The sequence below is a fragment of the Garra rufa genome, chromosome 14 (assembly GCF_049309525.1).
Source record: "Garra rufa chromosome 14, GarRuf1.0, whole genome shotgun sequence".
Taxonomy (NCBI): Eukaryota; Metazoa; Chordata; class Actinopteri; order Cypriniformes; family Cyprinidae; genus Garra; species Garra rufa.
In genome coordinates, this window is record NC_133374.1 from 38,835,542 (window position 1) to 38,979,720 (window position 144,179).

Sequence of the window (144,179 nt, forward strand, 5' to 3'; positions counted from 1 at the left end):
AGATTTAAACAAATTATAACTAATACCCACCATCTGTCTAAATTCACTCTTCTTGTCAAATTAAAAGTTAACGGGAAATTTTCACGAAGGTCAAGAAGAGAATCCATACACTGCAAAAAATGCATTTCTTACTTAGATTTTTTGTCTTGTTTATAGCCAAAATGTCTAAAAAATTCTTAAATCAAGAAGAATTTTCTAGAGGAGTAAAAATGGTCTTTTTTCGGAAAAAACAAGTAAATATTAAGTGCATTTTTGCTTGAAACAAGCAAAATAATCTGCCAATGGGGTAAAAAAAATAATCTTGTTTTCTGTTTGAAATAAGATTATTTTTCTTACCCCAATGGCAGATTATTTTGCTTGTTCTAAGCAAAACCTCACTTAATTTTGACTTGTTTTTACTGAAAACAAGAAAATAATTTTGTACATGTCTAGAAAAATTTGTAGATATTTTGGCTGGAAACAAGACAAAAAAAATCTAAGTAAGAAAAGCATTTTTTGCAGTTTATATCTATACCACAGCGAATCTCATTAAAATATTCCCACGCCATGTTTCACCCCCAAAATCATTATTTTTGAGACTAATGAGATTTTTTTGGCATTGTAACATTTTCAAAACAATATAAAACATTCTCTTTTTCTTTGTGGTTCTCATTCTCAGTAGTGATTCTCATTAATGCAATACAATTTTTTAACATTTATATTTACACAAATGAAATGCAGTACAGCCAATACCACCATGACGTATAAATACTTTATAATATAGTATTATTGTTTTAGTTGTTTTTTATTCACAACACCCTGAAAAATTCATAATGGTCCTAAAACTAGACTATATCTTTTCTAATTGTTTGTTTTTATTTTGGAGTCAAATAGAAACGGGACATGACTGCTGATCACCCTATAAAGAGCTGAAGTGTGTACTGAGTCCAATTACAGGTACAGAGACCATCACTAACCTGCAGAGAGAAGGACTGTGGGAACGAATCGCCAGTTGTTGTCAGTCTGTGGCCAGTTAAGATGGGAGCTATCCTGCAAACTTCTGCGGCTGTAACGGAGGAGGAAGGCTGTCGCCGCCTACATTATCTGAGTCAATAGTGAATGTGGTAGAGGTTTGTGTCCGTACAGGCGGCCCTTCCAAAATACCTAGTACTGAGAGTTCCTGGCCGTCCCTCCATTCGATGAGGTCTGCCTCCTTGGCTTTCCGCTCCTGACGAACACCCGGTCCCGACAGCAGATCTGTCCTCTGGTCCTCTCTGAAGCCGTTCTGTGAGCTGTGGCCAGATGAAGTGGCTTTGGGGCCCGACGGAGAAGCTGAACCAGACATGTAGAGCTCAAAGTCTTCATGACTCAGGTTCAGTGACTGTGCATCAAGCTTCTCGATGAACGCCACGGCGCAGCACTGCAACAGAAGCAAGTTCAGAGTTGAGTGTCCCATTACAAACCCAATCAAGATTCTACAAATCAAGAAAGCTTTTGCTGAAAATATCTGACATTTATTTACACTGCATTTCTTACTTAGATTTTTTGTCTTGTTTCCAGCCAAAATATCTAAAAATTCTTAAATCAAGAAGAATTTTCTAGACGATTTAAAAAAAAAATTCAGAAAAAAGAAGTCAAAATTAAGTGCATTTTTGATTGAAACAAGCTAAATAATCTGCCTATGGGGTAAGAAATATAATCCTGTTTTCTGTTTGAAATTAGATTTTTTTTGCTTACCCCCTTGGCAGATAATTTAGCTTGTTCTAAGAAAAAACTTGTTTTTCCTGGAAACAAGACAATATTTTTTACTTGTCTAGAAAATCCTTCTTGATTCAAGAGTTTGTAGATATTTTGGCTGGAAACAAGACAAAAAATCTAAGTAAGAAAAGCATTTTTTGCAGTGTAGACACAAGAAGATGTCTAATACCAATCCTGTGAAGCACGGGACTTTCCCATTGTTCAAACTCATTTCTAAGGATCAGGCTGGGACTGCCATTAAAATTCTTTATGCTAAGGTGAGCAGACCTTCACTTTAAGGTACTTTAGCTAAGGGTGAAATTATTCTGGTGCCCCGAAATAAAATGATTAAGGATTTAAGCTCACCATAAGTGACCTGTGACCAAAACTCATGAAATAATCTGGTGGAACCTATTAAAGATTTCACATATTAAAGGGTTAGTCCAGCCAAAAATGAAAGTTAGCGTATTATTTACTCACTCTTCTAGGGATGCACCGAAATGAAAATTCTTGGCCGAAGCTGAACGAAATTAAACACTGGGCTGAAGGCCGATTACCGAACACTATTTTTCGTGTTTTTCCCCGCCATGCCAATTTTTTTTCATCATTGCATAAATTAAATAGCCAATATTTGTTTTTTAGAGTTTTGTCTTGCTTTTCAAAGAAAAAAATAAATTACAAAACAACAATTTAAAAATATTTATTTAACATTCTAGTAGACATTATAGCCTACCGACAAAGCACAATTTAACTTACAATTTAGTTTAGTTAGTAAAATAATATTCTTTGACCATTTTGAAGACCCTCTTCTTGAATCAGACATGTGTTTTTAATGTACAAATAAATGCAGCCTTGCTGAGCAAAGAAGAATGTTAGAATAAATGTATTAATAGAGCTGTTGGAATGATTGTCATTATTTTTGTCTTTTTTTATTTTAATTTACAGAACAACAGTAAAATTACAATACTAACATTGACTTTTACTTTGGCGGAAACCTGCAAGAGCTCAGTCCTAGTTTTTGCTGACGGCAGCAGATTTATGAATGATTTTCATCTTTGGACTTTGAACCCTGGCTAAGGAGCTGCTGTCAGAATAAATACAATTGGTGTCTGGTGTATTAGACAACAGAACGTTCTGGAGTTGATTGACTAATGGTTTAAGGCCATTAGAATCATTTATGACTAGAGCACAAACGCTGCAGGACAATGTGCAAACTGAAGTTTAATACTTTGTTTTAAAGGTCTCAACACATAATTAGGAGTATAGACTAAGACAAAAGCCTTCTGAATCACTCTAAAATGAAGTGTTACAGATGCAAGTAAACCAAACACCTGTAAATCATCTAATTCCCATAATTTAAAAGCACTTTAGAGCTTTTCACACTGTGTTTAATCTCAGGTTATTGTTGTTAACTCAGTATTCCCTTTACACAGAGTTAAAGGATTACATCACTTCCAAAATAAAAATTTTGAAAATGAGAAGAGAAAATGAGATAGGAGTGTTTCGACATACACTCTTAAAAATAAAGATGCTTCGCAATCCCATAGAAGAACATTTTTTGTCTAAATGGTTCCATAAAGAACCTTTAACATCTGAAGAACCTTTCTGTTTCTCAAAAGGTTCTTTGTGATGAAAAAGCTTCTTCAGATTATAAAAAAGGTAAGAAAGAGATGGTTCTTTAAAGAACCTTTGATTAAATGGTTCTTTGTGGAACCAACAATGGTTCTTTTATGGCGTCGCTGTGAAGATTTTAAAAGGACCTTTATTTTTAAGAGTGTACACAGTCTTGAGCCGGAGTGCACAGAGTACGCATGCACATCGCAAAGCTAGACAAGACGAGGATTTGTGGTTAAAAAGTGTATAAACAATTTTTTTAATAAGAAAATAAGAGATTTTTAGTTTTGCTAGATAAGACCCTTATTCCTCGTCTGGGATCGTTTAGAGCCCTATGAAGCTGCACTCAATCTGCATTTTTAACCTTCAATCCACTGAGCACCATTGAAGTCCATTATATGGAGAAAAATCTTGAAATGTTTTCTCAAAAAATTGAATTTCTTTGTGACTGAGGAAAGACAGACATGAACATTTTGGATGACATGGGGGTGAGTAAATTATCAAGAAAATATCCTTTAAATATTTCAAGTGTGAAAAGTCCTTTTGTGTGGTGAAAGTGAATCCTTACCAGGTTAGTGAAGTAATAGCCGTCCTCTCCACTCATGAGGCGGCTGGGGTTGCAGTAGCGGGTGATGTACTGGATGTTGGAGTGCAATCGGGGCGGATTGGCCTTCAGCACGATATAGACCAGAGTGGGCAGAAAGTCATCTGCTGAGGCGGCGGCTTTCTTGCTGCCCTGGATGGCAGTCATGATGTGTTTACTACACCTGGTGACACACGCCAACTTCGCCTTAGGAACCTTTTTAGAGTCCAAGTCGATCAGGTCTATTAAAGAAAAAAAACATTCACATTTACATGAGGCATAATTCATCAGCGCATGATCTTTTAACAACAAAATGCTTGATTTCATAAACTATCAAAGCGTAATGGATTTTCTTTGGTTGGTTTTATTCATAAATAATGAATTATGCAAATGTTAATATTTCCTGCACAGCACAGGTGAACTATTGCTTTAATGGAGAAGTTCACTTCCTGAACAAAATTTTATAGATAATGTACTCATCCCCTTGTCATCCAAGATGTTAATTTCTTTCTTTCTTTTGTAAAGAAATTATGTTTCTTGAGGAAAACATTTCAGATTTTTTTTCCATATAGTTTACTTCTATGGTGCCCTGAGTTTAAACTTCCAAAGTGCAGTTTAAATCACTGCAAAAAATGTTTTTCTTACTTTTTTTTTTGTCTTGTTTCCAGCTAAAATATATTAAAAAAAAAAATCTTAAATCAATAAGGATTTTCTAGACAAGTAAAAATGATTTTCTTGTGTTCAGAAAAAACAAGTCAAAAGTGAGTTTTTGCTTAGAACAAGCAAAAATCCACTCAACTTTAAAAACATGACAATAATTTTTACTTATTAGAATTTCTTGATTTAAGAAAATTTAGATATTTTGGCTAGAAACAAGATGAAGAATCTAAGTAAGAAAAGCATTTTTTGCAGTGATGCAGCTTCAAAGGGATCTAAATGATACCAGGTGAGGAAGAAGGGTCTTATCTAGTGAAACGATTGCTAATTTTTTTTTATAAAATTACAATTCATATACTTTCTAACCTCAAAAACTCATCTTCTCTTGCTCTGCCTGAACTTCAGTTCAAGACAGTTAGGGTACGTCGAAAAACTCCCATCTCATTTTCTCCCTCAACTACAAAATCATCCTACATCGCTGTTTTATCTTTTTTTGTTAAGGGTGTTTGATCTTCTTCGCATGTTCACTTTCCAAACACTGGGTTGGTACTTCCGCAGCGATGTTGGATGATTTTGTAATGATTTTTGAAGTTGAGAGAGAAGATAAGACGGGAGTTTTCCACATACCCCAACTGTCTTGAACTGGAACTTGAGTGTTTGAGGTTAAAAAGTATATAAACTGTAATTAAAAAAGACTAGATAAGACCCTTCTTCCTCGGCTGGGATCATTTACAACCACATTTGGGATCATTTAAACTGCATTGAAGTCCACAATATAGAGAGAAATCCTGATTTGTTTACTCAAAAAACAATTTCTTTACGACTGAAGAAAGAAAGACGTCTTGGATAACAAGGGGGTGAGTACATTATCTGTACATTTTAGTTCTGGAAGTGAACTTCTTTCACATGTGCATGTGTATTAATTATTGTATAGTGTTTTATAAAGCAAGTTTTATCCTAAGCTCGTTGTAAATCTGCTCATCTCAGCAGTAGGTGTATAATATCACACACACGTGTCTGTACCTGTTATGGCTCTCTCCACACTGTCCGATACTTTAGGGATCTGCTCATCTACTGGAACACACAGAATCTCAATGGACACCCAATGCAAAGACCTAAACACACACAAAGCATTAGACTGTTTTTATTCTTCACATTTCAACTCACTTGACTGGACAAAGGCTTTCAGCACACCTGATTCTCTTCTGGATGGCCAAGTCTTTCTTCTCATCGTCTGTGTTGTCAGGGCAGAAGAGCTGCTCATATAGACGGCCCATCACATACCGCTCCACCTCATCCATCACCGTCTCGATCACATCTGGAGACCCTGACACACATTTACACACAACCGTCAGAAATGTGGCAAATTATGGGCAATTGGTGGCAAATTGTTTCTAGTCAAAATAACAAACAATTCTTAAGTTAGGATCATTGTTGCCAATTCCGTGATTTTTCAGAAGAATTCACTGCAAAAAATGCTTTACTTACTTTTTTGTCTTGTTTCCAGCCAAAATATCTAGACGAGTAAAAAATATTATCTTGTTTTCAAAAAAGTCAAAATTAGTGTGTTTTTGCTTGAAACCAGCAAAATAATCTGCTAGTGGGGTAAGAACAATTATCTTGTTTTCTGTTTGAAATAAGACAAAAAATCTAAGTAAGAAAAGCATTTTTTGCAGTGTTGGGCTGCTTTAACACTGTTGCCCCTTATATAGTTAATTCACTAAATGGTATAAAATAAATGAATAAATCTCTCAGATTTGTTATTTACAAGAAAACAACAAATAATGTAGGTTTGCATGTTTACCTTTTAAGTTGGTCTGTAGGTATTCTGACATGTTTTGATAGAAATCCTGCACAGAGTCCGACAAATCTTCACCACCTACAGCCACCTACAGCGCAATCGGAAAAAAAAAAAAACACTTAGTAGCTCATTTTTAATAACAATTGTTGTGCAAATCGGGTCTAATACAAAAATCTGCTTTTATTGCTTCCAAAGCATGGATTCTGGAATTCTGTTTTTTTCACCTTTTTGTGTGCAATATTTTCAACGAAGGCATGGCACTGTTTAAAAATGTCATATCCAGGTCTCTGGAAGGTCTTCAGGAAGTCGATGAAGTGTTGTGTCACATGGTCACGTTCTGCGCTGGGCTGTCGGCTGAGCGATGTGCTCTGGCTCACCGCCGTCTTTGGAGCTCCTGCATCTGTGTGAGAACAAGAGTGAGATGGTCATGTGCTCAGTGCCACATGACTTAAAGTCCTGGAATTACTGAAATTCTTCTATTTCTGAGGCTAAGCTTAAACAAGACACGAGTCATAGCATTACACCCAGAAAAGACTAAAACTTGCATTTCACTGAATACTTTTTTCTGTTTCTTTCTAAATAAACTATTCACACCCAGGTCCCATAATTTGCCATTTTTAATTGTTTAAACAATAAACAAACATGTAAATGTTGCAAGTTCAATGCCAGTGACCACAGAAAATAATCATGGTTTGATCACTACCAAATTGGAACATTGTGAGGTGATAAATGTTAAAATAAACACTGTTTTGAAAGCATAGCATAGTCACAAGACTTGTCTGTGTAATGTACAATTTTTCTCTTGTTATGAGCATATAAAACTAGTAAACGCAATAACTTTCATATCAAGTACTTTGAAGTACTTGAAAGAAAGAAAGTAAGTAAATAAGAAAGAAAACGGCTCACTATATTTGCACTGCAAGTGCATTACTGTAAACATGACCTTCACAGACTGAGGGTTTTTTCAAGTCGACAAGCATAAATTATTGTCTTTTTGAACGATTGTTCTAATTGTTTGTCATTACTGTGACATAAGGATATTTGTGACCCTGGAACACAAAACCAGTCTTAAGTCGCTGGGGTATATTTGTAGCAATAGCCAAAAATACATTGCATGGGTCAAAATTATTGATTTTTCTTTTATGCCAAAAATCATTAGGAAATTAAGTAAAGATCATGTTCCATGAAGATTTTTTGTAAAATTCCTACTGTAAATATATCAAAATGTAATTTTTGATTAGTAATATGCATTGTTAAGAACTTAATTTGGACAACTTTAAAGGAGATTTTCTCAGTATTTTGATATTTTTGCATCCTCAGATTCCAGATTTTCAAATAGTTGTATCTCAGCCAAATATGGTCCTATCCTAACAAACCATACATCAATAGAAAGCTTATTTATCGAGCTTTGATGTATACATCTCCGTTTTGAAAATTTAAAATTTAACCTTGTTATGACTGGTTTTGTGGTCAAGGGTCACATTTAGGCAGGGTTTCTGCAGGATTTGAAGGTGATTTTAATATTTTTTAAAGGCCAAATAAAGAAAATGTAAGGTGGAAATTGAATAGAACACAATACATTAATATGATCTCTAAATGTAAATGTTAACAGGTTTAATAACTATTTTCTTATAACAAAAATAACTGAACATTTAAATACAATAAAACAATACATACAAAATTTGAGCAATAGCTACATTTGCTACAGAAGTTATTAATCTTTGTTAAAAAAAACACAATTTTTAGTTCATGTTAGCTCATTAAAAAACACAGTTGCAACTTTTGATTTTACGATTTGTTATTAAATATTGAAATTACTTAAGATTAATGAATGTTTAGAAGAATTTTTCATTGGCAGTTTACGTTATGTGTATAGCCTATTAAGTCTAAATATCTAGTATTTGGCACTGTGATGAACACCATAGCAAATACACAACAATATTTATCCTGTTATGAGCATACAAAACTAGTAAACTCAATAACTTTCATATGAAGTACTTTGAAATACTGAAGAAAGAAAGAAAGAAAGAAAGAAAGAGGCTCACTATATTTGCATTGCAAGTGCATTACTGTAAACATGACCTTCACAAACTGAGGGATTTATATTTAAAGTGTATATTATTGTCTTTTTGAACAATTATTCTAATTGTTTGTGATTACTGTACAAGGATATTTAGGCAGGCTTTCTGCAGGTTTTGAAGGTAATTTTAATACTTTTTAAAATCAAATAAAGAAATAAATTGAATAGAACACAATACATTAATATGCTCTCTAAATGTAAATGTTACTTTTTAAATCCAATTTTAATTCATTAATTTCAATTGTTTCAAACCACTAGAATATGGAAACAGCTTTTATTGCACCTTATGATCAAACTGAGAAGAAGTGATGTTTCTTTTTCAGTTTTGAGGGTTGTTTTTAGTACAAAATGTCTTAGGATTCTTAAATCAAGATACATTTACTTGAGAAGCAAAATAAGTTGTCTTGTTTTCTGAGAAATTGATCAAAATGAAGTGAGTTTATGATTAAAATAAGAACAAATACTTACCAGTAGGTTTAGAAAAAAATCAACTAAATTTCAAATGGGAAACAAGTTTTCATTCACCACTGATTTGTTTGTTCTTGTTTTAACCATAAACTCCATTTAGTTCAATTTCTCAGAAAACAACACTTCACATTTGCATTTCAAGTAGTGTATTTTGAACTAAAGATGTTTAGATTTTTATACTGGAAAACAAGACAATAACACTGAAGAAGATCCATTTTTCGCAGCGCATGCAACATTTAGTGCCATGGCCTGTTTTGGAAAAGTTACTTTTTAAAGGTAATGTATTACAATATTGAGTTACTTTCTAAAAAAGTAACCAATTACGTTACTGGATAAAAACTGGAAAGTAATACATTACGTTACTTTTGCGTTACTTTTTAAATCTGGGCAGGGCTTGCATTTGTTTTTAATATAAAAAGTTATATTTTGGCAAATGTACAGTAAAAGCCCTTTCACACCAAAAGCCACAAGCTGGAGGAAAAATAAATTCACGTCTGTACAGTAGAACACAGAAGAACAAAGTTCAACACTCAACACAAATATTAGTTTTATCTTGAGTAATTTTTGCTTATTAGTATGGTTGCATTGGATCATCAAAGGTCAAAAGCAAAGGCACTGGTTAAAGAAATAGGATTGAATACATAAAAGATATTTGTGTTATTTGACATATTTAATTATTGTCGGTTTGCCTCATATTGTGAGTTGCATTTAACAGTTTTTATTCATTTTGATGAATACTGGGGTTTTTTGTAAGTGAGATGAATTAACGCATGTTTACATTTATTTTAGAACTAAAGTAACATCTTACTTCCGATTTCTCTCAACATGGGGACAGGAGAGCTTTTAATCAATAAATGGGGGAAAGTAACTGCCACTACCTACAGTGCCCTGCAAAAGTATTCATACATTTTTTTCACATTTTGTTTTGTTGCAGCATTATGTTAAACTGCTTTAAATTAGTTTTTCCCCACATCAATTTACACTCCATACATCATAATAATGACAAAGCAAAAACCAGATTTGCTAATTTTACAAATTTATTAAAAATAAAACACTGAAATAAGTACATTGCATAAGTATTCATACCCTTAACTCCTAGTTGTTCCAGTCGTCTTCCATTATGGAGAATGCTTCTGTCAACCTTCAATGCAGCAGATTTGTTTCTGAACTCTTCTCTAGATCATCGCCTTAATGCAAGTCTGTCACTGAGCTCTACAGGCAGTTATCTTGGTTTTTGCTCTGATCTGCATTTTCAGCTGTTAGACCTTTTCTGAGAGGTGTGTGTCTTTCTAAATCAGACTCATTCAAATGAATTTGCCGCAGTTTAACTCCGCTCCAAGTGTAGGAACATCTAGAAGCAATATGATGCTCCTGAGATAAATTTCCAGTGTCCCAGAAAAGGGTATGAATACTTGTGCAAAGGGATCTTTTCAGATTTTTATTTGTAATAAATTTGCAAAGTTGTTACAAACCTGTTTTGTGCTTTGTCATTATGGTGTATGAGATGTAGATTGATGTGGAAAAAAAGTAATTTAAAGCAGTTTAACATAAGGCAGCAACAAAACGAAACATACCAAAAAAAGGAGTATGAATACTTTCGCAAGGCACTGTGTTTGGAAAAGTAACTCTGATATTTTCTCACCTGGCCATGACTAGATGAATTTAAGACCTTTGTAAAAGCTGCAGAAAGTGTTAGGGATTGCACTCATGACTACTTTAGAGCTAAACTTTCCCAGAAAAAAACATCACAATTAAAAAGTAATTGAATTTTAAAAGATTCAATGTCCAGGTTTCTAAAGCCATAAGAAACTCATGGTCGTACCTCTACTTGCAAGTGTTTTGGGAGCAGAAGTAAAAAGCCTCTTCACCATGGGCACGCTCTGTGTTTTGGAGGATGCTGTTTGTGAACGCGCCTCCTCACGGCTGCTGGCGTACGCCGCTTCCTCCTCTCTCTGTAACCTGACAGACACACAGCACTACAGCAGCTGACCACAGGACAGTCAAATAATGCAGAGGACGAAGCATCATTCATCTTTCAGTCTCTCACCTCTCGGCCAGTGCCCTGTCGTCCTCTATCTGCTTGGTTCTGGTGCACTGGTTCTCTTCTCGCCAGCATTTGGAGCAGAGGCCCTGCCAGACGGCGTTACCGTAGAAACCGCATCCTCTCTTGCACATCAGGTCAGACTGCTGGACGCTGATGCCCCTGCGCGCCACCTGAGAGTTCATCCTTCACTGAAACACACCGGCTTATATCAATTACCTGACAAAAAACAGATTCCAGCTGATTAATCATGACAAGCTGCATTATAGATATTCAGCAGATACACAGACCCACATTTAAACAGACAGATCTGTCAATGATCCAGAGGATGCTGCCATTTAAACAATTCAGTGACACTTTAATTTTTATGATTGTTGTTATTACTATGCTTTGAAACAGACTGTTCCTGTAAGTCAAGTCCTATTAGTTACATAAACACAAGTCTCACGTTCAGAGTATCACGGTATATTATTACTATAATATCATCTCCATAGCATGAAAAAAAAGACCGCGTCTCCAGAAAACTGTCGTGTACTTAGAGTGAAATAAATAAAGCTGAATTAACAGAAATGTCAAGCGTAATTGTCCATGTTAAACTAATAAGTTCCTAAACAAGACCTTCAAAGTGCTAATAATGATAACAGTGTTCTGTCTTACGTGTCAAACTCGTCGTACAGATGTCAATACTGAAAACAGCTTTGGATAGATATATTTTACACTCCGCAAAGAGCTTAAAAGATCACGAATAACCAGTTTCCGCTCGTCATTGATGTTTTGATCAAATTTATTTGTGTTGTTGACGGAAATCCTCTTAACACCGGAAGAGATGTCAGCGTATGCGGCGATTTCCTGCGTGTCAGTCGTCAAAATAAAAGTCATCTATGGGTAAATAACACATTTTTCAAAACTACAAGCAAACACTGCATTACCATGGTCAAAAAATAAATAAAATAATAATAATAATAATAATAATAATAATAATAATATTAATAATAATAATAATAATAAAGAAAAAAACAATGTGACTTTCACATCTAGCTTCAGTGACACCTGAACCATTTTAATTCTCTGTTCTTTCATTTTAATTCTCTTTTCTTTTCTTTTTTATTCTCTTTTTATCAAAAGTCTATCGAAAGTAGCCATTCTTTCCATTGAGACTACACAAAGCCTTAAATTAAACACTGAGAACATTGTGGATGAATTTGCCAAAACACTTAAATTAAATGAATTACAACTAAAATGTGAGTAGTGAGTATTTTTTTTACTTTCTTCCTGCCTTTTTTGTGTGTGTTTTGGGCTGCTGTGCCAAGAGTGTGTTTGCATTAAGTAATTTAATAAATATGGTAGCATTTTTGTACCATAATATGTTTAGAATAAAGTCAAAATTATGAGATTAAAATTAATAAAATTAATTGAGAAAATTCCACCTAAAAACAAACAAACAAACCAAAAAAAAAAAAAAAGGTCTGTGGTGGTTAACTAACTGATTTATGAAAATAATTGTAAAAATGCTGGCAAATATATTGTTGCCGTTTATGAGGTTATGTTACGGCTTATGCTATTTACAAGCTGTTTTATTGACCATTTTCAAACACTGATTGATTAATTACATGAGACCTTTGTTTTATTAAATTTTTCCTGTTTATTTAATGCTGTAATTTGTAGAAAAGAGAAAATGATTGATTCACATGCTGCTTGAACTGAAGCAAATACAGTGATCTCAGGCCACACTTAAGAGGAGAAAACACCTTTATTGTTTGCATTTCATGATAAAATTGACAGAATTTAAAAGCTACTCTTTGTGTTATATTTGAAGTAAGCCTGTGAACAGTCATGTAATGTGATTTATCTCAGAAAAAAACAATAAGAAGCATTGGAGCCCACATTAAGCTATAGGCTAATGTTTTGGGGGCCGTACAAATGTTTTTGCATATGGGCCCAGGGCCAACTTGCTACACTACTGATTTCCATATCATTAAACAGGCCTTTCATTGGCCTACAGTCCACAGCAGTCCAGTTCATGGAAGATTTATTTGTTTTTATATTCGCTCTAATATATTTTCAGTTTCTGTAAACATGCACTGAAGTGTTTGGATGCTGCATCACATCTTGCTGGATTTTTTTAGGAGTTTAAATCAAAACAACACAATCATTCAGTTTCAGCTCTGAGTTTATTGCATTTCACTGAATATCTTGATTTAATGTATTTTAAACTCTTTGCTCATTTATTTTCCTCATTACTTTGAATATGCATTGGATTTGTACCTACTAATAAATATGGTCTATAGCAGGTGTTAACAGTGATGAACAAGCTTTTTTTGCCATTTATGCATACTGTAGTTTTTTTTAACACTCTTTACTCTCCAAACTTTCAACTAAGGGATGTTTAAAATTAAGATCTAAACAAAGGATAAAATAAACAGTTTATGTATTTATTATTTGAATGTTTTCAAAAATGTCAATGTTGTTTGTTTTCAAAAATGTTTTCAATGTTCAATTATCGAAAATGTCCGTAAGATGGTGTATTACTGCAACACAGCTATTTATATATCGCCAAGTTATTGGGTGACTGGCGTGCTACAAATAATAAACAGACATATACGAAACTAAACAAAACATTAAATATTTTTTTCAAGCCATCAGTAAAACAGCTTGTGACTAGTCATGCCAAGTGATTTACCTCAGAAAAGACAACAATAATGAGCGTTGGAGCCCACCTTAACCTATAACGATTGGGGGGAAATGTTTTTGCATATGGGCCCGGGGCATGGAGGCAGTATGTACTCTGACTGTTATTATTAGAGCCGCATATACATATACATAACATGTTTTTGTCATAAATCATTTTAAGGGGTCATCGGATGCAAAACTCACTTTTACATGTTGTTTGAACATTAATGTGTGTTGGCAGTTTGTGTACACAACCACCCTACAATGATAAAAATCCACTCAGTGATATTTTTTAATCTTTAAAAGTAATATCCCCTTTTTCAAATCAGGTCATTCTCAGCTTCTTGTGGGTGTGACGACACACAGACAGAGGCCCCTCCCACCATAGTTGATTGACATGAGCGCCTTACCTTAGCCCCGCCCTCACCGAGCTGAAACAGTCCGACTCTGATCGCCATTGTGTGACTCAGGTGCAGAGGAAGACTCTAATTGAGCGATTGAAGTGTTCGGTTGATGGATGTAAAGAACATAGCAGTAGTCATTTACTCCTGACATCTGAGCCGCTGAAGATGCAGAGCATTAACGTTACTTTCATTTTTAAAAGGAAAGAGCTGATCCCGATCTACATATGCCTCTATGTTCGTGCGAATTGTTCCTGATGCAGCTTCACCCACAGCAGAAGTGAGTAGAAGGGTTTTTTTATGCATCTTTGTAAACAGCTTTTCTTAATAATGTGCTTGTTGGCAAGTTTCGCCGCTAAATGCAGCTAAATAAACATATCATAATCCCACATCAGAGAGGGGCGGGGCGAGCAGAGCTCATTAGCATTTAAAGGGACCATGCAATAAAATGAGTTAATTTTTTTGCAGAGCTGATTTTGACAAGGTAAAAGGGTGTGTTGAGAATTTTTAACCAAAGTATATTATTGACTTTTCATTAAGACCCTAAAGAATCATATGAACTTGTGGAAAATGGGCATCCGATGACCCCTTTAAGATGCAGTCAGGTTTGTATATGTTCATATACAAACTTTAAATGGCTCACAGGGCAGATGGAGATGACGTCCTATGAAACTATGAAAAGCAAATATATATACAAAACTGTAATAATAGTGAATTAGTGGTCTTTAAAATCTAGCAATGTGTGTTTTCTTAAGAAATTCATGCTTGTATAAAAAGCACACAAACATCTGTAAACAACGTGAATAAAGTTGAACTTTAATTGCAACAATCACAGGTTATTTTCAACAGAATAAAACAAACACAAATTTTTATTTGCAACTTAGTGGTTCATTCATGATAACGGGACACTTGGCTTTCAGTTTTATTTATTACAGATTGAGAAAATCTGTTTGCTTCAAACAGCCTAAAAGTATCACAATGACAGACAATACATTTTGTTTTGTTCAGAGGCAACTTGTGTTTTAAGTCTTATAGAAAAAAAATATGGAATAGCCAGAATAAGGCTAGAACACCCTACACAACTTTTCTTCAGGTTTGATCATTTAACAGTACTTTTACATTTCACAAAAAATCACATTTTGAGCAATATTTAGAACATGCATTGTTTTCGTTTGCCATGCATTGCATGTAAGCAATAAGGTGCACATCTTTGAATTTATGAATTTATTATGTTCAAATTGACTTAAAAGGTAATGTGTATTAGTCATTTTATGTGTATTGCTCAGTTTTTCTGTAAACACTGATAAGTGTATGATGCAAAGTATAAGTCATGTAGTATATTCCAGCCTTAACACACCACAAAACCTCACGAGGAACAGAACATTACCTGAAACAACCATTTATTATTAGGTGTATCATTCAGGACAACACACCACCAATGATGGAGGCAACAACGATTCCAAGCAGCACACAACAGATAATAACTATAATTTTCTTCTGTATTTGGTCAAGTTTAAGAAAAAATCAAATTAGATTAAAGATAAAAATGAAGAAAAAATTCCAGGCAGCATGAAAAGTAGAAAAGAAGAGATGCTGTAATGAGTCTTACCCAGGCAGAAATGGTTAAATATTCATGGAGAGCAGTTTGAGATTGCCATAACATATTATGAATGAATTTACAAAACGCATATACTGCTGTAATCTGTTTGGTTAATGTATGTGTTGTCTGTTGATAGAGGTTAAGTTCTAAGAGTAAACAACAATTAGCTCAGCACTGCTCTCCACAAAGGCATCATGTTGAACGTCAGGAGTGTAGCGAATGCATAACACTGTTTACAAACATGCCACAATGCCTATAGAAAGTATTCACCCTCAATAGTATGGAGCCTTAAAATATAACTGGTGCAAGAAATGGATTCCATATCAGTGACATAATTATCTCATTTGTGTGTAATCAAGGCCTAGCCACTGATCGCAGTGTAGATTCACCTGAACCTGGACGGTTCAGCATTGAAGCAGAACTTACACCATGAGGAAAATTAATACTGCAAAAGACTGCTGATCTTCCCCTGATATACATATGTGAATTTTAAGATGCTGAGAAGTGAAAAATCAGACAACAATAGTTTTAAAACCATGTCAGTCTTTTTTATCAAAAAGCATTTGTGTCTGGAATGAAGGTAGGATATAGACCGTAACAGAATTTCATTCCCCTTCAGTCGTTTACTATGACGTTACATATGGGAACTCGCTAGAGAGACCTATCACCTCTGAGCTAAAGAGAAAAGGCCAATGGGAATTGGCGAGTGAGATTTGCATGCACAGCCACTCCCCCGTACATACGGGTATATAAGACGGCGGCGTGCACTCACTCATTCAGACTTTTGCTTCGGAGCCTCGCTTGACGAGCTTTCATTGAGAAAATCTAAAAGCACTACTACTACCTCTCTGCTCTTCGAGCTGTTGCTGCCACTGTTGCCGTGCCGCTGTGGGGGATTTCCGCCGCCGCCACCACTTACAGCCTTCCTGAGAGCTTTTTTCATGGCTGCTTGCACTCCAGCGAGCCTACTGAGTGCACAGTTGTGCCACGGTCCCTCCCTGGGCAAACCGGGAAATCTAAAAGAGCAAATTTCTACACGGCCATCGAGAGTATTCCTTCGGGATGTCTTTCCGGCCGTGTGCTTCTGGATGTGGAAGCTTTCTCACCTCCCTCGATGGCCATGATTACTGCCTTACATGTCTGGGCCGAAAACACGCTGAGGCAGCGCTCGTGGATGGCTTATGTGCCCACTGTGAGCCCATGACCATGGCTACGTTGAGGTCCTGCCTTTCGTTCGAGAAACGGCTGCCCTTGCCGTCTACCCGGGCCAGTTCGGCGACCTTACGGTGACGGTCCGGAATGCTCCGCCAGGAAAACCCCCACAGACTTCCGAGTCACCACGTAGTCCTGTGGTGTTGCCGAAGCAGACCGCTCCCCCACCCAGCGGGCCTAGCATCTCCTTCGGTGCACCCGAGGATGACAGAATGTCTATCGCTGCATCAGAGGGGGAGCTATTGGCAGCAGAGGCGGACTACTCGGCTGGACAGCACCCGTCTGCGATTGTTGCCCCGGCGGACGCCGAACTGTCGGCTATGCTTCTCTTGGCCGCCAAGGGGATCGGGCTGGAGGTGCCTAAAGCGCCCTCACCCGATCCTTCAAGGCTGGACGATTGGTTTCTGGGGGGCGTGTGCCGCAGCAACGCCGCGTCCCCCTCTAGTACCTTTCTTCCCGGAGGAAGGACCTCCTTTCTCAAGGGATGGGCACTATTTGACACCCTCGTCCCGATCTGTGGAACCTGCACGTCTGGCTTCTGGACGGGACGCGGTAGACCTCACTGGCCTTCCCCAGGCCGTGATTATCACTCAGGCTAGAGCCCCCTCTACGAGGCAGGCCTACGCTCTGAGATGGGGTCTGTTCATTGACTGGTGTTCCTCTCGGAGAGAGGACCCTCAGAGATGTCCGATTGGAGTGGTGCTTTCCTTCCTGCAAGAGAAGTTGGAGCGCAGGCTGTCCCCTTCGACTCTTAAAGTGTACGCTGCTGCGATAGCATTCGATCTGTAATATTTATTTATTTCAATAGGCCAAATGGCTGTCCAAACCACAACCTATAAACACACTTTTCAAAGCCACAGGTTTGACTATATTCTAGATCTGAGGGTTTGCTTAAAGGTTATCAGGATAGTGTAAAACCAAGTTTGTTAAATTCATTCACAATATGTGAATGTCTATCGCAGTGGTTCTCAATCCTGGTCCTGGGGGACCCCTGCTCTGCACATTTTGCATGCCTCCCTTATTTATCACACCTGTTGAGATCATCAGCTTGTTAGGAGAGAGATACATAAACTGAACTAACGAGCTGATGATTTCAATCAGGTTTGTTAAATAAGGGAGACATGCAAAATGTGCAGAGCAGGGGTCCCCCAGGACAAGGATTGAGAACCACTGGTCTATCGTATCTGTCGTTACTCAGAGTTGCCATATATGATATGTTTAGCTACTAACATCTTAAATCTCACTTTTTGATCATTAAAATGGAAGAATTGTGCTGAAATTCACGCTCTGTGTCCTCCTTCTTTAAATCCGATTGGCCTCTAAGTTATTTAGACATTGATGAGTGGAGTTAGACCACTGATCAGCTCAGATAAGAAAAGTCCTTTATCTTGGCATTGTACAGTATCTTTGAAGCACCAAAACAGTTACTACTTCAAGTTTATTTTATTAAGTATACTTCAGTAAAGTTCAAGTATATTTTTAAGTATACCTCATTTAGTAGGTATACAAATATCAGTGGTATACTTGTAAGTGTACTATTTCAATACAGTAAACAGCATTCAATTCAGTATATACAAGTATACTTTATAACAGTAGTAAACTTTGAGTACACAAGTTTACCTCTATGTTTTTAGTTTGTACTGCAACTATACTAAAAGTGAAATTATAGGTATACTGACAGTTTACTAATTAAAAACTTGTAGCATTTTTAGTACACTTTGCTGTATAGTCTTAGTAAACTACTAGTTTAGTAGTTTAGTAGTTTTATACTGCAAGTATACTCATTAAATTAAAAGAAAAACAAACAAATAGCTGAAAAAAGACTATGAATTGGATTCAGAATGATAATCAAATGGTAGATGGAGTCGATCAACACCCCAAAGCTTGACAATCATTTTTACCTCTTCATGGGTCAACATTTTATTCCATAACTTTACACAGTTTTGATGCTGTTTTATGTCTGATGATCATGTTAGATGAAGCATCTGTTGTTTTTCGGTTTCTTCTTTGCTTGTGTTTTGGAAATTCTATACAGAATATATGTAATCGCACCACTACCATATAATAATGAAAGCATTCTTGGAGCACAATTATAGCTCAAATAAATGTCTTAAATAGACTTTTTAGTATAAGTCAACAAGTACATTAATAGACTGAAAGTGTACTTTCCAAATTATTAGATTAAAATAAGTATACTTATAGCACACTAGTATAACCTTCTTTTTCATAAGGGTAGGCAATTATTTTGACTTTTATTACGCAGATCGGAAAAATCAGTGGTGGGTATGGACATGATGGTATTACAGCTTTGATCACACAGATTGGCCATGTTAATATAAAACTGGTGCCCGTCTTGGCTTTATGAGAGATTGTGATCACTGCTATAAAAAAGGTCATAGGGTATCTGGGCTCTGGTTTTCAAGAAGGTATGTGGGCAACTCTGGAGCAGCTGGAGGGAGAGTCTATGACCCAATGAGACCTACAAAAATGGCCATGTTTAATGTAAGCATCATGATGTGTTGATGCTGGATGAAAAGCTGATGGGGTCATTGTCATGATCTATGCTTTGGGGTTTTCCCTCAGCCACCTTCCCTTGCACTGCACTTCCCTGATTGTTCACACCTGTCTTTGTCATTAGCACTCATCATCCCACACCTATTCTCAATCACTCAGTCTATAAGAACTCTCATTTCCCACTCATCATCCTGTCTGCATTGTCTTCGTAAGTCTGTCTCTGTGTTCCGGATCTCTGGCTCTTGATCGTGTTCCCTGTTTTGTGTATCTTGCCTTGTTCTAGTCGTGTTGTGCCGTGTTGGCCTTTTGGTTTGGTTTTTGTTTGTTTGTTTATTTGTGTCTATTTAATAAATTATATTCCCCGCACTTGGACCCAGACCTCCTCCTTCCCACGTGACAGAATGCAGACAGCACAGATGGGTCCAGCGCGGAGGATTTTTTTCAAGGAGGCGGCGTCCCTCCGCTTGGGGGCGGCGACCACCCACTCTGTTCCCGAGACAGGGGAGATGTCCTTTGAGGCGGCGTCGGCTGCTCGTTTCAGGACCATCTATGCTTGCCTGGCGGCGATGGACGCCCATAGCGCCGAGGCTGCGCGGAAGCGCCCCTACTTTCCGGCGAGGGTGGAGACGCTCTTCTGCAGGAAGGCGGCGGCGTCCGCTATCTCGGTCCCCAAAGGGGCGGCGACCGCTATCTCTGTTCCCGATGCGGCGGCGTCCGCTGGCAATGTTCCCGAGGCGGCGGTGACCGCTATCTCCGTTCCTGATGCGGTGGCGACCGCTATCTCTGTTCCTGACGCGGCGGCGACCGCTATCTCCGTGCCCGAGGCGGCGGCGTCCGCTAGCGTTGTCCCCGAGGCGGCGGCGTCCGCTAGCGTTGTCCCCGAGGCGGCGGCGACCGCTATCTCCGTTCCTGACGCGGCGGCGATCGCTATCTCCGTTCCTGATGCGGCGGCGACCGCCCTCTCTGTTCCTGACGCGGCCGTGACCGCCCTCTCTGTTCCTGACGCGGCCGTGACCGCCCTCTCTGTTCCTGACGCGGCCGTGACCGCCCTCTCTGTTCCTGACGCGGCGGTGACCGCCCTCTCTGTTCCTGACGCGGCCGTGACCGCCCTCTCTGTTCCTGACGCGGCGGTGACCGCGCTCTCTGTTCCGGACGCGGCCGTGACCGCCCTCTCTGTTCCTGACGCGGCCGTGACCGCCCTCTCTGTTCCTGACGCGGCGGTGACCGCCCTCTCTGTTCCTGACGCGGCGGTGACCGCCCTCTCTGTTCCTGACGCGGCGGTGACCGCCCTCTCTGTTCCTGACGCGGCGGTGACCGCCCTCTCTGTTCCTGACGCGGCGGTGACCGCTCTCTCTGTTCCTGACGCGGCCGTGACCGCCCTCTCTGTTCCGGGCGCGGCGGTGACCTCTCTCTCTGTTCCGGACGCGGCCGTGACCGCCCTCTCTGTTCCTGACGCGGCCGTGACCGCCCTCTCTGTTCCTGACGCGGCCGTGACCGCCCTCTCTGTTCCTGACGCGGCCGTGACCGCCCTCTCTGTTCCTGACGCGGCCGTGACCGCCCTCTCTGTTCCTGACGCGGCCGTGACCGCCCTCTCTGTTCCTGACGCGGAGGTGACCGCGCTCTCTGTTCCTGACGCGGCCGTGACCGCGCTCTCTGTTCCTGACGCGGCCGTGACCGCCCTCTCTGTTCCTGACGCGGCGGTGACCGCGCTCTCTGTTCCTGACACGGCCGTGACCGCCCTCTCTGTTCCTGACGCGGCGGTGACCGCCCTCTCTGTTCCTGACGCGGCCGTGACCGCCCTCTCTGTTCCTGACGCGGCGGTGACCGCGCTCTCTGTTCCTGACGCGGCCGTGACCGCCCTCTCTGTTCCTGACGCGGCGGTGACCGCCCTCTCTGTTCCTGACGCGGCCGTGACCGCCCTCTCTGTTCCTGACGCGGAGGTGACCGCGCTCTCTGTTCCTGACGCGGCCGTGACCGCCCTCTCTGTTCCTGACGCGGCGGTGACCGCGCTCTCTGTTCCTGATGCGGCCGTGACCGCCCTCTCTGTTCCTGACGCGGCGGTGACCGCGCTCTCTGTTCCTGACGCGGCGGTGACCGCGCTCTCTGTTCCGGACGCGGCGGTACCCTCTGACGTTCCTCTGGCGGCGAGGCCGGCTCACGTTCCTCTGGCGGCGATGCCCGCTCACGTTCCTCTGGCTGTGGTGTCCGCGGATGTTCCTCTGGCGGCGAGGCCAGCTCACGTTCCTCTGGCGGCGAGGCCAGCTCACGTTCCTCTGGCGGCGAGGCCAGCTCACGTTCCTCTGGCGGCGATGTCCGCTCACGTTACTCCGCTGCACGGGCCTGGCCCGCCATCCCTCCCCCTGATTCACCTTCCCCCATTCCTCCTCCCTCCAGACTTATGGAACGTCTGGGAGCCGTTCCGTAGGGAAGGAGTACTGTCATGATCTGGGCTGTGGGGTTTTCCCTCAGCCACCTGAGAGTGCTGTTTCCCTTCCCTTGCACTGCACTTCCCTGATTGTTCACACCTGTCTTTGTCATTAGCACTCATCATCCCACACCTGTTCTCAATCACTCAGTCTACAAGAACTCTCATTTCTCACTCATCATCCTGTCTGCATTGTCTTCATAAGTCTATCTCTGTGTTCCGGATCTCTGGCTCTTGATCGTGTTCCCTGTTTTGTGTATCTTGCCTTGTTCTAGTCGTGTTGTGCCGTGTTGGCCTTTTGGTTTGGTTTTTGTTTGTTTGTTTATTTGTGTCTATTTAATAAATTATATTCCCCGCACTTGGACCCAGACCTCCTCCTTCCCACGTGACAGTCATTGCTGTCTTGCTAGAAAACAAATGAGCTAAGGCAGGAGGCCAAAGCTAAATAGAAATAATTTAAAAAGTGGCCAAGTCAGAATCCAGATCTCAATTCATTTGAGAATTTATAGGTGAACTTAAAAACTGAACTCTCATGTACTTGAGCTCTACAAACAATGAAGTAAAATAGTATTGACCAGCTGTGCAAAGGTAAAGACGGTAGAGTCTACACTGGACCTAAGGTACATTTACATTTACATAAACTTATAAAAAACATCAGTTGGCATGTTGTAAAACAATAACTTTCCAGAAAGTGAATACTTTTTCTAGGCACTGCAATTTCACATACCATCTCATTTTATATTTCAGTACATTTATAACACATAAACAATACAGTATGCAAACAGATGGTCCAGAGTTCCTGTCTGCCACAAGCAGCGCACAGATAGTAGAGTGTCTTGGTTAGCTCAGTCCAATGGCCAGAGCGAGGATTAGGATGAGAAGACAGACGGACACACAACCGCCTATCAGGATCAACTTCTGTGGGGGACATGGATGGAAAATGAAAGAGCTGCATGCAGGGATCTTCACTTCAGCCAATCAGTTCATCATATCTCAGGGCTAAAAGTATTACAGACCTTAACAACTAGTTTTAGTTCACCCAAAAATGGAAATCTTGTCATCAATTATTCCTGTTCCAAACGCTTTCCTTCTACAGTGAAACAAAATGAGACTGAGGCCGCACTGCTCTTTTCCATAAATGCAATATTATGAATAAAATACTGGTATTTTAGCTACAAGTAATGGTTTGAAGTTAAAAACATTTTAATGCTGAATTCGTTTCAGCTTTTGGCTTTACATGACATTAACTGATGGACTGGAGTGGTGTGGATTACTTGTGGATTATTGTGATGTTTTTATCAGCTGCTTGGACTCTCATTCTGATGGCACCCATTCACTGCAGAGGATCCACTGGTGAGCAAGTGATGGAATGATACATTTGTATAAACTCATCTACATCTTGAATGGCGTGAGGGTGACTACACTGCCATCCAAAGGCAAAGCGCAGTAACTACACATTTGGTCAAAATTGAGTTAAGGCTTAAAATGGGCTTTGTGACAACTGTTTTGTCTTGTGGCAAAGTCTCCTGGTTCAATTTTGTTCAAAATTGCAGTAACTACAAAATCCAATCTAATATCAAGGCAAACCACAGTAAGTGATGTTACTGCATTCTAGCTTTGTTTTCCCGGCTTTCACACCGCAGATACTGCAATCTGCCGTTACAAATCTGCGATTTGCAAACCATGTTAGATCACATTTTTAAAACAAAATTTAGATAGAATGAGTAAGTCTTAAAATGGCAACCTAATTAAAAGACTGATACAACTGCTTTTTTTGATGATGGATTTTATAACATAATGAGTAAATTTACCAGAACTGGGTAGCTTAATTGGTGTCCTGTCATATTCAAGAATAACGATCTGCAATTCAGTTGTCATAGTCCATCTTTCCAATCATTTCACAAATTCCTCTATTTTAATTACTAGCCAAAACATAGCTTTAAGGGTGTAAATAGCATGAATATGTAATGTACATGTTTGAGATGGCCTACACACACTAGGATACTTGTTTGTTGTTCTTCTTTTGTTTAAATTGTGTGAATGTTTAACTTGTTTTAAAGCAACCTTGGTCTGTAATGAATTATTTTTTAAATAAAATGAGCAAAACACTCTGTTGTGAAAGGAGCAGATGACTCTTAATATTAAGGCTGAGCAATTGTAACATTCACAGCATGCAAACATCAATGCAACTATCACATTTAAAAAAAAAACAATCAACATGTAGTAAGAAGCACAACAAAAAGTTGAATGAACACATTTAGTTTGTAGATACTGTACTTTGCTTTTGCAATAGTGTTTTAGTTTTTTCAGGTCATCCAAAGACAGAGTGCAGTATCTGCATTTGGTGGTCAAAGGTCACATCATCCATTGTCATGGTTTTTATCTATAAAAAATGTCTTCCTAAGAAGGCATGACATGAATGCATTACCACTAATCTACCCACAATATGTTTGACTGGCTGGTGTAAAAACTTTAAAGGCATTTTTCCCAGTTCCCCAGTGTTGGCGTAGTTACTGCACTTAGCCTTTGTAAGGCAGTACATTTTCAGCACATTTTCATTTTTGGGTGAACTATTGCTGGCTATTTTCTATGGCACCTCAATGATTGAGAAAACAAATCAACCCATCAGCATTTGATGAACCTTGACAACACATAATGCTGTCTTTAACACTGTAAGAAGTGTGAATGGGAAAAGTTGAGAAGTGAGATGATGTACAAATGCTCATGCAAAGACGGACAGCAGGCACTGACATATCTTTCACTCACCCTTTGCGATTTACTCTGGTACTTTACAGCCTTCTTGGTGTTTAACAATGCATCCTTAATGTAATCCACTGTATGATCCACATTATACTCTATACGGTCTATCATATCGCCCTGACCAGAACAGGAGATGGACGGCACCAGAGAAAGAAGAAAGAAAAAGAGAAAGGTGATTTCAGAGGAGTATAATGGAATTGTTGCAATATCTCACCGTCCTGCTAGTCTTCTGGACTTTGATAGCTGCTTTGGTTTCCTCTTTGGCCTTTTCCACATATTCCTGAGCACTGCATACATTCTTCTCTATATTGTTTATTAACTCTCCCTGAAAGATAACAGGAAAATACAGCTCACCAAACACCATTTACTGAATGTATGTGACAATTTCTTGTTTCCATTGACAATATGTTAGCTAATAATGGCACACTGTAGTAAGTACATTTAGAACTTTCATGAAAATGTTACAAAATAGGCTTCAATGTGTACAGGGGGTCACAGTTTTAGCCCATGCTGATAGTTACTGTAATTATATCTAGCTGCAAACTGTAATGGCAAATTGAAAACATGAAAAAAATTCAAATGGCTCATTGAAAGGGCATAGAAAAATCCAAACATCCTTTCCTCTATTTTTGGCAGTCGTGTCTTTATTGCAAAAGGACAGTATAGACAGACTAGAAGCAAAATAGAAGAGAGAGGGATGGGATCAGGAAAGGTCTTTGAGTCAGGACTCAAGCTTAGATTGCCCAAAGCTGTTGGAACAGAGACCATGAGGCTATTGACTTTAAATGCCAACCAATAAAAGCAAGGGGCTCTCATACAATAACAAACACACACCAGCTGAGAAATTCATCTGATCATCAATCACAAATCCAAATTTCCTGGTTGTCTTTGAAAGAGTTATGGTAGATGTGCTTAGCCGGATGGTGAAAGTGTGATGAAGTGAGGGGTTTGTTAAAACCACAAGCAGTTCTGTCTTAGCAAGGTTGAGCTGAAGATGATGGTCCTGTATTCAGCAAGAAATGTCTGTTAGACAAGCTGACATGCAAGCAGCTATCGTTGGATCGTCAGGATGGAATGAGAGGTAGAGTTGAGTGTCATCAGTATAGCAGTGATATAAAAAGCCATGTTTCTGAATGACAGAACCTGGTGATGCCATGTAAACAGAGAAGAGAAGTGGTCCAAGAACTGAGCCCTGAAGCACCCCAGTAGCAAGATGTTGCGACTTGGACACCTCACCTCTCTAAGATACCTTGAAGGACCTATCTGAGAGGTAAGATTTAAACCACTGGAGTGCAGTTCCTGAGATGCACTTTGTCAATAGGGTTGACAGGAGGATCTGGTGGTTAACCATGTCAAAAGCAGTGGACAGATCCAGCAAGATAAGTATTGAAGATTTGGAATCTGCTCTTGCCAGTCTTAAGCCTTCAACAACTGCGAGCAAGGCAGTAACGGTTGAATCTCCACTTTTGAAGCCAGACTGATTGCTGTCCAGGAGGTTGTTCTATGTGAGAAAGGCAGAGACTTGGTTGAACAAAACAGGTCAGTAGTTTTCTAAAAGTGTTGGGTTAAGAGTGGGTTTCTTATCTGAGCCTGTTTAAATGTTGAGGAAAAGACACCAGTGTAAAGGGATGTGTTAAAAGGGGTCATTGGATGCCCATTTTCCACAAGTTGATATGATTCTTTAGGGTCTTAATGAGAAGTCTATAACATACTTTGGTTAAAAATTTCTCAATGGTAGTGTAAAAAACACTAATTTTACCTTGTCAAAATCAGCCCTTTCTAGAGTGAGCTATTCTGTTGCATGTTCCTTTAAATGCTAATGAGCTCTGCTCGCCCCGCCCCTCTCTGCAGTGGGATGACGAGCCATAATGTTTAATTAAGACACATTTAACTGTGTTTAGCTGTGAAACTTGCCAACAAGCACATTATTAAGAAAGGCCATTGCAAGGATGCTTAAAAAACCCTTCTACTCACTTCTGCTGTGGGTGAAGCTGCATCACAAATAATTCACACAAACATAGACGCATATGTAGATCGGGATCAGCGCTTTCCTTTCAAAAACTAAAGTAACATTAATCCTCTGTGTCTTCAGCAGCTCAGATGTCAGGAGTAAATGATGACGGCTATGTTCATTATTACATCCAAAAATAGAACACCTCAATCACTCAATTAGAGTCTTCCTCTGCACCTGAGTCACACAATGGCGATCAGAGTCTTACTGTTTCAACTCGGTGAGGGTGGGGCTAAGGTAAGACGCTTATGTCAATCAACTATCATGGGGGTGGCCTGTTTGTTTCGTCACACCCACAAGAAGCTGAGAATGACCTGATTTTAGAAAGGGAATATTACTTTTAAAGATTGAAACAATACCACTGGGTGAATGTTTATCATTGTAGGGTGGTTGTGTACACAAACTGCCAACACACATTCATGTTCAAACAACATGTAAAAGTTAAATTTGCATCCGAATGACCCCTTTAATGATGTGAGTGAGTGCAGGTACAACTAAAGGAGAATTGGACCGAAAGAAACGAGATGGAATAGGATCATCAATCGAACAAGTAGTAGCATTTAGAAAAAATTTTTTAGGACTTTCTTGTGATCCTGATTCCTTAAGACCTTGCTTAGCTTGTTCAGGTGTGTTTGATTAGGGTTGGAGCTAAGCTCTGCAGAAAAGTTGACCTTAAGGGCCAAAGTTGAAAACCTCATACCTGTGATCAAATGGAGTGGTCATGGATTTAATGCTGCTAAAATATAGATGTTTTGAAGTTTATTTCATTTCATTGTTCCCATGTTATTTTTTTTTCCTTGGTTCCTGGATATGCCCTGGTTTGTTTCCTTGGTTTCCCATTATGTTCACTTGTGTCTAATTTAGTTAATTTCCTTTTAATAAATAGTATAAAATTTTTATTTTGTTTAAAAATCTTTCCCAAAAAATAGGAACAATTTACCATGATATTCAAGTTTATACTCCTTGGCTACTAATGCATCGTTTCCGTCTTAAGCATCAGTGAATGTTTCACCTTGTGCAACAGTTGTGTTCACTCAGTTGTCCTCAGTTGTGTGAAAAGATGGATCTCAACATCATATAGTAACTGTTGCAAAGACAGTTTGATGACCGAAGATGCAGCCACACATTAACAAGGATGACATTATGTTTCTGTGATGTGGGTGAGTTGAGAGAGGAGTTGACTGAGCACCCACGTCAGCGACCTGACTAAATTGAGGACTGTCTACACTGATTTACAGCTGTTTTAGTTCCTGTCTGTCCCCTACAGTGTGAATGTGAGTCATCAGATCAAGTGTCTCAAATGCTGCAGGATCACGGCTCACATCTACATGTCACACTAAACCTTTTAATCTTAACTGGGTTTGATTATGCCCTGTAAAAACAGATATCCACTGGTCAGTTTCTGGAGTTTGTTATTGATAGTACACAAAAGGCTTTTGGATGTGATGCACAAATAACCTTAAAGGGGTCATCGGATGCCTCAAGTTCGTATGATTATTTAGGGTCTTAATGAAAAGTCTATAATATACTTTGATTAAAAATCAAAAATAGTAGTATAAAAAAAAAACTTTTACCTTGTCAAAATCAGCTCTGCAAACAAACAACTAATTTTATTGCATGGTCCCTTTAAATGCAAATGAGCTCTGCTCGCCCCGCCCCTCTCTGCATTGAATTATGAGCCATAATGTTTACTTTAGCCTCATTGAAGTGCGTTTATTGGCAAAAGTTGCCAACAAGCACATTATTAAGAAAGGCCATTTGCAAAGATGCATAAAACCCCTTATACTTCTGCTGTGGGTGAAGCTGCATCACAAATGATTTGCACGAACATAGACGCATATGTAGATCAGGATCGGTGCTTTCCTTTCGAAAACAAAAGTAACATTAATCCTCTGCATCTTCAGCAGCTCAGATGTCGGTAGTAAATGACGACTGCTATGTTCATTGTTACATCCAACAACAGAACACCCCAATCGCTCAATTAGAGTCTTCCTCTGCACCTGAGTCACACAATGGCGATCAGAGTCGGGCTGTTTCAACTCGGTGAGGGCGGGGCTAAAGTAAGTCGCTCATGTCAATCAACTATCATGGGAGGGGCCTCTGTCTGTGTGTCGTCACACCCACAAGAAGCTGAGAATGACCTGATTTTAAAACATTACTTTTAAAGATTAAAACAATACCACTGGGTGGATTCTTATCATTGTAGGGTGGTTGTGTTCACAAACTGCCAACACACATTAATGTTCAAACAACATGTAAAAGTGAGTTTTGCATCCGATGACCCCTTTAATACACATATTATTCTGATTGCTGTCATGTTTAATCAGTATCTCTCTAACAGTGAAGTCATCTGTCAGTGATGCTCACCTGGTTCTCCACCATCATGGCCATATCCATGAACATATCATGCAGCTCACGGATGCTGTTCTCCAGTTTGATGATTTCAGTGTGTCGTGTCTCAATCTCATTCATGGCCTGTTCACTGATGTTGTCCATGATGATCTGGAGCAAAAATTAGAAAGTGAGAATGAGGAAGTGTTCCAACATAATTCTGCTTTAATCACTGGCTGGCTTACTAAGAACATAAAAAGTGTAGGATGTTCTGAGAAGGCTGTAAATTCCCATCTTACAAAATACGAATCTTTACAGCTCCAAAAAACATGTGTTGGTGCCCTATCCCACTACAGTCATTATTTCCCAAAGCTTCTTTCCATTAAACCCACCTGCAGATTGCTCTAGAAACAGGGTTATCTTATTGTGAAAATATCCCTGAACTCCCAAACATTACTTACTCACGGGTAACCAGCATGGAAACAGGCACTAAGAAGCAAAAGTGCCTTAATTTTGTGGCACAAAACTGTGCTTCAATAACCAAGTAAACAAAGCAAAAAAGAGTCAAAATGATGAGTTAAGCAAGCATGGCAGAGCATGATCATGATTTGACACACATCACATTTCAGTAGCATTGCCAAGAAACACTACATAGATCTTTTTTTTTTTTTTTTTTTGATGAATGATGAATTTTATTATTATTAAATATTTAAAAAGTTTGAGTTATCAGAAAGTTTTTATTATTTTTTTACCAGCATGCCCTGAAGATGGTCTGTGTGAAATTTTGTGAGGATCAGACAAACAGTCTGGAAGGAGTTTTAAAAAGTATGATTTGGACTGAAAATGGTGGACAGAAAAAATACAGACTGTTGCAAACTGTGTTTTTGATTTTGTATGATGCAAGAAATAAAAATAAGTGGAAGATTCATGGGATCAGATGAAATTCACAAAGTCTATAAGCATGCTTGTAAATTTTATTATATTCTTGTGCAGGCCCTAATCTTCTCAGGCTCCTTAAGTCATGATGCTGATGATGCATATTAAATGTCATAACAATACTCAATTGTGTTCATAAAATACAACATACATACATAATTCGAAAGGGCTGATGCCCAGAATGGTTGACATGGGAAAATTTGGTATCATTCAACTGAAAGGACAAAAATCAGATAAACCATCTAGGACAAGCTCAAAAAAGTAGGTCTTTCAAAAAATGTTCATGGAAAATGGAAAATTACATTATAGGGTGCGTTCGATTCAACATGCAGTAACTTTGCATAACTTTTGAGTTTTATCTCTTTAAAGAATACAAATTTTCACCAGGCTAAAATATTTGATGCTGTATACATTCACTCACCCCTGAAGTGAAGATGGAGGGGTTGTTACTTTCTAACATGGTCTCCAGCTCTTCATTTGTTGTGTTTCTTCCCGCTACAAAGAGATAGAGAGAGAAAACAACAACAGCAGCAGCATTTGAATAGCTTGGTAAATGTTATAATATTGATAGGTAATGTTATAGCACAAGGTAGCATGAGTTAAAATGTTTGTCTTTGATGTAAAATGGCACACATAAACATTGCATATGCGTACATTTTAATGTGACTTTGAATCTGAGAGTTTAGTAACTCCTGTTAATAGATATTAAAGACGCAACATGAATATGCATGATGGAGCTTTGTTGTTCACGGGGTTGATGGGAAAGATTATAGGGAACACTATTCAGTATACATAATACTATCATCTTGGCTCTTTATTAGTACTTATAAAGCACATATTCTTATTCTGCAAATAAAATAAAATATTATAATTTAGTGTTTGATATACTGGACAGAAAGGCTGATTTTGCATTCATATGGTCGAAAAAAATAAAAAAATAAAATAAAAATTAAATCAAATTAAATTAAATAGTTTTAGTATTTGCTATACTGAACAGAGAGGCTGCTTTTGCATTCACCTTATTAAATAAAGTAATAAATAAATAAAATAAAACTAAAAATAATTTTAGTATTTGATATACTTGACAGAGAGGCTGATTTTGCATTCATATTGTTGAAAAATAAATTAATAAATAAAACAAAATAATTTCAGTATTTAAAATACTTGACAGAGAGGCTGATTTTGCATTCATATGGTTGAAAAAAAAGAAAAAAAAAGGATAAAATAAAAAATAAAACAAAAAAATAAAATAAATTTAAATTAAACAGTTTGAGTATTTGCTATACTGAACAGAGAGGCTGATTTTGCATTCACCTTATAGAAAATAAAATAAAATTAAATTAAATGAAGTAAAATAAAATAAAAAAGTATTTGCTATACTGAACAGAGAGGCTGTTTTGCATTCATCTTGTTGACAATAATAAAATAAAATAAAATTAATACAAAAATAAGCCATTTTAGTATTTGCTATACTGGACAGAGCAGAGAGGCTGTGTTTGCATTCATCTTGTTGAAAATAAAATTAATTTAATTTAAAAAAAGTTCAATTTCTCCCCTCAGTTTTTTGCTATAAATTCTGAATTTGTAAATATAAAATTAAATAAATGTATTTATTATTGATTCATATTATTTATTATTGTTAATCTAATGTGTTACCATGTTTTTCACCAAACAACAGAATTACACAACAACAATAAAAATTGGCTCAGTTAAAATTGTTAAAAAAAGTTAAGAATACTACTAGTAATAGTATACCTTCTAGGTTCGCAGAGAATGTAAAGGGTCAAGTTACAAGGAAATCTATTGTGGAGAAAATGCTTCTCTAAACACTAATTACACAAAAACAATTCTACTGCACTTTCTGCGATGAGAATAGAGAATCACTAGCCTGAAACAGTGAGGTGACATGCACCATTGTTCCCCCATGACAGTCTGTAATTAGTAGCTCATTGAGTTAATAATGAACTGTGGAGTGATCACACATCTGTGATCTGTATGTATCGTGACTCAGACTTGATTACACACTGAATGCAGAGCTATACTGCGGACATTGTCGTGGCGTATGTGTTTGGAGTGTGGCGTGACCCAGCAGGACAGCTTTACTACATTTTCCTGGTATTCAGTAACAGATTGCAAACAGCAGCAGTCTTGCACCCAAGCTGGCAGGATGATTATTATGATTCCAGCTTGGAGCCGATGACACACACAGTCCAGGCAGACAGATGGGGTTATCTGTTCTCCCCAGCACCATATGATCCTATAGAGGACGTAGGAACAGTAAACAGTACCACAAAACGGTTTAATAGGCCTTGGCATCAGAGTGTTGGAAAAACATGAAAGCATAAAAAGTGATAAAGTAATAATACTTTGTTACAGTACTTAAGTATTTTTTGGGAGTATCTGCACTTTACTTGAGTTTTTATTTTTCAGCCTACTTTTACTTTTTCACTCCACTACATTTCCTAATTAAAATGTATACTTTTACTCCGATGCGTTTCCCCGAAGCATATTCGTTACTTACTACAAAATAGTCAGAAGTCAGGATCACAGTCAGAAGTGCAAGATGTAAACTCGTAACTGTGAGAAAAAAAATTCTTCTTAATTTTGCAAAACTTTATGAAAAAAGTTATCTCACAAAAGTATTGCATTCTATCTGAAAGTGTTTGCTCACAAAAATATTGCCTTTCCCTCAAAAAAAAAAGTCCGTCTTTATTTACGTCACAAAAGTTTTTGTGGGCAAACACAAAGTTTACAAACCCATATTTCTGACTTTATCTCAGAAAAAAAGTCAGAATTGCGAGATAAAACTCACAATTCTGACTTTTTCTCACAAATGCAAGTTTGTATATTGCAATTCTGACTTCTTTTCTGGAAATTCTAGCTTTTTTTCCCAAAATTGCGCAATTCTGACTTTTTTCTCTGATTTGGGTGATATAAACTCGCAATTGCGAGAAATAAAGTCAGAATTTCGAGATATAAACTCAGAATTCAGACTTTTTTTTCTTAGAAATTGATGATATAAACTCCTCATTTTCCTCACGAATGCGAGTTTGTATCTCGCAATTCTGTTTTCTTTCAATTCTGACTTTTTTTTTCTCAGAAATGAATATAAACTCACAACTTGAATGTAAACTCGCAAATGTACTTTTACTTTCAATAAGTACATTTAAGATTATAAAAAAAAATTTTTTGTACTTAAGTACAATAAATATCACATACTTTAAGACTTTTACTCAAGTAATATTCTAAACGGTGACTTTTTCTGGTAAGATATCTGTACTTTTACTTAAGTATGGCTTTCAGGTACTTTATACACCACTGGAAATAAATAAAATGCACATGTACATAACAGTTTGTGAGGGTTGCCATTAAAAAGACTTTGCTGTCATCAAAGAGCACCTACCAAAACTGGGACCGAGTTCAATGTTCAGATGAAATTAAAGTGACAGGTGAAGGTGACAAAAAGATGTCGTGCAGATAAATACCTCACCCCACTGTGAAGTATTGTATGGGATGCTGGATGTTATGGGGCTGTTTTTCTTTCAAAGAAAAACTCCAAGCATGGGCGACATTTGATTCCAGTCAGGGGGGGCAAGAAAAAAAAAATTATTTTTTTTTGGATGTAAACATTAAAACAATGCCCTACTATATTGCAGCACATCAAAGCAGTCCAATAAAGCGCTACTTTTCATACCGGGCCGATGGGCGCCGACTTTTTTTACACCCCTAGGGCTGGGCTTCAGGCTCCTTATTTTTATATTTTAGACATCCATCAATTATGGTGAAGAAAAAAAATGCCGCACTGGTGGAAACAACAGGAGACTTGCGCTTTCACTTTCAAAACCGGCTCGGATGCCGTTTATTGTCCTTCAGCGCAGCTGGAAGAGATCCGTTCAATCACACGCAATAGGCTAAAACTTGCCACAAAGCACCGGCAAAAAATAAAAAATGAATGTCGGGGAAAGAGTAAGGACATATCTGAATTATTTATTAAAAAAAAGTGTATTCTGAGTCAATGCCACAAAGATCCTGACTCGCAATCTCCATTTTGCATGCCCCTTGAGCGAGAAATTCATCTTAAAGTGCCCCTATTATGCCATTTTAAAGGTAGTTAATATTGTTGTATTAGTCTCTTAAAACAGGTTTACATGTATGCAAGTTCAAAAAACACTTTAGTTTTCTCCAAAATTAGATTTAATTTTACCCCGTTTCTAAATGATTCGTAAACGACTCGTGTGAAGCAGTTCGAAGAATCAGTCTCTCTAAACCCCTCCTTTCAGTGAGCCCTCACCGCTGTGATTGGTCAGATGGTGCAGTCCTTTTGGATTGGTCTACCGCTACAGTGCAAAAACGAAACGCCCATTGGCATAACTGAATGACAGCTGCGGAGACCTGTTAATGCATAGAAAAGATAGCCTCGATTTTACCCTATCAATTCGAGCCAGAGTCTGACGATGAAACGGTTGAAGTGGCACATAGATAAGAAACTGTTTCGCAAGCACGACTGGAGCAGGACGTTTCTCAGTGGGTGTCATATGTTAACTGTGGAAAGTGCTTGCAATTTGCTTTTGTAAGGGCACACCTCTACGTTGTGAACTTCAACACTGTAACGTACAACCCATAACACTGCGTTAAGCCATCGTTTATCATTATCATTACTTAAACTAATAAGGCAGACAGACAGTCAAGCTGCATCAATCACAATTTTTAGACTACATTGCACTCACAGCTGAACAACAGAACTACAGAAACGCAAGTTAGCCGGTTACCAAGACATGAGCGGGATTGTTACACACCATAACGTACACAAAGACGTATTTTGAACGATCGCTAGAAAATACAATCATCAATTATTAATCATACTTACAGGTAGAAGTTCAGAGGAGCAAGCCGGTCCAAATAAACTGGGCACTGATCCATTTTTTAAAACCAAGCGTTTGGTGAATCTCGCGTTGTAATGTTACTCCCCAAGATTGGAAAAGCAGTCATCAGTAAAATGACGCGAACACAACACAAGATTGGAATTTTACTGCTGAGTTTTTGTTGAAAGAATTAATGTTAACCACTCATCCTTTGTAGATTCATCTTTCGGAAGCGCATATAAAACAAATTTACTCTCACAGCGCAGGACGCCTTGTTGACATGATGTTATCCACGTGAAAATTGTACTGTTTGTGGGCGGGCAAGTTGTTCGCGACATAGAACGTGGGCGGACATTACACAAATGTGTAGTTCGTGACGTGTGGCCGTAACAGAAAAAGATTCGAATTGCTGATGACTCGTTTAGGCGAATGTGAGCCGACTCTTTTTTTTTGATAGACAAAAACTTCATTTATAGTGCACTGTCGGCGTCACAACTTTGCAGATAGTTTATGTTCACATACAGCTACATGACACACTACATGAAATATCATATTTGAAAAGGCATAATAGGGGCACTTTAATGGATTACATAATATACAAGTTTTTGTTTTCGATTTGTTTTATTTCGTTAAGTAATAATTTAAAGCTTTCTATAGATATGTTTATCATGTCTGTGAGGCATGCATTTCACTTTATTTTTGTTAAGCACTCATGTTCAAGAACGAGACGACAGAAAGCGCATAATTTTAGTTTTCTTTATTTTATAAAAACACTGTAACATTTTTTGTTGTACTACTCTTTCCTTTGTGAGCAAAAATGACGGATAATTATAAATTGCTTCACTGAAAAAAATGCAAGTGTTTGCGCTGGTGCCTCGATGACCTGCAAGCTTTAGCTTCCACTTTCTGCACAAACGATGCGCCTAATAGCGCACATTTATCTTTAACATTTAAACTAACAATGTTTTATACTTGAACTGTTTTATATCTATAGATTTTATTTTAGGCAAGTCGTGTTGATTTGAGAAGGCAAACTGACCAAACAGATCAGTCTTCTGCTGGGCGCTGTTCGTTAAAAAAACAAAAACTTATATTTAACGAACAAAAAATGCTCCAAACGTTTTTCTAAATTAACTAAATAAAAAATGAACTAAACTAAATATAATCACTTTGCCATTACATACTGTCACGTGGGGTTTTGTTTTTGTTTTGGGGTTTTGTTTCATGTTCATGCTTTCATGTATTTTAATTTGTATTTGGTTCATGCTGTTGTGTCTTGCTTCCCTTGCCCTCATGTATTCCTGCCATTGGTCCCTTTGTTCCATGTGTCTTGTTCTGATTGGTTGTCTTTGTTGCTATGGTCTTGTTCCTTGTTTTTCATTGGTTCATTCTTGTCATGTGTCTCTCATTGTCTGTATAAATAGCCCTTGTGTTTTAATGGTCGTTGTCGCGTATTAATGTCGTTAACCTGCTGTTCGGTGAGCGTCTGTTTCAAGTCAAGTCTGTTTCTGCCAAGTCTGTTTATATCAAGTCTGTATCAAGTCAAGTCTGTTCATGCCAAGCTAAGTCTGTCAAGCCAAGTTAAGTCTGTTTGCATCAAGTCAAGTCTCATCATTGTTTGGATTATCGTTTGTTTGTTTGGATTTCTGGATTACTTCACTGTTTCAATAAAACTGCACTTGGGTTCATCACATCTCGCCGTTTCAGTGGATATTTGTTACACATACAAATATTTTTTTCCCGTCAATTGCTTCGATTTCACTGTCAGTCACCGCTCTTTCGAGAATGAACCCAGCATAAATATGCAGATGTAATTCCCAAAATATAGCAGCGTGTATGTGTCCGAAAAACGAAAGTTTCATACAAATTCTGAATGGATTATAGCCTAGAAAGTGCAAAGCGCGTTCCCTTTATCACTAAATGCGTCACTTATTGTAACACTGGGGGACTCGGGAGACAGATGTTCGGATCCAAGTGCAGGCTTTATAGAAGGCGTGGTACACAGACAGGGTCAATCACCGGCAAACAACAACAATGAGGATAATCCAAAGAGTAGTCAAACACAGGCAGAAGGTCGGGGCTGGCAGCGAGAATCAAAACACGGGGAGGAGTCCAGGAATCAAACACAGAGAAAACAAACACGGAAAGAAACGCTCGGAAATAATGACCAGATGGAACAATAGACCTTTCTCACAACTTCCGTATTTTGCACCGGAAATACGTAATTGCTGTGTAAACCTATTTCCGCCCCGGTATGCCGGTAACCAGTTAAACAACGTGAAAAACGCTTAACGTGGCTTAATGTATGTATAAAACGACCAGGAAACCCCAAGTTTCTGTCAAACCTTACGTGGAACAAACATTAACTACTATCAAAAGAACGAGTCCTTATTCCACAGATAAAGTGAATTATATCACGTTAAGCGTTTTCTCCCCATAGAAGCCCATTATAAGGAAACAGCTTAACGTGGTTTAACGTACCTCGACAGCGACCAGGGAAGACCAAACTTCTGTTACATTTTACTTATAATAAATACTTGCTGCTCTCAAAAGAACGAGCTCTCATTCAGCATATAAAGTGATCGCCCCCCATAGAAGTCCATTATAACAAACCATGTTAAGCTTTTTCCTTAATGGAGTTCTATAGGGAGAAAACGCTTAACACGATATAATTCACTTTATATGATGAATGAGATCTCATTCGTTTGACAGCAGCAAGTACTTTTATATAAGTATTTTTTGACAGAAATGTGTTTTTTCCCCAGTCGTTGTTAAGATACGTTAAACCACGTTAAGCTGTTTCCTTTGTTTCCTGTTTCTATGGGGACGCTTAACGTGATATTATTAACTTTATATGCTGAATAAGAGCTCATTCTTTTGACAGCAGAAAGTGTTTATTATAAGTAAAATTTTAAGCCACGTTAAGCTTTTTTTTTTGTATAATGGACTTCTATGGGGGGCGATCACTTTATATGCTGAATAAGAGCTCGTTCTTTTGAGAGCAGCAAGTGTTTATTATAAGTGAAATTTAACAGAAATTTGGTCTTCTCTGGTCGCTGTTGAGGTACGTTAAACCACGTTAAGCAGTTTCCTTATAATGGGCTTCTATGGGGGAGAAAACGCTTAACGTGATATAATTCACTATCTGTGGAATAAGGGTTTGTTCTTTTGATAGTAGTTAGTGTTTGTTCCAAGTAAGGTTTGACAGAAATTTGGGGTGTCCTGGTCGTTTTTTCGTACGTTAAGCCACGTTAAGCGTGTTTCACGTTAAGCGTTTTAGAACGTCCCGGATAAACTCTTCGTGGAAAAATGTATATCCTTTATCCAATTTGTTCCTCTTTGTGATGGAGTTTTCCTCCATGACTCTTATCACGTCGGCAAAAGTTATCTTTGGCAACAGTGAGGGAAGTTGTGTAGACTCTCTCCATTTTAATTTTAAATTACCCGGCTTTCACACAGGAAGTCTGCATACCCTGCAATTGCGTATTTCCGGTTTCTGTGAGAAAGGTCTATAAGACTTAGCCCGGAAGTGTGTGTGTCTGTGGCTTAAATGCATGTGGGTAAATGTGAAACAGGTGTGTGCAGCAATCAGTGCAGTGGAAAACGAGGAGCAGGTGTGTGCAGTGATTGGTGCAGTGGCTTGTGGGGAATGCAGTCCAGAATGTGTTGTGCAAGAGTTCATGAAGACAGGATTGACCACATACGTGACACTTATCTTAGTTCATAGAGGTCTCACAAAGTTCCGTTATAATCGATAAAGCTTTCTAAACTACACAATGAATCTTTTATTTACATCGCATCTACACTTAGTCATGAGATGATTCACGAGTGCGCAAAACGACACTTAAAATCGATCCGGCGCTTTCAGCTGTGAGTGAATTCTGACAAACTGTTTCTAATTGTTCGAAATCAACACTGCTCAACGCTGCAAAAACACGTTGGATTGCCAGATTTTCAACTGCTTTGCTTTTGTTTGATGGTATATAGCAAAATCCATCTAGTACCCCAATAGAACCGGGCCTGCACTTGGATCTTCTCAAAATCAATACAAACATACAGTAGTTCACTGACCACAGAATGAAGGTCTTGCTATGGAAACCCCAGACATCCCATTCTCATTATTAACTCACCATTAACTACAATCTTTGCCTCAATAAACTATTTTGCTGCTTATTAATAGTTAGTAAGGTAGTTGTTAGTTAAGGTATGGGGTGGATTAAGAGATCTAGAATATGCTCATGAAGAACATTAATATGTGCTTTGTAAGTACTAACTAACAGACAATATGCTAGTAATATGGATCTTAATAAGCAAGTGAAAATTAGTCCCTAAACTAAAGCATTACCAGTGCGTGTTTACTCACTGATCTCCAGCTGTCTCTGTATCCGTCCTTTACAGCGCTCCCTGTAATCTGATTGCGTTGCATTATATTCGGTCATCACCTCCACAAATTTACGTGACAGAGTGGAGTGCTGAAAAACAGAAACCTCTTGCATGAATGTACACAAAACAACATCTCCTCTAGTCATCAAAGAATAGCAGACTGAAATGTTGTAATGGAGACGTGTCCAACCCCTCTTACCTGTGTTTTCCGTATCCTCAGATCAGCTGATGGGTTTTTTGAATGGTTTAGTGTCTCCTCCTGCTCTATGCTCTGCTGGATATCTAAAAAAAAAAGAGTCATCCATGTGGTTAATTATTTACTAGCGCTAAAGACAAATTAATGAAACCAAAGTTTCTGATTGTGTATATCAATATCAATGTCAAGACGCATCATTAATCACTTTATCATTTTATGAAACATTTGTGAATGATAGTAAATGCAAATGATATGGACTGCTTTCTATGTCCAAGCCAAAACAACATATTCATGCATTCATGACCTCAAGGCTAGATTATTTTAATGCACTGCTATGAGGACGTCCAGTACAGTTATTAAATTAGCTGTTGCATTTTGAACCAGTTAAAGCTTGAGTGCTCATATCAGACAACATTACTAAATTGACTCCCTTTTACACTTCATAGAAATTCTGCTAACTACTAATAAAGCTTTAACTAAGCTCCTATCTCACTACAGTCCATCATATTCTTTGCAAGATCACAATTCTGGCCAGATAATACCATAAAAGCCATACTGTAGATTAATTTGGCTCTTAAATTCTGGAATAGCCCTCCCTAGCATTGTATGGGATCGACATATAAGTGGTGGTTGCAACATGTGTGTTGTTGAGGATGAAGGACTCACTCTTTAACATGGTGCGTACTTTATTAGCCAACTTCTTGATATCTGTCATCAACTCCTCCAAATCTGCTTTTGTTTCTGTTGTGAAATTAAATAGGAAGACACAGAACATGTTAACATGAACATTATTTCTGATTTCCAGCTACTGGAACATTCTTATATGTAGTGTATTTAGCATATTCAGAAAATACTAAGACATACATATTATTTACCAACGATTCTTTAAATAAACTAATTTGTCATGACAGATAGTTACAGTGCTTTGTCAGTATATTGATTTATGTTCAGTTCCTATAAAAGTGCTAGGCTACCCAAAAATTAAAATGAAGTCACCAGTTATTCACCCTGGTGTTCCAATGCTGTATGTCCTTCTTTCTTTTTGGACCACAAAAGGAGAATTAAACAATGTTACATGGGCACTTTCCCATTGATAATGGGTAACATATTTTTATATAGATACTTTAGATCGGTCTTGGGCCCTGTGTCTCACCTGGTTGCCCATTGACGGCAACATTGCTCAACAACTTGCTCACAAAGTTGCCCCATGTATCATCACTTTAATATCTCACTTTTAGAGCGGGCTTGATGATGAACAGCTTCAAATAATCCTGGTGGGGAATAACAACTGTTCATTGTTTAAATGCATTAGATACGCTTTATGTCTGGTGGTGTTACATTCATGTCTGTTCTTTTGGTCTCCCCCTGTCATTTTGTCATTTGGTTTACCCTCGTTATCGTGATTCCCTACACCTGTCCCTGATTATCCCCGTCACCTGTGTTTGATAATTAGTTTGCATTTAAAAGTCTGTCTTTGTGTTCACTCCCTGTCGGTCCTCGTTGTTAAATGGATGTCGTGTGTGTCAATGTTCTGAGAGTTCCTGCCTGTTCCTGCCTTGTATTTCTGAGAGATTTATATTAAATCTATATTCGTTTGTATTTCGTCGTTTGTCTCATCTTGTCTACACGAGTCATAACAGGTGGGGGGTACTTCTCTAATTAAGGAACTGAACCAGATATACTCATCCCAACCCTGCCTGCCCAAAATCCTCCAGTGGACCACACAGAGCCAGACCCAGAGACCACACCCATGGCAGATCATCAGTGAAGACCTCATCACCTAGATGGCCATCGACGCAAGACCGCGGGAACCAGATGAGTCCTCTCCAATCTGACGTTGTGGCAACATGGAACTCTTGCATCTACATTAATATTAGTCTGTTTCTTTCTTAATCTGAGGTCACCGTAGCCACCAGATCCAGTCTGTATCCAGATCAGATGGTCAGTGCAGTACCAAGAGCAGATGGTGGATCAGCACCTACAGCCGAATGTCAACGGAAACCATGTCAACTAGATGAGCCCCAGAGACAGATCATCAGTAAAGAAGCCCTAACCTCGACGGCCGCTGGTGCAAGACCACGGGAACCAGATGAGTCCTCTGCAATCTGACTTTGATGCGACATGGAACTTTTGCATTATTGACACACTATTGTCCTACATCAATTTTAATACTGTAAGGTTGCTTTGACACAACTTGTACCCCTTTCAGCACTGTTTTTATAGTTTCTGGTGCTGTCCAACTCAGAGTCTTTGTCCTTGCTGATCTCACTCAGCTCAGAATTTTCAACAGTCACATCCAGCACTGAGGGTTCCTACATCGCCACCAGTCCTGTCTATTACAGATTGTTCTTCATCATCACCAGCCCTGTTCAACACTGACCCTACCTCCGCCATCAGCCCTGCGATTCCTGGAGTGTTGACCTGTTAGCTATGCCTCAATCCTCTGAGTCCATCACTCCACCTTAGCCCATCGACCATTCAGCTTAGCCTTGGCTCCTCACCAGGGGCGTAGCAACTGGTGGGAAAGCGGAACAGAGTGCATAATGCCCAGTGGCTGAGAGGGGCCCAACTGAGGGCCCTCCCCACTGTACATGATTTTGAGGGGGCCTCATGGGAAAAATCTGTGCAATGGGCAGAAAAATCCCAACTCCACTGCTCCTCTCTTCCTTTGCTTCATGGGCTGTTGTCCCTCCAGCTCTGCCTTGCTCAATCATCACTTTGCACCACAGACTTCCGGGTACTTGTCTGTGACTTGTTGTTACACCTTCTCTGCTCAGGCAGGCTTCTCCTTCTCTCCGACTTCATTCCGAGTCACTGTGACTTCACCTCGGTCTCCAGAACCTTCTTTCCGCCTGGGTTCCTACCTCCACCTGCTCCACCTCAGTGAGCAGTCATGGTTTCATCTTGCTATCCCACAAAAACTCCACCATGGCTCCTCCCTCCCAAGTTTTGCCCATGGGTTGCCTTTCTGCTGGCTCTCTCCTGGGTCACTCAGACTTCTCATCATCCACTTCTTCAACACAGAGATCCTCTTTCAAATGACTCCACCATGGGCAATCATCCTGGTTTCTTCTCCTGCTCATTGTCCTACAACCATCGTCTTACACCATCTCTTCTCTTACAGCGCGAGGTCATGTCTTCCAGGAGGGGGAGTACAGTCACCGTTCTGTTCTGTTAGTTTCATTTTCATTGACTTAAATGAACACTCCACTTTTTTTGGAAATAGGCTCATTCTCCAACTCCCAAGTTAATAAGTTGAGTTTTATCGTTTTGAAATCCATTCAGCCATTCTCCTGTTCTGGTGATTTCACTTTTAACATAGCTTAGCATAGATCATTGAATCCTATGAGACCAATAGCATCGCGTTCAGAAATGACCAACGAGTTTCCATATTTGTCCTATTTAAAACTTGACTCTTCTGTAGTTATATCGTGTACTAAGACCGGCGGAAAATTTAAAGCTGCGATTTTCTAGGCCGATAAGATTAGGAACTACACTCCCATTCCGGCGTAATAGTCAAGGAAGTTTGCTGCCATAATATGACCGAAGCAGGCGCAGTAATATCACGCAGCGCCTGAAATTAGTTCCCAGCTAGGTTAGCATTTGCACATGAACTGCGTGATATTACTGCGCCTGCTTCGGCCATATTACGGCAGCAAAAAAGTGTAGTTCCTAATCTTATCAGCCTAGAAAAAGCTTTACATTTTACGCCGGTCTTAGTACACGATATAACTACAGAAGTGTGAAGTTTTAAATAGGACAAATATCGAAACTCATTGGTCATTTTTGAACGCAATGCTATTGGTCTAATAGGATTCAATGATCTATGCTAAGCTATGCTAAAAGTGATATCGCCAGAACAGGAGAACGGCTGAATGGATTTCAAAACGGTAAAACTCAACTTATTAACTCGGAGGGAGTTGAAGAATGAGCCTATTTCCAAAAAAAGTGGAGTGTTCATTTAATGTGATACTTTTGCATCTTTTTTTTTTTAAAGCTCGATACTGACACGTTTTAAAAATCTAAGGAAAAAAAAAAGGGTATATGGCATGGGAATCAATACCAGGGTGAGTAAAGGAGTCATTTTTTTCATTTTTGGGTGAACTATCCCTTTAAATGTCTGCTGGGTTGTGAACTTGTGATCATCACTAGCTTTGTGTTGAGAAATATGACTCCCAGCTCTCATCCTCCTCTCTCGCAGTCTCTGCCTTAGACTGAAGTCCTGTGCTGCACTTCTTGTCCTCAGGAACTGTTTTAGCCACCTCATGCACCACAACACACAAGATCTATCAATCTGTTAATACTTCCTGTGTCTGTACAGAGTACAGTCATTTACTGTCAGCAAATTAAAGAACAGAGACCTGCTGTAATTGTGGAAGAACACTGGCTTTTAGTGTGTCAGTCATGAGCGTCATCAGGCTTTAACACATCTGCTTCTCTTTTGTGGCTGGCAATGTTTGGTGCAGTTGTGGCTATATAAATACTGTACCAAATCCATACATTCACTTTCTAATCAAATATCTAATCATGACGTCATACACCGCAAGAAGATTGACAGTGCAGTGATCAGAAGGAGCAGAGTGTGTTTGTCTTTTATACAGAGACATGAGGGACAGAGATCACAGGCTGAATTGAATATATTGTACTTTGCTTGCATTTGATGGTTTACATATTATTAGGTATACATTTTATTAACTTATTCCTGTTCATTCTTTCAGAATCAATTCCAAAAGCTACAAGAACAATAATGACATAAGACAAAAACACACATAACAGTATTATTAGGCTTTATGTGTAGCAGGGTCTTACTCTCATCTGGGTTTGGAGAGGCCAAGATGGCACTGTGGTTTATTTTCACTTCTTCAACTTTCTCTGCCAGAGAGTCAATAAAACCTCTGATCTCTTCTACCTGAGAGAAGAGGAAAATCAGAACGGATCAAATAGAAGTTGTTCATTAACAGTAACGCTTGTTTCCGACATCTCAGAAGGGTTAGACTTGACTCACGTTTTCAACTAAATTCACACAGATGGTGAATTCACATTTAAATGGAATTAGAGAGTTTATAAATAATAATAAAATAAATAATACTGTCAATATTTAATTTCTGTGCATGTGTCAGTTGCTAATTTATATTGTGCTTGCATATGTACAGTATCTTATATAACAGTTAAAATAAGCAATCAGAGTTAATTAATAAATACAAAGCAAAAGCATAGTTTAGTGCTGAATCTGTTCAAATGCATTTATGTTCTTCTGTGAATCTGTTTTTATGCCACTCTTGAACATGACGTGTTTATCTTGTGTCATTATAGAGCATTATGTAGTAGCATCTTCCTGCGTGTGGCTGATCAGGAAACAGACATCCCAGAGAAGGAGATTTCATTAGTGAAAAAGCAATGTAAACATCAGACCTGCTCAAAGAACTCATCCATGAAACCCTTTTCAACACTGACAGCCACCTCATCCACCTCTTCTGGCTCTTTTCCCTGATGAACAGAAATACAGCAGTGAGTAGGTGATTCATTATCATTAAAAACAATAAAATAATCATTGTAATAATTGCAGGGACAGTTGTCACACTGTCCCTGCAAATTCACATTCATTCATTTGGCAGATGCTTTTATCCAAAGTGACTGACAGTGCATTCAAGCAATTTGTTAGACCTGTGGCTAGTGATATTTAAGTTTGCAAATAGTCATTAAATCTGGTGATGAAACATTTTGACCACGAGTGCCAAACCCATGTATGGAGCCGGATGAGAGAACAGCACAGAAAGTCAGGATATGATACAGTAAAGTGGGCATATGTTTTACTAATTTATAAACTCAATATTATGTATAAAACATGCAATTTTAAACTGTCATGCATTGGATCACAATAGTAGAGGACCTAATACTGAGCCCTGTGGTACTCCATACTTAAATTGTGTTTGGTCGGACACATAGTCAATAATACAAAGAAACTGACTTATCTTTGTTCATTTCTGTGAGCATCTTCCTAAAACAGCTATATGATTCAGCACATAACTGCATTTATTTCGTAACTAAACATGAGCGTAAATTTATAGTGTCACTGTTGCCGTGTATATTGGGCACTATTCTTTGTAGAATTGCCCAAAATAACTTGAATTATAAAAACAAAAATTCAATAAACTGAGTGTGAAAATACTGAAAATGTGCAAACTTTTAGGTGACATAACTGTAGTTAAAAAATTTATCTAAATATGACACTCTGGCTTTAGCATCCACAAGATTGTAGCTTATCAGACTGTATTTAATTGTATTTAATGTACTGCAAAAACAGCTCTAATCCCACTGTGAAACTAATGAATGCCTAATGCAGTGCACACAGTCTCTACCCTACCCACTCTTTCCTGTAATCTCACTCTAAATGTCACTTTCAAAGAAGTTTGATGGTAGTCTAGATAAGTGCAACTAGGGTTCAACAATGAGGACTGCCCAATGGCCCAGCTTCAATATAATATAATAGACTAGAATCGACCAATAAATCTCACTAAAAGACACATTTTATTAAAACATTTCTTGTTGAACATTTGTGGATGACCCAGGTAAACAAATGATAATTTTATGTCTGAAAATCTAAAAAACTGATCATGATTAATTGCTTATGATACTTGTTAACTGAGAAGGATCATTGCAATACAGGGTAACTGACAAGGCCCATTTTCAGCATGTGTTTGAGATTGACCAGAGCACAGTGAATGAATGGGAATGAGTGTGCTCACAGACAGTTGAGTCTTTATTTAGAACACAACCTTCATATGCCCTGAAAACACATTTGAACTACCCTCAGGAAACTTCCTGTGTGTCTTATTATGAGAGTACAGCGATATGTATCATCACAGAAATATAAATCTTAAAGAAATATAATCTTAAAGGGGTCATTTGATGAGCATCATTTTGAGTATTTGTTGTAATGCAATGTGTTCATGCAGTTTGAGGTTCAAAAAACATTATTTTCCACACACTGGACATTATTATTGCTCCTCTTTGCCCTGCCTTTCTGAAACACTTCGATTTTCACAAAATTCAACGCTGATGGTGGAGGTGTTCTCTGATTGGCCAGCTATACGGTGCGTTGTGATTGGCCGAAAACCTCAAGCGAGTGACGGAAATGCCCCTTACATGCGCTTTCTAGGCAAGGCGAGACGAGACAGAAACAATAAAACATTTGTTGCATCCAGTGGGGACATAACAACTGATTACAATGACTCATACTGTATTTTTATACGTTGTGTTGCGCCACGTCACGTAAACATAACACCATATTTGCATTTGCGATCGTAGAACGAGAAACAACAAGCACTACTCTACACTGCTTAAAACTCGCCTTTGAAGTCAGTCAGAAGCGCAGACTGTCCCTAACCCTTTGTGTACAGCTGGCATTGTAAGCTGCTCTTCCAGGTTCAGGAAACAGTCCTTCGTGAAATGCCCACTCGAATATTCACCTACTCCAATATCTGCGTTGTACTGTTCCGGAACAGTGTTGTAAATATAACTTAAACACTGATTTCTAGTTGTGTCCTCATTTGGAAGGCCAAATAAAGAGCTTTTGCTTTTGCAATGTCTCCACAACATGCGGCTGCAATAATGCTACAGCTGTTAAAACTTATGCCTTCTCTCTTTTTCCATATACATATTACGCTAATCTACTCGCCCTGTGACGTGTTCAAGTGGGGACGTGTTTGAACGAGACGTTTTAGGAAGCTGTGGCTAAACTTTTATAATAAATATCTCTTTGGTTTAGAGACTTTAAGATTTGCAACTTTACAGATCTTATCTGCACAAACAGCTTGTAAAACTCCAAAGACAAAGAAAAACCAGAAGCCACGTTATATGACCCCTTTAACCGTTGTTTCAAATATGCGGAAGCTGACATTATCAAGTACAGTGAGGAAAAAATATTTGATCATCCGCTGATTTGTACGATTGTACGTTTGCCCACTGACAAAGAGAGGATCAGTCTATAATTTTAATGGTAGATTAATTGTAACAGTGTGACACAGAATAACAACAATAACAACAAAATCCAGAAATTTCAGAAAAGTTATAAATTTATTTGAATTTTAATAAGTGAAATAATTAATCAGCAAGATTTCTGGCTTCCAGGTGTCTCTTATACATGTAACAAGCTGAGATTAGGAGCACTCTCTTAAAGGGATTTCAAACTCTCTCCACCATGGTCAAGACCAAAGAGCTGTCCAAGGATGTCAGGCCCGGGACAATATTGTAGACCTACACAAGGCTGGAATGGGCTGCAAGATGCTCTCCCTCAGTCTGGGGCTCCATGCAAGATCTCACCTCATGGAGTTTCAATGATCACGAGAACGGTGAGGAATCAGCCCAGAACTAAACAGGAGGATCTTGCCAACGAACTCAAGGCAGCTGGGACCATAGTCACCAAGAAAACAAATTTTTAACACACTACACCATGAAGAACTGAAACTGAGGATCAAATCAGCATCATCTTAACCAATAAAACATCAACATTTGATCCTCTGTAATTCTTGATAACAGCAGGTGTTTATCACTAATGCACAATCATCATTTAATTAGTCACTTAATTATCTCATTACCTTTAACTCTTTGAGGACTTGGGCTTTGACTTGTGACTTGAATATAAAGACTTGGTCCCACCTCTGAGCTGGTCCACCAGCTACAACCAGCTTTGACCAGCTAATAACCATCTTAAACCAGCTGGAACCAGCTACCATCTCAAACTGGTATTAGCTGGATTTTCCAGTAGGGAAGGTTTGAGTTGCCAAACCTCAGCCTTGAAACCTTAATGACATGGAGAGGATCTGCAAAGAGGAGTAGGACAAAATCCCTCCTGAGATGTGTGCAAACCTGGTGGTCAACTACAAGAAATGTCTGACCTCTGCCAACAAGAGTTTTAATAAGTCAAGTTTTGATGAGGTCAAATACTTATTTCACTCATTAAAATGCAAATCAAACTTTTTCTAAATGTGTTTTTCTGGATTTTTGTTGTTATTCTGTCTCTCACTGTTTAAATAAACCTACCATTCAAATTATAGATCTGATTATTTCTTTGTCAGTGGGCAAATGTACAAAATCAGCAGGGGATCAAATATTTTTTTCCTCACTGTATGTCACTCACTTTGCAAAAATCTAACAAAAAAGCTCCTAACTTTCAGTAATGTAGCCTAGTACACTACATTTAGAATGACCCCAAAATTCAAGATATATTATCTATTTTTGCTCTGTTTCACCAACGGAAATAGCTCCAAACTGTTTCCAAATAGAACTGTTTCACACCTCTGAGCAACACAGGGGTGTTTTGTTCCTGAATAAATCCGCTATTTAAACAAATCACTTGAATAAATTATTCACTGACTCAAACATTAAGACAGTGGCAATTTTAGTTTAATATTTCAGTGCTAAAAATATTATTTTTAGAACATTCATCTCATAGCATTATTTATGAAATTTTAATTGCATATACATGTAAATTCTGATTTAGATGCAGCGTCTGTGCCACTTGGAAAAATTAATTTTGTTACCGATTTCATTTTATTGCTGACCGTGTCTTGAATTTATTAACTGAATGTAAGAATGAGATGATGCATATAACTAATAAGGTGACAAAACTGCCCTTATAAAGGTAAAATGCTGCAGTAAATGGTAAATAAATTTAAGGTGGCACCTTAATGAAAAAGTCTCTGCTGGGGAAAGTTATTTTATAAAGTAATGCAATACAATATTGAGTTACTCCTTATAAAACTAATTACATGACTTAGTTACTTTTTATGGAAAGTAATGTGTTACATTACTTTTGCGTTACTTTTAAAATCTGGGCAGGGCTTGGTTGTTTGTTTTTAATATAAAAAGTTCTATTTTTGGCAAATGTAAAAGCCTTCTTAAACCAAAAGCCTCAGGCTTAGAGAAAAGTAAATTGACATCTGTACAGTAGACCACAGAAGAAAAAATGTCAACTCTCTCTAAAAAAGGAAAACAAATGTTAGATTATTTTGAGTAATTTTTGCTTATTAGTATGGATGAATTGGATCATCGAAGGTCAGCAGCAAAGACATCGGTTAATAAAATGGGATTAAATGCATAAAGGATATTTGTATTATTTATAATATTGAATTATTGCAGGTTTGCGTTGAATTTGACTGTTTTTATTCATTTTGAAGAACACTGTATCTGTTTTTTTAGTGAGTGAGATGAATTAATGCATGTTCACATTTATTCTAGAACTAAAGTCACATCTTACTCACAATTTCTCTCAACATGGGGACAGAAGAGCTTTTAATCAATAAATGAGGGGAAAAGTAACTGGCCTTACTTATTTGAAAAAGTAACTCAGATATTTTCTTGTCAATTAAAAAGTAATGTGTTACTTTACTAGTTACTTGGAAAAAGTAATATTATTACATAACTAGTGTTACTTGTAATGGGTTACCCCCCAACACTGGTAAATATCAGATCAACAAAATCATAGAAAATGTTGAGATATTTTTGTCAATAGTATTGGCTTTTCCATTTCTGTTGTCAACACACCGTACCAATGTATTCTACATTCAAGTGTCTGATAGATTACAGAGGGTCAGTTTTACTTCTCTGGCAGTTCAGCAGCTGATTTCATCCTGTAGCCCTCAAAATCTAATTCAGTATTCATGACTGGGTCACAGTGTCAGCACACACAACACCGAATGAGTGCTTCGTTCATTCACACACTGGACACCTGCAATGTCTCATACGTAACTTTGAACCTGAAGTGAACTAAGTAGTATGTCAATACATGACACACAACCAGAATCACAACAGGATCACTCTGATGTCCTCTGTTTGTTCAGTGATAGTGAGGATGGACTGGTTAATGATTACTGTGCTCAACTCAGTTCACTCCATACAGAAAATCACAGAGTTTAAGCTTTGTTTATCATGTCTGACCCAGTCAATTACAACTGCCTAGTGAAATTTATCATGATAAAGCTCTGTAACTGTTGATGTGATTTGACTTTTCCTGTAGGCTATATGCAAACAAGCTTGTAAGAGAACACAAAACTCTTTTTATTTTATCTTTGACATTATTTAAGGTAAATAACTCGTGATGCAACTCGTCTCACAAGCAGGCAAACCCATGAATGATGATTTCCTGCACATCTGAGCGCGTCTCTTCCAATCTATTCAGCACTAACCTGTCCCAATTTGGTCAGTGTAAATGTAATAAAACAAATTTATTGTGCTAATCTCATATTCACCAACTTCACACAACAACCTTAATTACAACTACTGCACAACAAGCACGATCGGTCTGTTTCTGAGAAGTGATTAGTATGAAATCGTCAAAAAACGCACGCTGTTGTATGAAATATGCGCGTCTGTCCTTCATAGAACATTAATATAAAGTTTAGTCTGTCTGAGTAAATCATACTTACATGTCTGAGCTCTTGCGTACGGTCCTTCATGATTCATTCAGTCAGTCTGACGCGTTTATTGCTCGCTGAGAAGAGCTTCATTTTCAAAGCTGGATCCGCTCAGAGTCGGTGACGCGCGGCGCGCTCATTAACCCCTACAGCGCGCAACGCTCGCTCACCTCACTCCACACACGCTATAACATTTCGGTCTTCAACCCTGCTCCCTGCAAAAGTTTATTTTCACCCTGCTTCAGTATACCTGTATATTTCTCAAGTGATGCTGAAACGCATAAGAGTTTCTAAAAGATTAGATTACAATATTTTCCCATTTCTACTTAAAGTTTTCTATTTCTATCTATAAAGTCTTTGTGGAAATGTCCCTCTAAACCTCATAAGATCCATTCTCAATTTAAAAACTGGCGATCTATAAGTTTCTTAAGTGATTACAAAATATTAATCATGATTTTTGATCTTTTTTTGTATTATCAGATATGATCTCTGCTGACCATTGTTTGATTTTTATAGTTTTTGATTAAGTTGTATTTCCTTGTATTCTTAAATCTTTAAATATTTTTGGTTTTGTTCCCAATTTTAGTCATGCAATTTAAATATTGTATAATAATTTTTGGGTTACCTAAAGTAGCCATTGTTTCTTGAGAGGAGGGGAACAATGCCATCAGTAGCTGACACTATGGGGAAACCTCTTTCACAAAGTTTACTTAAGTACCAACTAGCCTAGGCTGGTTTTAGCTGGGGTTTTTTTTTCAGCAGGGGACTGCTATTGTCTTAAAAATCTTCTGTAAAAAACAAAAAAACAAAAAAAAAAACATGATTTTCGGCTGTGCCAGACGAAAGATTGACATTGTAAAAAACAATCGTTGCGATTTCTGTGATCTTGGCTCCTAATCTGTGGTCCTATGTCATACGGGGAGAGAGGTTCAAAGATGGCCGTTGTTACGGTCTTGCGACCAAAAATAGCTTACGATTATTTTCTGAGTGTCAGAAATTCAGCCTGATCTTTGCTGCCTAGACCCACGCAACGCAACATGGCACTAAAACTTAAAAGTGATTACCTCAATCTATTATTACTTCCTCTTTCGCTGCTTCCACTTTTTTTAGCACACGTAAAAACAACTGATTTATTATGCTCTTTTTGTTTACCACTAGCGCATGCTGATGACGTTTTATTCTTCTGTAGTAATGTGCGTCATATGAGTCAATAGCCCTGCTTCCCAATGAGCATACTACCCTGCACCCTATCTGCCCTAAAAAGTATTGAAAATTACTACTATCACATAGAATTTAGGATGAACAGTATCCACATTGGGACGCAGGCTAGGTGTCATCATCATATTGTTTGCATGCATGTCGTACCTAAGTTTTTTATATCCATCCCTGCTGAAAAAAATGGTCAGCTGGATGGTTTTAGAGGGGTTTTGGCCACTTTTCCAGGCTTGTCAGGCTGGTCTTATCTGGTCAGGCTGGGAGACCACCTAAAACCAGCTACTTCCAGCTAAGACCAACCAACCAGCCCAGGCTGGTTTTAGCAGTTTTTTTTTTTTCAGCAGGGATGTTGCACTGTGTGATCTTATAGGATTGCTAAAATCATGCACTGTGTAGAAGGCTATAGACTCTGGAGACTGGAACACAGCAACTTACATCTTGTTCCCACCTCTCAAGGGACCATGTTAGATAACCCGAGACCAGAGGTGCCCAAACTCAGTCCTGGAGGGCCAATGTCGTGCAGAATTTAATTCCAACGTGCCTCAACACACCTGTTGGGAAGTTTCTAGTATGCTTAGTAAGAGCTTGATTATCTGGTTCAGGTGGGTCTAATTGAAGCTAAACTCTGCAGGACACCGGCCCTCTACGACATAGTCTGGGCAAACCTGCCCGAGATGTTCCTTTTCAAATTTGATTCACTTGACATTGCATCAGTAGCTGACCCTATGGGAATTGTAAAAAATCCCGCTCTTACTGCAACCACTTGACTATTAAGTGAGGGATAGGTCAAAATTGAAGTCAAAACAGCATGTCAAGGATAAACCAAATACTCACGTGAACACTCAAACCAGAGGGGCCCAAACTTGGTCCTGGAAGGCTGGCGTCCTGCAGAGACACCGGCCCTCCAGGACCGAGTTTAGGCACCCCTGACTTAAATCATGAACCTAGTGGAAATACTAAAGCAGGAGTCTAAAACCCTCCTCCTGGAGAGTTTCCATCCTGCAGATTTCAGCTCCAACCCCAATCAAACACATCTGAACCAGCTAAGGTGTTCAGGGCTACTTGATAATTACAGACAATTGTGTTGGAGCAGGGTTGTAACTGAAGTCTGCAGAACAGTAGCTCTCCATGAGCAGGGTTGGAGATCCCTGCACTAGAGGAAAGAGGCTGGTGAGAACACAGGAATGGTGGCAGCACCCTCTTTGTCAGCCAACTGGGCACGAGCCAATAAAAACTCACATAAAACAAGCATTGTTTTTAGCAGGCAAACACAATAAAAGTGGCAGTCAATTAAAATCAATTAATAAATAATGACAACAGCCATACTGGCGTTATCATAAGAGCATCAGCGTTGATACACAAATGCCAGCCTCAGCAGCAACCAAACAAGGGTAGACAGTAATGTACTCATGTTTACATATTATTCATTGAGCTTGGCTGAAACCAACACATACCATCAGCTGCTTCTCCTCATATCATCAACATCAAGCATGATGTACACAAACACGAGTTTAGTACTATACGACATAGTCAAAACCAAAAAAAAAAAGTGGGTGCGTGGCCTAAGCATATGTAGGTAGACGAAAACTGCCTTGTTTGAATGCCATTGCACAGACAACTAAAGAGGAGATTTTCTAATAGCAAGACCTAGAGAAGGAATTCTAAGGGGTAGGCAAGTTCAGTCCTAGAGAGCTGCTGTCCTGCAGAGTTTAGGTCCAAACCTGGAAAAAAAATTAACCTGTCTGTAGCCTTAGTAATCCTGAAGACATTGATTAGCTTGTTCAAGTGTTTGCTTAGGGTTGGAACTAAACTTTGCAGAACAGTGGCTCTCTATGACTGAATGTGCCTAACTCTGAGCAAGGCAAATATCATGAATAGACATACCATGCACTCAAGCTCACAAGGGACCCTTTTCCACCAGCAGGAACCGGGTGCTGGTTCAAGAGCTAGTAATATTGCCAGTTCGGAGTTGGTTCGACTGGCGAGCCTTCTAAGAACCGGTTTGCTTTTCCATGAGCTAGAGAGCCACCTCAGAGCCAGATCTTACTTCATTGAATACGTCTCATCTTTCCCAGCAACAATAGTGTGGCAGCGCCAAACACAGGCTTGTTTAGGCCCAACTGGCGCATTACACCAAAGCACCACAAAAGCGACTGGAGAGCAAACAACTCTTTAAGCTTTTGAATCGCTTTCCCGGTACTTTGATGGCACACGCCGACCGGTTCTTGCAGCGCCGACACATCCCACTCAAGCCTAATAGTTTAAAAAAAAAAAAACATGGTTTTTTAAACCTACATCGGCATCCAAACACGGCAAATCCTGCTGCTAATATTAAAAAAAGCTTTTGTTCTGTTCATCTTTTTGGTCATGATAACCCCCTCCCCAGCCTCTGACGCAAGCGATGTTTTGGTGCTACTTACAAACCATTTTTTCTGCTTCTGAGCTGGTGCTTTCAGTCTCGAAAGACAAAGAACCCATTTGAAACTAGGCTCTGGCTCCCAAACCAGCACTCGAACTGCCTTTGAGGAAAAGCCTCTTGGAGTCTGAGACCATCTGCAAGTTTGTCCTTTAGCTCAGCTCCACCAGGCTCCCTCGTCCCTCTGCCTCCACCACAGTCTTCCACGCTACTGGCTGCGCCTTGTCCCTTCATCCATCTGATTCCACTGATTCCTCCTTTCCTCCATCTTCGCCTAGGTCCTCAAACCCACCTGTTTCACCTGCTGAGCCCTCATCTCCCATGTCTCTAGTGGCATGCCTCCTAAACCCCAACTGGAAAAACCTTGAGAGATCCGCATCACTCATCACATTGCATCATCATCCAAGGCACCACAGGAGATCAGCTCGCAAGCCTCATAGGAGGACTGTCTGAATGAAGGCATTGGCAGTCATGGCTCACATGGGTGCTGAGCCAGAATAAGGTTGCTCCTATGGCTCAATAGCGTCAGGACAGAGAAGTGGAGGGCAGCAGGAACAGCAGTCAGCATGGCAGAGAGCCTCGTGTGCAGAACACATTTCTATCACGAGTCTATCAAGAGGCACATTGCATGGGCTCAGCCCAGGCACAAGATGCATGCTTCATGTAAGTCCAGGAAATTAAGAGGACCCCTCCATTACAGTCCTACAGTACTGACCGGATGTGAATCCCCCTACACCATCTGTGGTGTGGAGGATAACACCATCAGCACCATCTTAGACTCAGAGACAATGTCAGAGACCACTTTCACCCTGGTTCACCAGGTGTTTGAGCCAGCATTATTATCCATTGTTGAGCCCCCATCTCCACTCTAGGCCTCTGGTTTGACCTTGGATGTACATCTCCTCCGCTCTTCACCTCACATGGATTTTTGATCAGCCTCTTCCACAGTCAGTCCCTAATATATAACTATAGATTTTTCTCCACATGGTTATTTTATCTGGAACAATATATAATAAATCATAAATTAATTATTTTTTAAAAATTGTTTGATAAGAATACTCAAGTGAATAAACTCGATGATGGGGTGTCCTGTTTACTAAAAATTGTTTAATTAAAGAATTATTCTTTTCAATCCTCCAAGAAAGTATGCAGTTGGTGCATTACCTTGAAATGCCTTCAAACATTTAGTCAAATTGTCCCTAAAGATTCTTTATGCTCTCCTCCTATTTTCGACAACACTAATCTGTTTGCTAAACAATGTCTTTTCGGAAGCACATCAAACAAAAAAAATGTATCAGTTCTTAAGAGATCTCAATTTCTTTACCTGCTTGTGTACATTTTTGGAATAACAGGTTTGCCTTTATGAAGTCTTTATGAAGATTCTAAAATGATTCACAATCATAAAAGTACATTATGAACTTGCTAAATTTCATTAATAATGTTTCTGTTCATTTAAAATAATTTTGGGTTGACTTTTAATTTTTTTTCCTCCACAATTCTATATTTGCCAGAAAAATGTGTTTTTGGTGACTCTGAAAAAAGACCATTCTCAATTTAAGTTTATATTTACTATTTTGTTGCCAAACTTTACATTCATAAAGGTTAATTTTGTCATTGTGTTCACTTTAACTTTACAAAACACATGTTGAGAACTTATTGTGAAAATTGAAGTACATATAAATACGTTTTAAGTAAAGAGCACTTAAGGGTTACAGCACAGAGGAAAACACATCATTTATTATGTTATCTGGCACACTACTTCATACAAACCGTATGTGCACGGTCATGTTGCCCTTGTCTTAATGAAAATAAAACCTGTATTTCTTTTTTAATAGTTAATAATGTGTTCGAAATTAGCACCACAGCAAGAACATTATCTTGTATTCACAGTCTCTGTATATGAACGTCTTCAAACAATATTTGGAGATAATGCACTGCTTCAGGTTCCACAAAGGGTGCAGTATATAATTTATATGCATGTTTAGGAATTACAATTGAGAAGATAAAATCTGGCTTATTACAGCTTCTGTTAATTTAGTCATAATACACGTGTTGATCTTATAAGACAAGTCCATTCACTGTCTCCTCTCCACATTTTTTTTTATTGTTCTGTGATACATTTTCTTAAAGCGCATAGTTCTGCTTCTGGCTCCTGATTGGTCAATACAGATATGAGTTGTAACTGGATGCAGTAGACTGAATGGCCCACAGTCTTCTGTGCAGTGGAGGTGAGATGCTCATGTGAAGCAGTCGAGGGCTCAAAAGCGAGGTTTCCTGTGACGACCCGTGTACTTAGTGTCAGCCCTTACATCCCTGAGAGAAAGAAACACAGAACACACACCACAGATGAATATCATAAATAAATCAGATATCCAACAACTGCTAAAAACGATGACCACTTGCTAAAAAATTCTCATACGGTGCCATAATATTCTCAAAGGATTTCGTAGTGTCTCCATATCTTTTATTACTTGTCTCTATCTCCAATGAATAAACAGGAACTGTCCACTGAAGACAAGAAGCGATATATCCAGTTGAACATTCAATATGATGGTGAAAGTAGCAGATCAGTACAGATAATGAGTTCTTGTTGCACACGGCCGATATAGTGAAATATTAATAATAACAAAAGCTAAAACATACTTCCCCTGCCGGCGTCGTCTTTCCTTCTTTTCCAAGATCCAGTCCTTACTCTTCTTCGCAGACTTTCCTTTCATATTTTTGAAACGGGACCTTTAAAAAGAACAGATGGTAACATACAGCATCCACTATTATCTGTAATATGAAGTATGAAGTATATTGCTTAAAAATTCAAAATATAAACTCGACCATCATAAAGTTGTATATGGGTTCAAACGAAATTTACAAAAGTGATTTTAGACACATAGAATGCATATTAAATGCAAGCGAAGTGTCTAGTTTAATGTTTCAAATAATGTTCCCAAAAATAAAATGTCAAAATATAGGTCAAATAATACATTCATAGACGTGTGTTTACCTCTGTGCTGTGAACTGAGCCTGATTTGACACGCCTCTGTCAGTCGACTCTGAATCTAAACCCTGAAAAACAGAAACAAGCTCATCATGAACATGCTGTATTCACTTATATGCAGAGCTGGGCAGTAACTGATTACATGTGACCTGGATCAAGTAATCAGATTACAAAAATTATGTACTTGTAATTAGAGTAAGATACATTTGAAAATACTTGTAATCAGACTCGGTCACTTTTTTATTATATGATTGCATATTATTCACACAATAGCAAAAATGATTCATCATTTATTGATTCTCTCTTTTTTATCTTTTAAACTTCCCTTTTTAAAATTGTCTACCGCTTATATCCACTCAGAAAGTCAGGTTTTGTGGTAATTCACACATAGACTAGGCATTAGTCAGGTGGATTGACAAAAATCATTTCAGGTTTAAGAAGTGTTTCAACATCGCATCAACTACTGATGAAATTTTTTATTTCAAATATTGAGTTATTTAACCCTCTGGGCCTCCTCATTTAGGGGTCACACTTGGCTCCCTCACGGTCAAAAGTGACCGAAGCCTTAAAAAGTAACTTTTTTTTTTCTTCAGGAAAATCAATTAAATACATTTTTGTTCAATAATATTTTGTGATTATTATTTAGAATTTTGAGCATTTTTTATGAATCTATGCAATACTTATACAGTTTTAATGAGCAATTTTTTCCCTTAGAATAATATTTTATATTACATTTTTTAATTTAATTATGTATTTATTATTTTTCAATAAATACAACATTTCACATTAAAATAGAGTAAAAGCATTTAAAATCCATTTTTTTAAAGTGAAAATTGCACCATCTAGTGGCATAAATTAAAACTTGTGTAATGTGATGTAACCTGTATCTCCCTATATACATATATACAGGGGCTTTGGGATTCCTATTGTTTTTTTTGTTTTTTGTTTTTTTACTGTTTCTTCATTTTAATAGGCTTTGCATTTAGAAATATATTCAGACATTCTAAAAGATTACTTTTGGCAAGGTTTAGATATTTTTTGATTGGATAAATATCAGGTTTTGCATTTTTCTGCTTATTTCTGTGTGTCTGTGTGTGTGTGTGTGTTGCTTGCTGAACACTTCTTTTCAGCACAGTGGCTGATTTGTAGTTTGTACTACCAAAAGATTATCTGAATTATCACATTTTTTCGTATTTCCCATTAATTTCCTATGTCGGTCATTTTTGACCGCGAAGGAGCAAAGTGTGACATTTTTTTTTTGACCCTTTAACATATCCGAATCATGTCACTGATTTTTTTTGTGTACTCACATAGCTAATGCAACAAAAGTCACCAAGTGTCATCTCATTCTGATGAAGCTACGATTTTTAAAAATTCAAAACATAAAATTTTTCGGTCAAATGACCGAAGAGGCCCAGAGGGTTAACCATGTATTATTGAAATGTTTTTGTCTTTCAAATTCTTTAAAATGCACAAATTCTCATTATTTATAATTTGTAGATATTCTCCTTTCACCTAATATATTTATTTTAAAGGGGTGGTCAATCAGCAGTTCTGTAAAAGACAATATCTCCCTTTGCATTAAACTTTGAGCATCATAACTTTGCAGATGTTGTTTATGCTCAAACAGCAACATTACACACTAGCTAAAGTTTAATAAAAGTGAAATCATTATCAATGACCCCTTTACGTACCCCTGAGATTTTAAAATAAGTATTTTAATTATTAAGTATCACATTTGCATTTTTACAGATCTCTGACATTGGCTAATGGTCATATGGCATGCAGGTAAATACATTTTACAAGATTTATTTTTATTTTATATTTTTGTGATTTAATTACTTGTTAGTCTTTCATTAAACTCACAAACCCCCTTACAGTTCCTTTACGAACCCCAGTTTGGGAAACCTTGATGTAATATAATGTTTAATGCACTTTATGTTGTTAATTACAATGAAAGAAATATATTTTCTCACTCTTTGTATTTGTACATCATTATGGCACAAGCTTATCCTGTTTAAATCAATGTGATAAACGAGTTAGGTAAAAAGTAATCTAAAAGTAATCCAAAATCTGATTATATAACCTAAAATGTGTAATATAATGGATTTTTGTCATGTAATTTGAAATCAGTAGCAGATTACAATTCGTAAGTCATCTATAGGCTATACATACCTTTGGTAAAACACCCGATACACCAGCAAACAAACACAGGAAAAATCTATTGTAAAAAAAATATAAAAATAAAAAAGTAAATATCACTCATTATGATCTCCATCACATTACCATTAAATATATGTTTTACTGATCAACGATCATGAAAATATCAAGCTGAAATACGTACTTCTTTGCTTTGCTGCTGTTGGGATAGTCGACGACCATCCCGCCTGTGAACCCGGCTTTCATGGCCTGAGACGTGATCAACTCCAGCTGACAGAAAAATGACAACTCAAACATTAAACCTAAAATCTGCTGATGTGCTGATCATTAATATCACATATAGATGACATATAGACATCAATCTGACTGGCTGTGAACATAAAATGAACAAGTTACTAGCATACTGCTAGCATGATTAGCATTTCACTAGCATTTTGCTAACATGATTAACAAGTTAGTAACATGTAGCACATTTCTACCATGTTACTAGCATGTTGTTGGCAGGTTTCTAGCATGATTAGCATGTTACTAGCATGCTGTTGACAGGTTTCTAGCATGATTAGTATGTTACTAACATGTTGTTGGCAGGTTTCTAGCATGATTAGCATGTTACTAGCATGTTGTTGGCAGGTTTCTAGCATGATTAGCATGTTACTAGCATGTTGTTGACAGGTTTCTAGCATGATTAGCATGTTACTAGCATGTTGACAGGTTTCTAGCATGATTAGCATGTTGTTGACAGGTTTCTAGCATGATTAGCATGTTACTAGCATGTTGTTGGCAGGTTTCTAGCATGATTAGCATGTTACTAGCATGTTGTTGGCAGGTTTCTAGCATGATTAGCATGTTACTAGCATGTTGTTGACAGGTTTCTAGCATGATTAGCATGTTACTAGCATGTTGTTGGCAGGTTTCTAGCATGGTTAGCATGTTACTAGCATGTTGTTGGCAGGTTTCTAGCATGATTAGCATGTTACTAGCATGTTGTTGACAGGTTTCTAGCATGATTAGCATGTTACTAGCATGTTGTTGACAGGTTTCTAGCATGATTAGCATGTTACTAGCATGTTGTTTCAATGATTCGTAAGTTACTAGCATGTTAACATGATTAGTAAGTTACTAGCATGTTTTTAGCATGATTAGCATTTCACTAGCATTTTGCTGACATGATTAACAAGTTAATAACATGTAGCACATTTCTAGCATGAATAACATGTTACTAGCATGCTACGTTACTATTGTTAACATAATTTGCAAGTTACTAACATGTTGTAGCATGATTTTGTCATGATCAACATGTTGTTAGCAGGATTTTAACATGATTAGCATGTTACTAGCATGTTGTTACAATGATAAGTAAGTTACTAGCATGTTGTTAACATGATTAACAAGTTACTAACATGTAGCACATTTCTACCATGTTACTAGCATGTTGTTGGCAGGTTTCTAGCATGATTAGCATGTTACTAGCATGTTGTTGACAGGTTTCTAGCATGATTAGCATGTTACTAGCATGTTGTTGGCAGGTTTCTAGCATGATTAGCATGTTACTAGCATGTTGTTGACAGGTTTCTAGCATGATTAGCATTTTACTAGCATGTTGTTGACAGGTTTCTAGCATGATTAGCATGTTACTAGCATGTTGTTGACATGTTTCTAGCATGATTAGCATGTTACTAGCATGTTGTTGGCAGGTTTCTAGCATGATTAGCACGTTACTAGCATGTTGTTTCAATGATTCGTAAGTTACTAGCATGTTCCTAGCATGATTAGCATGTCTTTAGCATTTTGCTAACATGATTAACAAGTTAGTAACATGAAGCACATTTCTACCATGAATAGCATGTTTCTAGCATGATTAGCATGTTACTAGCATGTTGTTGACAGGTTTCTAGCATGATTAGCATGTTACTAGCATGTTGTTGACATGTTTCTAGCATGATTAGCATGTTACTAGCATGTTGTTGGCAGGTTTCTAGCATGATTAGCACGTTACTAGCATGTTGTTTCAATGATTCGTAAGTTACTAGCATGTTCCTAGCATGATTAGCATGTCTTTAGCATTTTGCTAACATGATTAACAAGTTAGTAACATGAAGCACATTTCTACCATGAATAGCATGTTACTAGCATGTTGTTTCAATGATTAGTAAGTTACTAGCATGTTCCTAGCATGATTAGCAAGTTACTAGCATGTTCCTAGCATGATTAGCATTTCACTAGCATTTTGCTAACATGATTAACAAGTTAGTAACATGTAGCACATTTCTACCATGAATAGCATGTTTCTAGCATGATTAGCATGTTACTAGCATTTTGTTTCAATGATTAGTAAGTTACTAGCATGTTAACATGATTAGTAAGTTACGAGCATGTTGTTAGCATGATTAGCAAGTTACTAGTATGTTCCTAGCATGATTAGCATTTCACTAGCATTTTGCTGACATGATTAACAAGTTAATAACATGTAGCACATTTCTAGCATGAATAACATGTTACTAGCATGCTACGTTACTATTGTTAACATAATTTGCAAGTTACTAACATGTTGTAGCATGATTTTGTCATGATCAACATGTTAGCAGGATTTTAACATGATTAACAAGTTACTAACATGTAACATTTCTACCATGTTACTAGCATGTTGTTGGCAGGTTTCTAGCATGATTAGCATGTTACTAGCATGTTGTTGACAGGTTTCTAGCATGATTAGCATGTTACTAGCATGTTGTTGGCAGGTTTCTAGCATGATTAGCATGTTACTAGCATGTTGTTGACAGGTTTCTAGCATGATTAGCATGTTACTAGCATGTTGTTGACAGGTTTCTAGCATGATTAGCATGTTACTAGCATGTTGTTGACAGGTTTCTAGCATGATTAGCATGTTACTAGCATGTTGTTGGCAGGTTTCTAGCATGAATAGCATGTTTCTAGCATGTTGTTGGCAGGTTTCTAGCATGATTAGCATGTTACTAGCATGTTGTTTCAATGATTAGTAAGTTACTAGCATGTTGTTAGCATGATTAGCAAGTTACTAGTATGTTCCTAGCATGATTAGCATTTCACTAGCATTTTGCTGACATGATTAACAAGTTAATAACATGTAGCACATTTCTAGCATGAATAACATGTTACTACCATGCTATGTTACTATTGTTAACATAATTTGCAAGTTACTAACATGTTGTAGCATGATTTTGTCATGATCAACATGTTGTTAGCAGGATTTTAACATGATTAACAAGTTACTAACATGTAACACATTTCTACCATGTTACTAGCATGTTGTTGGCAGGTTTCTAGCATGATTAGCATGTTACTAGCATGTTGTTGGCAGGTTTCTAGCATGATTAGCATGTTACTAGCATGTTGTTTCAATGATTAGTAAGTTACTAGCATGTTGTTAGCATGATTAGCAAGTTACTAGTATGTTCCTAGCATGATTAGCATTTCACTAGCATTTTGCTGACATGATTAACAAGTTAATAACATGTAGCACATTTCTAGCATGAATAACATGTTACTAGCATGCTATGTTACTATTGTTAACATAATTTGCAAGTTACTAACATGTTGTAGCATGATTTTGTCATGATCAACATGTTGTTAGCAGGATTTTAACATGATTAACAAGTTACTAACATGTAACACATTTCTACCATGTTACTAGCATGTTGTTGGCAGGTTTCTAGCATGATTAGCATGTTACTAGCATGTTGTTGGCAGGTTTCTAGCATGATTAGCATGTTACTAGCATGTTGTTGACAGGTTTCTAGCATGATTAGCATGTTACTAGCATGTTGTTGGCAGGTTTCTAGCATGATTAGCATGTTACTAGCATGTTGTTGACAGGTTTCTAGCATGATTAGCATGTTACTAGCATGTTGTTGGCAGGTTTCTAGCATGATTAGCATGTTACTAGCATGTTGTTGACAGGTTTCTAGCATGATTAGCATGTTACTAGCATGTTGTTTCAATGATTAGTAAGTTACTAGCATGTTGTTAGCATGATTAGCAAGTTACTAGTATGTTCCTAGCATGATTAGCATTTCACTAGCATTTTGCTGACATGATTAACAAGTTAATAACATGTAGCACATTTCTAGCATGAATAACATGTTACTAGCATGCTACGTTACTATTGTTAACATAATTTGCAAGTTACTAACATGTTGTAGCATGATTTTGTCATGATCAACATGTTGTTAGCAGGATTTTAACATGATTAACAAGTTACTAACATGTAACACATTTCTACCATGTTACTAGCATGTTGTTGGCAGGTTTCTAGCATGATTAGCATGTTACTAGCATGTTGTTGGCAGGTTTCTAGCATGATTAGCATGTTACTAGCATGTTGTTGACAGGTTTCTAGCATGATTAGCATGTTACTAGCATGTTGTTGGCAGGTTTCTAGCATGATTAGCATGTTGTTGACAGGTTTCTAGCATGATTAGCATGTTACTAGCATGTTGTTGGCAGGTTTCTAGCATGAATAGCATGTTTCTAGCATGTTGTTGGCAGGTTTCTAGCATGATTAGCATGTTACTAGCATGTTGTTTCAATGATTAGTAAGTTACTAGCATGTTGTTAGCATGATTAGCAAGTTACTAGTATGTTCCTAGCATGATTAGCATTTCACTAGCATTTTGCTAACATGATTAACAAGTTAGTAACATGTAGCACATTTCTACCATGAATAGCATGTTTCTAGCATGATTAGCATGTTACTAGCATTTTGTTTCAATGATTAGTAAGTTACTAGCATGTTAACATGATTAGTAAGTTACGAGCATGTTGTTAGCATGATTAGCAAGTTACTAGTATGTTCCTAGCATGATTAGCATTTCACTAGCATTTTGCTGACATGATTAACAAGTTAATAACATGTAGCACATTTCTAGCATGAATAACATGTTACTAGCATGCTACGTTACTATTGTTAACATAATTTGCAAGTTACTAACATGTTGTAGTATGATTTTGTCATGATCAACATGTTGTTAGCAGGATTTTAACATGATTAGCATGTTACTAGCATGTAACACATTTCTACCATGTTACTAGCATGTTGTTGACAGGTTTCTAGCATGATTAGCATGTTACTAGCATGTTGTTGACAGGTTTCTAGCATGATTAGCATGTTACTAGCATGTTGTTGACAGGTTTCTAGCATGATTAGCATGTTACTAGCATGTTGTTGACAGGTTTCTAGCATGATTAGCATGTTACTAGCATGTTGTTGACAGGTTTCTAACATGATTAGCATGTTACTAGCATGTTGTTGACAGGTTTCTAACATGATTAGCATGTTACTAGCATGTTGTTGGCAGGTTTCTAGCATGATTAGCATGTTACTAGCATGTTGTTGACAGGTTTCTAACATGATTAGCATGTTACTAGCATGTTGTTGGCAGGTTTCTAGCATGATTAGCATGTTACTAGCATGTTGTTGACAGGTTTCTAGCATGATTAGCATGTTACTAGCATGTTGTTGGCAGGTTTCTAGCATGATTAGCATGTACTAGCATGTTGTTGACAGGTTTCTAGCATGATTAGCATGTTACTAGCATGTTGTTGACAGGTTTCTAGCATGATTAGCATGTTACTAGCATGTTGTTGACAGGTTTCTAGCATGATTAGCATGTTACTAGCATGTTGTTGACAGGTTTCTAACATGATTAGCATGTTACTAGCATGTTGTTGACAGGTTTCTAACATGATTAGCATGTTACTAGCATGTTGTTGACAGGTTTCTAGCATGATTAGCATGTTACTAGCATGTTGTTGACAGGTTTCTAACATGATTAGCATGTTACTAGCATGTTGTTGGCAGGTTTCTAGCATGATTAGCATGTTACTAGCATGTTGTTGACAGGTTTCTAGCATGATTAGCATGTTACTAGCATGTTGTTTCAATGATTCGTAAGTTACTAGCATGTTCCTAGCATGATTAGCATGTCATTAGCATTTTGCTAACATGATTAACAAGTTAGTAACATGTAGTACATTTCTACCATGATTAGCATGTTACTAGCATGTTGTTAGCATGATTAGCAAGTTACTAGCATGTTCCTAGCATGATTAGCATTTCACTAGCATTTTGCTGACATGATTAACAAGTTACTAGCATGTTCCTAGCATGATTAGCATTTCACTAGCATTTTGCTGACATGATTAACAAGTTAGTAACATGTAGCACATTTCTAGCATGAATAACATGTTACTAGCATGCTACGTTACTATTGTTAACATCATTTGCAAGTTACTAACATGTTGTAGCATGATTTTGTCATGATCAACATGTTGTTAGCAGGATTCTAACATGATTAGCATGTTACTAGCATGTTGTTACAATGATAAGTAAGTTACTAGCATGTTGTTAACATGATTAACAAGTTACTAACATGTTAGCACATTTCTAGCACGATTAGCATGTTACTAACATGCTGCACGCTATATTGTTAACATCATTTGCAAGTTACTAGCATGTTGTCGCATGACTCCAGCATGTTGGTAACATGATTTTAGCACGATTAGCATGTTACTAGCTTGTTGGTAGCATGATAAGCATGTTACTAACGTGTTGCTAACATGATTTTTTATCACGATTAGCAAGTTAATAGCATGTTGTAAACATTAGCAGTCAGTTACTAGCATGATTAGCATGTTGTTAACATGACTAACATAATTAGCATGATTCTAGCATGTTAACATGATTCTAACATGATTAGCAATTTATTAGCATGTTACTAACATGTTGTTAGCATGACTATAGCATGATTAGCATGTTAGCAAGTTTCTAACATAATTAGCACATTAGTTTGAATGTGTTTGAATGTATTATAAATGTTTGAACATTCCTTCAATGTGCGTCTATGGGATTTTTCCCATGCAGGTTTAATAGTTATTTTTAGGAAAACCGTAAGTCTGATCAGTTAGACACTGATTCAAAGATTGTTGGATTGGACTTTCAAACTCAAGGCACCATAGAAGTCCATTATATGGAGAGAAATCCTGAAATATTTTTCTCAAAAAACAATTTCTTTACGACTGAAGAAAGAAAGACATGAACATCTTGGATGAAAGGGGGTGACTACATTATCTGTACATTTTTGTTCTCAAAGTGAACTACTCCTTTAAGTTTAAATAGCATTTCAGTAAGTTAGCTTTCTCAAGCCAACAGAACATAAGTTTCATGGCTGATAGAGTTTCATTTGTGGTGTCAATGAAATAAAATAAAGCCCTAGCACAGTGTGAATGTCCGTCCATCAGTCCTCTAAACGGTCTATCCCAGTATCTCAGGGATGCAGGCAGGAAAAAGTGGGGACCTTGCACTAATAATAATCCAGACAGTGGTTTTAGGACACCGACCTGCTCCGAGTTTTCAGGGTAAATCTGGAAGACGGCGCGCGCTCCTCTTGCCTAAAACAACAATACAGGTGTGTCGATTCCTACTGTTTGAAAATAATAATCACTGGATAATCAATAACTGTAAGATGAACTCACCAGTGATGAGTACAGTGTGCTGAAGAAGCGGTACAGTCTCTTCGGAGGGCTGTGTGTTTTCTTATCTGCGTTACACAACCACTGCAGCGCTGAAATACTAACACAAACAGATTTAACACTCATCCTTCCTTCATATTGCTTCCTGCTTTTACACAATCTCTTGAGCTCATACCTTATACAGCCGTCGAACATCCCCGGTCTGAAGGGCAAACCCTCACCCATGTCTCCCAGCAGAAGATCTCCCTCCACCTCTCGACTCAAGGCAACGTCTGAGCCATTAAAAGCACAATTAATAATGTCATGCATTTATTCATTTTATTTATGGAATAAAGCTGTTAGATGTCAGTTCATTCAAATTTGATATTCTAATCTAATATGTTTTTGGGTTTTTCATAAAACTTTTTTTTTTCGAGACAAGTGGATAAATTTCTATATATATATTAAGTAGCACTAGTGGAGATCTATAAGATTTTACACTTTTTTAAAGAAGTGTCTTATGCTCATCAAGGCTGTATTTATTTGATAAAAAACAGGAAAAGTAATATTGTGAGATATTATTACAATTTAAAATCACGGTTTTCTATTATAATATACTTTAAAATATAATAATGTCATGCATTTATTCATTTTATTTATGGAATAAAGCTGTTAGATGGCAATTCATTCAAATTTGATATTATAATCTCTAATATGTTTTTGGGTTTTTCATAAAACTTTTTTTTTTTCGAGACTAGTGGATAAATTTCTATATTATATATATATATATATATATATATATATATATATATATATATATATATATATTAAGTAGCACTAGTGGAGATCTGTAAGATTTTACACTTTTTTTGTCTTATGCTCATCAAGGCTGTATTTATTTGATAAAAAACAGGAAAAGTAATATTGTGAGATATTATTACAATTTAAAATCACAGTTTTCTATTATAATATACTTTAAAATATAATTTGTTCCTGTGATCAAAGCTGAATTTTCAGCAACATTACTCCAGTCTGAGTCAAATGATCCTTCAGAAATCATTCTAATATTTATTGATTTATTATCAACATCAGATGCAGTTGTGCTACTATATACATATATATACATATATATATATATACATATATATATATATATATATATATATATATATATATATATATATATATATACACATACATACACACACACATATAGATACACATATATATATCATAATTTTTATTTATAGATATGTATATATTAGTGGTGGGCCGTTATCGGCGTTAACGTGCTGCGTTAACGTGAGACTCTTATCGTGCGATAAAAAAAATATCGCCGTTAATCTATTCTCAAATTTGGGTTGGGAGCTGGGTCTAAACTACGCAAGCTATGATGACTTTCACCTTGATAGTTTAACGCGGATGTATACCGAAGACTATAGAATATGGTCGCGCGTTTAAGTCTCCTCCGCCAAAACACAGACGGGATCGCGTCGTCCTCCATTCATAAAAACCGAATCTACTATAGCGCGAAATGCCACGTAAATTCGTCGTTTTTTGGATTCATAAATCAAATGTTGGTCTGTCACTTAATTCAAATCGCGATATGGACTAGTGTCTGTGAAAACTGAAATGCAAAAAGACCGTTTTAATATGAATCCGGTATGTTCCGTTTGCCTAGCTGTATGTATGAAATTCATACTATGAATGGTGGAGACGCGCTTCTACTACACGCATACTGAAACACACCTGACGCTCCCGGTAATTTTTGGCATTTGCATCTCACATGAACAGACAAACTCAATCTCCAAAACTGCTGTGAGTGTCACTTATACTGTTTCATTTGAGAAAACTCGCATCTTGTCATACTGTATACACAGAAACTTCACGGCAACCTGTCAAAATAAAAGTACGGCGTAACATGTTTAGTCATTATTTGGGTAGCACACATATTCTGAATGCCTTCAGCAGAATTCAAATTAGCCATTTTAATCTAGATTAATTCCAAGATTTAATCTAGATTAAAAAAATTAATCTATGCCCACCCCTAGTATATATATAATTATTATGGAACCTGTGCTCAGTGTTGCCAAGTCTACATTTTACCTGCGAAATTGGGCATTTTGAATTTTGTATTGTTGTCATGAGTTAAAGCTTACCATCTCACCCTCTTAGATTTTTATTTTGACCGAGGAGGACCTCCCCAGAATGCGATTGGGTTCATTTTGGCCATGATTGTGCGAGTTATGAGTAGCAATTGGGTTAATTGTACTATACAGACCTGGCAACCCTAGCTGTGACATTTTTTTCAGGATTCTTTGATGAATAAAAAGTTAAAAAGAACAGTATTTATTCAAAATCTAAATCTTTTGTAACAATATAAACCTTTGCTATCACTATTAATTAATTTAACACATCCTTGATAAATTAAAGTATTAATTTCTTTCTTTCAAATTATTTTTTAAAAATTACCCCAATGGCTGATAAAAAATTCAGCTTAGCATCACAGAAATAAATTATACTTTTGAAGTACTATAAAATATAAAACCATTATTTTAAATTGGAATAATATTTCACAATATTACTGTTTTAACTATTTTTTTTTTGGTCAAACAAATGCTAGCCTAATGAGCCTATGAGACTTCCATAAAGAACAGTAAAATCTTACTAATCCCAAATGTTTAAATGGCAGTGTATCTCTAAAGGCTGTGCGTTTTTTCCTCCACTTCAGCAGCACTTACAAACACCCAATTCTACATACACCAAACTTTTTATTTGTTTTATCTGAAATTCTGAATAGTTCTACAGGCAGATTTGTTTGCATATAATTAGTCACATTTTTTTACAACATTTCATGAAAATATTTTTTCAGTCTGCTTATTTGCAGATTGATAGAGCGATAAAAGAGAAAGCTCAAATCCCTCTGTAAAAATCTTTAAAGGAGTAGTTCACTTTCAAAACAAGAATTTACAGATGCTGTACTCACCCCCTTGTCATCCAAGATGTTCATGTCTTTCTTTCTTCAGTCATAAAATATTTTTTTTTTTGAGGAAAACACTTCAGGATTTCTCTCCATATAGTGGACTTCTATGGTGCCCCTGAGTTTGAACTTACAAAATGCAGTTTAAATGCAGCCTCAAAAGGGCTCTAAATGATCCCAGCCGAGGAAGAAGGGTCTTATCTAGCGAAACGATCAGTTATTTTCTAAAAACATCGTTTAGAGTCTTTTAAAGCTGCATTTAAACTGCATTTTGGAAGTTCAAACTCAGGGGCACCATAGACGTCCAATATATGGAGAGAAATCCTGAAATGTTTTACTCAAAAAAACTACTTTCTTATGACTGAAGAAAGAAAGACATGAACATCTTGGATGACAAGGGGGTGAGTACAGCATCTGTAAAAGTGAACTACTCCTTTAACTTTAATGTGTCAAAAAGTGAAAATTTAAACCTGGATTTATCCACTGTTCAGATGTTTGTTCTATATATGTTTTCAAAGTACATACATAATTAGATTGTTTTATGTTGCACATTTAGAGATAACATTTTAGAAAACTTGCAATACAAAAATATCTGCAATTAATTTAATCAATCAACTAAGAAAGTAGTGAGTTTTTAAAAAAAACTATTTTAACCAGGAGTGTCTTGCTAAAAAGCCCTAAAATGGCCAGTGCATGAAAAAAACAACAACGATTCCTGTTCTGTGTCACCAGTGTGTGTGCATGTGTTCAGTATATTCACCCAGCATGGCTGTGCTGATGTCCACACCGACCCAATAGTGCCCTGCTTCAGTTAAATGATCTCCACTGAGTCCAGAGCCACAGCTGAGAGATTCAAGCAGGTGAACACAGCATTACAAACCTAATAACACAAGTTCATATACAGAGCAACATCCTGAGTAGCAGCCCAGCGCTCACCCCACATCCAGCAAATAACAGGGCTGATCCTCAGGTAGACTGAGCAGCTCCACGGCTCGCTCTGACATCTGCGTCTGGATCTCTATCATCCGAGAGCTGCAGAGCACAGACAGACACACGTCAGCCATCAATCTACAGCACAGAGTTGAACTCTGCTTACTTAAATACTTCATCTGTATGCATGACTTACATTACAGTAGTAAGATTATTTTGTACTCTTAAATTTTTAACATGAACACTAGGGATGTGACGAGATCTGACTGGTCTCATGAGAACGTGACAATATCATCGCAACACATTTTGCAGTGTTTACATTAGAGCTGCATGATTAATTGTTAATATTCAAACACCCATGCGATCTTATTCCTGAATGGAAACAATGGCTCCACTGACGCTTCAATGTAAAACAGGTATTAAAGACATTTAAATCTAATGTGACACTAAAAAAACAACAACAACACAAACAGTCTTTTTAACCACATAATGATCATTATTTTTTTGTTACAGACATTTAAATAACAGAAGTACTGGAATAAAAGCTTATAGTTTGGGTATAAACACGTATTGTCTACAGTAGCGATCAAGCAAAAGTATCTTAAAGGAGTAGTTCACTTTCAGAACAAAAATGTACAGGTAATATACTCACCCCCTTGTCATCCAAGATGTTCATGTCTTTCTTTCTTCAGTCATAAAGAAATATGTTTTTGGAGGAAAACATTTCAGGATTTCTCTCCATATAATGGACTTCTATGGTGCCCCCGAGTTTGAACTTCCAAAATGCAGCTTCAAAGGGCTCTAAACCATCTCAGTTGAGGAAAAAAGGGTCTTATCTAGCAAAACGATCGGTTATTTTCTAAAAAAAAAAATGTATATAAAAATGTATATCCTTTTTAACCTCAAATGCTCATCTTTTCTAGCTCTGTCTGTGTAGAGATTAAAAAGTATATCAATTGTAAAAGTTTTTTTAGAAAATAACTGATTGTTTTGCTAGAAAAGACCCTTCTTCCACGGCTGAGATCATTTAGAGCCTTTTGAAGCTGCATTTTAACTGCATTTTGGAAGTTCAAACTCAGGGGCACCATAGGAGTCCATTATATGGAGAGAAATCCTGAAATGTTTTCCTCAAAAAACATCATTTCTTTACGACTGAAGAAAGAAAGACATGAACATCTTGGATGACAAGGGGGTACATTATCTGTACATTTTTGTTCTGAAAGTGAACTAATCTTTTAACATGTATGTATGTAACGCTTATCCTCTTCCGCCAGGAGACAACAGCATGTTTAAAAAAGTATTTATCATTGAATTATAGACTCAAGAGATTCAATTTATTAATTGAGACAGTGACTCTTTCATTTTTTTTTAATTTTGTTCAAATTTAGACTTAAGCAATGAACATTCCGTCTGAACCACTAGTAAGTAACGTGATCTCCAATTGATAAAAGAAAATTGTTTTTCAATTTATCCAGAATCATGCAGCATTAGTTTGCATGTGTATTACTGCATTTAATTCATTAAAATCGAAGTTTAATTTCATAAAGTACAAGTTCATATCAAAAGAATGATTGCTCACTTTATATTATATTGTTACAAATGATAAAAACCAAAATGCTTGTACAATCTTGGCAGCACAGGCAAATATTAGAACAACAAACCTGACTGGGCCTGCTTTAGGGATGGGTGATACCAATTATTTTCAATACGATACCGATACTAAGGCCAGTATCATCGATATTGATACAGATACAATACTTCTAAACTTAACTTTTAAATTATTACATTTATTAAATTACTAAGAGTAAAATATGTAATTATACCCCCTTAACTTCATATTTGAAATGCATTTTGACATTTAATATTCCTGGATTGCAACTTATTAAATTAGATTTTGTACACATGGTTAAAATATGTTTACTGTAGTGGTAACTACAAAACATCTAGTTGAAAATACGTAAGGGGCTGCCAGTGACAGGCTGTTGCACACATAAAATGCAAAATTTTTATTCTGACAGTGTATGATTTATATTAACATTATAAAACATGATCAATGAACTTTAAATGTTAATTTAAATAAATGTGATTGCACAAATTATGTAGGCTAAAATGTCTAATTTGTTTATTTTGAAATAACGCAAACATGTTTTTTTTTTCTGTCCTATGATAAGCATTGCTCTGGGCTGCCGTTCCCAAAAGCATGCATTGGGAAACGCAGCCCTGTTTGAATGCACGTTCTTCAAATAGTTATATACTGCACAGTTATTCCCTAACATAGCTTATACGTCCAATTCGGCAAGCATTGTACGCCTTATTTTTTGTTGAATAAACAAAATCACTGGTAAATAAAACACACCTTAGTATCGTTATTTTTCATTTGAGTAGCGATACTTTCGATACTGATACTTTGCCCATCCCTAGCCTGCTTTACTATTGCAAATGTCAATGTACTTACTTTTGGGAGTATTTTTTAGCCTCTTCTTCACTGTAGAACTGTAGATGTAAAAACAACAAAAACAAATGGCATTTACATGAATGATACACAATAGCACATTTAGTGTATGGGCAAATGTACGTGTTTGGTTAATAAACAATGTTATTTTCTTTTACTGTGCCTACATTTATGATTTGAAATAATTAAGCTATTGGTTAAGCTATGCCACTTCAATTCAACCACAGGTCCTTGGTTAAAAAATGTTGTTTTTAGGGTCAAATTTTTTTCTGAAATTGAGCCAAATTACAGTAAGAGGAAAATGAACTCAGACTTATTTGTTATTGTATAGCAAAGTTTTCATGCCTATAACTCAAGAAGGCTTAAATATGTCTTCATATTATTAAAGATTCTGGTACTTAACATTTTTTTTACTTTTAGTATCTTCATTTTAAAAACTCCACATGGTTTCGTTCCAGAGATATGAGAATCTATATGGCTTTATGAGCAAACTGTAACATTTGACCCAATTTTATTTGTTGAAAACAAATGTGGTTCACTTTGTATAGAGTTGATACTTATTGTACTTAAAGTGGACTGTCTGAAGAACAAATAATGCTGAAACAAGACATGCATCTGGTTTCCTTCTATCAAAACAATTGCATAGAACACACCTGACTCTCGGTGCTATAAACACATAGAAGTGGTCAAGTTGAGGCGCATTGCTCTCATTCATAAGATTTTATATTTGAATATGTTTCAGGGATATCTGAAAATTATTATAACCCTTAGTAGTCATCCATGGCAATGAACATTTTGGCAAAGCAACACTATTTCTGTTGTCTTTCCCCAGAAAATATAAGAAATTTTAGCTGGGTAAATTTCTCAAATTTGGTAGATTAGACAAGGAATGACCCTAACTACTTTGTTGTTTTTTAAAATCTGATCAGACAACACAGTATCTCATTGACAGTCACAAACTCCATCTGGTGGTGTTTTTAGATTATGACACGTAATATTAAGAATTTGCAATTGTTTGAAGGCCTCTATGAAGCAACAAGTGCTCTAATTATATCCAAATATTTTCTGATTATCAGTGTGTGAAAAAGGCATTCGATCCCAAGCCAAATAAAACATTCAAGATCAAGGTGACCCCATCACCTAAAGGATTAGTTCACTTCCAGAACAAAAATGTTCATGTCTTTCTTTCTTCAGTCGCAAAGAAATGATGTTTTTGGAGGAAAACATTTCAGGATTTCTCTCCATATAGTGGACTTCTATGGTGCCCCGAGTTTCAACTTCCAAAATGCAGTTTAAATGCAGCTTCAAAGGACTCCCAGCCGAGGAAGAAGGGTCTTATCTAGTGAAACGATTGGTTATTTTCTTAAAAAAAAAAAAATACAATTTATACACTTTTTAACCACAAATGCTTAAAAAGTAATTGTCTACTATGTGTATTCCGGTTCAGGAATTTGCATTTGTGGTCATAAAGTGTATAAATAGTAATTTATTTTAGAAAATAACCGATTGTTTTCCTAGATAAGACCCTTCTTCCTCGGCTGGGATCGTTTAGAGTCCTTTGAAGCTTCAATAAAACTGCATTTTGGAAGTTCAAGCTCGCGAGCACCATAGAAGTCCACTATATAGAAAGAAATCCCGAAATGTTTGCCTTAAAAAACATAATTTCTTTACGACTGAAGAAAGAAAGACATGAACATCTTGGATGACAAGGGGGTGAGTACATTATCTGTAAATATTTGTTCTGGAAGTGAACTAAGGCTCCTGTGTCTGAATGACAATATGTGCATTCATGAGGGAAGCTGTTAGCAGCATGTCTTAAAATGTAAAAATATTATTGAAATACTTGTCAAAAGATAAAATTAAATACTCATCAAACATGCCTACAGTATTAAAAACACAAACTATAGACTGTTCTTTACTATCTGTAATTTAGCAAAGTTTCTATTGAAGTTATTGTTTATAACGGTCAATTTCTAATGCTAATATTATTTAGCAAAAATGCACAGCTAAAATGGTGGAGTTGCTGTTGCAGAATAATAATAAAAATTGTGTTTCGTTAACGTATTTGTTGTGTCAGCGTCACACATAATAACAGACTGATCACCAGAGTCATCACATTTGACAGTTCTGTCACTGACAAACATCATAAATCGCCCGTCTTGCTGACAAGAGCTCGTTGTTCTGTATATTTCGTATGTTGTGTACATGTGTAATCATAAAACCAAATCAACACATGACACTGGAACAGCGCGTTCACTCACCACCTCTGGAGGTGCCATATGCTCGGGTCTACGACAGCTTGAAGACATGATGATATTAACTAAAATTAACCTACAACTAATTACTAGAGATCACAACACTGCTGGAGGAACAACACATGGAGGAAAGCGTGTGTCCAGCGCTGATTACGTCATCTGTACGCGACGGACGATCGATTTCGATTCCTGCAGGCGGCGCTCAGAGGCTCAGAAATCAAAATCCTCATATAAACCGCACTCAAATCTCACCGTGTGTTTTGTCTCACTCGAGAGATTTAGATAATAGAGAGTATAATCTTTTAAATGCACTGATATTAAGGATTGATATCTGATACACAAATGGAGATTTTGTGCCACAGTGAATTAATACAAATAATTATGTATCAACCACAAACAACTGTGATTTGTCCATTTTGAAAAGCGATGAGAAAAGTAACAGATGTGACGTGACTGCTTCAAATGCGTTAACTCTTATGGGAAATGTACTCTTTGGCTTTACTGACTCTCCTGACAAAGAGGAACAGTACTTTTACTTAACTTACCCATTCTGTTGACCAAATTTTACATTCATAAGTGTAAATTTACTACTACTAAAAAAATTTTTTTATGGTTTTGTTGACTGAAATATGTATTTATATCGACAGTATTCAAGACTGAGAATAAGAAAGCTTTAAGAAAGTTTGTGAACTTTACAATATATTTATTTGATTTTGTATATACACATGTGTGTATATGTATTGTATATCTTGTATTTTGTTTTTGAAGTTTAATACTTTCTTCCCCCTGGCAACTATTTTCGTTTGTTATTTGTCTTCCTATCTTTTTTCTTATCTTTTTTTTGTTTTTGATAAAATGTTATATGTTATTGTTCTTTGAATAATAAAAAAAGCTTTCTGGACAATAATTAACACCGAAAAATTGAAATAGTAAACTTAATAGAACAGAGGCGAGTGTTAAAATTACAGTTATTATTAAAGGAGTAGTTCACGTTCAGAACAAAAATTACAGATAATGTACTCACCCCCTTGTCATCCAAGATGTTCATATCTTTCTTTCTTCAGTTGTAAGGAAATTATGTTTTTTTTTTTTGTTTTTTTTGAGGAAAACGTTTCAGGATTTGTCTCCATATAGTGGACTTCTATGGTGCCCCCGAATTTGAACATCCAAATTGCAGCTTCAAAGGGACTTAAACGATCACAGCTGAGGAAAGAATGCCTTATTTTCCTATTTTTTTTTTTTTTACAATTTATATACTTTTTAACCTCAAATGCTTGTCTAGCTCTCTGTGTACTTCATATAGAGATTTAAAAGTATATAAATTGTAAATGTTTTTAGAAAATAACCGATCGTTTTGTTAGATAAGACCCTTCTTCCTCAGCTGGGATCGTTTAGAGTCCTTTGAAGCTGCGTTTTGTAAGTTCAAACTCGGGGCACCATAGAAGTCCACTATATGGAGAGAAATCCTGAAATGTTTTCCTCAAAAAACATAATTTCCTTATGACTGAAGAAAGAAAGACATGAGAATCTTGGATGACAAGGGAGTGAGTACATTATCTGTAAAAAAAAATTCTAAAAGTGAACTACTCCTTTAAGACGCGCCGTAATAATTAGCCACGCCCATATTAACCTTCGATGATGGAAAACCACCTACTCAACGCAATTTTCTGTCTGCGCTACATCTCTTTCCTGTGTATCCCGTCTCTGATTGGTTAATATTTTAGTTTTGCCGGATGCAGGGTCTGGACCTGCGGGTGCCATGGCGGAGGTCAGCGGCTGTTTTAGAAGTGGAGCACACAAACTCTCTGCTTTTGTAACACCACGGACGCATTATCATCTGTCCGCGGCTGATACGCGCGCGTTGTGTCCGTGTGCAGATGAGTTTGTAACCGCTGCCAGTTCAAGTTCATCCGCGGGCGTGTTGACCTGTGATCAGCCTGCTGTCTCTGTATGGACTGACAGGACTCACGGAATGACCTGCTGGATGAATAAACAAACGCAGCTCAGACCGCAGGTCCGAGGCTACTGTACTGTACTACAGCTGCTGCCGCCGGTAAAACACTCGCGTCTGCGGGCAGGACTGGTGGGAACGCGGGCGTACAGCTGGAGGGCAGCCGAGGAGAGCTCCGCTCCTCTTTACCGGAGCCGAACCGCCTATTATGACATCCTGAAAGTTACCCCGAAAGCCACGCAGGCGCAGATTAAGAGCGCTTATTATAAACAGTCCTTCGTAAATCACCCGGACCGGAACCGCAGCGAGGACGCGGCGCGGCTCTTCGTGCTCGTCACTGAAGCCTACAGTGTGCTTGGCAACAGCGGCCTCAGAAAGAAATACGACCGCGGCATTCTCAGCCAGACCGACGTGCAGAACGCCGGGAGACCTTCATCTTCACCCGCGTCAAAGCCCCAGAGCCAGCGTCCTCGACGCGCACCTGACGCGAACGCTCACTTCGACTTTGACGCGTTTTATCAGGCGCATTACGGCGAGCAGCTGCAGAGAGAACAGCAGATGAGAGATAGAAGAGAACAACTGAAGCAGGAGCAGCAAGAGAAATTACGAAAGTGGAAAGTAATGAAATTGAACCAAGTGACGGCTGTGTTTCTGCTGCTTTTTGGAGGCGGAGTTCTTATGAGCCTGAGATCTTGAATGAACATTGCACTTTATTGTAGTTTTGATTGTAAATGGTTGATAGATTTGAACTCTTTTAACCATGAAACGGTCTCTGTTTCATTTTTGTCAAAATTTAGATTATTTTCAGAAATCGATTTAAAGGAGTAGTTCACTTTCAGGACAAAAAATTAGTGTACTTACTCCCTTGTCATCCAAGATGTTCATGTTTTTTTTTCTTTCTTTCTTTGGTCGTAAGGGAATGGATGTTTTTTGAGGAAAACACTTCAGGATTTCCTTCCATATAATGGACTTCTATGGTACCCCCGAGTTTGAACTTCCAAAATGCAGCTTCAAATGACTCTAAACGATCAGAGCTGAGGAAAGAAGGGTCTTATCTAGTGAAAAGCATTTACAATTTATATACTTTATATCTGTTGCTAGATAAGACCCTTCTTTCCTCAGCTCTGATCGTTTAGAGTCATTTGAAGCTGCATTTTGGAAGTTCAAACTCTTAACCATAGAAGTCCATTATATGGAGAGAAATCCTGAAGTGTTTTCCTCAAAGAACATAATTTCCTTACGACCGAAGAAAGAAAGACATGAACATCTTGGATGACAAGGGGATGAGTACAGTATTGTGTTGTATATACATTTTTATTCACATTATCTGTGAATTTAAGCTAAAATTATTTGTTAGCTTTAAAAACAAGAAAACTAACAAACGATAAATCTATTTGTTTAATATTATAAGTTAAATGACAAGTACCATTTTGCAACATTGTACATTTCCCTTATCCTAGGCCAAAATCTATAGCCAATTAATGAGTTCTAATATAATTTAAAGTATTTTTATTCAGCATATTTGGTGCTGATGTTCTTTTAAATGCCAATAATTAGAACAAAAGAGCTATATATATCCTTATTATATTTATATAAAATATATTTTGTCATGGGGCTGTGGGTTGTGCAGGAAACACTCATGTGAATGCTTAATGTTAGTATAAAAATATTTTTTAAACATATTCTTTAAGATACTTTGGCTTACACACTCACTATGATTCAATCTGTGAAATCATAAAATTGCTTCATTCTCCAAACTGCATTCATCACGAAAACCTTTCTTTTGTGGTTCTTCGTTCACTTTATTCACAGAAATATAAAGTTTAATGTGAAGGTCATCACTTGATACAAAATCTCAGAATGTTCAAAACTCATTCCACGATTAGCATAAAGAATTCATATAAAAACAAAACTCAGTAGTGGACGATAAATAATGACTAAATAAAACGACAAGGAAAAGATGTCTGTCATGTTGCATTAGACACTGAGCACAAAAAAATACTTCCTCCTCAAATATGTGATCCATAAAATCATAAATGGAAAATATTACATCGGCAGGAAAAAAGTATGGCTGAACATGTGAACACCCACTGTTGATGAAAGGGTTTGATTATTCCATTGAAAATGAACCTTGGTTCCACACTATAGAATAGCAGGCCAGTCAAGTTCTTCACATCAATCTCAGTAAATCACATCTGCATCCGTCTGATGGGTCCTTTTGTGTTCCAGCAAGACAGAAATAACTAACAAACCCAGGAGTTTCCATTGGGGTGGTCCATTAAACAGTGTTTAAAAAAATGACCTCAAGAGTACAAGTCAACAAAACTACATTTATCCAAACAACTTTATCTGAATAAAATCTATTCAAACTCTGAAGCAGATTTGGATGTATTTAGAGGTCTGTTCACGTTTTAATCAAGTGGCACAAAAAGCATCATGACTGTGAACAGCTACTTATACTGGGTTAAGATGCACTGTAACCGATTTTTGTAATTTGAACAGTATTTTACTGTAATATCTACAGTAAGATACTGTAAAATGTATATACAGTATTTTACTGTAAACTGCAAAGGATTATGGGAAAATATATGATCACTACTGTAATTATCCACTACTGTAAATCCGTTTACAGTAAACTACTGTAAATTTACAGTAGTGAACTTGCCCGCGAAAAATTGACCAATGGCAAGGGCTATTTTTTTTCTCTCCTGCTGAGAGGAAGTGGCGGTAAAAAGGACAAAAGGAGAAATGTTGCACCAATAACTTGACAAAAAGGTTAGTATATTATTTCTGTTTTATGAAAAACTGAACAATTTTAAGATGTTTTCACTTGTTAACAGCAAACTAACAATATTCATCGTGTTTTGCATGTCGGTAGCCTTTTTTTCTGACTGACGGCCGGGGCGCCGCCATAACGGTGAAAACATGGACTGGTGAGTAACTTAAGGTGACATATATTAGTCGAAATAAACTTTAGTGAAACCGAGAAACGCGTTTGTATATTGTGCTGCCCTTTAATGCAAGTTAACTCGTCTGACGAGCCCTTAACGTTACTCAAGCTTAACGGCGAACTGAGGTGAAATACTGAGGTAACGTAAAGTGTGTTAAGCAACACCGCTTTTTCTGTGGAGATTTTAAATAGTATTTTCAAGCCCTTCTTTTGCTTGTTATTTTCAAGTTTCTGGTCTGGATGTCGTCTGTAACGTCGGAGGTGTATTTTGGATCTTCTTCTTGTGAATGACTGCCATAGTATCGACGATAACATGAACTGGTAAGCTAATAATGTCCATAAGCCGAAGTTGACAAACTCAACGTTAGTCACAGAGCAGCATAATATCGTTTCAACGCTGCTTCTTTATAGCTGGCAAGGTAATTCTCTTCAAATGATGTTTAAGTAAGAAATGTGTGTATCAATGTCGTATGTAACTTTATAGACGGTCCCTAAATTCAGTGACAGACGTGACATAAACAGCGCGCTAACATGAAACACTGAGGTAAAGCTGAAACACCGCGGTTAAGTGCTTCTTTTGTGTCTTATTTTCAAGTTTGTGGTCTCGTGGTCATGTCGTCTGCATCAGAGGTGTATTGGAGCCTTTTCTGGTGATTGCCGTCGTCGCAGTACAAACAACAGGTAACGTTAAGCTTTTGCTTTTGTCAACTTAACTAATGTTAACGTTACTAAATTAGCCACAGGCTGCTGTTCTCCACTAACTCACAGAACGGGTTAACATTTTAAAGAGAGTAACGGGCTAGCAATATATTAATATAGCAAGTTTTGCTAATAAATATTATAAATGTTTATTTTATTAAAAATGTAAATTGTATTACTGTACAGTAGTTGTCTTTTCTGATCATAAACTATAGTAACACTAAAAGGGTGTTGTGACACTGTCTGTTACAGGAGATTTCTCCAAGCACTAACTGGATGCTGACCATCAAGGGCAGAATCATCACACAGCCAGCTGTCCATTTTACAGACATGCAGAATAAGGTAACCTAAAACATATTTTGTTTTACATTGCATTTACATTCATGCATTTTTCAGATGCTTTTATCCTAAGCAAGTTATATTGTATTTAAAGTACACATTTGTAAGGTATTTATTTCCTGGGAATGTTTTTTATTACCATCAAGATTGAGTTTGCATGTGCATTAAAATTATTTCTATTAAACCAGCATTTAAACAGCAAAATGCAGCTGCTTCAGGTATCTTTAACTTACTGTAACCTTTAAATTCATAATAGCAATCTTACTGTCTGTCAATTTAGATTATTGTTACTGTAAAACAACAAATATAGATTTTTAATCATAGTAGGCCTATTATATGCACAGACTTTCTAGGAAACACACACCTGTTTAGAATGTTTATATGAACAGATTGGTTAGCATTTAGCATGGTCTGTGGCAGACTTTACTAAGTGTCAGGGCAACAAAATTCAATAAACAAGAATGTAATATTAAGTGATTTAAAGGAGAACTCCGGTGTGATTTTGACCTAAAGTGTATTGAATCATGATACCGAGTGTGAACGTACCTTGCATATCTCATCTCGTCTTGTCCACTGCAGTCCGAAATCTGGGGTCAGTTATCCGATGCTCACAACAGGTTGTCAATGAGAGTCAATAGGGCATCGAAGAAGCCATGTAAATAAATCACTGTTTTACGCCATTTACGAGGCACAAAGTAGCTCCACACTTCATTGGTAGACTTCCAAGGGCCCTGACATTTAAAACGAGACATTGAGAACTCAGAAAAAGCACCGGGAGTTTATTTACAAGTAGATTTATACAGACAGTAACTGCAAGAAGTTTAGCGGCCGCCGCCATCTTAAATGTAGTCACGATAAGTCGAGTGTCGAGCACGAAGGAAACTACAACCTGATAAGTTGATAACCTGATAAATTCCTTGGTGCTCGACACTCGACTTATCGTGACTAAATTTAAGATGGCGGCGGCCGGATTTTTTCTTGCAGGAACTGTCTGTATAAATCTTCTCGTAAATAAACTACCGGTGCTTTTTCTGAGTTCTCAATGTCTCGTTTTAAATGTCAGGGCCCTTGGAAGTCTACCAATGAAGTGTGGAGCTACTTTGTGCCTCGTAAATGGCGTAAAACAGTGATTTATTTACATGGCTTCTTCGATGCCCTGTTGACTCTCATTGACAACCTGTTGTGAGCATCGGATAACTGACCCCAGATTTCGGACTGCAGTGGACAAGACGAGATGAGATATGCAAGGTACGTTCACACTCGGTATCATGATTCAATACACTGTAGGTCAAAATCACACCGGAGTTCTCCTTTAAATCAAGAAGAAAATATTGTCTTTTTGCTCCATTTAGTAAAAACGGTTCTTAACAAAGCCATGTTGTGCATCTCTGCACACAGCAGTGTTTCATTACTGAATGAATTTACCTTTTTTAAACACCTAGAATCAGTGACTTACTGACCCATTCATAAAATTCTTTAGAAAAAATTTCAAGAAAAAGTTTCTTCAGTTTTTTTTCTTACTACTGTGTTCGTATGTAGTATATCATTTTTTTTAAAAATGCATACAGCACCAAGTTTGACAGTTGAGGCACATTCTTTAAACACTGTTTTTCTTGTGCTTGCAGGTTTGTTCAGACAGTCAACCTTTGTGGCAGCAAATGCATTGACAGTCACAGATCAGATGGACTTCTGGAAAGAGGGTGCAAACAACAAGCATCAGCCTGAATCCCATTCTGCCGTTTCTCATCAGAGAGCTTGTCAACTTTGACTCAAAACTACTAAAATTTAACACAACACAAACACATTTTTACTGTATGATTTTATTTTATTTACACTACCAGACAAAGCTTTTGAACAGTAAGATTTTAAATGTTTTTAAAGAAGGGCTCTTCTGCTCACTAAGCCTGCATTCATTTGGTCCAAAGTACAGCAAAAACAATACACTTTTGAACCATTTTTATTATTTAAAATAACTGTCTTTTTGAATATATTTTAAAATGTAATTTATTGCTGTGATCAAACCTTAATTTTTAGCATCATTACTGATCCTTCAGAAATCATTCTAATAATTTGATTTTCTGCTCAAAAACTATTATTATGATGTTGCTGAAATTATAATGCTAAAAACAGTGGAGTACATTTTTTTTTCAGGTTTCATTGATGAATAGAAAGTTCAGATAAACAGCATTTATCTGAAACAGAAATAGTTTGTAACATTATGAATGTCTTTATTATCACTTTTGATCAATTTAAATCATCCTTGCTAAATAATATCTTTCTATTCATCAAAGAATCCTGAAAAATCTAAAAATTAAATAATGTTTATCAGCATACTAGAATGATTTCTGAAGGATCATGTGATACTGAAGACGAGTAATGATGCTGAAAATTCAGCTTTGATCAAAGGAATAAATTAAATTTGGATCAAATTAATGCAGGCTTGGTAAGCAGAAGAGAATTCTTTAAAAAAATCTTAGTGTTCAAAAACTTATGACTGGTAGTGTACTTACTTATTTTTGCTTTTCAGTATGTGTATGTTTGCCATGATACAAAGTCTCTGTACTTAAAAAGAAAATGTTCAACAATTAAAAAGAATATTATCAGAACTAATGCTTATGAGTTATTGTGATTTTTATGGGGTTGGGGTGGTAAAAATCTTGAATTACAGTGCTGTAGGTTAATTGGATTGTTTTTACAGGTAAAAAATGTTTAAAATAAATGAAAATAAACTCTATAGTACTGATACTGTAATTGAAAATACAGTAAAAATACTGTAATTGAAGATACAGTAAAAACACTGTAAATGAAATTACAGTAAAAATAATGTAAATGAAATTACAGTACAAATACTGTAAATGAAATTACAGTAAAAATACTGTAAATGAAATTACAGTAAAGACCTTTTAGTACTGTAAATGCACTTACAGTATTAATACTGTAAACATTTTTACAGTAACTTACTGGCATCCAGCTGCCAGTAAGTTACTGTAAAATTTACAGCAAACTTTTTACAGTGTGCAGAATCCAGTCACTTCTATGGGAATATATGAACATTTTACAATGTGATCAACAGTGTTGGGGATAATGCATTACAAGTAACGCAAGTTACATAATAAGATTACTTTTTCCAGGTAACTAGTGAAGTAACGCATTACTTCGTAATTGACAAGAAAATATCTGAGTTACTTTTTCAAATAAGTAACACCAGTCACTTTCCCCCATTTATTGATTAAAAGCTCTCCTGTCTCCATGTTGAGAGAAATTAAGATGTGACTTTAGTTCTAGAATAAATGTGAACATGCATTAATTCATCTCACTCACTAAAAAACAGATACAGTGTTCTTCAAAATGAATAAAAACAGTCAAATTCAACACAAACCTGCAATAATTAAATGTGTTAAATAATACAAATATCTTTTATGTATTTAATCCCATTTTATTAACCGATGTCTCTGCTGCCGACCTTCGATGATCCAATTCATCCATAAGCAAAAATTACTCAAGATAATCATTTGTTTTCCTTTTTTTATTGCTGAAGAGTTGACATTTGTTCTTCTGCGGTCTACTGTACAGACGTCAATTTACTTTTCTCTAAGCCTGAGGCTTTTGGTGTGAAAAGGCTTTTACATTTGACAAAAATACAACTTTTTAAATTAAAAACAAACAAGCAAGCCCCACCCAGATTTAAAAAGTAACGCACTGCATTACTTTCCATAAAAAGTAACTAAGTAACATAATCAGTTACTTTTTTAGGGAGTTACTCAATATTGTAATGCATTACTTTTAAAAGTAACTTTCCCCAACACTGATGATCACGTTGCGAGTCTCATGCATTCACTGCATTAACCATTAAAGTGAGTCCTGTGTAAGCTTTGCTTAATACATATCTACACTATCGACAGGGGACCTTTTTTGCCTACTAAAGTGTCCCAAATCCAATGTACATGTTTAAAATGGTGTTTAAAAACACAGCTTCAGCTCTGAGCTTACTGTCTGTCAGGTTCTTCACCAAACTCAGTAAAGCATCTCTAAGATTGCAATGCCTGGTCAAGTTGTTGCTAGAACATTTCAGCTTCACTTTTTACAGAAGTATAACTGCAAAAGTGTGCTGTTCTTGTCAGTTAATAATTAAAATACTGTTAGGCCACTACACTGTAAAAAGTTTTCACCAGTTTCAACTTAAAAACTTAAGTTTTGCAGCTGCCTTAAAATTTTAAGTTAAATCAACTTTAGTCATTTCAACTCACAAGTTAAATCAACTTATTTTTATTGTAATAAGTTAAAATGACTTGTAATTTTAAGATGATTTAACTTTTAACGTTTTTAAGTTGAATCTGGTGAAAACTTTGTACAGTGTACTGGCTGACAGACTCAGAAACAATCACAGCATGATGAAGCTGTATATATTAACATGTTGCATCAAAAGTGCATATATTTGCTTTTTTTCAATTATTATTATTATGATTTTTTTTCCCATTTTTTCACAAGTGACTCTTCAATACAAAAAAAAAATAAAATAAAATAAAAATTAGTGATGAAGCATATGTGACCCTGGACCACACAATAAAATAAAAAATGTATTGAGATTTATACATCATCTGAAACCTGGGTAATAAGCTTTCCATTAATGTATGGTTTTAGGACAGGACAATATTTTAAAGTGTAAAGTTGTTTAAACCTTTAAAGTTTTTAAATTTAAATTTAAAATTAAGCTCTTAGCAATGCATTACTAATCAAAAATTAAGTTTTAAAATATTTACAGTAGGAAATTTACAAAATATCTTCATGGAACATGAATACTTTTTGATTTTTGGTATAAAAGAAAAAAATTTGACCCTTACAATGTATTTTTGGCTATTGCTACAAATATACCCCCATGGTACTTAAGACTGGTTTTACTGTCCAGGATCACATATAACAAAAAAGTTATTATAAAACCTCATGTTTTTGGACCACCCTAGTAAAACCTCTTTGGCATTTAAAGATTAAACACACAGTAGCATGTGTTTCATAGAAAATAGGTTTGAAAAGGCCTAAATCAGCAAACTGGACAACGAGAGAGATTGTTATGGGAGTAATACTATTAAGTTAAAACAATGGCAATTTATTTATAAATAGTTTGCTACTGCATAGAGGTCGACCAATATTTAATTTTTTACAAAATTTAACCTGCACAGATTGTTGTTTTTTGTTAGTAGTGTGTAGATAAACAAAGCCAGATTTTAAATATTCATCCTTTTTTTCAAATCATGGAACATTGTAAACATAAAAAGTCAAAATATGCATACAATAAATATTATCATTACATATAGTCCAAAAAACCTTGATATGTTGCGGGACTTATTGACTTATTTAGAGCGTTCTTTGGTTTGGTTTGCACCTGTTTTTTTGGAGATTGTTAAAGTGTTACTTTGTGATTTAGCTTGGATGATTCTCTGTATATTTTTTAAGCATGTAATAATTACAAAACATTTTCATGATCAAGTCATTATTGTTACACCATAAACAAAATACACCTATTTAAACTTAAAAACAAGTTAAGTTGCATTTTTAAGTATCATCAAGTCGTTTCAACTAAACTGCAGGAAACCAACTTAAAAAATCTAGTTGAAATGATTGCAAAAATGCTGTTCTTACTATTTTTTGTCTTGTTTCCAGCCAAAATATCAAAAAATTCTTAAATCAAGAAGGATTTTCTAGACAAGTAAAAATTGTTGTCAAAATTAAGTGCATTTTTGCTTGAAATAAGAAAAATACTCTTGTTTTGTGTTTGAAATAAATAAATAAATAATTTTGCTTGTTCTAAGCAAAAACTCACTTAAATTTGGCTTTTTTTATTTTTTTTTATTTTAGAAAATGATTTCAGAATTTTTTAATATTTTGGCTGGAAACAAGACAATAAATCTAAGTAAGAAAAGCATTTGTTGCAGTGTGATGAGTTAAAATATAAATTACTATGACTTACTGATTATATATATATTTTTACACTGTAATTATTAGTGAAAGAGTGGAAGCTTTGCATTCAGTGTTGATTTCGAAAGCTAGTTAATTAGTTATTACCCAGCGAGCACATTAATATCAATTTGACATCAAATATTAGTCAAGTCTTGATCCTGTAACATCATTTTAAATTCAGTTTGGATGGCAATTTCTAGTTGTAATTGGGTTAAAATGGGAAGTTAATTCCATCAATATGTTGGACGTTCAATTTACATCAAATCAACGTCATGGTAAGTTTTTGATGTCAGTTTGATTTGCATATTTGACCTGTTTTTTATGTCAATTTGATGTCTTGTCAACATTTCAGTTGCCCACTGGGTGGCCTGTTTTCCCACTTCATTATCCCATAGTTAACATATCCAAATCCACTATTGGTCGACCTCTAATGGTGCATTGGTAGGTTTTGTCCAAAATGTCTATGTAGCAAATGCTTGAATCTGAAGCATGACAATGAAATGTTGGGACACAACTAGTTCACGTTTAACAACAAATGATCCAGTTAAAGGTAAAGTACATGCTGTTTTGGTTCTGTCACTTATAACAGTTCAAATGAAGACTGTTGTGAGATCTGAGGTTCAACCACATCAGTGAAAAACACTTGACAGCACACAAACCAAACCATACACATGAGAAACAAAAGTTTGTCTTTTAAGTGTTACACAATTCATGAGAATAATGACACTTGGGAACATACTGTACATGTACTCAAACAGACACGTTATGCTGTGCAGTCACTGTTTAAAACTGTGCAAATATTGTGAAGGTCTATGGATTGTATTCATGTGAGTAAGACAACCAGATATGACCAAAAAATGATGTCTCAGCAGTCAGCACATAAAACATGGGAAGAAAGTCAGAGATGGGCTGGAATGTGAGGAATCACATCAACGTCTTCAGACGCTACAGAAATCAAATCAACACAATGATGGACGCGATCAGGGCTGAACAGGAAACCCAAAGCCAATCAGATGGTTTCACTTCCTGTGGAGACGTGAGAGAATCTCCTGAAATTCGATCTTCGTTTGCCTTGAGAGTGAAGCGGTCAAAGAAAGTGTCTTCTTTAGCAAAAAGTTTTATGTTAAAATGTGTTTAAATCAAGTTCACATTAGTGATTCTGACATGTGTCAAAAAAAAAAAAAATGTCATCATTTACTCACCATCATTTTGTCCCAAACCTGTATGAGTTTCTACTGTTGAACATAACATGTGTTGAAGAACGTTGGTAACCCAACAGTTGCTTGCACCCATTGACTTCCATAGGAAAATAAAAATAAAAATAATATGGAAGTCAATAGTGACCAGCAACTGTTTGGTACTAACATCCTTCAAAACATTTGTGTTCAACGGAAGAAAGAAACTATTCCAGGTTTGGAATAACTTACTCACATTGATGAAGATCAGATGATGTTTAGAAGCCCTTTGTGCAGGAAAACATCACAAAAATGTCATCACAACCCATAAAAAGGGTTGTCTTCTTTTACATTTTTGGCCATTATTTGAAAAATACCAGTACATGAGTGATGAAACATGTTACATTTTTTACTCTTGTATAAATTAACAAAAAGTATGTCCCAAACGCTATCAATGTCCTAAATGACTAATATTAGAATAATGCGTGGCCGAACAGGTGAGCGTAATTAAAATATGATTAGGATAAAGTCTGATTTGCTCATAGACACATCAGATCGCCGCTGATCTTTCTAAAGAGATCTCTAAAGAATTGACAGACTGCTGATGTACAAATCTGAATCCAATCAACTCTATTCTTCAAAACATCATCTACAGATGTCAAAACACAGACAGTCCATTCAGATCCCACCCAATCCCCAACAAGAGCTGAAAACACTGCAAGAAGATCTACTCGGGAAGAACAAGTCCTCTTCTCTTACTAAATGCGTGAATCTTGATGATGATGCTAGTGTCGTCCAGCCACAATTAGTCAAAACCCAAAATTTCCTGGTCAGTTGCACAATGGAGGCATTTATTTTCACTGAATGAAGACTATGAAGAGAACAGGAATGTCTATCAATGTGCAAACCAGCTAAAACACTCCTTGGCCGACTCAACATAAAAAGAGAGTTTTATGGAGTGACTGATTAAAGATGGCATCTCTTAGATGATCATTTACTTCATTTTCAGTGAAGTTTTGTTGATGTTTGCTAAATGATTTTCATTGTGTGTTGGTTTATAAAGGAATATCAAATATACACTTAAAAGTTTGGAATAATTCCTATTTTTAATGTTCTCTGAAAGAAGTCTCACCAAGGTTGAATTTATTTGAGACAAAATACAGTAAAAACAGTGAAATATAACTGTTCAAATAACTGTTTTCTAGTGAATATCTTTTAAAAAAGTAACTCAAGCACAGAAGGTGCAAAAGGCACCTGTTGTATCCATTGGCGTTCCTATTCTTTATCTTCTTCCATTTCTTCCACACTTGAGTCTATGGCAGCCCATAGAACCGCTTGCGGGAAATTTGTCAAATTTGGCACACTGATAGAGGACAGTCTCATTATTAACCACAGCAAATTTGGTGTCTCTAACTCAAACTCTCTAGCGCCACCACACAATTATACTCATGTTTATGCTAATAACTTTTGAACCATAAGGTTTAGAAGGAAAATTATTTTCCATCTGATTCCTTGGCTCATGCCGAGTCAAATTAAAACATAGTAAGGTTCTGTTTTTTCACTATATTTAATAGTTTCGCAAAAAGTACTTTTCAAACTCATTCTAGACACTTGATTTTCACCCAAATTGGCTCAGATCACCTTCAGACCATGCTGGCAAACATGTTTGGAATTCAAGTTAATTAGTTGAACCATTCTTGAAAGAAGAGCATGCTAAAATGGATGTGAGGCTATATGTTCGCAACAGTTTCGTGTATTGAGACCAAACTTGGTGTGTGTCATAACAACCATGGCCTGAGGCTACCTGGACAGTTTCAGCACAGCGCCACTTAGTGGTCAGGAGATATGAAAAATGCAAAAAAGCTTTTTTGCTTATAACTTTCGATTGGTTGGACTAAAAACTCTTTAGATTTTGCACCACATGCCAATTCGAACCACACCCAATTTCAAGCATTTTAAATTTTGAGACAAAATGCTATATTTTGCACTGCAATGCATTGGCGTATCATTACGAAACTTGGTATGTGTCTACTTAAAAAAAGTTTGGGGGCAGCGCCTCCTTGTGGCCAAAAGTTATAAAGAGATTTACAAAAATGCTAATAACGTTTAAATAAATTGGGCTATTGTACTGAAACTGGTCTCAATTATTCTTTGGGTCATGTTGAGAACATAGGTACCAATTTTGCCAGTTAGCTGAAATTCCTGTCCGCCATGTTGATTTATGTTGAAAACTTACTTTTTTGAACTCCTCCTAGATCACTGGTCCAGTTTTCACCAAATTTGGTGAAATTCATCTTCAGACCGTGATGACAAGAAGTTACAGAATTCGTGTCGATATACAAAACGGTTTTCGTTTAACACATCAATGAATTTGCTGGAATCATGCCAAACTGCACCTGAGGTTGTATCTCTGCGAAGCTTTGACATATTGACACCAAACTTTGCATGTGCCATTGACACTTCACACTGACTGTGCCACATCAATTTGGTAACAGTGCCACCTATTGGTCAAAAGTGATAAAGTGATAGTGATATCAAAAGTGATATTCATTAACCAGTAATGATGAAATTCCCAAAATGCTAATAACTTTTGATTGCATTAGCATATTGTAATGAAACTGCTCTCGGAATATTCCTTAGGTCATACCAAGACCATACATGCTAATTATGCCTCAGTTAGCCAAACTTCCTGTCCGCTATTTTGATTTATGTTGAAAATGTTTTCAAACTCCTCCTAGACCATTGGTCCGATTTTTCTTCAAAAAGTTACGGATTTCGTGTTGACAGACAAAACCATTTTTGTGTAGCACCGCAACAATTTTGAGGCATGATGCCAGACTACCTCTGAGGCTGTATCTCTGCAAAGCTTTGACATATTTACACCAAACTTTGTGTATGCAATTGTCACCTCACACAGAAAAACACCACATCTATTTGATAACAGTGCCACCCATTGGTCAAAAGTTATAAGCCATTAAATCAAATTACTAGAGGTTGTATTCATGATTTTTCAGCCATTTTGACTAAAATCATCCTAAAATGGCTATAATTACTCATTGTTGCAGTCGGTCTGATGCTCTTTGCCATGTTTAGCTCCTCATTTTGCCTCTGTTGTGCTTGGCCCCTTAATTGCTGCGTGCAGCTATATTTTATTTCTGAGATCAAAGCTGAATGTTCAGCATCATTACTCCAGTCTTCAGTGTCACACGATGCTTCAGAAATCATTCTAATATGCTGATTTGTTTCTCAAGAAACATTTCAGATTATTATCAATGTTGAAAACGTTTTGTTGCTTAATATACAGTATAACCACGATGTACTATCATTCAAAAGGCTCCTTAAACTGATCAAAAATGACATTCATAATGTTCCAAAAGATTTCTATTTCAAACAAATGCTGTTTTATTGAACGTTCTAATTGTCTGTGAATCCTGAAAAATAAAATGTATGATGGCTTCCACAAAAATATTGGGCAGCACAACTGTTTACAACATTAGTAATAATCAGAAATGTTTCTTAAGCAGCAAATCAGCATATTAGAATGATTTGTAAAGGATCATGTGACACTAAAGACTGCAGTAATGATGCTAATAATTCAGCTTTGATCACAGCAATCCATTACAGCTTAACATATATTCACAGGGAAAACTGTTATTTTAAATTGTAATAATATTTAACATTGTTCCTGTATTTTTAATAAAGAAATGCATCCCTAGAGAGCAGAAGAGACTTCTTTCAGAAACCTTTATCAGTACTAAACATGGATAAATCACACGCATTAAATCAGAAACAACATAAAGGGGAAAACATTCTGACATCTGCTTGTGGTAATAACTGACCGACCTCTCCAGCTAGTTTGGAGTTTGACGTAGCAGTTAAAAACACTGAGCAGAGCAGCAGCACATGTTTCATGGGAGTTCAGCGTCAGAGCATCAGTAGAAGGAATACTGATTCTCCACAGCTCTAGTCCGTCGTGTGCCATCGCTGTCGTGGTAGTCGTCGGCTCCGGCGGCCGTGGGCTCCAGCAGTCTCTCTGCGCTGTTGCTGCGGCTGTGGAGGCCGGTGCCCATCAACACTCCTGCGGCCGGCTGAGCCATCGGCGACGAGGATGAGCTGGATGACAACACTGCGTCCGGTGGAGCGGCGGCACCGGGCAGCTGATGTATCGGCGGGGTCGGTTCGGCCCGACAGACGGCGGCGTCCCTCGGGGCTGGTGGGATATGAGGAGCCACCACATCTGTGCAGACACACCCAGACGAAAAGTCAAACCATACTGTAAAAAGAGCCAAAGTCAACTACAGTAACTCACACAGGAGCTTCAGGAAAGAGTGTTATTGGTGCATTTCAAAACAGTAGAGAAAATGTGATCGAAACATAGAAATTAGGCAAGATTATGCCTGGTCTCTAGATTTGGCTTGGTTCCTCCTATTTGTGGTCTATTTGGTGATTTTTATGTGCGATGACAATTAATGTCATAAGCTTTTTTTCTTAATTTACAACAAGCTTGTGTATTATTGTCTGCGTCTGAATCCATGACTACTACAATGACATTTCTAACAGGATTTTGCAGGTTTTATTGAGGTAAGTTTAAAGGGGTCATTGGATGCAAAACTCTTTAACATGTTGTTTGAACATTAATGTGTGTTGGCAGTTTGTGTACACAACCACCCTACAATGATAAAAATCCACCCAGTGGTATTGTTTTTTTAATCTTTAAAAGTAATATCCCCTTTTTAAAATCAGGTAATTCTCAGATTCTTGTCGGTGTGACGACACACATTTAGCACTGTTTCGCTGCTAAATGCGGCTAAAGCAAACATTAGAATTTAAAGGAACATGCAACAGAATAGCTCGCTCTAAAAGGGTAAAAGAGTGTTTTTTACCCTACCACTGAAAAATTTTAACCAAAGTATGTTATGGACTTCTCATTAAGACCCTAAAGAATCAAATCAACTTGTGGAAAATGGGCATCCGATGACCCCTTTAAGGCTTTCTAAGACCTTTTTAAGATCAAGTAAAGAAAATAGTAGAAATAAATTGAATGGAACACACTATTGTCAATATGTTCTCTAAATGTAAATGTGAACTTCAAAGTCTGTATACTGTATATCTTCCAACAGATTTTAATTCACTTTATAAAAATACAAGTCTAAAGATTCTTAAATCAAGATGTATTTAATTGAGAAGCAAAAGAAAATAATATGGGAAAATGCTCAAAATGAAGAGTTTATGGTTAAAACAAGATCAAATATCTGCCAATGGGCTCAGAGAAATCTACTTTATTCAAAGGGTAAACAAGATTTATTATTCTTGTTTTAAGGATTGTGTTTCTCAGAGAACAAGACTTCACATGTTCAGCTTGCATCTCGAGTATCTTCATTTAAAGGTGCCATAGAATGGAAAACTGTATTTAGCTTGGCATAGTTAAATAATAATAACAGTTCAGTACATAGACATGACATACCGTGAGTCTCAAACACCACCATTTCCTCCTTCTTATATAAATCTGGTGTTTGCAAAAGACCACTGAAAAATAGGTCAATTCCCACATAACACTGACTATTACGCAATAGTCCCGATCGTTAATAAAACGCCCCAACATTTGCGTCGCCCAATCATCATTAACCTCAGTACATCAGTAAAATAAGGCGAGCCACTGAAGGGACATGGTTAGCTTAATGCTAGTGCTAGCCTGTTACATTGCAGAACATAAGATTTCACTTCCCACATAAACAGAGAGATGACTGCGCTGATGATGGCCAATGATTTACAGATACTGAGCATCACTAACAAGCATCTAAACTTGTGTGGTAAGTACTGTCGCTGCAGAATAACGTTACACAGAGCACATTCGATCACAATAGTGAGAGTAGTCGCCGATTCAAAATGGCAGATTCAACAAACTGCATATTAAAAGCGGTTAGAGCTCCATAATTAAATATATATTTCCTCCATGTGCAGGCTATTGTGAAACAGCCAATCAGAGCAGAGCTCATCATTAATATTCACGGACCTTCCAAATAAGGCAATAACAGAGCATTTCATTCTAGGGACAAATCCTAGGGTTGTAAATGGACTTGTAAAACCGTTTCTGGAGATTTTTTGCCCTTTCCTATGCCATATACCTTCTATTTAGATATAAAAGAACAATTTAAAATATTGTATCAATGCATTCTATGATACCTTTAAGGATGTTTAGATATTTGTACTGGAAAACAGACAGAAATACTAAGGTAGATACTTGTTTTTTTGCAGTGTATGCAAACCTTTAATGTCATGACTTCATCAGTTTAAGATTTTCTGCTCTGATTTTAGACCTTTTTAAGACCCTTAAAGTATGATGTAAAGTTCACTTAAAGAAAACTTACGAGTATACTTACAGTATAAAACTACTAAACTAGTAGTTTACTGAGACTATACTTCAAAGTGCACAAAAAATTCTTAAAAAAGTATTTAATTTGTAAACTATCAGTATACCTATAAGTTCACTTTTAGTATACTTGCAGTGCAAACTAAAAACATAGATGTAAACTAGTTGTGTACTCTAAGTTTACTACTGTTATACTTTTATATACTAGCAAGTGGGCCAATTTAGTCCCAAGAAGTATTGAAATAGTACACTTAAAAGTATACTACTAGTACACTGATATTTGTATACTTACTACATGAAGTATACTTAAAAATATACTTGAACTTTACTTAAGTATACTTAATAAAATAAACTTGAAGTATACTTCTTTTTAGTAAGGGTATTTACTTAAAGGTGCCATAGAATGCATTGAGAGAATATTTTAAATTGTTCTCTGATATCTACATAGAAGGTATATGGCATAGGAAAGGGCAAAAAATCTTCAGAAATGGTTTTACAGGTCCATTTACAACCCTAGGATTTGCCCCTAGAATGAAATGCTCTGTTTTTGCCTTATTTGGAAGCTTCATGAATATTAATGAGCTCTGCTCTGATTGGCTGTTTCACAGAGCTCAATAGCTCACACATGGATAAAAATATATATTTAATTAGGAGCTCTAGCCGCTTTTAATATGCGGTTTGTTGAATCTGCCGTTTTGAATTGCCGACATTTTAGTCTCATGATACTCATACTGTGATGCATGTGCTCTGTGTAAAGTTACAATGCAGAGACACAAGTACTTACCACACAAGTTGAGCTGCTCCTCAGTGATACTCGGGATCTGTAAATCATTCTGCATCATCAGCGCAGTCATCTCTCTGTTTATGTGGTAAGTGAAATCCTATGTATTGCAATGTAACAGGCTAGCGCTAGCATTAAGCTAACCGTGTCCCTTCAATGGATTGCCTTGTTTAACTGATGTGCTGACGTTACTGATGATTGGGCGATGCAAATGTTGGAGGTGTAACTATTAACGATCTCGGCTGTAACACCGACTGTTTCGTAACAGTCGGTGTTATGTTGGAATTTACCTATTTTTCGCTGGTCTTTTGCAAACACTAGATTTATATAAGAAGGAGGAAGCGATGGTGTTTGAGACTCACGGTATGTCATGTCCATGTACTGAACTGTTATTATTCAACTATGCCAAGGTAAATTCAGTTTTCCATTCTATGGCACCTTTAACTTACTTTAATTTCCTCTTAGAGATGACTTCAGGTTTAACAGCATCTGACTATACAAAGTAAAGTGTGTTTGAACACTAGGCCAGTCCCTTCGTGTCTAACTGACCAATTTTTGACCAGAATGAGCTGCAATGTGGATAAGGCGTCATGCTGATACTACAACAATCTCACTAAGTAACACTCATGGTCAGCGTAAACAACAATGCCAAAAGTGCCTGGTACCACAGACTATGACCCACAGAACAGTGACTGTATCAGCAAGACAATAATCTGCTGTCACTGTTGGTTTGGGAGTATCGTGTTGGGGTTACAAGTCACACACTGGACAACAGTGACATCCTGACAGATGTCAGTCAGCAGCTGCTATTCAGAAGGAATCCTGAGAAATCTGGTTCTTGACTCATCACTGTGTGTTTGTGATTGTGTACCTGTGGGCGACCGCTGGACTTGTACGTATGAGCGCAGCGTGATGTCTGTGGAGCCGCCGGACTCCAGCGGGATGGGGTGTGCGTGGAAGTGCCGTAACATGTCGGCGACCGTCTGGAACCACAGGTGATGAACGTGACACTGACCGTTGTCATTCACAGACAACCGCAGGTGCTGCCAAACACACAAACAACACAAATCTAAACATAAAGTAAACAAAACTTTCGCGGCAAAAAATGCATTTCTTACTTCGATTTTTTGTCTTTCCAGCCAAAATATCTAAAAATTTATTTAATCAAGAAGGATTTTCAAGACTAATAAAAATTATTGCCTTGTTTTCTGAAAAAACTACTCAAAGATAAGTGTGTTTTTGCTTGAAACAAACTAAATAATCTGCCAGTGGGGTAAGAAAAATAATCTTGTTTTCTGTTTGAAATTAGATTTTTTTTGCTTACCCCATTGGCAGATGTTCTAAGCAAAAACTCACTTAATTTTGACTTGTTTTTTATGAAAACAAGAAAATAATTTTTACTTGTCTAGAAAATCCTTCTTTATTTAAGAATTTTTAGATATTTTGGCTGGAAACAAGACAAAATCTAAGTAAGAAAAGCATTTTTTGCAGTGTATTAATTATTAATGTGTTCATTTGAGTTGTCTGTCATTTGGTGAAATTATTATATGTGACTCAGGACCACATTCAATAGGGACACAAACCAGTCATAAGGGTCAAGTGAGATCTGAAAGCTGAATAAATATGTTTTCCATTGATATATGGTTTGTTAGGATAGGACAATATTTCACTGAGATACAACAATTTGAAAATCTGAAATCTGAGGGTGCAAAAAAATAAAAATATTGAGAAAATTGCCTTTAAAGTTGTCCAAATAAAGTTCTTAGCAATGCATATTACTAATCAACAATTACATTTTGATATATTTACGATAGGAAATTTACAAATGATATTCATTAATTTCCTAATGATTTTTGACATAAAAAAAGATAATTTTGACCAATGTAATGTATTTTTGGCTATTGCTACAAATATACCTGGGCCATTTTACAGAATTGGTGCAAACTACTGTCCCACAACCAAAAAACACATGCATTTAAAAAGCATTTAAGTATTCAAATCTTAGATGTTTACCAAGTTCCTTCTATTGAAACTCACAATAATATTTAAAATATCTGTAAGCTTAATATATATAAAATAATAATTTAAGGGGTGCTTTCAATTGGGAGGTGGCTGTCCTGAACCCTAACCCCTACATTTCAGCATATGATAATGACATTGAAATATTTTTTGCATTTTATTCCGTTGTTTTTATAAATATCTTTTTGATTTTGTAGAGAAGTGAAGTAAACGTGTTCAAAATTATAAAAAATCTGTGTGTAACTTTATGTAACATAACTACCAAATGCCCTTTTTGTGCAATTGAGCACACCTTTTTGGGAGTTACTCCATAACATTTAGTTTTTTTTTGTGTACAACTGTTCAGAACTGTGCTAAAAGTGTCAAAAGTAAAGTATACTGAATTATCAACTAAGATGTTATGATAGTGTTTGGTTCAATGTATATTCAAACTAATGAATCCTTAACGCTGAAAACAGTGTGAACAACTTTTTGCCTTTTACAAAGAAAAATGGGATTCAACATACAACAAATCTCATAAACCACACTTAAAATATTGTTAAAACTGTAATTGTTATTGATTTACCTATGCAAATTTTTATTAAAATATATATTTACAAGGTAGATGTAAGCAAAATCAGGTCAATATAATCCTTCTTATTAAATTATATATTGCTGTTTCTGCAGTGACAAATTTGGGGAGAGGACAAATATTCCAAATCTTTCTGAAAATACAATTTGAGAATTAACTGCACAATTAACTTGTATATTATATAGTTTGCATACACACAAAATTAGTGGGAAAAGAAACATTTTTTTCAATATGTTTTCAACTCTGTATTTGGACCAATTCTGTAGAATGGCCCATAATGTATGTGGGAACACATGTGCAATATGTGTAAACATTTCTGACATTGAATAAATGTTTTATAGTATAAATATCTAAACATTCTTGAATCAAGAAAAGCCAAATAACTGAAGATATTAAAAGTATGTTTTCTTCAAAAAAAAAAAAAAGTTTTGTTGGTTTTTCCCAATGTGGTAAGAAACATAATCTTAATTTAAAGGGGAAACAAGATTATTTTTCTTTACCCATTGGCAGATCTTTTTTCTTGTTTTAAGCAGAAACTTTAAGCAGAAACAAGACAAAAATATAGCTGCAAGCAGCAATTACGGGGCCAAGCACTCAAAGCGGCAAATGAGGAGCTAAGGATGGCAGGAACAGCAGACCAACTGCAACAATAAGTAAAACGAAGCCATTTTAGGATGATTTTAGTGAAAACGACAGAAAAATGATACTGATATGATTTAATGGCTTATTAGGTTTTACCAACAGGTGGCGCTGTTATCAAATCAATGTGGTGTGTTTAGTGTGAGGTGACAAACGTGCACACAAAGTTTGGTGTCATTATGTCAAAGTTTTCCAAAGATATAGCCTTAGAGTCATTTTCACATCAAGCCTAAAATTTATAGAGGCGCTGTACGAAAACGGTTTCATCTATCAACATGAAGTCCATAACTTTTTGTCAGCACAGTCTGAAGATGATCTGAATCGATTTTGGTGAAAATCGGACAAACGGTCTAGGACTAGTTCGAAAAAGTAGGTTTTCAACATAAATCAAAATGGCGGACAGGGAGTTTGGCCAACTGTGGCATAATGGGTATCTATGTTGTCGGCATGACCCAAGGAATATTTTGAGACCTGTTTCATTACAATAGGCTAATGCTATCTACAGTTATTAGCATTTTTGTTCATTTTAAAACTAATGGTTAATGAATGCTTCATTACTCTTGACCAATAGGTGGCGCTGCTACCAAATTTATGTGGTGTAATCAGTGTGAGGTGGTAATGCCACATACCAAATTTGGTGCAAATATCTCAAAGCTTTGCAGAGATACAGCTTCCGATGCGCTTTGGCATCTTACCTGCAAATTCATTGATGCGTTAAATGAAAATGGTTTCGAATATCGACACGAAATCCATAACTTTTTGTCAGCATGGTCTGAAGATGATCCGAGTCAAATTTGTGAAAATCCGACTAACGGTCTAGGAGGAGTTCGAAAAAGTAGGTTTTCTACATTTATCAAAATGGCGAACAGGAAGTTATGCCAATTTTGGCATAATTGGTATCAATGTTCTCGGCCTGACCCAAGGAATATTTTGAGATCACTTTTATTACAATAAGCCATTTTTTTCAGAAGTTATTAGCATTTTTCGAAATTTCGTTATAACTTTTGACCACAAGGTGGCGCTTGCCCCAAAATTTGTATGTACATTCAGGGCATGGTGCCGAACATTTTTGTAATTATTGTCGAAACGATACGTTAATCAGTTCTCAAGATATAGCATTTTAAAGCTTAATTCAAAATGGCCGACACCCAAAATGGCTGACATGGGAAAATTGGATATGGGTCGACTCGGCATGCTCCTCCGAATCTAACAAGACCAGTTTTGAGATTTTTGGTCAAACCACTGAGAAGTTATAAGCAAAAATAGCCATTTTTCATATCTCCTGACCACTAGGTGGCACTGTGACGAAACACTGTAGGTAGCCTCAGGTTATGCTTGTTATAACACACACCGAGTTTGGTGTCAATACGACAAACCGTTGCCGAGATATGGCCTCACATCCATTTTTGCGCGCTTTTCGTAAAATTCGTTTGCATGTTATTCGAAAACAATTTGTCCAATCAACTTGAATTCCATAACTTTTTGCCTGCATGGTCTGAAGATGATCTGAGCCAATTTTGGTGAAAATCAGACAAACCGTCTAGGACGAGTTCGAAAAAGTAGGTTTTACAAACAAAAAATTATATAAAAAAAACTAAACCTTACGATTTTTGAAATTTGGTGTTCATTCGACTCGGCATGACCCAAGGATTCAGAGAAAATTGGAATTTTGATTTTATGGCTTACGGTTCAAAAGTTATCAGCCAAAATAAAGTGAAAGTTTGGACAAGTGGTGGCGCTAGAGAGTTTGAGTTAGAGACTCCAAACTTGCTATGGTTAAAGTTGAGACTGTCCTCTATTAGTGTGCCAAATTATACAACTTTCCCGCAAGCGGTTCTATGGGCTGCCATAGACTTGCGGCGGAAGAAGAATAATAATAAGAAACGAAAACAATAGGTGCCTACGCACCTTCGGTGCTTGGCCCCTAATTACTAAGTACAGACTATTTATGTGCTACATATACTATATAGTACTCAAGATATTAAGTTAGACATGTCAAATTTCCATGATGGCATGGCTTTAACAAGAATTTACCAATTGTCCAAAAACCTAAAATTGTATTATTATATAATATCACATTAATCAATGCATGGCCATGCATAGCCCATGCATATTTTGCACACTGCAAAAAAATGCTTTTCTTACTTAGATGTTTTGTCTTGTTTCCAGCCATAATATCTAAAAAATATTAAATCAAAAAGGATTTTCTAGACAAGTAAAAAATATTTTCTTGTTTTCAGAAAAAGCAAATCAAAATTAAGCACGTTTTTAGCCTAAAACAAGCAAAATAATCTGCCAATGGGGTAAGCAAAAAAAATCTCATTTCAAACAGAAAACAAGATTATTTTTCTTACCCCATTGGCAGATTATTTAGCTTGTTTCAAGCAAAAACACACTTAATTTTGAGTAGTTTTTTTCTGAAAACAAGACTAATTTGTATTAGTCTAGAAAATCCTTCTTGATTTAAGAATTTGTAGATATTTTGGCTGGAAACAAGACAAAAAATCTAAGTAAGAAAAGCATTATTTGCAGTGAAGTATATTGAAAAATATAAGCACTAGTTTCACATTTATGGAAATGTATATTTTCCAGTATAATCCTATATGTGACACTGGACCACAAAACCAGTCTTAAGTCGCTGGGGTATATTTGTAGCAATAGCCAAAAATAAATTGCATGGGTCAAAATTTTTTATTTTTCTTTTATGCCAAAATCATTATGAAATTAAGTAAAGTTCATGTTCCATTAAGATTTTTTGTAAAATTCCTACTATAAATATATCAAAATGTAATTTTTGATTTGTAATATGCATTGTTAAGAACCTAATTTGGACAACTTTAAAGGTGATTTTCTCAGTCTTTTAGATTTTTTTGCACCCTCAGATTTCTGATTTCAAATAGATGTATCTCAGTCAAATATTGTCCGATCCTAACAAACCATACATCAATAGAAAGCTTATTTATTGAGCTTTCATATGATGTATACATCTCAGTTTTGTCAAATTTAACCTTATGACTGGTTTTGTGGTCCAGGGTCACATATACTGTACTGTATATATATATATATAAGAACAGCATGTTTCCTGCAGGTGTATGACAGATATCTGCTGAGACGTAATGGCTGTCATAAACTCTGAATACCGCGGCTCACCTTGGCTTTGCCCTGGAAGTTGAAGGTAAGGACGTATTCTCCTGGACGTGTCTCGCTCTGGCGGATCACAAACAACCCGTGACTCCGTGCACCGCCTGCAAGAACGAGCTGGGCCGCTCGCACCCGCGACAGGGTCCCGTGGAACCATGGGTAACCCGCCAAACTGGCATCTCCTTCCACTTCAACAGGTGTTTCACCAGGGCTTCCTAAACGACAGGAGCAATGTGAGTGGTTTGTTTGTGTGTTTCCACTGTTCTGTTGCTGATGCAGGAACCTAATCTGGCCCAGACTAAAAACAAAGTGGTTTTGGGTGGGAAAATCAGCAGCCCTAAACATGCTAGTCTTACTAATTTTGGAGGCCAGATAATAACGAATAAAAAAGCAAGGAATATTATAACTATAAAATATATTTTTATAAACACTTGCCAAAACAATAACAATTTAGTGTGTCTAGATTTAGACTGACACACAACAAATAAGATCATACTCACTCTAATCAATAAAATGGCCTGATGTGTTTAAATGTGCTGCAAACCTACTCCTGCCAGTTTCATTTCAATGTTTGTCTTACAATTTATTTATTATGATTATATTTATGAATATCATATATTAAGAATTGACTATAATTATGAGGATATATTAATATTTAAATAATTCTGAAACATAAATTGCATGAAATTAGAGCACATAAAACACACAGGACAATTTGCCCAGATAAAATTGTGGCAACTTGCCCCAACCTGACATTTATGAAAAATACTATTTTCAAATTCAAATCTAAACCTTAATCATAAAATGACTCCGTGTTAATGTACATTAGTGTGTTTTATCATGCTCACTTGTTACACAACATAACATGATGATGATACTACAATTTTGGAACAGAATACGCAAGAAATATCCTACACTGTATAAAAAACTGTATAATTTTTTACAGTTGTTTTACCCATATTTTGAATTATGCTCGTCAGTGTGTTATGTTCTAGGGTTAACATTAATGTGTGAAAGCTAATGGATAATGTTTGGATTTTTTAACAGTGTAACTGAAATGTTACAGTTGAAAACAAGTCACTGAGGTATAGTGCTTCTCTGTGTAAAAGCTAGCCTCAGTCTTTCCTATTTGCAAACCAAACCTAAAAGTATGTTATTTTCATGTGGTGATATTTGCATGAGGTTATTGATTGACATTTGTCCTCTCTAGTCACTAACAGGTTGTGTGTACTACTCTCTAATAGTTCATGTGTTTTCTTTCTTAGTACTTTTGGTGCAGTAAACAGCATGAAGTCCATCTTTATTCTTTTTCTGCCTAAAATACATTAAAGGGATGGTTCGGACTTCGGAGTGCATAGCAATAAAGTCAATTCTACTCCGAACCATCCCTTTAAGGGGCGCATTAAAAGAAACTGAAAAACTAAATCACAAAGATTCAGTGGATTCATCTAACTGGAATCTTTCTAAATTTATATACAAAAATCACTTTTAAATCACATTGATTTGTGAATCAGAGGCTGACAAACCTATTATTTGTAAAAGTTAAGACTCAGCCAAACCTTCCTAAAAAGGCTCAATCCAAATCCAAGAAATCCGTGGTTAAGTTATATTTACAACACTGTTCCAGAACAGTACAGCGCAAATATTCGAGTGTGTGCAGCGCATTTTACAGAGGGCTGTTTCCTGAACCTGGGAGAGTAGCCTACATGCCGGCTGTGAACACTATAAAGTGGGGCAATTCCAACTCTGCAAGGATAGTCTGGTGCGTCTGACTCGCAGCCCGTAAGTACGTTTTCAAATTTGAAGAATTTGCTACTTCCTATTTAAACGCCAGTTTTGATCAGTGTAGAGTAGTGCTGCTTCTTTGTCGTTTCTACAATCACAAATGCAGACATTTATGCAACACAAAGCGTAAAAAGACAGTATTAGTCATCGTAATCAGTAATTATGTCCCCACTGGATGCAACAAGTGCCTAATGGGTTTTATTGTTTTTGTCTCGTCATGGCGGGACACGGCATCACAACATGGTAAGGGGCGTAACAATATTTGGATAATCACAACGCACCAGATAGCTGGCTAATCACACTGCAAAAAATGCTTTTCTTACTTAAGATTTTTTGTTTTGTTTCCAGCCAAAATATGTAAAAATTATTAATCAAGAAGGATTTTCTAGTAAAAATTATTGTCTTGTTTTCAGAAAAAAAAGTCAATATTAAGTGCATTTTTGTTTGAAACAAGCTAAATAATCTGCCAATGGGGTAAGAAAAATAATCTTGTTTTCTGTTTGAAATAAGATTATTTTTCTTACCCCACTGGCAGATTATTTTACTTGTTTTAAGCAAAAACTCACTTTATTAATTTTAATTTTTTTCTGAAAACAAGAAAATAACTTTTACTCGTCTGGAAAATCCTTCTTGATTTAATAGATTTTTTTGTCTCAGGGATTAAAGCAAAAAAATAAAAAATCTTCTGACTGAAAATTTTTCCTCCAAAAAATCTTGACCAAACACCATTCCACAGCCATACCTTTCTTACTTTCTTATAGTGCGTGTCCTCCTAATTAAAAAAATGTAGCCTTCCTAATATGAGGTGATAATTGACTCTTGATTTACAGCGAGAGTTTCTTTTTACCTTTGTACTGCTATTAAAAAAATGATTAAATGTCATTATCTGTCAAACTTAAATCAAACATACAAATAAATGACCAATTATACAAAATTTGTATTAATAAAAAATAATTTGTAATACAGAGGTGGCACAAAGGAACACAAAAGTGGTTTGTAGGTGCAACTTCAGACATTTAATGATGCTAATAAATTGCAAATAAATTGATAAATTCATGTTGAGATAAATGTTTTAAATATACATTTTTAATATGGAAATTTTACGTTTTAGATAAATAAGTATACGTTACAATGGCACTAAATCTGCCAGCAGGTGGCGGTAAGTCAAATGATTCATTGAACGGCTGATTCATTCGGGAATGAAGCAAGTGACTGTCTTTATAAATGGATAATCATGAACTGAAGATTTGTTCAAAAATGCGCTTTCATTCATGAATGAAATACCGCTGTTTTGCTTTTAGAGATGCGCACTTTATTTTGGAAATATTTTCATTGAAAAAAATGGGGATGATTTTTGGTGTGCTGACAGAACAACAACAAAGCGCTATGAGTTTCTTTTCCCCTCATTTTCTCTAACTGACGGAAATCCGTCATAGACTTGTCTCAGGTAACGGAAATCCGTCGTAGCGACGGAGAACTTTAATCCCTTTGTCTTGTTTCGAGCCAAAACTTCTAAAAATTAAGTAAGAAAAGCATTTTTTGCAGTGCAGAGAACACTGCGCTTTTCAGAGCGATGAGCTTTTTCGCGTTTCATAAAGGCGGGCCAGAGAGGAGCAACAATAATGTACAGTATGTGGAAAATAATGTGTTTTTTGAACCTCAAACCGCGTAAACACATTGCATTGCACCAAATACACAAAATAATGCTCTTTTTAGCAACAGCTGAAACTGATTGTCCCGAGACAAGCAGCATTGTGGAGGTAACAGCGTGTACCTGATGGTGTGCTAGTGTTCTGGGCCTCTGGCGACTGCAGGAAGCGCTCTAACGGGACATGTGAGGGGTGCTGGGTGACGGGTGGCTCCTGACAGCGGCCAGCAGTCGACTGATCAGCAGCAACAGAGCACAGCCGCTCAGACCCCCGATGGGAACCTGAACAATACATCCACAAAATAATCCAAACTCCTCTGGCGTCGAGTTCCAGAATCATCATATGTACAAATAGTATTTATCTGAGCAGCTTCTATGAGGCCTGATGGCCAATAAATACTGATTTAGACTGAGCATGTGGAAGCAGATGTGTCATGATGACGTACCGTCACACAGCAGCTCACAGCTGCAGGACGACACCAGCGAGAAGTCCTTGTGCGGTTGGCTGTGAGCACATGACGCCAGCTCGATGTCATCGCCACTGTCCCTATAACACAGAGACTGATACATCAGCAACTACAATCAAGAAAAATTAGCGTTTCTGATGGATTTAAAGCTTAAATTCCATTGTTACTTAATACTGTAATTAAATTAGACTTCAGTTTAGAAAAGTAACAAAAAGAAGGGTTTAAAAAGTGTTCAAACTGATGCTGTTGTACTGGTTTATTCTTGCTTACGACTAGGGATGCACCGATCCGGGATCGGCCGATCCACTTGCGCGTTTTGTCAATAAAGCCGGTTCTGTAATCAGCGGTAAATGCCGTCAGGTGCATGATTTCACGTTGAGCCGTATATACTACACACAGCCGTTGTTCACAGACAAGATGCGCAAATCCATGTTCATTATCAGTGTGAATGTGCGCAGCTCGTCTGTGAACAACGGCTGTGTGTAGTATATATGGCTCAACGTGAAATCACGCACCTGACGGCATTTACCGCTGATTACAGAACCGGCTTTATTGACAAAACGCGCAATGGATCGGCCGATCCGGATCGGTGTATCCCTACTTACGACCAAACAAAACATTGTCTAAATGTCTTATTTACTTTCTCCCGATGTTTTCCCAACAAACCTTTTACCTGCAACATCCAAACATGTATTTAATACTTATTTTTGAGAATCACTTTCACTTGACCAAGATCTTAATCTATTATTTGTCTTTGAATCACTGGTCACTGGTCTGATCCTTTTATATTGTCATATTGGTACTATCAGCACTAAAACTTGCATTAATCAATGTATTCAACATTATTCACTAAAATGATAAAAGAAAGGTTATCATACTTAGTATTTTCGTCTTGTTTTCTAGTACAAATATCTAAACATTCTTGAATAAAGATACATTTAATTGAGAAGCAAAATGACTTGATTATTAAATTTAGTTTTCTCCAAACAAAGAGAAAGATATTTTTTAAACATCCAAAAAAAAGAAAATGTGTTCACTTGTTACTCAACATAACATGATACTGTAAGTTTTGAATATAAGGCACAATAATCTAAAGTATTAATCTAAAGTAATTTTCCATATAACAGGAATTCTAAAATAAATTTAAAATATATATTTTTGCTTTAAGGCAAAAAAAAAAAAAACAGCCAATGGGTTAAGAAACATAATTTAAAGGGAAAACAAGATTATGTTTCTTAACCCATTTGTCAGATATTTTTTCTCTTTTTTTTTTCAGAAAACAAAATAATATTTATAGACTTAAAGGTCCCATATCGTACACATTTCTGGAGGTTTATTTTATTTGTTGATGTCCTTAAGAATATATATTTGCGGTATAAGTGTCAAAATCCATCTCAATATATTTTTACAGCTCCTTTTTTAGGAGCTCTGTCAAAAACAGGTCGATTTTGGCCCATCTAATTAATATTCATGAGCCTCTCTTCTGATTGGCCTGTTGTTTTCTGAGTGACGCACAACCAGGCCAATCACAGGTAACTACGGTCATGTATGCTGTAAGCGTAAGCGAGCTCAGAGCAATAGAGAGAGCTGATACTCAACAGGATATTTCAGAATGATCATTAATGTTTTTTCTTTTACAAACACCGAATGCAGTAAGCTACATAACTGTTGCTTTAGTAAAGCCCCTTTCACAATGCGCGCTGATTCTGGAAAATTACGGGAACTGTGTGAACCAAAGCCAGAACCTAAAGGCAGTGTTGTAGTAATGATGCACGTTATCAAGCGACTCTTCACAACGAAAAATAACGTTACGTGCAAAGTGGAATGAAGCAGCGATCATCAGGCAGAGCCAGCTCCTCACTATCAGCGCTGAAGCACAGTTTGTTCAGGTTAGTTTCAGTTTAGTGAAACGTACGCGTCGCATTACATCTCACATCCAAACGTCACATGTCTTTATGGTTTGTGTGTAAAGCACGCACAGATCCCGGAAAACAACTGTGAATGAACCAAATTAAACAATTCCGGAACAAATCGTGGGACACATTATGCGTGTATTTACCGGAATCGCTGTGTGAAAGAGGCTGAAGTTGACGTGCTGCCGGTCTCTTATATTAACGTTGTTCTGAAGCCTGTGTAATGATCGTAGCTTGACATCTATCGACTGAACAGGGTTTTCTCCACTTGTTTTCCTGTTGTTGTTGCTCAATGGAATGGATGCGTTGTTGTCTGGGGGTTTGACAAAAGGAGGGTGGGACGTTGGTTTGTGACTGAAGGCGGTGACTTGAGTCGATCGGACGTCACATCGTTACGGAAGTCACAGCTGCTCGTGAAAATGAACAGCTACTTTAAGCAGGCTGTGTGCAATTTACTGTGGATTGACTGTTTTGAAACTCATATGGTAGTTAGATAGCCCCTAGACCTTAGTTATCATGAAAAAAGCCAGGAAATTTTGATTTTGACGATATGGGACCTTTAATATCTTGTTATTGTACTTCTCAAGTAATTGTATCTTGATTTAGGAATGTTAAATGTTAACAACAGCCTAAGAAAGCAAGACAAAAATGCTAAGCAATTGTTATAGACATAACAGTATGACTTTGTGTAAAGCTGCTTTGATTTTTTTTTCTATGATTTTATTATGATTGCATAGTAGTATAACAAGAGATAATTTAATCAAATTTTTTTTACAACTGACTGAAAAAAGTTATGATTTGTTTTAGTGATTTTCTCCTGTTATTTTGATATTCTGTGAAAACTATTAAGTGAACATGTTTCCAGATACTCATCAGAGGATTCTCACCCAGGGTCAATGCAGTCCTGGATGTCTGCGACCCACGAGTTCTTCTGCAGAGAGTCGATGGTCTCCAAAATGTATTCAGCACCATTTTCTACCTGTGATCGACAACACAACACAGTTTGAACTGACAGCACTGATCTAGATCCACTAGGTTCCATGGTTAAGTTTCTCAAAGATTTCTTAAAGTTACATATATGAAATGTACATAAGCGGTTGAAGGACTAGCAAGTGTAAGAAAGAGGGAATTGTACCTTGAGCACGAATGTGTTGTCTTTGTCGGGCATCTCTAGAGGCATGGTGGTCCTCACCTCCACGATCGCAGACAGCGGGACGCTCACTTTGGGTTTAGACGACTACAAACACAAATCAGCCATTCAAATACACACACTGTATACAACAGGAAAATCTAGTGAGCGTCAACTATGACAGATATAAATTCACACTCACAAAAATTAAAAAAAGTAAAACTTTTAGACAACAGCTTAGACAACTTGTCCACATTGATATATTGAAATCAGCACAATTTACATCATCACATCAAGTATTGCAAGGCATAATGGACACTACAGTATGTCACAAAACTGAGGACACCCCTCGCATTTCAGCAACCATTTTAGTATATCTTCTCAAGAGACAATACTATAGAAATTAAACTTGGATATATTTTAGAGTAGTCAATGCAAAGCTTGTATAGCAGTATAGATTTACTGTCCTCTGAAAATTACTCAACATACAGCCATTATTGTCAAAAGAGCTGGCAACAAAAGTGAGTACACCCTAAGTGAACTTGTCCAAAGTGTCAATATAGGGCTGGACGATTTGACAAAAAACTATATCACGATATATTTCTTAATTTCGGTCGATACGATATAATTCTGATATCGATATGGACAATATTAAAAAGCCTCAGGAAAAAACTGCAGAGGACACACACAATGGATGTCTGTACCTACAAATGACTGCAAACTGAATTTGCAAAGTCTATAATACATCCAGGCTCCTCCTTTTAAAATTATATAAAAATATTTTTAATAAAAACAATACAAAAAAAATAAGGTTCACTTTTTATTTTTTATTTAGCCTTTACAAACAAGAAATGTGAAATAAACTATCACATAAATAAAACTCTCAGACTCAGCTTATTAACAATAATATATTTCAATTTAAACTAGAGCAGGCTGATTATTCATATAAATTTAAACAACAAACAAACTGCTTCAGCAGTTTTCAGATAAAGAAACAAAAAGAATAAAATAAATAAAGAGTGAGCAACAACAAAAAGACATTGCTCTGGCCGGAACAGAAAAGGGGGAAAGAAATCATAATAAAAATTATGCCACTAGGCCAACTAATTATTAATCCTCTTCCAGAAAGGAGGTCAGGGCTCGCAAAATTCCTAAATCTCTGGTAGCCATTCGGGCAGGTACTCTTCAGATTTTGGTAGCCCTGAAAATTATTTTAGCTAGCCCAAATAAAAAAACAACAACTTAAATTTAGAAAATTAGATAGGAGTCTAAATGTCAATCAAAAATATTTTTCAATACACAAATATCAACAAATATCAAGGAATGAATTTTATTTCACTTTTTACAGTGTATGCGGAATTTTTAAATATCAATTTGAGCCAATTTATGACCCTTTTTAAGAGCTGCACAAGTAAAATGAACAGTATGAGTGGGGTTGGACGATGTACGGTATTAAGCCTTAAAATTACATGATTTACAGTTCAGATACAGGTTTTTCACAAAGAAATCTTATAAAATGGCGTTTCAGCCTTTACACCATTAAAAGGAATAAATCAAGTATATAATGTATTATATTTACTTAAAACATAAATGTGACCCTGGACCACAAAACCAGTCTTAAGTCGCTGGGGTATATTTGTAGCAATAGCCAAAAATACATTGTATGGGTCAAAATTATTGATTTTTCTTTTATGTCAAAAATCATTAGGAAATTAAGTAAAGATCATGTTCCATGAAGTTTTTTTGTAAAATTCCTACTGTAAACCTATCCAAATGTAATTTTTGATTAGTAATATGCATTGTTAGGAACTTAATTTGGACAACTTTAAAGGTGATTTTCTCAGTATTTTGATTTTTTTGCACCCTCAGATTCCAGATTTTCAAATTGATGTATCTCGGCCAAATATTGTCCTATCCTAACAAACCATACATCAATAGAAAGCTTATTTATCGAGCTTTCATATGATGTATAAATCTCAGTTTTGTAAAATTTAACCTTATGACTGGTTTTGTGGTCCAGGGTCACAAATATAACTGTCTTAATTGTTTAGATTTTTAGAAAGCACATGAACTTCTTTCACATTTACAACTCTGTGTTTGCTGCATAAAAAACATTGGTTGAGATTTGCAATAATCTGACCAGCTGAACTGTTTCTGCTGTATACAAAGCAGCATTAACGCAGTTTTATCAGGCATGAAATGAAAATGCCAACGATACGTTTCTTAGGACAGTCGGCTCCCTTCAGATACATTCATATAAAGACATCAGTGCCGCGTTTTGACTTTGAAACGGTCAGCGTGCATATTTATTCATTTACATCATTGCCTCTTAAAGTTTAATCCAGCCCTATCGCGATTGTTTATTTAACGAAGTCAAAGCCTTTTTGAAAATCTATTTGAAGCGGCCAGCGCTGATATTGTGGCGAGTGTTTGCATGAACCGTGTATAACTTACCAATGGCAGAGTTTATCCGAACTTAAAAAGCCAAACCACTTCCATACCACTGAATTAGTCTTTCCTCTCTTATCAACTATTTCGTCTGCCTTCTTTCTTGCGGAAGCTTGTTCATCCACATCTGTATTGCGGTCAGGGATACTCATTTTGTAGCTAAAAACTTCCCGCAACGGAGCTTAACCAACTACTGCTGCTGAGCGCTAGCAGCGTGTCTTTGAGGTACGTCATCACGTCATTCAGTGACAAATGTATAAAATTATATATTTACGTTTGCATACATACTGTATATATATATATATATATATATATATATATATATATATATATATATATATGCAAATGTATATCAAAATAACGTAAATGGGTTTAAAAATCTTATCACCGTTTTTGAAAAAAATTCTATCGCGATATATATTGATATCGAATTATTGTCCAGCCCTATGTCAATATATTAGCATCATTGTTATCTGGCACTGCCTTCATCATCCTGGGCATGGAATTGACCAGAGCTGCAGGTTGTTGTTGGGATCCTCTTCCACTCCTCTATAATGGCATCATGGAGCTGCTGGACATTAGACACATGGTGCTTCTCCACCTTACGCTTGAGGATGACCCACGGGTGCTTAATAGGGTTCAGGTCTGGAGACATACTTGGCCAGCCCATCACCTTCACCTTCAGCTTCCTCAGCAAGGCAGTTGTCATTTTGGTGGTGTGTTTGGGATCGTTATCATGTTGGAAAACTGCCGTTCTGTCTAGTTTCTGGAGGGAAGGCATCATGTTCTGCTTCAGAAAGTACAGTACATAATAAAATCCATGTTTCTCTCAATGAACTGCAGCTCCCCAGAACCAGCAGCACTCAAGCAGCCCCAGACCATGATGCTACCACCACCATGCTGGACTACTGGCAAGACACAATTTTCTTGGTACTCCTCACCAGGGCATCACCACACATGCTGGACACCATCTGAGCCAAACAACTTTATCTTATAGTCTCATCCGACCACAGGACATGGTTCCAGTAATTCATGCTCTTGTTGGTTGTCTTCAGCAAACTGTTTGCAAGCTTTCTTGTGAGCCAGCTTTAGATGAGGCTTCCTTCTGGGACGACGCCTATTCATACCAACTTGTTGCAGTGTGTGGCGTATGGTCTGAGCACTGACAAGCTGACCTTCTACTTCTGAAACCTCTAAAGCAATGCTGGCAGCATTCATGCATCAGTTTTTTGAAGCCAGGTTCTGCACCTGACACACAGAACGAGTGCTCAACTTTGTTGATCGACTATTGCAAGGCCTGTTCTGAATGGAACCCATCTTGGAAAACCTCTGTATGACCCAGACCACTGTAGTGTAACTCAGTTTCAGGGTGTTACTGAACCTCTAATAGCCCTGGCCATCTTTGTGGAGAGCAACAATTCTGATTCTCAAATCCCTGCCATGAGATGCCATGTTGAACATCCAGTGATCAGTATGAGAGAATGGTACTTAAAGCATCAAATTTTAACTGTTCTAATACAAGATACACAAATTTGTATGGTCCTGTCAAGCAGACAAAATCATAAACATGATGAATAGGACATGTGGCTTTGCATGGTTAAACAACATACTGCTGTTATCTCTTAGGGTGTACTCACTTTTGTTGACAATAATGGCTGTATGTTGAGTTATTTTCAGAAGACAGTAAATCTATACTGCTATACAAGCTTTGCATTGACTACTCTAAAATATATTCAAGTTTCATTTCTATAGTATTGTCCCTTGAGAAGATATACTAAAATGGTTTCTGAAATGTGAGGGGTGTACTCACTATTGTGACATACTGTACATGATCTCTTGAGGGCCTCGGGACATTCTTACTGTTAAGCCCAGTGTTTCCTGTAACAACCAATCACACATTTACGAACATCATTTCTAAAACTACTAGTCTTTCAATCTGCCTAACTTCTAGTTTCATCAATTTTTGTCTCATTTGTAAGGAAAGAGGATGTTGTTCTGAAAACTTAAGAGTGAAACTGATGACTGATGCTTTACTGCCTGAAAACATAGACCTCATCAGACTGATTCATGACGTCAAACTCTCCGCTTCGGCTTCTGTCTCTCACGTGCCGTTGACGGCATTTGTTGAGGGAATCTCTCTTATAGGCATTATGTGCTTTATTAGTTTCTGAGCACTGTGAGTATACAAGAAGACAGACAGAAGCTTGCAGATACATCTGTTTATGTTGTAGTTAGCATGGATACGCATTCCCCCTCTATTTTTATCCTGTCTTTAGTTTGCTCAGGAAAAGGAAGTTATTAGTACTGTCTTGAGGGACTAAAATTGCTCTGAGATCAGCTTCCTAAAATCTCTCTAAACCCTTCTGAACAAAACCAAAATGTGGAATAGGATTTTAAGAGGCCGGATCTGACTCATTTTTAATGAGGATCACTTTACGTCAGTACGTCCGGTTCATCTGCTCATTCATGAAATCACCTCAGGTGTAGCCAGCCGAAGCAACACTAGATTAACTCAATGTCAGAAAAAATAAACTCAAATAAATGACAAATATTGCATTTTTCACTACTGTTCGCTGCCCGCCTCATGCATGCTTCACGCAAAACTGAAAAAGCCCTTTTGCTGACATTACTTCTGGCAGTGAGGGCACAGAAGGGTTGTTTTAATCAGTTTATCAGTCCATTAGCGCCTTTAAGGATAACTGCTCACTAGATTTGAAATTCAGTAAATCTTTGAAAGTTAATTAGACTTTTTCGCACCAGTCTATTACTGTAAACCATGTCAGAAAATCCCACACCTAAACACATATCAAACAAATGAGTCAGACGGCCTCTTCCTGGCAAAGTGGACAGTTCTCAGCCTTGTTGTTTAGTCTGTGGTCTGGTTACATGACAATACTCTAAAACTAAACAAAAGATAAATTCAAAATTTATATTCAAATAGTAGATAAACAAACCATTAAAAGGTACAGTAAATTATTTTTGAAAGCCCTAGTGAAAAGTGCTACACCAATAGCCAATCAGCAGTAAGGGGCGTGTCCACTCATGATGGGGGAGGAGACAGAGCTCACTGCACAAGACAATGTCTATCCACCTTTTTCTTCCTGTCAGAGAGGGCGCTGACATTTGTACATTTTATGGGTCTGGAACACACTAGTTTGTAGTCCAAACAGTTACTGTTTACTGCACGTTGTCATTATTCTCGTTATTTCCCTATAGCGGATAATGAACCAGAAGTCTCATCCACAGGCTTACTTCTATGTTGAAGAAAAAGGTGGATAGAAAGAGAGCGATGGCAGAGAAAATACTAAATATTAAAAGGTCAGGGGAATAAAACTTTAAAAAGTATGGTTATGTTCAGGCAAGAGGTAGGACCCGTGTTAATATCGGCCAGTGCTGGAGATCCTTAAAGAGCGGGAAGGCTTGAAAACAGACACTGAGTTTGATTTATTTCTTCTTGATATGTGATTAACATTGGTTTTGCTTGTATCATGTTCATTTGCATTATTATTTTTCTTTACTTCAGTAGCCTTACCAGAAAAAGTTTATTTTAAGTATACTTAAGTAAAGTTCAAGTATATTTTTAAGTATACTTTATATAGTAAGTATACAAATATCAGTGTACTAGTAGTATACTATTTGAGTTTACTATTTCAATACTCCTTGGGACTAAATTGGCCCACTTTCTAGTATATAAAAGTATACTTTTAAGTATACTTTAAGTGTAACAGTTGTAAACTTTGAGTACACAACTAGCTTACATCTATGTTTTTAGTTTGTGCTGCAAGTATACTAAAAGTGAACTTAAGGATATTACTAATTAAACAGTTTTTTATACATTTGTAGCGCACTTTGAAGTATAGTCTCGGTAAACTACAAGTTTAGCAATTTTATACTGCAAGTATACTCGTAAATTTCCTTCAAGTGAACTTCAGATCATACTTTAAGTATACTACTATGTCCCTAATTATGTATTAATTTGAATATATTTTGTTATATGAATATCTGAACATACAAAACATCAAAAGAAGGCATCAAGATGGGGTGTGATCCTTTTGGGTAGTGGCGTGTTTGTTTTGGTGGTCTAAAAAATCAACAGTGTTTTCCAGAAATTGCTTACTACACCTTTAAAGTAGTTCATATGATTCTTGCCCATTATTCTGAGTCTTCTGAACTCATCTGATTGTGTTATACAAAAAAAGTCAAAATCTTGTCCTCCCTCATTTGAATCTGTCTCACATTCAAGACTGTTTATGAGCAACATGCATAAAGGGGAAGAAGAAAACATGAACACAAATCTTGTGGTTCTCGTGTCTATCGTCAACATGGTAAATTTGAATGCAGAAAGTGAACAAGTTTTGAAAACTAGGGAAGTGTCCCTTACAGAACCACCGCATCCTGGGCTGCATCGCTGTATGGTACGGCAAAGCTCTTCAGGAAGTGGTGAGAACAGCTGAGCTCATTAGTGGAAATAAAATCCCGGCCTTAAGCACGCTACTTGAGTAAGACGCGCATTTACATCATTAAGGACTGCGCTCACCCTGCTAACCACCTGCTTGTGACACTGCTGTCTGGAGCTAGAGTACCATTGCATCCAATCACAGACAACCAGACTGACACACAGCTTTTATTTTCAAGCCATTAGACTACTTAACAGCAAGCAGTTCTTCATCAACCACAAGAACACTCCATGACTGCCACTTACACACACTTAGACACCTATTGCAGTATTTACTACTTGCTACGCAGTTTTTACTTGTATTTACTGTTCTGCTAACTGTTCAGAATAGCATGTTACTTTTACTAAGCCAGTGGCTCCCAATCCTGGTCCTGGAGAACCCTCAACAATTTTAAGTATTAGAGCAGGGGTCATCAGACTCAGTCCTGGAGGGCCATGTCCTGCAGAGTTTAGCTCCAACCCTAATCAAACATACTTGAACCAGCTAATCAAGGTCTTACTAGGTACACTTGAAACTTCCAGGCAGGTGTGTTGAGGCAAGTTTGAGCTATACTCTGTAGGACATCAGCCCACCAGGCCCAAGTTTGGTGACCCCTGTCTTAGAGCCTTCACTAATGAGCTGATGAGTTGATTCAGTTGTGTTTGATTGAGGAGACATCTAAAATGTGCAGTGTTTAGTTTCCTCCATGACCAGGATTGGAAACACTGTACTAACTCATTGCCCAACACTGTTTTTTCACCTGTTATAAACAGCTTAATCTAAACCAGAGATCTTCAAGCCTGCTCCTGGAAAGCTACCATCCTGCAGACTTCAACTCCAACCCTGCTCCAACAAACCTGTCTGTAATTATCAAGTATTCTTGAACACCTTGATTACCTGGCTCAGGTGTATTTGATTGAGGTTGGAGCTGAGATCTGCAGGATGGTAGCTCTTCGGGAGTTGGAGACCCCTAATCTAAACCATTCTCAGCTAAATGTCTAATATCTGCAAGTACTGTCTTTGTCCTTTGAAGCTTGTTGCAAGCACAACAATGACCAGTATACCCATTGCAAATAACAAATAACCAAATTTGACTCTTATGATTTAAACTAAGTATAGAAGAGTCTAAATCCAGAGGGAGCAAAAAAATAATACAAAAAGAAACAATATTTGGAAAAGAATGGTCTTAGATAGGGGTGCCCAACCCTGTTCCTGGAGATATACCATCTTACAGAGTTCAGATCCAACCCTGTTCAAACACACCTAATCCAGCTAATTAAACTCTTAGGTAGCACTTGATAATTACAAACAGCTATGTTAGAGCAGGGGTCCGTTCTTCGTACCTCGCTTACTACATCCAAGATCTAATGACACATCCAAGATCAAATCATCGCGCTAACTATGAGCTCGCTATTCCGGTTCTCCGAACGCACCTGTTGTTGATGATTAGTATAGCTGGATGAAGTTATTTGAGATCACTGGGTGGCTTAAAAGGGGCTACGTATCGATAGTAGAAACATTGATCGGCAACGCTTTGATTGGTCGGCGAACATGACGAAGGAGCACGCTCAGTATTTTTCTGCAGCAGAGCAAGAACTCTTGATTGAGGGATTTCAGGAGTTTCAGAGTTTAATAAAAACGCAAGGGAAAACTGCAAAAGCTGGAAAAGCAAGGAGAGAGGGCTGGCAAAAAGTAGTGAACAAATTAAATGCGTAATGCTGCCCATGTTACATGTTTTTTCCTTGATATGTTATTTTATTTATTTTTTTATACACTACCGTTCAAAAGTTTGGGGTCAGTAAGACTTGTAATAGTCTTTAAAGAAGTCTCTTATGCTCATCAAGGCTGCATTTATTTGATTAAAAATACAGAAAAAACAGTAATATTGCAAAATGTTTTTACAATATAAAATGTTTTTTTTATATATATATATTTTAACATACTTTAAAATAGAATTTATTCCTGTGATGAAAAGCTGAATTTTTATCAGCTGTTTTAACTCCAGTCTTAAGTGTCACATGATCCTTCAGAAATCATTCTAATATGCTGATTTATTATTAGAATGATCAATGTTGGATTATCATAATATCAACAGTTGTGCTGCCAAATATTTTTTGGAACCTGTGATTTCCCCGCAAATATATATATATATATATATATATATATATATATATATATATATATATATATATATATACACACACTTTCTTGCAAGATACTTTTCTTTCCCCACGTGAGTCAGTCCGCGTCAGTCGTGCTCTTTAACCAATCAGATGTGACCTCGCCATTTCAACCAATCATAACCCGCCAGGAGCGCAGCCTAAATCCTGTTTACATGAAATAAACCTGCTCCAGAGCAGGTTTAAGCTTGCGCACCTGTTGCTATGACAGCAAGTCCCGGATGAGCTTCGAAGAACCGAGCGATCCAAGATCACGCAAAATCGTCAACAATCAAATCCAGCTAACTTAGTTAGCGAGGTACGAAGAACGGACCCCAGGGCTGAAACTAAAATCTGCAGGTAGGTAGATCTCCAGGAACAGGGTTGGACACCCCTGGTCTAAGAAGTCCACTTTACCCATGCAGAAAAATTAAAATCTATCCTATATAACAGAGGTCTCCAACCCTGCTCATGGAGACCCACCATCTTGTTAAGTTTAGTTCCAGCCTTCTCCAACACACTTACCTGCCATTTTCAAGTCATCCTGAAGAGCTTGATTAGCTGGTTCAGATGTGGTTGATTAGGGTTGAAGCCAAACTTTATAGGTTTGAAGGGTGTAGGGGACCAAACAACTGTTTCTTGAAGTGCCCTTTTCTGTTATTATCCCGTGACCACACTCTGCCTATGGGCATGAGATGACGACGCAGAAGGGCACTTCAAGAAACAGTTGTTTGGTCCCCTACACCCTTCGAAGCTTTCACTCCGGAGGGTAAACCCTTTAAAGGGATTAGGGCATAGGGATGAGCCCTTCCAAATGCAGGAACGCCAGGTTGAAGAGCTCTGCTATATATGATATGATCTTTTTTTCTTCCCCCAACCCACAAACTTGTATACTAATGAGAGATTTATCTGAGATCTTCTACCTTTGGTGGAACGTAGAACTCAAGCTGGAACTTCTCTCCAACATCCACCTGCGCTGCGGTCTTCCTTAACAGCAACCTGCATTTCTGCCACTGTGCTGCCCCCATACAGTTAGTGTCATCTGCCACCATATATCTGAGCGCACCCTCCCTCTGGATCTCCAACAGCTCCGCCTTATGGCCCTGAGAGCCCCGCGGCAGCCGTAGCTTCTGGCTCCAGTGTTCGGACCCCATGGACTCAGCTCCATTGGTCCTCCTGGAGGTCCCAGAGGGGTCTGGTTCTGGAGAGGCCCTGCGGTGCCAGATCTCCTTAACCCCATCCACCACACTCAGACTCATGTTGCGAAGTGAAAAGCCTTTCTTGAAGCGTGCCTTACGTCGCCCCAATGACACGTCCTCCGAGCTCCTGGATTGGCTTACGGTTGCCATCTTACGAGTGGGGGTTTGCTGTTCCTGTCCACTGGCTCCACCCCCTCCGCTGTCCATGCTATCCAGTGATTCGCTCGAGGCCCCCACGTCTTTGCGCCGATGGTAGAGGTCGTGGCTGAAGGGTAACGTGCAGCTCTGTATGCCCACGAAGGGCACGATGCTGTACTTTGGAGCAGAGGAGTCGCCCGGAGAGCCGGGACCTTGAACCTGGTCGAGGGCGGCAGAGAAGCAGGTCAAGAAGTGTTGAGCAAAGTGTTGCGAAAAGTTGGCGTCAGCACCAGGGGAGTCGTAGCATGGATTCTCGCTGATGAATCGCCGGAACTTGTAGGCAAAATCGGCGGCGGAAGCTCGAGCGTGAAGCTCACAGAACTCCTTCCAGTCGGGCAGCGTGCAGGAGGAGTGCTCCGGGCTGCTGGGAGCCCCGTCGCCATTCATTACTAGGCCATGCCAATGCCCTGGTAAACCACTTGACACACAGACAGAGAGAAAGAGAGAGAGAGGTCAGTAAGCTAATCAGAAAGTGTGAAGCAAAAGACCAAATTTATAATTCATGGTTCAAGTGACCCTATTTCTTTCTCCCATGTGGCACAGATTGGATAGGACCCATGAACATGTAAGCAGGAAAAAACTGCATGGATTATGAAATGCTCAGATCGGTTTCAGGCCTCATTTGGAAATAAATCTGAAATATGAATTGGATATATGCATTTGCATCTGCCTTGTATGAGAACAGATTGGATTTTCTACTGTCAAAAAAAGCAAAGTGGCGAAAGACCAGCTCAGGTGGAGCAGGATATGGGTCACTTTTAAACATAAAATACAGTTTTAGGCAAAACAGTAATGTGACAAAGAGAATGTCAGATCTCTGTCATATGGCCAAAAATAAATGCAAAAAAAAAACAACCTTTTTTGCATAGTTGTGTTTGACACATGAAAACTTTAACAATGTATATTACAAGGTAACATGATATAACCTTGTTCTCTCTTCAAATGTGTCCCCACATTAAGTCCTTGAATTTTAGAGTAGTGGACCTGGAAAGTTCTTGAAAGGTGAAGTTAACCATGGTGTGCGAACCCTGTTTAAAAGAAAATATAAGCTGATCATCAGATATAGTCAGCAAATTAGGCATCAAGAAATGTGGTGTTGATGTAGCCAATGTGTCATTCAGACTGGCACGGCCTCACAAATGTGACCCTGGACCACAAAACCAGTCAAAAGTGTCTATTTTTTGAAACTGAGATTTATATATTATTTACCAGCTAAATAAATAAGCTTTCCATTGATGTTGGGATAAGGACAATATTTGGTTAAGATACAACAATTTGAAAATCTTAAATTAGGTTTATTATATTTACGTTAGGAAATTTACAACATATTTGTATGGAACATAATCTTTACTTAATATCCTAATGATTTTTGGCAAATTGGCACAAAAGAAAATCAATCATTTTGACCCATACAATGTATTTCTGGCTATTGCTCCAAATATACTCATACTTAAGACTTTGTGGTCACAAATGTCTAAACCAAATCAGTCGATTTGAGAACTTCCAAAAAAACACAACTGTAGGGGGTAAAAAGTCTTGCTTCTGAAAAAATCACCCCCTTCACGTATAAAATTTGGTTAGTCCAATTAAATTGCACGTTTGTAGATTAATATTGCTCATTTGCTTTATATGGCTTTATACTGATTACATGGCAATCAAAACTTACAAATGAGCAAGTGACTGTTACATTTTTGTCCATACTGCGCATTTACCTACTAGGATCATTCTTGCATGATTTTTTTCCCCCAGCTCCCAGTCTAAATTTCAGAAAGGTTAAGAAATTTCAAAACCAGAGAAATGGCAATGATTTGGTGTATTGCAATGAAATCCTGCCCTGATCTTCCATCTGGGAACATCGCCACTTACTAGTCCACCAACATAAATAATGTTAGAATTTGTTTATAATAGATTATGTTCGTGCTTTTAAGAACTATTATTATACTTTTAAGACTATTATTAGAATTACTGTGTAATTAAACATGTTAATTTAAAAAAAAGTCATAACAAACACACATATGGGCAACTGGGACAGGACAAATGGAAAATTGCACCATGTCATCAGTGAATAAAGCATAAGTAAAATAAACACAATATCCATTGCATTTAAATATATGACTGCCAAAGCTTCACTGTATTTCTGTACTGATCAAAAACACGTATTTTATCATCATGCATGCTGGCACTTGGATATTTAAAACAATATATCAAACAAGAAAAGGCTTTACTCGTACTCATGCCAAAGCCACAGTATGAGAATGGCATTGACACCCATCACCACATGAGGTACATGCAACACTTACTCAACATATATTTTGTAAATGTTGTGGCATAAACAAACAGCAGAAGCAGAACACAAAATTTCAGCAGCATTAACCAAAGTGGACCACAAACCGCTCTGCCTCAGCACCGTCAGGAGGAAAACACAAGCGCTCTAAAACAACTTACAGTCAAACAGAAGAGTGCACATAAAGAATTCATATATATGTATGCACCCACACACAATTAGATAACTTTAAACATGAAGAAAGAAACAATCACACACACAGTAGATTTTTCTCTCTTATTTTCCAATCATAATGCAGAGAATGACACTGAATGCAGGGACACACAGACCAGCATCTGTCTGGAAATAAGAGCCATTCACTGAACACGTGACATTAAGACAAGTGTATTACACAAGATCACTAAAACCGTACAATACAGTGGCCTCCACAAATATTGACACCCTTGGAAAATACGAGCAAAACAGGCCATGGAAAAAAACATCTTTGGTCTTTATCTTGTTCTTTTATTTAAAATATTTACAAAAGTCTAACATTTAATTAAAGTGAAACACCTCCATTTGCTGATATAACAGCTCTAACCCTTAGTTATTTATTACCTTAAGTTTATTTTATTAAGTATAATTAAGTAAAGTTTAATAATAATTCTAAGTATACTTTATGTAGTAAGTATACAAATATCAGTGTACTAATAGTATACTTTTAAGTGTACTATTTCAATACTCCTTGGGACTAAATTAGCCCACTTTCTAGTATATAAAAGTATACGTTTAAGTATAACAGTAGTAAACTGTGAGTACACAACTAGTTTACATCTATGTTTTTAGTTTGTAATGCAAGTATACTAAAAGTGAACTTATTCTGATAGTTAAAATTAATAGTGATAGTCTGATAGTCTAATTAAATACTTTTTTATGCATTTTAGTACACTTTGAAGTATAGTCTCAGTAAACTACTAGTTTAGTAGTTTTATACTGCAAGTATATTCGTAGGTTTTCTTCAACTGAACTTTTACATCATACTTTAAGTATACAACTATGTCCCTATTTAGGTATTAATTTGTATATAGTTTGTTATATGAATATCTGAACATACAAAACATCAAAAGAAAGAACAGCCCTGGTGAAAAAAAAGCTAAAACCAGCCTAGGCTGGTTGGCTGATTTTAGCTGGTCAACCAGCCTGGTTTTAGCTGGTTTTAGCTGGTCGGCAGGCTGGTTTTAGAGGGGTTTTGGCCACTTTTCCAGCCTGGCAGACCAGCTAAAACCAGCCACTTCCAGCTTAAACCAGCTAATACCAGCCAACCAGTTTTAGTTTTAGCTGTTTTTTTCAGCAGGGAGGGTATTCTTTTTTTTTATAAACGCTTGAATGTGGCGTGTAAGTTTATTAAATAATAGATTAATAAACAACATTTTGAACAAAAAGACTATTGATGATAATCAAAACGTAGATGGAGTTGATCAACAGCCCAAAGCTTGACAGTCATTATTTCCTCTTCATGGGTGGACATTTTATTCCATAACGTTCCACAGTTTTCCATATCTATGGTTTTGATGCTGTTTTATGATTGTGATTGTGTTAGATTACATGTGGAAGCATCTGTTGTTTCGGTTTCTTCTTCACTTGTGTTTTGAAAATTCCATACAGACGATGTTTAATAGCACCCCTAGTGTATAACAATGAAAACACAGATTATCAGAGCACAAGTAGACTTTTTCTAAGTATAAGTCAAGTATACTAAAATGTCTGAGAAGTATATAAACCACATTTATGAGAAATACATAAAAAGTAGACTGAAAGTATACTTTCCTATTTTAAGTTTAAAAGAAGTACACTAAAAGCACACCTGAATAAACTTCTTTTACGTAAGGGAAGTCTTCTTCTATAATGTGTAATGAGACCTAAGACCATTCCTTCATCCAGAATCTCTCAGATTCGAAGGACAACACTTGTGGACTCTTTTCCCACAGGTTCTCTATGTGGTTTGGGTCTGTGGTCGGTGAACTATTTTGTTGCTGATTGTGAGGTGTGCTTTGGATCATTGTCCTGCTGGAAGATCTGACCACAGCCCAGTTGGAGCTTCCTGAAATGGATTTGTTGTTTGATGACATCAAAGGCTTTTTATGGCAACTTTCCCAAACATGTTTTGGTTACCTAGGTGGTCTGATTGTCTTTTTTAGAGACTTTCTGATCCCGAGACTCAGCCAGCATCTCTAATTCTCAAACTGTGATCCTTAAAAGTCTGGCAGCTCAAAGCATCCACCTCACTGTGTGTGAGACAAATGTAGACACACATCTTCTTCCAGGTCCACTGTTAAAATCTTCAGTTGATTTCAACGTCTTAATTATTGCTCAGAGAGGGGAAATTAGTATTTTAACCACTAAACTATTTTCTTTTCATTCTGTCGCATAGTGATGACAGTAGATGTTTGGCCTGTGTGTTGGCCCAGAGAAACCGGAAGTGATGGCTCATCATTTAAATGTTCAGAATTAGTAAAGGATCCTTAAAACCAAAAAGTTATGAATGGGAATATATTCAAGTTGTTTAATTTGAAAGGGTTCCATTCATTTGGAATACATTTTGGTATTGGTTTTTGTGAATATTTTAAAAAGACTAACAAGACAAGTGGCAAAAGAGTTTGTAAGAGTCTGTCAGTAAATTTCTGCATAATGGACATGTAGTGTTTATCTCTCTTATTTTTGTCTGAGCACCCACTTTGCCAGTGATGCGCTTTTGTTTTGTTTGATATATTTTATATATTTGAGGTTTTGTGCTTTTACATATTATATTTTATATTCCATTATTTAAATTTTCCAATATGTTTTAACTCAAAATTTCTTCCTGGTCCACTTTGTATACAAACATTTTAATACAACTACAATTATGTCAAAAGTTTACATACACCTTGTAGAATCTGCAAAATGTTAATTATTTTATCAAAATAAGAGGGATGATAAATGCATGTTATTTTTGATTTAGTACTGACCTGAATAAGATATTTCACATAAAATTTGTTTACATATAGTCCACAAGAGAAAAAATAGTTGAATTCATAAAAATGACCCTGTTCATTGATTCTTAATACTGTGTTGTTCCCTGAATGATCCACAGCTGTGTTTTTTGTTTAGTGATAGTTGTTCATGAGTCCCTTGTTTGTCCTGAACAGTTAAACTGCCTGTTGTTCTGCCTGGTCCCACAAAATCTTTTTTTTTTTTTTTAGCATTTCTGTGTATTTTAATCCTTTCCAACAATGACTGTATGATTTTTAGATCCATCTTTTGACACTGAGGACAACTGAGGGACTCAAATGCAACTATTACAGAAGGTTCAAACACTCACTGATGCTCCAGAAGGAAAAACCATGCATTAAGAGCCAGGGATGAAAACTTTTAAACAGAATGAAGATGTGTACCTTTTTCTTATTTTGTCTAAATATCATAATTGTTTTTCATTTAGAACTGCCCTTCAGAAGCTACAGAAGATACTTACATGTTTCCCAGAAGACAAAATTAGGTGAATTTACTCTGATCTTCAAATTCAGAAAGCTTTCACCCCCGGCTCTTAATGCCTGGTTAATAGTTGCATATGAGTCCCTCAGTTGTCCTCGGTGTGAAAAGATGGATCTCAAAATCATACAGTCATTGTTTGAAAGGGTTCAAATACACAAAAATGCTGGAAAACCAAAGAATTTCTGAGACCTAAAAGATTTGTCTGAAGAACAGCAGACAGTTTAACTGTTCATGACAAACAAGGGACTCGTGAACAACTATCACTAAACAAAAACACAGCTGTGGATCATTCAGAGAACAACACAGTATTAAGAATCAAATGTATGCAAACTTTTGAACAGGATCATTTTCATAAATTCAAATATTATTTTCTCTTGTGGACTATATATAAAAACAACATGCATTTTGCATCATCCCTCTTATTTTGGTAAAATAATGAACATTTTGCAGATTCTGCAAAATATATGTTAACTTTTATCTTTAGCTGTATGCAGAAATTTACAGAAGTGATTATATTTTTTGTAGTTCTTGTGTTACTCTTACACACGCAGTTTCTATGTGCTCATATTATTAGACTATGTTGTCTATTTGTACTTGTAGTAGGCTACATATTTTAATTTAACATTCATATCAATTGTAACCCAAAATATTGATGCTGGAAAGAGCATTTGCAATGGTTTTATGGGTGTTTTAATGTTTACACCTGTATTGTCTATTTACATGTTGTTGTCAGGGCCCCTTAAACCCCCAGAATGGCCCTGTATGTGTATATGTGTGCAGTAAGCTGCAGTGTGTTTATGCATGTGTGCACAAATGCATGTATCATTTGATTATTTCAGATTCTCTGTTATTGGGTGGGTAACATACATGATGCTGTGAATCTCTGTGAATGAAGCCGGTGCACGAGGCCTGAATCAATAACACACACGCATATACGTTTACATCGATACAAAACACAGTGCAGATGACCAACACTGAACCAGCATCTCCAGAACCAGCGACTGTGACCCATATTACGCGTTAATAATCATTCACCGCACATCGGGCGTGCATTTAAACGAGCATTAAACACAAAATAAACAGGTAGGTAGGTAAAGCGGCGCATAATGAATGAGAGCGAAGGGCCGTTCATTCAGGACGCGTTCTTCTTGCGCTCCGACTCGCGTTTTTGGACGCGTCCCGCGAACGCGCGGCCCCTGAATCACTCGCGTTCATTCTCACCTCCGATAAATGCGTCACTGCATCTGATGCCAGTGCTGTTATTCCAGATCCATCGACGGAGGTTTGTGGAGGAGTCCAGCACATCGCATCGCTATATGATCCATAAGTGAGCAGTATAGAGGCTGGTACATGACGCGCGCACATCTATTCTCCAGGCAATGCAGCTGCTCTTAAAGGGGACGCGACGCGGCTTCTGATTGGTCCTTAAATAGGCCACGTCATGAAGTCATTGGTCACCATTGAGTGAAGGTGATTCAGAGCATCATCCTCCTCCTCCATCACAGCTGAACACTCACTAGGATCAGATCACATGAGTGGAAATACACACTGATGCTGTATGTTCATGGAGAAGCTATAGAATACTAGCTTGTGCTTACTGTACACTGCATACTATACTGTGCCAGTGCTCCTTTTCATATGTGTGACGGTGGACCACAAAACAGTCTTAAGTAGCATGGATATTTCTGTAGCAATAGCCAAAAATATGGTCATTGTATGGATCAAAATGATCAGTTTTTCTTTTATTCCAAAAATTATTAGGATATTAAGATCATGCTCCATGAAGATATTTTGTAAATTTCTTACTGTAAATATATCAAAACATACTTTTTGATTCGTTTTATGCATTGCACACAGAAAAATAGGGGTGTAAAATTGTACCTTTTGAGGTACAACTGCTTGTTGCTGGAGCAGTACCCTTAAAAGGACATATTTGTACCTTTTTATACCCCTATAGGGTACCTTAGAGCAGTAATACGTACCCTTTAGGTACTAATATGTACCTATTAGGGGTAAAAAAAAAAAAGGTACAAAGATGTCATTTTAAGGGTACTGCTCCAGCGACAAGCTGTTGTACCCCAAAAGGTAAAATTTCAAACCCCATTTTCTCTGTGTGGAAACCCTATTTATTCAGCTTGCAAAAAATCTCAATTTCAAGAAATTGACCCTTATGACTGGTTTTGTGGTCCAGGGTCACATATCAGCAAGATCATTGCTACATCTGTTGGTTACACTTTATTTTGATAATCCACTTTTTAACATTAATTATACTAACTATGAATAACTTTGCATTCTCATGTCAACTAGCATTCATTAAAGTATTAGTGACTGTCTGCTTAATATGTGGCTAAAGTTTTATTTTGATGGACATTTTACTGACTATATATAACTTTGCAAGTACACATCAACTTATTCTACTAGTACTAACCCTAAAAAAACAGTCCACTATACTCAAATGAAAGTTAGTTTACATTTAGTTGCAGAATTACTTATAGTTAGCAGAATGTCTAATGTGGACTATTGAAATTTTAACCCATCCATCATTTTTCTGTCAAGTCTTAATTGGCAAACTAAGGGTAAAGCGTCAGTTCTGAGAGCCAAACACAATTGACAGTTTTTATGAAATCCTTTAGCTCATGCACCACTTGTTAAGATTTATCTTTTATCTACATGCTTTAAAGATGTTTTCACGTATGTGACCCTGGGCCACAAAACCAGTCATAAGAGTCAATTTTTGGAAATTGAGATTTATACATGCTGAATAAATAAGCTTTCCACTGACGAATGGTTTGTTAGGATAGGACAATATTTGAAAATCAGGAATCTGAAGGTGCAAATCAATCAAAATACTGAAAAAATTGCCTTTAAAGTTGCCCAAAAGAAGTTAGCAATGCATATTATTAAATTACTACTAAGTAGAATGAATGACTAAAGTGGACTATCCAAATAAAGTGTTACCAATAGATCTTGCTGATATGTGACCCTGGACCACAAAACTAGTCATAAGGGTAAATTTTTGGAAATTGAGATTTTTACATAAAAATAAAAGCTGAATAAATAAGCTTTCCATTGATGTATGGTTTGTTATGAAAGGACAATATTAGGAAATCTGGAATATGAGGGTGCAAAAAAATCGAAATATTGAGAAAATCGCCTTTATAGTCGTCCAAATAAAGTGCTTAGGCAATGCATATTACTAATCAAAATTAGGTTTTGATATATTTACGGTACAAAATTTACAAAATATCTTCATGGAACATGATCTTAATATCCTAATGATTTTTGGCATAAAAGAAAAATCTATAATTTTGACCCATACAACATATTTTTGGCTATTGCTACAAATATACCTGTGATACTTAAGATGGTTTTGTGATCCAGGGTCGCATATACTGTTGAAATGAACCAAACTCAATTCAGCTAAACTACCCTAACAAGGGATGCAGCCACAAGTGCTCACAATGTAAGTGCACTTAAAAGGAGACTCAATCGAGAGTACTCAATACAGTTCATTTAGTGGTTCTTTTATGGGTGTCTGAGATCATCTAAGGTGTTTATGACCACTTTGAGTCTTAAAATGAACTTAAAATGTGAAAATACCCTGTTCACCCTATCTTAAATCTCAATGACGGTTGCATTTTCACACACAACGACGCTGAACATCACAACACAGGGTCCAAACACTTACTGAGCCACAAAGGACTGTGGGAGGAGAGAGAATCCACACGTTCATGAAGAGTTGTACTCCAGACACATGTGCTATTCTCATCAAACAACACAGGTTTCATGGGAACACACTTAATATCTCAAACACACATCTGCAACTTACTTTAAAAAATAAAGTAGCTGTACCATGTGTCGACTCTCGAGTGTCAACTGATGATAACTGAAAGCTTGCAAGACACTCATAGTTATGCCAGTGTCTGTCCATCGTCCAGCCATTTGTTGACTCATTCTCATGTGAAATGTGTCTGACAGTCACTTCCTAAACCAGACAGCCATGTCAAATAACAGAAGATATATGAATCAGTTCAGAAAAAGACAACCGTTACGAAAAAGAAGCTGATTCAAGTGTGCTATTAGTATACTTCTTTTAAACTAATAGGAATACTTCCAGTCTACTTCTCAGAAATTTGCTTTATATACTTCACAGAAATATACTTAAAAAGACATTCAAGTATACTTGACTTATAATTATAAGTCTAAATATATTTGAGCTATACTGGTGCTCTGAGAATCTGTGTTTTCATTGTTATACGCTAGGGGCGCTATTATACCAAATATCCAAAAGACAAGTAAGGAAGAAACCGAAACAACAGATGCTTCCACATGTAATCTAATCTAACACAATCGTCAGACATAAAACAGCATCAAAACCATAGATATGGAAAACTGTGGAACGTTATGGAATAAAATGTCCACCCATGAAGAGGAAATAATGACTGTCAAGCTTTGGGCTGTTGATCAACTCCATCTACATTTTGATTATCAGCAATAGTCTTTTTTTAGCTTTTTGGTCAAAATGTTGTTTATTTATTTTATATTTATGAAGCTTACCCACATTCAGGTGTTGATAAAAAAGAATGCGTGAAACTAGAAAAAAATGTTTTTGTTCACAAGCAGATACCCTGTTCTTTCTTTTGATATTTTGTATGTTCAGATATTAATATAACAAAATATATACAAATTAATACCTAAACAGGGACATAGTATGCTTAAAGTATGATGTAAAGAAAACTTACGAGTATACTTGCAGTAGAAAACTACTAAACTAGTAGTATCCTGAGACAATACTGCAATACGTACTAAATATGCATAAAAGTATTTAACTAGTAAACTATTAGTATACCTATAAATTCACTTTTAGTATAAACATAGATGTAAACTAGTACTTAAAGTTTACTACTGTTATACTTAAAAGCATACTTTTATATACTAGAAAGTGGGCCAATTTAGTCATAAGGAGTATTGAAATAGTACACTTAAAAGTATCCTACTAGTACACTGATATTTGTATACTTACTACATAAAGTATACTTAAACTTTACTTAAAGTGCCCCTATTATGCCATGTTAAAGGTAGTTAATATTGTTGTAATAGTCTCTTAAAACAGGTTTACATGTATGCAAGTTCAAAAAACACTTCAGTTTTCTCAAAAATTAGATTTAATTTTACCCCGTTTCTAAATGATTCGTAAACGACTCGTGTGAAGCAGTTCGAAGAATCAGTCTCTCTAAACCCCTCCTTTCAGTGAGCCCTCACCGCTGTGATTGGTCAGATGGTGCAATCCTTTTGGATTGGTCTACCGCTTCAGCGCAAAACGAAACGCCCATTGGCATAACTGAATGACAGCTGTGGAGACCTGTTAATGCATAGAAAAGATAGCCTCGATTTTACCCTATCAATTCGAGCCGGAGTCTGACGATGAAACGGTTGAAGTGGCACATCGACAAGAAACTGTTTTGCAAGCACGACTGGAGCAGGACGTTTCTCAGTGGGTGTCATATTATAACTGTGGAAAGTGCTTGCAATTTGCTTTTGTAAGCGAACCGGGCACACCTCTACGTTGTGAACTTCAACACTGTAACGTACAACCCATAACACTGCGTTAAGCCATCGTTTATCATTATCATTACTTAAACTAATAAGGCAGACAGACAGTCAAGCTGCATCAATCACAATTTTTATACTACATTGCACTCACAGCTGAACAACAGAAACGCAAGTTAGCCGGTTACCAAGACATGTGCGGGGTTGTTACACACCAACGTACACAAAGACGTATTTTGAACGATCGCTAGAAAATACAATCATCAATTATTAATCATACTTACAGGTAGAAGTTCAGAGGAGCAAGCCGGTCCAAATAAACTGGGCACTGATCCATTTTTTAAAACCAAGTGTTTGGTGAATCTCACGTTGTAACGTTACTCCCCAAGATTGGAAAAACAGTCATCAGTAAAATGACGCGAACACAACACAAGATTGGAATTGGACTGCTGAGGTGTTGAAAAAATTAATGTTAACCACTCATTCTTGGTAGTTTCATCTTTCGGAAGGGCATATAAAACAAATTCACTCTCACAGCGCAGGGCGTCTTCTTGACATGATGTAACGTTAATCCACGTGAAAATGGTAGGCCTACTGTTTGTGGGCGGGCAAGTTGTTTGCGAAATTGAACGTGGGCGGACATTACGCAAATGTGTAGCTCGTGACGTGTGGCCGTTACAGAAAAAAGATTCGAATTGCTGACGACTCGTTTAGGCGAATGTGAGCCGACTCTTTTTTTTGTTAGACAAAAACTTCATTTATAGTGCACTGTCGGCGTCACAACTTTGCAGATAGTTTATGTTCACATACAGCTACATGACACACTACATGAAATATCATATTTGAAAAGGCATAATAGGGGCACTTTAAGTATACTTAAAATAAACTTTAAAGGAACCGTATGTAGGATTGTGGCCAAAACTGGTACTGCAATCACTTTCAAAATACTGTAGAACGGTGTCTCCCCTCCCCTTTGACTGGAGGTTGCCAGCTGCCGCAGGATCCAGCAGGAACCTAGGCTCCTACAAGGAGCTTCTAATGGCAAGTGACGAGTCCTTCACAGTATTTTTTTTTTATCTTCTGTTGCTTCACGAGAGATGTTTCGCGAAGTAATTATGTATCGTAAAAATTTACTAATGGCGATTAGCCAAATATTTCGTAAAGATGTGTTGCGACAAAATACAATAGAGTGTAGACAGACAGACTTTAGCTGTTGCGCGTCCGGTGTAGACACGGTGTAATACCCCATTTCACTCGGAACATAGATTGTTTTCATACCCTGCTAGTGGTGCGATATAAAGCTTTTTATGAAAGCATTTAGCACGGCCGACTGTGGAAAATCCACTGTGTACGGAAGCAAAGTTAGCCAAACATAGATGAATCTCACCTGTCCAGGAGAAAATTAGCAGCGTTGGCGTCTGTCTTCAAATCCTTCTCCGTTTTCAGCCGTCTCCATCTTTCAAAGGCATCTTCTATACCAATCCTTGTGTTATTTCGGACTTTATCACGACGTATTTCGGATTCATAACGAGCACTGCAAAAAATGCTTTTCTTACGTAGATTTTTTGTCTTGTTTCCAACCAAAATATCTAAGCAAATCTTGAATCAGGAAGGATTTTCTAGACAAGTAAAAATTATCTTGTTTTTAGTAAAAACAAGTCAAAATTAAGTGAATTTTTGCTTAAAACAAGCAAAATAATCTGCCAATGGGGTGAGAAAAAAAATCTTATTTCAAGCAGACAACTAGATTATTTTTCTTACCCCATTGGCAGATTATTTTGCTTGTTTTAAGCAAAAATTCACCTAATTTTGACTTGTCTTTACTAAAAACAAGAAACAATTTTTACTCGTCTAGAAAATCCTTCTTGATTTCAAGAATTTTTAGATATTTTGGCTGGAAACAAGAAATAGTAAAAAAGGCATTTTTTGCAGTGAGGTCTTTTAGGTTTCGTAACGTTATACATGTTTTATCTGACATGTTCATAGCTGCAGCTGTAACAGAGCTGGCAACCCGGATCACAAAACTCTACTGACTTCGTGATTGGTAGATAGCTGGAGGGTGGAGCCTCAGACCAAAACACAACATGACAACAATAACATCAGTCGTGGGCTGCAACTCTCACTTTTAAATGACAATATCCTGGCCGGACCACTGTTGTCAGTGATATAAGTATTTGAAATCAACATGATTTCTAAATGTCTAGAGACATTTCAGGGCCATTTTATGATTAACTGAAATAAATTTCTTACATACAGTTCCTTTAAGTACACTTTTTTTTTTTCAGACTAAGGGCTGAACGTGTGGACGGTGAGTCTATAGACAAGCATGAAGCACAAGAGCAGCTGGAGAAATCAGATTAATTCTATGCACATTAAACAGGGAAGATTAGCGCATCATCATCAAATATGTGTGTAAATATGACAGGATCAGAGTTATAACTCTGGAGCTCCAAGGAATTCAAACTCAGCATCAGCTCTGCATCATGCACTAGAGTTTGTGTTCTCGCTTATACCATGTTTTTTAAACATGAATATGGTAATCGTTATCATTGACTTCCTCAGTCTTATGGATTTCACATCAAGGCTGCAGGTTCAAGGAGTCACAAACAACTACAAAAAAGTATGCAGCTGAGATTAGACACGCATTCAGCTTCAGTCAGACAGATAATCTGCAGCTCGCATCACTGCATCGGACGCTCCGATTGGCCAGCTCCGGTCACATGGGGTGGCACCTCCAACAGCCGATGTCACGGGAAATCAGGCAGGCCGATGTGATGATGCAGCTCTGTTGCTACAATGCTGAGAAACGCAGGTCACGCGGGTCAAATGAAACGAGGAGCTGCACTGATGCTAAAGAAGTGCTTTCTGAAACACGCTGAAAGCCATAACACAATAAGACTAAGCACAAAGAGCATCGGATGAAGAACCCAGATCGTGTGTGTTAATGGAGCCGTGTTGAAAACGTCTCATGTTCAGATCCAGCTTGTCCTGGGAAATCTCTGCACACTCATGTACAGCAGGATGAACTGCCCAGGGTTTGGACTCATTAAGAGCCGTTAGATGAATTATTCAAGCACACAACACCCTGCTGGATGTCTGCAGACTGATGGAGGAGATTGTTTTCTGTCTCACTAATTATTCATTACAAAATGAGCCTTTAACTTCTGCTTCCACAATAAAATTGATGAACCCACGAGCAGAAACACACCGCTTGAGGATCATCAGTGTACATCCAAATATATTCTCAGACCACCACCAGCAGAACACAGGAAGCTGTTCATTTATTAATAACGATGGGGCTTTCAGAGTGCAGCGCTGCACGCCATTTCACACATTTAAAGGCGCTTCACAGATGTTTTCTTTGAATCAGTAAAGACAATGTGGAAATGTCTTCAAATTTTGGTTCATGTACAGTACCATTCAAAAGATTGGGGTCACTATGTTTTCTTTTTTTTTCTTTTTTAGGAAAGAAAATACTTTCATTAAAATGTACATTTATAATGTTACAGAAGATTTCTATTTTAAATTAATGCTGTTGAATCTGTGAATCCTGAAAATTAAAATGTATGTTTCCACAAACAACTGTTTTCTATATTATGATCAGAAATGTTTCTTGAGCAGCAAATCAACACATTGGAATGATTTCTGAAGGATGACGTGATACTGCACTGCAAAAAATGCTTTTCTTACTTGGATTTTTTGTCTTGTTTTCAGCCAAAATAAAAATTCTTTAATCAAAAAGGATTTTCTAAATGAGTAAAACCTGAATTTTCAGCATTATTACTCCAGTCATCACACTGCAAAGAAAGCTTTTCTCACTTAGATATTTTGGCTTGAAACGACACGAAAAAAAATCTAAAAATTCTTAAATCAAGAAGGATTTTCTAGACAAGTAAAAATTGCTGTTGTTTTCAGAAAAAAAACAAGTCAAAATTAAATGCGATTTTGCTTGAAACAAGCAAAATAATCTGCCAATTGGGTAAGAAAAATAATCTTATTTCAAACAGAAAACAGATTATTCTGCTAGAAAATCCTCCTTGATTTAAGAATTTTTAGATTTTTTTATTTTTGTCGTTTCCAGCCAAAATATCTAAGTGAGAAAAGCTTTCATTGCAGTGTGATGACTGGAGTAATAATGCTGAAAATTCAGGTTTGATCACAGAAATAAAATACATTTTAACAGATATTCACATAGGAAACAGATATTTTAAATTGCAATAATATTTCACAATATTACTGATTTTACCATATTTTTGATCAAATAATGGAGCCTCTATGAGCAAAAGAGACTTAAAACATAAATCTTACTGACCCCAAGCATTTGAATTTTTGAGTTTTATTAATAGCTTCGTCTAATAATAATAATAAAAAAAACACAAGTTCCATGAAATCTTAAATTTAATTTAAAGAGACTATCCCTAAAGTCCCAACAGTTGAATATATAAAATGAAGAGAAAAATGAGGATCTGGTTAAACACAGGCTAATAAAAAATAAATACTGTGTCAGATGCTTTGTGTCTATAAACCTTTACCACGGTTTTGTGTTTCTGTAAAGCATTAGAATTATGTATGCAAGAGACACAGATCACCCCTGGACAGATGTTACAGATGTTAGAGATTATGGATTTCATTCAAGTGAAATGGACATTTGTCTGATTATGAAAATTAACAGTAAACTTTAAACCTCCTGTCAAAATAATATTTAACCCAGTATATTCTCAAACTAACCTGGTCCCATTACCAGTATTTCATTGACCATCTATGATTCTCATCTCATAAAAATATGATTGATGTGGACAGTGCTCTCTAGTGGACAGAAGCCGCTACTGCCACACATCTCCATCCTCATGGAAACGGTGCAGGTGGTCTGAGTATCTGTGGGAAGAAAGAGGAAGATGAAGAGTGCAATCAAAATCCACATGCATTAAATGCAGATAGTGTATGTATGTGAACACAAAACCAGAGGCTCAGTGGATCAAACCTCATTTAGGAAACTCGTACAGGGTAAAAACACTTACTTCTTTGCACAAAATGCAGCACAGTCCCGGCCGATACTCTCACTCCAAGCAGCTTTATACAGCACCTGATCACACACAGACACACAGTCAAAACTCTTCAAACAGAACAAGTCAACATGAGCTGTGATGGACAGTTTAAACTGAGGATCATGTGACTCACCAGGAAGACGAGGCAGTGCAAAATCAATGTGTAGAAGAACGCCACAGTTCTGGCCGTCTTATTAGACAGGATCACACGACCCTGAAATAGACACGACGAACATCAGCATAGACAGGAGTTACACCAAAAGGGAAGGGAAATGACAAAGCATCAGGATTTACTGGGGGATTTATAACCTTGACAACACAAAATTTGCTGAAACTCAACCTTAAGCCATTTAAGATTTGAGTTTGACTGTGTAAAATGTGTCATTCCATCACTTGCTCTCCAACGGATCCTCTGCAGTGAATGGGTGCCGTCAGAATGAGAGTTCAAACAGCTGATAAAAGCATCACAATAATCCACAAGTAATCCACACCACTGCAGTCCATCAGTTAACATCTTGAGAAGACTAAAGTTGCATGTTTGTAAGAAACAAATCCATCATTAAGATGTTTTCAAAGCCCATCTTCACTGCAAAAATGATTTTCTTCTCTAGTATTTTTGTCTTGTTTTCTAGTATAAATATCTAAAAAATCTTGAATCCGGATGCATTTACTGGACAAGTAAAATGACTTAAGAGATGTGTCTTATTTTCTAAAAAAATTACCCAAATTTTGTTAGTTTTTGCTTAAAACAAGCAAAAATAATTGCCAATGGGGTAAGAAAAATAATCTTATATCAAAGGCTAAGCAAGATTATTTTTCTTGCCCCACTGGCAGATATTTTCGCTTGTTTTATTCAAAAACTAACAACATTTGCTTTTTTTTTTTTTTTTTAGAAAACAAGACATAATATCTTAAGTCATTTTACTTGACAAGTAAATGCATCCTGATTGAATAATTCTCAGATATTTATAGTAGAAAATCATGTCCTCTCACATCAAAATCCACTCACATATTTCTTTAGAACAGTTTTGGCTTGTCATTATGGATTAACACCTCAACTATATATTACAATCACACAGCTTTTCACTTCTGAAGATGTTAACTGATGGACTGGAGTGGTGTGGATTATTGTGAAGTTTTTATCAGCTGTTTGGACTCCCATTCTGACGGCACCCATTCACTGCAGAGGATCCACTGGTGAGACAGTGATAGAATGACACATTTCTGAACTCATTTCTGAACTAGTCCTTAAAATTGTAAAATAAATAAATAAATAAATAATAATAATAATAATAATAATAAACCAACTAAAAAAAAAAAAAATCCATATTTTGTGGTTGTTTTTTGATAGAAGTAATACTGATAGAATAATTTAGACATTTGTGACAGAAAAATGCATTAAAAAAATTCAGTGGAGTTTTGATGGCTCTTTGTGGCATAACGCCCTAAATATAATTACACAGGATTTTTTTTTATATCAACTTTAAATTTGAAACATAACTTATTTAGACATAAGGCTTTTAATTTTGTAGCAGATTTGGATTAAAAAATATTTTGTAAAATTATATTATATATATATATAAAATGAATTTTAAACTTCTATAACTTTTTAAGACCTTAATACTGTGAAATGATTCCACTTCCAGTAATATGCAGATTGTTTTAAAAACAACAACAACAACAACAACAACCTTAGGTCTGTATTCCAAAGCGTTCATGAATTATAACAATTTAGGTTTGGATAGTGCGCTTTCACGTCAAAAATGTTTAAAAAAAATGAGTGACACTTAAGGGGTTAAAGAGGAAGCCTTATCAGCGGTGCACAAGATGCGATGTCGAACATTATAATGTTTTTATTTGCTTATCCAGTTGAAGCCAGTAGATTCGGTGCTGCTGCATTGTTCATTAAAAATACTGCGGAAAAAAAAGAACATCAATGCGGAGAACATCTTGGTCAAAACCCAAAACTAAGCCATTCACATAGAATGCATTATTTTGCACATTTTCTAGAGGGACATCTATCACCGTTTCACTTGCGTCTCACACAAGAGAGACATGTGTAGAAAGCCAATTAAAATAATGCAAGCTCAACTTTAAAAAACATATTTTGAAATCTGCATCTCATGTTTTTAAATTAAATAAGTACTGTGCGATTGGCTTTCGGCCCTTTGTATTAAACTCATACATACATACATACATACATACATACATACATGATGCTGTTTTGTTTATATTTGTTTAAGCAACTTAATTAATTATAATTGGTTTATAAACATTATTTTAAACATTATGCACTTTTTTCACGGATAGTGATGTTATTTGATTGCTTAGCTTGAGTAACGTGCATTAGTAATATTTTGCTCAATGCGCCTGAGAGAAGCTAAAAACATTTTTTTACCCCAATTGAAATGACGCATTTTAAATTCAAATATAATTCGAATTTCAAAAATATTGAGGTACAAAATTCAAATTTCGTTTTTGAGCTCTTTTGACAGCTCTAGTGAACGGAGCCGCTCATCATGACCATGAGCTGCTTGTGTGTAAAAGAACACTGATTCACATGTGTGTGCACTACTGTATGTGAAGATGTCAACACAAACACGGGTCACACGCACCAGACTGAGCGTGGCCTTGTCCCAAGGGCTGAGGCTCTGATATCTCCTGTGACGCTCCTGAAGAGTAAATCACATTATAAGCACATCAGAACTAAACAAGAATGCACAAAACCAACAAACAATTCCAAAAAATGAAATTCATATGTTCACATTCTCACCCTTTTGCTGAAGGAGGCGAAGGGATCGAGTCTCTCCTCATACTGGGACGAGTAACGCATCACTGTATCATCACTGTCTCCAGCCTAATACATACACATATGTCTGAGTTACCTTTAAGATACAATATTGTATCAATATTGATTTGTTCCAATCAAATCCACAGTGTTAACCATTGTGCATCTCTGAGCAACATAGAGCAACATATTCATTTCTGAATTAATAAATGTTTTTGAACTAATAAGGTGAGTCAACGAATCAATGACCCATTCATAAAGAGTCACTTGCTTCATTCCTAAATAAATCAGCCATTTGATTAAATTGTTTTAATGAATGCGTCATTCATTAGGACAGTGACAAGCCGCCGGCTACTGTCAGTTTTAGTTTCATATCTGAAGTATAACTTAATTTTTTAGCATTCATATTTCAATATTATTCTTTATAAAAAAATCCCACATATTCTACGCAATTGTAATCACAGTGTAAATGCATTCATGCCACCTCTGAGCTGCACTGATCAGTACATATCGGTCTACCAAAACGCCACTTAAGATGCAGCTTCAACGCCACCTCTGGAGTGCAAAGATGGAGTTTGCTGATACTAGGGATGCACCGAAATGAAAATTCTTGGCTGAAGCTGAACAAAATTACACACTGAGCCAAGGATTACCGAACATGGTTTTTCGTATTTTTCCCCTGATGTATTTCATCTGTTTTTTTCACCATTGCATGCATTAAATAGCAAATATTTTATTTTTACAGTTTTGTCTTGCTTTTCAAAGAAAAAGAAATCTATTAAAAACAACAATTTAAAAATATTTATTTAACACTGAACATTTTTAACATTCTAGTAGACATTATAGCCTACCAACAAAGCACAATTTAACTTAAAAATAATAAGTTAGTAAAATAATATTCTTTGCCAATTTTTAAGGCCACCTTCTTGAATCAGGCATGTGTTTTTAATGAACAAATAAATGCAGCCTTGTTAGAATAAATGTATTAATAGAGCTGTTGGAATTACTGTGAATACTATTTTTGTCTTTTTTTTCTGTTTTGTTTTACAGAACAACAGTAAAATCACAATACTAACATTTATGAATGTTGACTTTTATTTTGTGGTAAACCCGCAAGAAGACCTCAGTCCTACTTTTTGCTGACAGCGGCAGATTTATGAATCATTCTCATCTTGCAGATTTTCCTTCGTGCTTTGGGCTTTGAACCCTGGCTAAGAAGCTGCTGCAGCGCTGTCAGAATAAACACAATTGGTGTCTGGTGTATTAGACAACAGAACGTTCTGGAGTTGATTGACTAATGGATGATTTCAGTCATCAGACAGTAACCTTTCTCTCCTCATGAAGACATGCGATGCACTTCTGAACAGTCTCTCGTTGTCGCTGCTTGGAATGAGTTTTGTTTTTTTCTCAGACAGTTTTAAATGCTTCCACACTGACCACACGTTTGTGCATTAGTGCACGCCTCTATTTGATCGCATCACGTCATTGTTCGGTATCATTTATTTGGCCTTTTCGCTTATAGTTACCAAACATTCGGTGCATCCCTAGTTGATACTGATTTCATAAGATTGGTAATAGAGTAGAAATTATTTTTGTCAATATCATACATTCCTAGGCTTTACAGGAGCTACAAACCATGTCAGCTAGGGCTGGGCGATTAATCGAAAAGTAATCGAAATCGACATTCAGAACCTATAATCGATCAAATTTTTCCAGGTCAATTATTTCAATTACTTTCCCTACTGTGTGTGGAGTCACGTAACCCAGCTCCATTAGGCTACGTTATTCCTCCGACATGTCGATGGAGAGCTTAAGCAGTATTTATACAGTAAAAAGTATTTACAGGATATACAAGAGTAATTTTATTTAGAAAAGATACTGCTTATTTTCTACTTTTAATATTTATTATTATTTTATAAATAATTTATTTTGTTTCCAAAAGTGCAAGTTATTTATTTTCACTAATTTAAGAAAAATGTGACTTTTCGTTTTAAGCAATGTGTGCTTTAATTTCAGTTGTTCAACACTGATGTTCAATAAATAATCATAGATAGTGTGTGCACCCTTCATTCAAAAATCTCTCACTTGTAATATGTGAGCATATTTACTGTAACAAACTTGTCAGTGAACTATGAGGGCAAAAAAATAAATATTATTTAAATATAATTAAATATAATTTTATTAATGAATAAAATAATCGTTCATTAATCGTAATCGGGTTAAAATGTTCAATTAATCGAGATTTTGATTTTAGGCCAAATCGCCCAGCCCTAATGTCAGCTTACAGATAGAATGTCCATGTTTATTCGACCACCACAAAGGAGCGAGATGATGTTCAGCTGGCTGTGATTTGACTTACTCTGTTCGGGTAGCTCTGCAGAAACTTGATCTTCTCGTAGAGCTTGATGTTGTCGGCCCGCAGACTGTCCAGCTCACTCTGAAGAGCCTGTAAGGTCTGCTGTAGAGAGCTGTTTGTCTGACAGACATGAACAACAACACGGCACATTTAGCCTTTCTTCATCAGAGCAACATGAATCATTACAGTGACGTGACATGCACTCACAGCCTCCAGCTCCTGGTTACGCAAGCGATATCTCTCCCTCTGACTGGAGATGATGGACAGCAGAGAGTCCATCTGACCCTGAGGAAGATCCGTCTGAGGAGAGCCGCCCACACCTCAACACACAGAAAAACAGCAGAATGAACATCTCATGACTACAGTGATTGATGACAGTCTATATTAAGTGTCCATGTGAACATTAGCAGTGGCCACATGTGCTTTAGTTTACCTGAGAACAGAGCGGTGGCATCTTTAATGGGCTCAGGGATGATCACTACGCTGTTGTCTGCACCCTAGATGACAAAAAATACAATCTATCACTATTACAAATTATTACTATAACAAAGATGCCTACTGTACTTGTGTGTAAAGCTGATTATTGGATGAGTTCTGTTGTCAGTCCATATATCTCCTGCAGAATACTGTAATCCTCCACAGCTGCCGTTTGGATCAGATTCACATACAGTTTTTTTACTCGTCCTACAAAGTGTGCATCAGCACTCTTCACACTCAGATCAAGTTACTAACTGCCTTTTCAGTGTTCGACTCCTTTCTCCAGAAAAACCCTGGACAAGACTTCAACAGGAAGTCAGTGATTTTTCTTGCCAACACTTATATTACATAAAACTCAGTACACTACCATGAAAATGTTTGGAGTCAGTAGTATTTTTAATGTTTTTGAAGTCTCTTATGGTGTTTTTATTCTGATCAAAAACATAGTAATGACTGTAATAACGTGAAATATTATTACAATTTAAAATATTTTTTTCTGTGTGAATATACAGTCAAATGTCAGTTTTTGCTGTGATGCAAAGATGAATTTTCAGCATCATTACTCTAGTCTTTAGTATCATTTGATCCATCAGAAATCTTTCTAATATGCTGATTTTTATTATTATTATTAATGTTGAAAACTTGCTGCTGAATATTTATATTAAAATTCTAAAAGAACAGCATTTTGAAAGATATTTAAACATTACAAATTATTTTATTGTCACTTACTTTGACATCAATTTGATGAATCTTTGCTGAATAAAACTATTATTAATTTTTAAACTAAAAAATATATATATATTATTTTAATATCTTCTTTAAGTGTTAGTCAAGTTTTTTGCACCAAAAAATAAAATAAAAATAAAAATAAAAAATCAACCCTCATTCTGACCCTCTGTCTGAAATGTTCTCAGTATTTTGTATTTTGTCAGTAAACCTTTGTCAATATTTTTTTGTTAATTTATTTTACATACTTATTTCTTGAGCTCAAGCTAATGTTTTCCCCCAACTTTAATATAAAAAAAAAAAAAACGTGAACAAAGATGCCGGTCAAACAGGGAGTGAAGATGGAGTAATGACATCATATGCTAGTAAATAAAGGCAAAGCTAAATTATTTTAAGTTTAAGTAACGATTCCCAAAAAAAGAACTGATAAACAGCATACCTTGAATGTACAGTTTGGATAAAAACATCAGTGTGAATGTATGTGTACTAATGGAACTGTCATTGGTCTGAAGCTCACGCTGTGTCTGACCTCAGCGTCGGGTCTTGACATCGTCTGGATGGTGCTGAGATCCTGTTCCAGTTTGAGGATGAGCTCTTTCTGTTCAGCGCTGGTCTTCACTGCTGCAGAGAACTCCAGCTGTAGAGACGCATAACGGCCTAAACACGCACACACACACATCAGTAAACACCTGAGATGACATTAAATCACATTTACATACAACCAGGCCTCGAATTGAGGGGGTATGCAGGGGGATGGCATCCCCCTTGTTGAAAAAAAATGACAAAATGACATCCCCTCTGTCAAACCACCATCCCCCCTTACCATCCACTTTAGATTAATAATGTGTATTATGTACAACCGCATCTTAAACTAAACGTTTACTTTACTTTTGTTCCGTTCTTTCTTTCGTGCTACTACTACTCTTGTGTTTGTCTTGTGTATTTAAACGTTAATGACCAAACCTATCATTATAAAAGTTCATAATGTTGCTGCACATGAAATATAACGCAAATAACATTAAAAATTTTTTTTTTATTAATCAGGTTATTTATCACTCAAACCCCTTTCTCTACCTGTCCGTTGGTCGCGCATATCCTCCATGTTTGTAGTTTTTTAACACTTTTTATGCGTATTTGTAGTTCTAATCGAATCCTTGTTCACCGCGCAATGTGTTGTGGGCAATATTAGCCCGAGGCGTGTGCATTGATCCGCACTTTGAATTCCGAAGTTAAGTAGTAGACCATCTTTGGAATACTTTTTTTAAACATACTATGACTTGGGACATACTAATTCTATTTTCGAATACTATTTAGGACGGATAGTATGCGAATTGGGACGCAGCACCTGTTCTAATGCACACTACCTGATACTCAAGTATGTCAGTGACTTGGCAAAAAACAAACAAAAACACACCTTGAGAGTCTATAAGCATTCATTGCATGATGAAGCCTATTAGAATGCAGTTAGAATGTCGTGATGATTTGAGAAGGCAAACTGATCAAACAGACTATCAGTCTTCCGCTGGGCGCTGTTCGTTAAAAAAACAAAAACTTATATTTAACGAACAAAAAGTGCTCCAAAGCTTTTTCTAAATTAACAAAATAAAAAACGAAACTAAATATACACACTTTGCCATTGCATACAAAATTGAACTAAGGGGGATATTTTTTTCCCGTCAATTGCTTTGATATCACTGTCAGTCACCGCTCTTTCGAGAATGAACCCAGCATAACTATGCAGATGTTATTCCCAAAACATAAAAAAAACGAAAGTTTTATACAAATTCTGAATGGATTATGGCATGGAAAGTGCAAAGCGCGCTCCCTTTATTATCACTAAAAGCGTCAGAAATCTTAGTTCATAGAGATCTCACAAAGTTCCGTTGTAATCAATAAAGCTTTCTAAACTAATGT

The 144,179-nt window shown here is 36.8% G+C and overlaps 6 protein-coding genes across 7 annotated transcripts in view; 1 reads left to right on the top strand and 5 right to left on the bottom strand.

The window, feature by feature from the left end:
• Positions 1-748: 748 nt before the first annotated feature.
• rabgef1l (RAB guanine nucleotide exchange factor (GEF) 1, like) lies at positions 749-11,764 on the bottom strand. The gene is made up of 9 exons (XM_073817775.1): positions 11,618-11,764; positions 10,967-11,151; positions 10,742-10,878; positions 6,596-6,771; positions 6,375-6,459; positions 5,765-5,897; positions 5,594-5,685; positions 3,899-4,155; positions 749-1,399 (listed from the first exon to the last, which is right to left on the bottom strand). Exons 2-9 carry the CDS (start codon positions 11,143-11,145, stop codon positions 1,025-1,027), a joined length of 1,434 nt encoding a protein of 477 aa, XP_073673876.1. The 5' UTR covers positions 11,146-11,151; positions 11,618-11,764; the 3' UTR covers positions 749-1,024.
• A 3,149-nt stretch (positions 11,765-14,913) lies between these two features.
• Positions 14,914-44,740, bottom strand: stx1a (syntaxin 1A (brain)). 2 transcript variants are annotated; one of them, XM_073817493.1, is made up of 9 exons: positions 44,674-44,740; positions 44,071-44,170; positions 39,928-40,002; positions 39,265-39,347; positions 39,046-39,154; positions 30,242-30,315; positions 28,921-29,055; positions 24,549-24,659; positions 14,914-15,528 (listed from the first exon to the last, which is right to left on the bottom strand). In XM_073817493.1, exons 1-9 carry the CDS (start codon positions 44,692-44,694, stop codon positions 15,451-15,453), a joined length of 786 nt encoding a protein of 261 aa, XP_073673594.1. In that variant the 5' UTR covers positions 44,695-44,740; the 3' UTR covers positions 14,914-15,450. The 2 variants fall into 2 exon arrangements, with proteins under 2 accessions (XP_073673594.1, XP_073673593.1); XM_073817492.1 differs by lacking the exons at positions 14,914-15,528; positions 24,549-24,659 and adding exons at positions 22,180-22,700; positions 24,757-24,867.
• An 11,283-nt stretch (positions 44,741-56,023) lies between these two features.
• On the bottom strand, positions 56,024-75,703 carry bud23 (BUD23 rRNA methyltransferase and ribosome maturation factor). The gene is made up of 12 exons (XM_073818140.1): positions 75,567-75,703; positions 73,309-73,346; positions 70,860-70,955; positions 70,684-70,766; positions 67,140-67,236; positions 66,968-67,064; positions 66,833-66,883; positions 59,643-59,728; positions 59,474-59,519; positions 57,305-57,366; positions 56,950-57,039; positions 56,024-56,619 (listed from the first exon to the last, which is right to left on the bottom strand). Exons 1-12 carry the CDS (start codon positions 75,612-75,614, stop codon positions 56,565-56,567), a joined length of 849 nt encoding a protein of 282 aa, XP_073674241.1. The 5' UTR covers positions 75,615-75,703; the 3' UTR covers positions 56,024-56,564.
• A 1,603-nt stretch (positions 75,704-77,306) lies between these two features.
• On the top strand, positions 77,307-78,277 carry dnajc30b (DnaJ (Hsp40) homolog, subfamily C, member 30b). Its single transcript, XM_073818113.1, has one exon. The coding sequence runs from the start codon at positions 77,320-77,322 to the stop codon at positions 78,205-78,207; it is 888 nt and encodes a 295-aa protein (XP_073674214.1). The 5' UTR covers positions 77,307-77,319; the 3' UTR covers positions 78,208-78,277.
• An 11,434-nt stretch (positions 78,278-89,711) lies between these two features.
• On the bottom strand, positions 89,712-126,685 carry LOC141285455 (SH2B adapter protein 2). Its single transcript, XM_073818467.1, has 9 exons — positions 126,545-126,685; positions 119,059-119,950; positions 109,099-109,200; positions 108,851-108,942; positions 106,030-106,130; positions 105,710-105,865; positions 102,160-102,365; positions 96,652-96,823; positions 89,712-92,866 (listed from the first exon to the last, which is right to left on the bottom strand). Exons 2-9 carry the CDS (start codon positions 119,917-119,919, stop codon positions 92,562-92,564), a joined length of 1,995 nt encoding a protein of 664 aa, XP_073674568.1. The 5' UTR covers positions 119,920-119,950; positions 126,545-126,685; the 3' UTR covers positions 89,712-92,561.
• Positions 126,686-135,193: 8,508 nt separating this feature from the next.
• The window catches only part of cux1b (cut-like homeobox 1b), a 25,282-nt gene continuing 16,296 nt past the window's right edge, over positions 135,194-144,179 (bottom strand). The window contains exons 15-23 of the mRNA XM_073817996.1: positions 142,795-142,922; positions 141,496-141,559; positions 141,270-141,382; positions 141,066-141,182; positions 138,692-138,775; positions 138,534-138,590; positions 136,052-136,132; positions 135,892-135,956; positions 135,194-135,748 (exon numbers count right to left, since the gene is read on the bottom strand). Coding sequence (XP_073674097.1) covers positions 135,697-135,748; positions 135,892-135,956; positions 136,052-136,132; positions 138,534-138,590; positions 138,692-138,775; positions 141,066-141,182; positions 141,270-141,382; positions 141,496-141,559; positions 142,795-142,922 — 761 coding nt within the window. The 3' untranslated portion in view covers positions 135,194-135,696. The remainder of the gene's footprint in view (positions 135,749-135,891; positions 135,957-136,051; positions 136,133-138,533; positions 138,591-138,691; positions 138,776-141,065; positions 141,183-141,269; positions 141,383-141,495; positions 141,560-142,794; positions 142,923-144,179) is intronic.

Bases quoted from the DNA above. Each gene is read 5' to 3' on its own strand.
- rabgef1l (XM_073817775.1), bottom strand. From the start codon at position 11,145: ATGAACTCTCAGGTGGCGCGCAGGGGCATCAGCGTCCAGCAGTCTGAC. The intron at 4,156-5,593 runs GTACAGACACGT...TTTCTTTAATAG, and splicing joins TGTGGAGAGAGCCATAACAG to ACCTGATCGACTTGGACTCT. The intron at 1,400-3,898 runs GTAAGGATTCAC...CTTCTGTTGCAG, and splicing joins GCTATTACTTCACTAACCTG to TGCTGCGCCGTGGCGTTCAT.
- stx1a (XM_073817493.1), bottom strand. From the start codon at position 44,694: ATGGATGAGTTCTTTGAGCAG. The intron at 29,056-30,241 runs GTGAGTGAATGT...TTTTTGCTCCAG, and splicing joins CCTCCATCTTCACTTCAGGG to ATCATCATGGACAACATCAG. The intron at 24,660-28,920 runs GTGAGCATCACT...TGTTCTGGTCAG, and splicing joins CCATGATGGTGGAGAACCAG to GGCGATATGATAGACCGTAT.
- bud23 (XM_073818140.1), bottom strand. From the start codon at position 75,614: ATGTCTTCAAGCTGTCGTAGACCCGAGCATATGGCACCTCCAGAGGTG. The intron at 59,520-59,642 runs GTACGTATTTCA...TTTTTACAATAG, and splicing joins AACAGCAGCAAAGCAAAGAA to ATTTTTCCTGTGTTTGTTTG. The intron at 57,367-59,473 runs GTATGTATAGCC...TCTGTTTTTCAG, and splicing joins TATCGGGTGTTTTACCAAAG to GGTTTAGATTCAGAGTCGAC.
- dnajc30b (XM_073818113.1), top strand. From the start codon at position 77,320: ATGGCGGAGGTCAGCGGCTGTTTTAGAAGTGGAGCACACAAACTCTCT.
- LOC141285455 (XM_073818467.1), bottom strand. From the start codon at position 119,919: ATGAATGGCGACGGGGCTCCCAGCAGCCCGGAGCACTCCTCCTGCACG. The intron at 109,201-119,058 runs GTAGAAGATCTC...TTGTGTTTGTAG, and splicing joins AGTTCTACGTTCCACCAAAG to TCGTCTAAACCCAAAGTGAG. The intron at 108,943-109,098 runs GTACAATTCCCT...TGTCGATCACAG, and splicing joins ACAACACATTCGTGCTCAAG to GTAGAAAATGGTGCTGAATA.